Source organism: Strix aluco, chromosome 2 (assembly GCF_031877795.1).
Source record: "Strix aluco isolate bStrAlu1 chromosome 2, bStrAlu1.hap1, whole genome shotgun sequence".
In the NCBI taxonomy this organism is placed as follows: domain Eukaryota; kingdom Metazoa; phylum Chordata; class Aves; order Strigiformes; family Strigidae; genus Strix; species Strix aluco.
Genome location: NC_133932.1, coordinates 5,690,377 through 5,822,910, shown reverse-complemented (window position 1 = coordinate 5,822,910; position 132,534 = coordinate 5,690,377). Strand labels below are relative to the sequence as shown.

At 48.6% G+C, this 132,534-nt stretch overlaps 2 protein-coding genes across 2 annotated transcripts; both read left to right on the top strand.

Moving 5' to 3' along the window:
* Positions 1–48,416: 48,416 nt before the first annotated feature.
* On the top strand, positions 48,417–109,364 carry FSTL1 (follistatin like 1). Its single transcript, XM_074808908.1, has 11 exons — positions 48,417–48,708; positions 48,825–48,884; positions 91,943–92,047; positions 93,883–94,012; positions 96,077–96,109; positions 97,729–97,859; positions 101,791–101,909; positions 102,677–102,789; positions 103,957–104,067; positions 105,771–105,868; positions 106,120–109,364. Exons 1-11 carry the CDS (start codon positions 48,706–48,708, stop codon positions 106,162–106,164), a joined length of 948 nt encoding a protein of 315 aa, XP_074665009.1. The 5' UTR covers positions 48,417–48,705; the 3' UTR covers positions 106,165–109,364.
* A 5,729-nt stretch (positions 109,365–115,093) lies between these two features.
* LRRC58 (leucine rich repeat containing 58) lies at positions 115,094–132,145 on the top strand. The gene is made up of 4 exons (XM_074808894.1): positions 115,094–115,647; positions 124,594–124,722; positions 126,053–126,330; positions 127,791–132,145. The coding sequence occupies exons 1-4, from the start codon at positions 115,115–115,117 to the stop codon at positions 127,997–127,999; spliced, it is 1,149 nt and encodes a 382-aa protein (XP_074664995.1). The 5' UTR covers positions 115,094–115,114; the 3' UTR covers positions 128,000–132,145.
* The last annotated feature ends 389 nt before the right edge of the window (positions 132,146–132,534 follow it).

The window sequence follows — 132,534 nt, the reverse complement described above, 5'->3', positions numbered from 1 at the left end:
CTCATCCCAATTAGTCTGAAATCAGACACACTTCTATGACAGACTCTTTAGCTGAAGCTGCAAATAACTTCCAACTCCAGTTTAAAGATACTGACCTTCAGTTTAGACCTGTGTGATTTTGTTGGTGACTTTTCCATCATGCTCCAAAATATACACAGACTGGATTTGTTTGACTATACACAAAGTCACATCTTTTCAGAGTGGCCAGGCTAAGTGACTGTGTGCTTCAAGTGAATGAAAGAAAAATTAACCTAAAACGCAGACCTGTCTACCTATCTCCGAGGTGTTCATGCAGGACACTTTCAGAAGAGAGAGGTTAAATGTGATGTCATTTTGAAAAACACTTGTGTCTGTCAAACCTGTGGTGAGCGCTTGCGGTTGCCCTGTTTGCATCAGTTGTCAGGCTGGGTCAACATGTTGCTGGGCTCTGTTTTGAATTCTCACTGACCTTTTGCAAAGAAAGCAAGCTGGAAAACAGGGAAGAAGCTGACAAGATCACTCATATCACAAGAAGGTTCCTGAACAGAGGTCCCTTACTTCTAATTCCCACCTGTAATGGGCAAGAAGGGTCATTTGGCTCCTGTTGCTGTTCCATACAAATGAATGAATACTGATGTGTGTGCTCTGGCCTTTTTCTGAGGGGAACTGGTATCAGACATCCGTCTGCATGGATACAGCCATGGTAAAAAGCTTAGTAGGTGTGGAAGGGGAGCAGCATAAAAGGTATTAGGACACAGCATAGTTTATCTGAGCTCAGAACAAGTGTGTCAAATTGCAGCACATAGCCATGTTAATAAGTTGTCCAGATAAATGTAATTCATTCTGCATTAAGAACTGAAGTCCCCAGTATCTTTATCTCAGTTGTTTAAAGGAAGCCTGGCACAAAAAGGAAGGAGTTAACATGGTTACAGGAATTATGAATAGTTCAATCGCTATTACAGCCAACAGGCCACCCATAAATGTGTATCAAATGTTGAGCTCAGCAGGAGTTAGTTACAAAACTAGGACACTTAATGAGTCATAAAGTGCCAGGAATAATGAGAGACAGCATTAAACAAACCATTTCTGCCTCTCCTGGGCTTGTCCAGAGACAGTGACAAGAAGCCCTCTGCTGTTTCAGCTTTTCCTGCTGAAATAAAATTTTTGACTCACACTGAATTATAGCTGCAGTTGAGCTGCCTGAGCTGGGGAGCTGGTGCCGCCTGGAAGGCTCTGGTTGGAGACGGAGAAGCTGGCAGTAAACATCTCCACTCCTTTGCAGGTCATTGATTGTAGCATTTCATAATATAATTTTCTTAGCTCCCCTTCTGCTTCCAGCTCCTCGCAGGAGAGGCTATTAATAGTCATGTAATGTTGAAGAGTGGGAGAGGAAGAGGTCTTAGAATAAAGTATGGTGGCAATTAGAAAGCTGAATGCCTGAAGTTAGGTTCTGTTACTGGCTAAGTGTTAGAAGTGCTTAACTAGCCAAGAGGTAATGCTGTTCCTAGGCATCCCCTCATGATGGCTGTCAGGAACCAGAGTACACCAGCAAGCTGTCATTGCCCCGACCAGCATCCTCTAGACCCTGCATCACCCGCTGGCCCAGGAGCAGCGTTGAAGCTCAGTCCCTTGGCCTAAGCTCTTGCCTAAGCTGTGCCAAGTGTGTGTTTTGTCTAGCCTTGGACCGCAGTCGTTCGAGTTCCCGACTTGACTTCAGACTTCCTTGTCACTTTGGCCTTGCCTGGACATCACTGGGCTGTGGCCGATGGTGGTTATGGCCACTAGACCTGCCCTGAGCACCTTGTTTGGTTCGCAGCTTGCTTGCCCCATGGAGCAGCCCAGTCTTGCCATCCCTGGACTGCACTCACTCATGGAGCAGTGCTCAATCTCGTGACCGTCAGGAGTGTATGTGGCACCAAGGGTGGGCTCATACTGATGCCAGTGAAAATTCAAAAAGCAGTTGCTAATGAGAGTCAGGGAGAGGAAACTCAAGCGTTGCAGGAAATGTCTCACGCAGGGTAAGGGGAGGGATCTTTTCTGGCCTGCTGCTCCTGACACAAATCACCACCAGCAGCTGACGTTTCTTTTTTCCCCATTTCTCCCCAGGTGTTTTGCTCTCCCCACAAAAGAAAGGACACATCTGCCTTGTTCAGTTTGAGCGTCGAAAAAGTAGCGGTGCCTGCTGTCTGCCTCTGACACGATGGAGGGAGTTTCGGATGGTGAGTCCTCCTACCCTAAAAGGCCCTGAGAGGCTGTGAGCCATCCCCTGGAGATCCTGTCTTTCCCCACAGGCTGTGGAAAGAGTCTAGTTTAGCCCAGATACTTCCCACCCCCCAGTATCCAATGTGTGACAGAGTGCCATGACTCAGGGCCAAATGTTACACAGCCTTTATTGTACCTGGAGGATGCTCCTGTAAGTTCTGCCCAGACCCACAGGTGAAACCCTGGACTTGCTGACAGCCCTATGAAAAATGGCTCTGGCCCACAAAGCCATCAGATTCCCTGCAACACCTTACCTGAAGTTACCTCATGGGTTTAGCTGGATTTCCTTTCACAAACAAAATCAGTGTGAGGAAAAGGCTACTGTCCGAAGATCCAACCAAGAGGGGCCAGTGAGACTTTAATCCCCAACAGATATGGCTGCTCCTGCTCCTCAAGACAGAAGTTGGTTTGGTGTCAGGGACTTTGCATGTCCCAGGGGGGTCCACTCATTGTCCTCTTGGAGGCTTCCATGATCTTGGAGGAAGCCTCATTTTGTGGCATCATCCAGACCAAAACTTCTCCACAGCCCAAAATTAAGTTTTAATTGGAAAAGTAGCAGGACTTTACAGACAATAACTCTTTAAGAAGTCACAAATTTCTCCTTTGTATGGGAACACACTCAAGCCCTGTGTGGGGAAACAAACCCAGCCTTGAAGGAGAGGCAGCTCCACTGTACAGCTATGTAGAAAAAGTTACTCACTTTATTTTGCTTTATATATTTTGTTAGAAGTCTGTAGCTTAAATTTTAAAGCAAGTCTTTGGGAACACACTGTGAAGCAGGCCATCAGTATGAATAAAATATGTTAGCAGGGACATGTTGAATTTAGTGTGACTGTGGCAATCTCTGTATCGCAGTGGGGAAGTACTTAGTTGTGGCAATGCAGAGTGGTTTTTTTTGCTCAAGTAAAAGACAGAATACAAATGAGGCTGTTGCTGCAGAATGCCAGCTAGTGGGAAAGATATACAGTGTCCAGCCTGGGTATGTCAACATTTAGAAGAAAACCGATGGCAATACTAAAGCCTTAAACTTCTGACCTATAGAGATAGAATGGCAGAGCAGTGCTTTCCATGGGCTCTTGTTATCATTGTATAAATCAGGAACATTAACTAAGCAAGAAATATCCCTTAGTATTGCAGAACCCTGTATCCATCAGGTTTCATCTGCCTGGGGGAGACTGGGTAAGGCAGCTGCCAAGGTTAAAAATTGCCTCCTAAGTTAATGTCTCCGTACTTCTCTAGATAACCTCTTGGCAGAGAGGTTTGCTCTTTGGATAAACCACTTCTGTTTACAGTGGCATGTCCCCCTAATCCAGCCAGTGTAATTGTCATTTGCAACCCCTAAATGAAAGATTTCTACCTCTGGTGTGATCCTTGCAGGGCCCTTTAGACTGATTCCCCCGCTCTCCTACTGCCCCTCACACACATCTACTTCCCCTCTACTCATCTGCAGATTTTTTGCCCTACCCAACCCTCTTCTCCCACACTCTTACCACTGCTGAAGGTCTTTTTACTCCCTGACCTACTTTGACTTCCCCTGCCTCCTTCACCTGCTGCTCAGTCTTCTCCCTGCTCTCTCCTGACCATGTCTCACTTTCTTCCAGGTATCTTCACAAGAAGATCCAGTCATGGTGGCAGCCACTTGCACAATGCTTAGCAGATGGCAACTGCCAACCCTGTGGTACTCTGCTTCTTGTTTCCTCTCGTCTCCTCTGTGTCAAGCAGCATGTACACAGCACACTGGGAGCAGGAGTGTTCATGTTCTTCCTACTTTGCTTTCATTTACTTTTGAGTCTTCCTGTGGCCCGAAGCCAAGGGAAGTGCAAGCAGCCATCATATTGCTTGCTGATTCTCCTCAGCACATGAGGGCTGATCAAATTCAGTTTCTGCAACCAGCCTTTTAGTTTCACAGACCAATGTCATAGTGAAGGCCATGGAGAAGGACCCACCCACGTCTGTACAAATGCCTCGCATGGTTAATCCTTCCTTTCTTCGTGTGTCGTACTGTCAGGAGTGAGTTTGTCTTTGCTCAGGCACAGGTGTGGTATCCCCACCTTCAGTTGCTGTGTTGGTCTTGCTGCAAGCAGCTCCAGGGAAGCAGCTCCCTCTTGCTCATGACATGGTCCACCAGGCACTGTGTGATCACAAACTGAATGAGCCCAAGGCAAATGGCAAAGCCTAACGCTGTTTTGTCTGTATCGGTCTTTCAGTTTATTAGTCTATATTGGTCTTTTGTTGGACCCATTAATAGGGCGGTTGCATTTCTCCATTAATTTCCCTGGGGACTGAACACATCCCATCAGCTGAAGGAACAAGGGCAGTGACTCACCCCTCAACCTGCCTAATTCTTTCCAGGATAGTCTGTCCCACCAAGGATTGAGAATGTCTGGGATATACCCACAGGAGAAGCTAATATGCCAAAATCTCTTTGTCTCAAATCCAAATGAAAATTTGAAATATGATAAATCACTCACTCTGCACCATAGTCACCAAAGTCAAAGTGCTTTTTCTTTACGTTGTATAACTCCTCCCCAGCACAGAGCAAGACCCCATTTCCCATCCCTTTGCTTTGCCCTGTGGGACTCCATCAACTCCTTGACCATTCCTTGTTTTACTTCACTGTAGAAAGAGCTTGGACAAAGCGGGAAAACTGAGCCCCTAAACTTAAAAATCTCCTGCCTATTTTTTAAGACCAGTGAAATTAAGAAGCTGAAACCTTTGTTTCCTTGTTCTTAGATATAGTTTCTGCAGAGGGGTCACAGGGATGAGATCTGCTCCTGACAGCAATGCTGCCCTTTTGTCAGGCAATGATAGAAAAGGTCTTTCTGGGCTGCAGAGCAGTCTCAGAGCAGAATTACCTCTATCTGTACCCTCCCACCTCTGATAGTAGTCAAGCAAATCGCTTCAGTTGACAGCTTATAGATTTTTATCATATTTTCTCACAGCACAATCTCTTCCAAATAACAGCATCTCTATTTTGTCTGAGTGGACCTATATTGCATCTGGCACCAGCTTTCTCAAACATTGGGAAACCTGTCCAGCAGCTACATCTAGATTTGTGAAAAGATTTGGGACAAATTCTTCTGACTTGCTGATCACGTAGCATACTGCTTGTACAGACTTCTTAGACGCCCCGTGCATGATGCACAGGTACACAACTGCAGGATGTGATACTGTGGTAAGAGGTCTCTTCCCTGGGACCTCTTGGAGGGAGAAGCTGTCACTCTGTGCATTATCTTGACCTTGTTCTGAAGCAAAGGTGCAAAAGTATTTCTTGGTCCTAGGGTCTAGACAGCCACAGCTTTGATCAGCACTGAGTTTAAGCAGTTTCCTACAGAGGGTACTGGCCTTTGCCCATGACCCTAAGGAGACCTTGGGGCACAGCATGCAGCCCAGCTTCTTGCAGGGGGATGTCCCTAGCAGCTTAAGGCCGATGATGTTGTTAGCATTGGTTTGTCCTTGCCTGATACCTTATTCTTGGAGGAAGGGAAAAGTCAGAGATTGGGTGAGATCTCCCTTGGACAGAACATTAGTTCATTAGATATTTTGAGGTGACTTCTTCTGACAAAGGATTACTTTCTTGCTTGAGAGTTGCTTGTTTGCACTCTGTGGCTGTGAAGGACCAGGATGTGACAAGGAAAAGGTGGTCATTAGTCCAGGGACAGGAGAAGTGAATCACCAGCTCCACAGCTGGAATTGCCCTTGCGACACTGCTTGACACTCTCCTGCTTTTATGGCCTGGTGCTGTCTCAGGAATGGAGGTCTTTGGATCCACTCCAAGACTTCTGAAGAAATCATCAGTCTTTCCTAGCAGTGAGAGGTGGCACTGAAAGCATAGTGGGTTAATGATGATGATGATAAAAATACCAATAAAAATAGTCTGACAAAATTTCCCCCAACAACCGCTTTCACAGATTTTCTGTTTTGATGCAACATTTATGTTTTGTTTGGCAGAAACAGAAGCACCGTCTCTTCCTTCTATTAAAAAAATATTTTTGCTTGTTTAGTTTTCACCTCCTTTTCTCCTCCTTATATCAGTTGCTAAGGCAAACAGAGGAGTAAACAAGAGGCAAAAGTGAGAGGGATAAAGGGGAAGAAAACGATTCAGGTTTTGTTATTTTGAATAAATTTTTTCAATCAAAACCAGAAATATCATCATGATAAAAATATGAGAAAACTCCTTTCAGCAAAAGCTCTCAGTTCTCCATGCTTCCTCAAATCAATTCCTGCTGTATTATGTGGCCCTGAGTGTAACAAAGGCAGACTAGCATGAGGCATCCAGAAAATTTTGGCTCCTGACAACATCCCTGGTTCAGTTTTAGAACTGCAGAAAAGCAACGTTAAACAGCAAATCCTATTTATTTTCTTAACAATTATCCACAACTGGTCCTTCACTTTACAAAGCAACTTTAGGTTGCTCCTTTCCACACTAGTGATCAAAGCCTTCTGAGACTCTACAGATGCTGGTCTGGAAAGTGTGCTGCAGTCTGGCCAGATCTGCTGGAGCACGCTTGAGTCCTGCTCCGAGAGGACTATTATTGATGTCAAACTTCAGCTGCCTTTCCTGAGATGAAATCTGTGAAGCTCTGCAGAAAGCAGGAGGTGAATAGCAGTGACGCAGCAAAACTGTTTCCTAGAAAAAGATCTTTTCTACAAGGGTTCACACTGCCCTGCAGATACCAAGAGAGTCAAAACAAGCTCTGTATTCCTATAGGTGGTATCAAACATCTTGCAGCAAAACTATTGTTCTTTATTAAGCTTTATTGTACTTTATTAATTAAGAATACTTTTCCATTAGGTAGTCAACAATTATGCACAGCTGAATGGGGAAGGGGATTTGAGCAATGCAGTTCCAAACTAGTAAAACAGTGGAAGGGTTCAAAAAGGAAAGGATCTCTGATCTAATTCAAAACTTAATATATGTTTTCAAGACGTGTCCTAGCTGCAGCAGTAAAAGTAATAAAGATCAGTAGTAATTCTGACCAGTATCCTGGGTTTCAGCCCAAAGAAAAATTCCTAGAGGGAAAAAATAAAAGTTTGTAATAGAAGCACTGGCCAGGCTGGAGCTGTGGTCAGTAATGTTTCTTTACATCTTCATTCTTAACCCTGAGCTGCTTTCTGTGGGTGAATATAGCTGCTGCCAAAATACTAATTACTTTAAAGAAGCTGCAGTGCCATCTCTTTCAGAGGAACTTCCTATTGTTTCTGTGTACAGTGTTAAAATAAGCATCTTGTTCAGAAAATAATATTGGGGTTGCAATTAGAGCTCCTCCAGCTGCTGTTTAACTTTCCCAAAGTAAACAACATAGGGGAAAAATGAAAATACAAGAGCCTTACTTACACAGAGCCCTCTCTTCACTGTAGGCAACACTGAATACTGAAGATCTCAAGCTGAGCTAAGACAGAGCTCTGGAGATCCATCTTGAGGGGGTCCCTGGCAGAGGGCTCTGGTGGATGTTGGTGGCAAATGGGGGCTGGTGTCTCATTGGGAATGCAGTGAAGGACTCTTCACCAGAAAGGACAAGCTGGTGCAAAAAGGCACAAAGGAGGAAGGACAAAAGCAATCTCCCTCTGCTTGGAACTAATGCCTGTCATAAAGATGCAATGCATGGGAGGGCTGGAAATAGAAGAAAATACACTGCCAGGCCACAGTCTTGGTGGATAATTAAATGTCAAAACACCTTGCCATCTGATGATGGGGTCAGAACTCATTCTTAGGGCTGCTTTGAGAGGCCCATGCACAACAGGCCATGCTACGAAGGGGTGAGTAGGAGTTCTGTACCGTTCCTTCGAGGCAGAAGAGCTCTAGACAGGGCAGGGCTCTGCATCCTGGCTGCCTGCTGCGGAATGCTAAGAGGCTTTGTACGTGATGAGGGATTTACCATCAGCCTACACGATGGGCTTTGCCTGTGATGTGCAGTCCAGCCCATGACCCCCATCGCCATTATCAGTGGGACAGTCAGGTCCGGAGATGTCTGTTGCTATTACCCATTGTTTAATTGGTGACTGATGAGCATTTACAGTGATGGCTGTCCACCTTCTTTGTGGGGAGTGCTCATTTCTCCTTCACCACTGCCAGCTGCAGCCTAGTGGGTTGTGTCTAACAGCAAGCAATGGGAGGCCTGATTTTGCTCTTGGCTCTCTTGCTGACCTTGGGCAATCTCTCCCCCTGCCTACTTCAGTTTCCCTGCCTGGTAATAATATTTTTTATCAATTTTTGTTGATGGTTTGGGGAATTATAAGCAGACCACATCCTATATGCTGGAACTTCTTAATGGAGATTGCGTGTTCAGTCGTCCAAGGAACCCAGGAGTACATCTGGACTGTCATGGTTGCTACATAATCATCTTGAGGCTTGACCCTACTGTCACAAGGGAGACATAGCCCAACATCTAAGAGCTGAAGCAAAAATTTATCCGTGGGAAGCTCAGTAAAGTATCCCCTCTGGTCACTGCGAAAGGACCATTAGAGCAGATCCTCCCAGGCTAAAATTCTGGGTAGAAAGAGAATTTGACATCTGAGTTATCTAAGTGCTTAGTGCATGAGGTCAGGAGGCAGTCCAGCTTTTTCTGAGTTCCTAATTCAGAAGCTTTGCCTAGGGATGTTTCAGATCACTCATGTTGTCTAATGTTTGGAAATACATATAGAGGCATTTATAGCACCAGACATCTTCACCCAAGATTAATGCCGTGGGACTGCAGTGCTGCCAGAACAGAGTCCCTCAGTACCATCTATATTGTGCCATTGGCAGAGAAGACTAAGAGCCAGTTGGCAACTGGAGGATATAGGTTTAAAAGGGGACAGAACAAATGTTTTTAGTTGCCTCACGTTGAGCAGGAGATACTGAAGAAATCACGGGTCACATCACAGGGGTTTTTACCGTGATGGTGATGAGGGGTTCTCATTGCTACTGCTTCTGGTGGTGGGACTGCAGCTCCCAGGCTGGAGATCAAACATGGAGGAGTAGTCGTGGCTGTATCACATCTGCCCACCGTGTCCTTGGGGCCCTGCCTTGGGCTTTTGCAGTACTTCCCACAGTTTTAGTGCCCAAATTTTGTGCGTCCTTTGGGAGGAACTCCACCAGTCTCCTGGGAAGGCACCCTTCGGCCATGTTGTGCTCCTCTTTCCTGGTGATAATTGCCTTTACCTTTCTAAGTCTCCCGGGCTGGCTGCCCGGCAGCTTCACGGCCTCGGAGGCAGCTGGTGCATGTAGAGAGACAACTTGTCAGGGAGAGAGGACAAAAACAGATGTTTAAGAGATCCATAAAAGACCTGCTGGTGCCTGATGGTGAGCCTTCATGAAATGCTGATTTATATACATTTCTGCTTATATAAAGCAGATCCTTTCAATCACCTGGTATTTTTAGTAGTCTGGTAATTTACATGGGAATCCAATCTTGGTTGCTTGGGAAAACTGTATGTCCTGAGTCACAGCTTGCAGACTCCTAACCTTTTCCAGCACTGAATTGCTAAATGCCAATTTATATCCATTGTATCTGCAAAAAATGAAAATAATGTTTACTATTGTTCTTCCTTAATATTAAGTGGTTGCTTTGGTAAGATCACATTTGCCTATTTTGCATGGACTTTTGTTCATATGGATGGAAAATTGCAGTTATTTATAACTCCATACGTATTTGTATCTGAACAACTGTATTCATCATCATGATCAAAATTAGTAGTATCTAAGGATAAACGAAATCTCAGTTGATCAAACTAAACCAAAAAGTTTCACTAATTCAGTTTTTGTTTCTTCTGATTTCTAATGTTTAAAACCAAGGTTTCGTTATTCTAATCAGTCAGCCAAAAAACTGACGCTGCCACTGTTGGAGACAAAGCAGTATGTGTCTTATCAGGAACAGCAATTTGCCAGCACCTCACAACCTGAAATGCATTTGCATAAATTCTTGGATGAACACTCATCAGTGAGAAATGCATTTGGGAAATTAGTCCTGAGTCCTCATACAGCATCAAAAAGCCCATGCTGGTTTGGAAATGCTTTTGTTAGACAAAAGGTGGCCAGCTTTGCTGCAAGATAAAATTTTTTGCTTCCCAATGGCTGTTGGAAAGCCTCACTGTAAACTGAGTAGGACTGAGCCTCAGGCTAGTGCAAATTACCATGCACACAGCATTTCTTCTTTGTTTTACTGTCAGTGTTCCTGAACTCACCTTACTCTGACTTCCCAAAGGCATCGCTAACATCCTATATTTTAGCCTATATTTTATTTATGGTAAAAAAAAAAAAAAAAGGAATAAGATGAAAATGGCTCAAATCCATGGTTGCTCTGGTTGGATTTCCGTTGTCACCTCAAAGCAGAGGATATGCTGGTTGTCACACTGTGCTGGTAGTGGCTGCTGAAGAAGAAATAAAATAAAATGTGCTGTTTACTAAATGGTCTTTGCAGAAGAAGGTCACTGTCCCATTACTCTCTGCCCTGCATGCCCCAGTTCTCAAATGGCCATGAAGGAGGAGGGACCATCTGGTTCAGTACCCACAGGTCAAGAGCTGCCGCAAGCCTCAGCTACCCATGCACCGGTCTTTGCCTGATGGTGGGGTGTTTGTCTGGGGGTATAAGGCAGAGGGTTATGACTTCAAGCAGAAAATAAGCTGCAAGGTGCCTAGTGCTAAGTACAAGCCCATTTCCAAGAGTTCTGGGGGACAAAGTGGGGGATCCGCTGCCTGAGACTCTCTTTATTCTTCATCCTGCTATAACAAGGCTTTTCAGACATAGGGTGGCATCTCTCCTTTGCCTCAGAAAGGGACAGTCCGTGATGCTGAAAACAGGGCAGTCCAGGCTTACACCACTCGTCCTGTGGCACCAGGAAATGTCACTGACTCCGAAGCAGGGCTCTGGTTGCTTCACTGACCTGTGGCAGGGTGCAAACGGGACTGAGCTGAAGCAGAAGACATGGAATGTTGGCAGAGCTGCTCCTAAATGGGGTCCACGTAGGATTGAGCCATATCGGATGCTCTCCCAAGCCACACGAAGTGACAGCCGGCTGCCTTCCCTTTCATCTCGGCAGAAGTTCTCAAGTACTTTCTTCTTCTCAGACAGGGCTTTTGGTCCAGCCAAGAGGCTGAAAAGCAGGTATAGGGGGAGGTGGGAGAAAAAGGACTTCTCCAGCCTGGCTGATGCTTCCCCTGGCAGGGAAGGGAGCCGTGCCCTCTGGTGGCCGAACACGGGAGAAATAAGTTTAAAACCTTTCCAAATCTCCAGTCCAAGGGCACCAAGGCACGATCTGCACCCCCTGACCCCGGCCAAAGTATTTGGACTGTGGTTAGGCTTATACTGCCCTTGAAATTCAAGTGGCTCCCGTGCTCGGTGGGCTCCCCCGCTGTGGTCAGGGTTTCCTCACTGCAGCCAGAGGCTTGCCTGCCCTGGGCACACCATTGTCCAGCCAGGGCGGCAGATTTTGGAGAAGTCCTTCGGCGACTCGTTGAGAGTGTGTCCCGCTGCCCAGCTTGCAGCTCCGAAGTATGCAGCCAGGGTTATCAGCATCTGAGTGCTTTGATAGAGGCTCTGTCTCTCAGAGCTTTATAACAAGCCTGTCTCACGGCACAGTTAGGAAGCTTTTAATAGTTCATGCTGATAGATTAAGTGATTCAGATTCAGATGCAGGTGAAAAGCAAGCAGAAGAGTTTTGCTGCTTGCAGAAAAAGCCCAGCCCGAACAGATTTTGGTAACAACACCCGTGATTAGGTTGAGGGAGCTGTTTTTCAAACTACGAAGCTTTTGTTTCCTGTGCATGATGTCTTTATGCTTCCAGAGCAATCTTCTGCACAGTGGCCACATTGTTCTTGGCATTGGTGGTACCTGTCCTGCATGGGACTGTGGCTTCATGCCTTCCTGGGTGCTTTCCTTTCATCCTCACTTGCTTCTTTGGGTGTGAACTGCAAGTCCCTGAGGAATGAGTTTCTTACGGTTCCTTTTCACCTAAAGGAACGTGGCAAAAACATTCTGTGTGAGCTACCTCAGCACAGCATCTGAATGTTCCTTGAGCAGCTGACCATCCCCTTCCATCATGCTACAGATGTGGCACAGCACAGGCAGGAGCCACTGCTGTCGCATCCACTCTTGCTGACGTTATCTTGTGACCTAAGTTTTGGGGACCCTCTGTTTGCAGACTGGTTGAATCCTGAATGAAATGCTGTTGTTGCTCTGAGACACACAGGGCCTCCAAAAAGACCCTGAAAACTCCTCATTCCTATTATCTTTGCCAGTAGAGGAGGTCAGCAGCGCCCTTTCTGTTGCAAAATGTTGACTGCTGAATGCTCCCCTTCTGCACCTTTCTTTGCATAGAGTTGGGTGCAGACTACACAGGGTCATGCCAGGAATCAGTGTGTGGAGTTCGGAAGAGACAGAGAGAAGAAAGTAACTCCTGAGCATCAGGTCCCCATATCTGTTTCCTCATCAGTACAGTTGTACGGTATCACTATCTGTAGTTGAATACACTGGACCTGCTGACTTTAAAAGGACTTTCCAAGTGAAATCTCTACCCAGTCTCCCCTCTTCTGCCCCACCCTCAGCATTTCAACAGTATGGAGCAATAGAATCATAGAATCATAGAATCATCTAGGTTGGAAAAGACCTTGAAGATCCTCCAGTCCAACCATTAACCTCACACTGACCATTCTCAACTCCACCAGATCCCTCACCGCTGGGTCAACCCGACTCTTCAACCCCTCCAGGGATGGGGACTACCCCCCCGCTGCCCTGGGCAGCCCATTCCAACGCCCAACAACCCCTTCTGGAAAGAAATACTTCCTGATATCCACTCTAAAAGTCATCCCCTGCCCTCTCTTCCACCCTGTCCCATCCTGTCCTGCACATACTGGGCAGCAGAAGCTTGGCCGGACCCTGGCTACCCTGCCCTTGCAGGACATGATGTGCTTCAAATGCAGCTGGATGCCCTGCACACACATCTGCCAAGAGAGAGGGGTGAGGTGAGGCCAGGGGAGCTGCAAAAGGCAGCAGCAGAGGCTGCACAGGGCTTTGCAGACCACCGAGGACTGCTCTGGGTGTCTAGCACTGTGCCCATGAAAATACGCACCAGAATTCAGGGTCTCATTGGAATACTGAGCCACGTAAATTTGCTCCCCACGCTCAAGGAGACTGGTTAGCAATATGCTGTTTCTCTATTACGGATCAGCAACCAAATCACAGCAAGAGCAAACAATTTGCCAAGGACCACAAAGGGAATGTACAGCAGGGCAAGGGACTGAACTTGATGTTTCCAGGCTAATCTTTGTCTTTTCACAGCTAAAGCAGGTGACAATGGCCAGAAAGAAGTGTGAGGTTTCTTTCAAAAGTTGAGGGTGTTCTTCTAGAGTGAGAAGATGACACAACACTGCAACATTGGCTAAATAACATGGATTTAAACCTGCCTGAGATGAGGACTTTTGCATTTTGTTCTTGCCATCTGAGTGTAGTGTGGACGGAATGAAATATAGGAACGTATAGGAGCCTAGTCTATAGGACACTATAGGAAATACAGGAGTATTCCCTGGAGGAATACAGTTTATTAACCCACCTCCTCATGCCTCATATACAACAGATTGCACATGAGTGACTAGTCTGGCACTATAAGGGCTGGTTTTGTGTGGCTGAAGCAGGCATTGCAAGTAAACGAATTATAAGATATCAGAACCATCAGCCATGTTACCTCTCAGACAGAATAAACCTCCCAGCAGCAGGCTGCTGCCTGAGGTCCTCCACTGCATAAAAAAAGAGCATCTTCTACAAAATCATGTTTCCCCATCAGCTGCAAGGAGACATAGACTTTCCATACGTTTTGCCACTGCATTGTTGCTATGATTCTATGGGGACCAGTGAACCGAGACAGTATTTTAATACCTAGTTATAAAAAATCCCCTTGCAAGTTGAAACTACATAGGCCAGATGTGCATTTGGGTGGAAAAGGCTGGCTTTAAAACTATCGTGAAACATAAAAATAGTTGAAGGGATTAACATACTGAGTGCATGTGACAAAAATAAAGTCCCCAAACGAGAAGAATCTATGCAAAACTGAAGGATAGAATGGAAACTGAAAGTACTCCTTTCTAGTGATTCAGAATCTTTAAAAATTACTTCCAAATGGCAAGAATAGCTTTTGCACCTTGTGCAAAAAGAGAAGCTGAAAGTCCTCTTCCAAACAATAATTATTTTTTTTTTGTCCTGCTGGTTGCTTACACTATGAATTCTGAATTTCCTACTTTTTGTTTTCTTGAACTTTCAATGGGCAACAGAAAAATTAGGAGCCTTATCACAAAGATAATATATTAGTGAGTGCAAATCTAAACTGAGAAGTAATTTCTATTGCTATTAATCTGTTAAAATGATTTTTGTTTGCTTTATGCTAAAAAAGTTTAGCTCAAATGGCAAACAAACAATTAGGGGAATAGATATGTTTTCCAGCCTTTCAGTTCAGATCTGACAACATCCCTATTTCATCACTGAAGCTTCAGCAAAACATCAACAAAGTTAATGAAATTTCAGTCTTTGCATTCCCACGTGAAAGCAAAAATTAAGCAGAAGAAATGTTAAAACAACAAGTCAACAGTTTTAGGCTCTTAACACATTTTGTGAAGAAATAAAAAGCCCATGACTATGCACTCTGTTCCTGTTTGCGGGACACCTTCAACAATAAATCTCAATCTACTATTTTATCACTTGAAACCAATCTTCCCAGGTCCACTGGGTTTAGCAAAATGAGCAGCCCGCTATGCATGGAGCTAGAGAAATCATTTCTCAGCTAACAGACTATTGCACCAGCCTTCCTTGGCAATTAATTTTAGGTGTGACTGACCACATAGTCTTCTCACACAAGCTATTTTAATTATTTCAAAGATTGCTATACACATACCTAAGCTCTCTTGAGCTCTCCAGTACAGAACATCCTAATAACCACACCGAAATATAATATCCAAGCACAGACAGCTCTACTTGATGAGATACTTGCAACCATGGTGATGCATAAACTTTTTCAGATATCTACGTACATGTTCCACGTCCCTCCAGCATCAGTAACAAGAGTTATGCCAAGCACCAAGCCCCAGGCTTGCCTGAATAGAAAAGCAAAACCAAGATACAGAGGACCCATGTGAGAAAAGGTGTCCTTGCTCTATCCTCTTTCCCCTCACTCCAAAAAGGCCATTGAATGACTCGAGCGTGTCCAGAGAAGGGCAACGAAGCTGGTGCAGGGTCTGGAGCACAGGTCTGATGGGGAGCGGCTGAGGGAACTGGGGGGGTTTAGTCTGGAGAAGAGGAGGCTGAGGGGAGACCTCATGGCCCTCTACAACTCCCTGAAAGGAGGGTGCAGAGAGGTGGGATGAGTCTCTTGAACCAAGGAACAAGCGCCAGGACAAGAGGGAATGGCCTGAAGCTGTGCCAGGGCAGGGTCAGACTGGCTCTTAGGAAGTATTTCTTTGCAGAAGGGGTTGTTGGGCGTTGGAATGGGCTGCCCAGGGCAGGGGGGGAGTCCCCATCCCTGGAGGGGTTGAAGAGTCGGGTTGACCCAGCACTGAGGGATCTGGTGGAGTTGAGAACGGTCAGTGTGAGGTTAATGGTTGGACTGGAGGATCTTCAAGGGCTTTTGCAATCTAGATGATTCTGTGATTCCATGATTCTGTGACTTTGGTCTGTGGGAGAAGAGGAAGGGCTTTTTCAGTTTATTATGTTTTTAGCAAAAAGCTTAAAAGAGGGAGAACAGGAGGAGGTCTAAGGAGAAGGTAGCAAAGAAATGTACTAAAGGTTTATTTTTAAAGCAAAGCTAGTTTGCCCCACAGACCCGGGCACTGATTCCCATTGTACCCAGTGCTGCAGTGGGGATGCTCCGAGGCCTCTGCAAGAGGGGCTGGTGGCAGAAAGTCCCCACCAGGCTTGAATGTGAGTTTAGTATTACCACCCCGGCTAGGGGAACTGTCTTGGCTCCCCTGCCACTTGCATCCTGAACATTTCCCTTTTTCACCTCATGTCAGCTCTGGCACAGGGACCTCGGGGTAGCAGGCAGCTATTTGGCTGGACTGTCATGTCCACACAGGCAGACAGGCTTGTCTCTAAGGGTAAAGCAACTCTTCTTCCAAGGCTCCCTTTTGCAGTGTAACAGGATGATGAGGAGAAGTGTAAAATGGCTAGAGAGCCCCACCTGCAAGTGCCATTGTTTCCCAGACTGCTTGGCTGGGGGAAAGGTAGAAGATGCAGCTGCTCTGCTGGTGTGAGTCTCAGCAGTACCAGTGTGCTCCCACCTCGTGTCTGCCTCTGCACTGGAGGGGCCGACTTAGCCTTAGAGGTTGCTGAAGGAGCCTGCAAAAGGTCTGCCTCTCCTATGCCTCTCCATGAGCAGCTCTTCACCTCCCTGAGAGGACCGCTGTTCCCCAGGATGGCAGAAGCACTTCTTTTGTTTCAACAGCCTGCACTGACTGGGAGAGGAACGATAGAATTTGAAGGAAAAAGAAATGTTTTTGGAGCTGTTCCTTATTTCAAATGTGCCAGCCTGCTTCCAGTCTTAAACAATCCCTTTGTTCACAAGGCTTGGACATTTCCCTTGGCCAGGAGGGAGCTGAGACACTTCAATTTGCAGCTAGCACTTGGCATATGTTTTTGCTGTTGCACGCAGAAGAATGAATGAAATGAGCTTTGGGCTTCCAGGAGACCTCATGTCATTGCAGCCAGGGATATTTATTATGCCTTCCCTGTGCAAAGCAATCCTGGTTGGCATGCACACCCTGCATTTTAGGTTTTAAGACAAGTTAGTTTTCTTTTAAATATGTTGCAAGAAAAAAATCTGTTTATTGTTACAGCCTGGTGCCAGGGACATGGTATGCCCTTGGCTGATAGCACTGGGCTAGAGTTCAGTCAGAGCCCCCGCAGAAGTGCACCAGTTTGGCCAGCTGTGTTAGCAGAGGCTTCGTCTATACTAGTTAATCTAAACCTCTGTATGGCTTAATGGTTAGTGTGCTCCTTGGCCACATTTTGGCCTGTGCCAACCAGCTCCAGCCCAGAAAAGTCCCAGACACTGTTTAAGTGAGAGCTTGTGCAGAGACTCTTTCCATTTATTTCTTTACGAACCAATTAACCCTGAGTTTGGTCTCAGTTTCTGCTCACATCAGAGCCCCCTGGATGGGCCTGGGATGAAGCCCAGGATTCACTTTTAGTGCTCTGAAGAGCATATTGCATGAATATAGGCAGCACCTTCCCTGGTGTTTGACAGCACCTCTAGGTCTACGGACGTATCATCAGGCAAGAGGGGTTTGGACACAGCTGTCCTGTTTTGGTGGAGAATTTCGGTGGCTCGACATGACTCATGCCATGCCTCTCAGCCCTTGGACCTCTCATCCTGTTTTATTTAATAACATAGACGCAACTGGACATGGAGCGGGCCGTCGCTTGGCTAGAGCAACGGTGAGGGCAACAGCTCCCAGGTAGTCCTGCTGCCAGAGGTACAGCCCTCTGATGCACAGAGGGATGGTGATGGCCTTTGGTCATCAACACGCTGGGGCCAACACAGGGGACTCATTTGCCTGCCGCACAGCAGCTTTTAGCAAGTCTCATTTCATTCTGTAGTGCCAGGCTGGCAACTTCTGTGACAGTTTGTGGAAGATACTTCTTCATTTCCTGTTTGGCCTCCCCAGCGCAGGTGCAAGTCTCTGTGAACCAGACTTTGCACAGCCTGAACAGAGATAAATTTACACAGATGACATTTCAACACAAACAAAATCTGCAGATTATAGGATTAACATTCACCATGAAGAAAACAGGGGCTGCTGAGTCACTTAATGAGAAAAAGGAAAAAAGTGGGAAAATGGACAAGATCAAGTTAAGAAAACCAACTCTATTTCACCCAACTAGAAAAATTAAGCTGGGCAAGCCTGCAAGGATGGCAGAGGGTTCGAGTGTAGCAAAAACTCTACAGAGGGATCTGGACAGGCTGGAGCGATGGGCTGAGGCCAACTGGAGGAGTTTCAATAAGGCCAAATGCCGGGTGCTGCACTTGGGCCACAACAACCCCCAGCAGCGCTACAGGCTTGGGGAGGAGTGGCTGGAGAGCTGCCAGTCAGAGAGGGACCTGGGGGTGTTGATTGACAGCCGGCTGAACAGGAGCCAGCAGTGTGCCCAGGTGGCCAAGAAGGCCAATGGCATCCTGGCTTGTATCAGCAATAGCGTGGCCAGCAGGGACAGGGAAGGGATCTTACCCCTGGACTCGGCACTGGTGAGGCCGCACCTCAATGACTGGGTTCAGTTTTGGGCCCCTCACTACAAAAAGGCCATTGAATGACTCGAGCGTGTCCAGAGAAGGGCAACGGAGCTGGTGCAGGGTCTGGAGCACAGGTCTGATGGGGAGCGGCTGAGGGAACTGGGGGGGTTTAGTCTGGAGAAGAGGAGGCTGAGGGGAGACCTCATGGCCCTCTACAACTCCCTGAAAGGAGGGTGCAGAGAGGGGGGATGAGTCTCTTGAACCAAGGAACAAGCGCCAGGACAAGAGGGAATGGCCTCAAGCTGCACCAGGGCAGGGTCAGACTGGCTCTTAGGAAGTATTTCTTTGCAGAAGGGGTTGTTGGGCGTTGGAATGGGCTGCCCAGGGCAGAGGGGGAGTCCCCATCCCTGGAGGGGTTGAAGAGTCGGGTTGACCCAGCGCTGAGGGATCTGGTGGAGTTGGGGACGGTCGGTGTGAGGTTAATGGTTGGACTGCAGGATCTTCAAGGTCTTTTCCAACTGAGATGGTTCTGTGATTCTGTGATTCTTGCTATCAGTTGACCCCAGCTGACCTACACCCTTAATACATAGTGCAGCCTGGAGAAGAGGCTGGTGACAAGGAGCAGAGACAGGTGCCATAGTCAGTAGTGTGCCAGCCCCAGCACCAAAGTCAGATGTCTCTGGCTGTGGTAGGAAGGCAGTCAGGAAGGGAGCAGGGGGTGAGCTGCTGCTGTAAGACGGCTCTCTCTTTCTCCTGCTGCTGTCTATTTTGGACTCACTGTTGGTTGAGCAGACCTGACATTTGTTCTGGTCCCGTCTGCTCTTCACAGAGCTTTCAGTAGCAAATCCAGCTATGGCAGCCTGATATTGCTTCATAAAATTTGCTCTCAAAAGGCTCTGGGTGGGACAGCTACTGAAGGGAGAGTCCCACCTCAAAGTGGGGCAAGTACGGTGGTACAGTGGTACAAAGCTGCCAAGAAATGGGGTTGGATTGCTACACATCCACTACATATGGACACATTGACCCTAGACTTCCTTGACACAGAGTGGATGCAATCAGCTCTCTGTTCCCTGTAAAAACCCACAACAGGGGTTATGTCCTCTGGGCAACATCCAGCCCAACAGGATCCTGGTTCTCAATTGTGTATCTGAGATATTGGTGATATATAACCAGAGCTTTCTTTATCTCTGTCTTCTATGAAATTAGGTGTTTCAAAGACTCTTTGTCACCTACAACAGGCATTACTGGCTGCTTCTCTCACATCCTGCCCATGGCATCATCGTCCAGTGGTCTGATCTCCACCTGCGCAATAGAAACACAGATGCACATAGCTTTGTCGTGAGTTTCAAGGTTGTAGCTACAACCACAATGTTATCTCCCTTGCCTTCAGCTGTTCCGGACTGTCAGAATCAGATGTGGTGTCCTCCATAGGATCATGGCACCCTGCCCATTCTACCTCCAGATGCCTCCTCAATCAAGCTAAGCATTGTCTTAAAACCTGGGTGCCCCAAGACAGCTATTATCTGCCTGTTGTTTCAGCAAGCTCTTGAAGAGCTGCTTTGTGTTCATTTTACAAGGGTACCTATACCAATTTGTTCCTGATATGAGCCTTTGGGGATTTCAGTACACAACTTGAATTCCTCTCCTTCTGGATGAGATAAAAAATGTCTCCTTTCTTAGTCATATTTGGCCTTGTTTTTTATTTTGTAGTTGGATGTTGGTTCACCTTCCTTTTTCTTGAAATCTTCCTTATAATGAAAATGCTTTATTCTGCTTAATGCCCACACTTCTTCCAACACACCTCATAAAGTCTTACAGTTCCTGTGAGAGTGACATCCATTGCAGATGATGCCTTCAGATGAGAGGCAAACACGCCTCTGTTAATCACTCAACACAGAATAGATGCGTCAAATTCCCCACATGCTCCTGTTTCCTTTGTGAAGGAAAGACGCAAGCAAACGTCTCTTTAGGGATGAACAGATGCTTCCCAACAGATCAGGATGTTGTAGCTAGGCCGTGCAGTACCTGTATGGTACCCAGCCCATATTGCAGAAGCCATCTCCTGGAGCTTCTGCTCTGAAAGACGAGGAAGGGATCCCTGTCTCCCGGTGTAGACCTGCTGTCAACCCCTGTCCACACTCTTATTCAGCCTTAGGGAAGAGATGATACTTTCTGCAGCCCCAGACAGTCTCTGCAGTGCAGGATCTGTGCAGCAACAGTTCTCCTGTCCCCCCGTGGCTGCTACAGCCCTCTGGAATGGATGCAGTGTGCCGCTGGCCATCCTGCCTCCACTCTGGACAGTTTTCATCTACCAGGAGATTTCTGCCCTTCTGCTCTACCTGCATGGAGGATTGGGAAATGTATCTGTTGGTAAACCAGACTGTTTTCCTAGCTAGGAACGAGTAACTACCATTCACAGAGTTACTGGTGGGCAGACATTTTATTCTTTAACATAAACCTAGACAAAATAGTTCATCAAAGATTTTCTATGCCTCTGCCACAACCTACTGCAAGAACACCCCACCTCCACCTACTAGATCCTCTCTAAGAATCTTTTATAAGTATTCCTCCAGTTCCTCCAAGCTAGGAATGAGGGCTTAATTTAAGCAAGCAGACCATGTCATCTCACAAAAACGTCTTTGCTCTTGAACTAGTTTGGATGTACAGCAAGCCAGCCAACCTTCACAGCCCACATACTTTTCAGGTAGCTATTTGGCTTCCACAGGCTATCAAATGAATGTATTGAAGCAGATGAGATTGTCCCAGATTTACACAGGTAGGAATGAAAACGTCTTGCCTGGGATTTTCAGATGACTAAAGTGACTTTGTGTTTTCAGATCAATCTGCTGGGGAGTGACAGGTGCAGTGGAGAGAAGGCAAAATTTCATATTGGGATGTCACTACACAAATCAGCTGAACTTCAGATTATAAGAGCAAAACAATAGAAAGGAGTTTGGGAAGGGGAAGAAAGGGTAAGTCATCTCTTCAGTCTGTATACAGGTTTTTATTAAGGTGGTATTCAAGAGAAATGCTATTCAACCCCTTGCTTTGCACTGTCCTTTGCACAAAACCTTAAGGAAAAATTGCTTTGTCTCTGTCAGTGTGGCAATTGCTTCTACTTTTGCTCAGCATCAGCTCTGGTGGCACTGGGCGCTCCAGGTTTCTTGCCCCACATCTGCCCAGTCCCACTGCACATACTAGCTGTCTGGGTCCTCAATTCCCTGTCAAGAATTCACCTGCACAGGTACCCACAGTGATACAGAGTTGTAGGTGATAGTAGGTGAGCCTCCTGCTATCATGGCCCTGCTATGGAAAAAGCTACTCACTGGAAGAACAGGAGGCCACGAGCTGGTGGCAGAAGCATGGTAGCCCTTGTCTGCTGGACTGGGCCTCCGAGTGCTGGAAACTCACTGCAGCCTTTGACTGCCGCCTCCATCTAGCTGTACCATCCCTGCTCCCTCCTGGGGCACAATTCGGTCAGCAGAAGTGCTTTGGCCCATACAGGTCATGCTGTTTCCCCAAAGAGAGCACAACTCTCTGGCCAAAGGGATTTTCTAGCCAGAATAATCACATTTACATGAAGGCTTTTGCCAGCTTTGCTATATTGGTCAGGGGTAGAGAGCAGGCTGAGCATAAATGACACTCTTAGAGATAGAGCTTTGCCAGAAAAACTTTTAGCGTGGCTTAGTCTTAACAGCTGTCATTCTGGTGCTATATCTCCGGTTATTTTTACTTTGCCTTTGCAATAGACAGACCTGTACCTTTCTCATGAGTAATGTGAAATTTGCCAAGTTCAGAGAGCACATTTTAATTAACTCAGTGTCTGATTGAAAGAAAATGATATAGCTGCACTTTCATTTGATAATTCAAGTAATACTCGCTGAGTGTTCACTCCTGACCTGCAAGCCCTCATATTTAAAACAAGCTGGGGGGTGGTGGGGGAAGCAAGGCATTTTTTGGCAAGGAAACTGCTGCCCTCAGGCTATTAATGCATCTTAATCCTGAACAGAAAATGAAATCACTTTGGGTGGGTGCCAAGCAATACAATGACTTTCCTCTGATTTCAGGCAGCTCTTGAACAGCCTTTCCCACATGAAGTAAGAGCCATACTCCTAGGGCTTCGTTCTGCTCTCATTTTACACCCATTTTATACCCCTACCAAGGCAGTGTCCCAGCAGAGTTTCCCCAGATTAACAAAAGAAAAGCAGTCCTCATTGGTGCTGTGATTTATTATTTGTATTATGGCTCAGGGCCTGTATTTACTATTGCTGACACTGGACTTCATGCCTGCAGAGCCAGAGGGCACATTTTTTTCTTCTGATTGTGCTTTTGAGCATAATTACCTCTAAACTGCATCATTTGCTGGTCCCCTGATAGTATTACTCAGAAAGAAAGATGTCTGAAGCTTTCCCTGCAAGGCAGAAGACCTGTGATAGTTATCAGGCTGCTCAAAGAAGTCAAATAGCATCCCCTTGTCGCTGATTTGTCCTGGGATGTGGTGTGGGGTCCTGTTTACCTACCCTGATGCTGCAGTGCTGACAAAAGGGGCTGTCCCACTGCTCTTCTGCTCCACTGGGAGCTCACCCCCCACATGGACCTGGCATGAGAGGCTGGGGGGTGAATCAGATCAGCTCACTTATTCAGCTGGAAATTAACCCAGGAAAATGTCCACAGGGTGAGTGTGCTGGTCTGAGTGGCTGCCCAGTGTGCAATGGTGGGGAGATGTGCAGGAGCAAGGTGGCTTTGGTTGCTGGCAACCTGCACTTAAACATCCTCCAAGTAGTAGTTGGTAAGATGTTGGCTCCCTCCTTGACGTGGGCAGAAATGCGGGCATCGCGCGAGAGGGGAGCAGGAGGTGAGGAGAAGGAGCAGAGGGAAGCAGAGCAGAGACACGGGGGATTTCTGGAAAGACAGCAAAAGAGGTGGGCTGGAGCTGAACATTTTGTAGGAAGTGGGTACTGGTGAGGAACTCAGGGCAAATGGATGGGAGACAAAGTGAGCTCAGAGGGAAGGGACTGGAAGGGAGAAAAGCACAAATGGAAGGGTCTTGTGTGAAAAAAGTGCAAAAGAAGGCATCCAGAGAATAAAAAATTGTGAACAGAGGGATGTGGCAGGGAACGGACACTACTGCCCTCAGACCTGATCCTGACCCTGACTTGCTGACTCCCCTCCCCAACTGCCTCCACTGCTCCCTGCCACGGAGTGAACAAGGCTGGTGCAGAGGAGAGCTTGGAAGGGTGGTCCTGAAGAGGGGGGAGCACAAATGGGGGTGTCAGCAAGGGCAGAGGGTGAGAGCAGGGAGGAGCAGACTGTGACCAGGGGTCTGAAAGGGAACAGCACACGTACAGAAGCTCTCCAAAAGAAAATGTTTCTGCACAAACACAAATTATCCAGGGAGGAAAAAAAAACAGTGCAGGATGAGCCTGGTGGTGAGCAGATAGCTGAGGCTGTAAGGAAGACTTTGCCTTGATGGGCTGAAGGAGAAAGTCTTAACAGGGTCAAACCAGAAAGGGGCACAAAGAAAATTAGTGACGAAGAGCCATTTAGCACTTGAACAGAGGGGACTCAGAGAGCACAGGCATCTAGAAGAAGAACGTGGGGTCGTGGCACCTCATAAAACGGAAAGCCAAGGACAACAGAGTGTCACAGGCATTGCTGAGAGAGGAGGGAGGAAGCGAAGGGCCTGAGCTACATCCAGCAATTAAAGTGAGGCGTGCAGCAGAGGTACGTCAGCAGGACGTTGGCGCGATGCATTGCACTGCGCAAAGCAATAAGCAGACCTGGCTCTCGGGAGTCCATGTGAGAGCTTGTCATCTGGGCAGATGGAAGGATACATGGCCCTGCCCACACGTGTGACTGCAGAGCACCTCTGAGCACAGCAATTCAGCAGCAGTGACATTCCACTCTTCCTGACATGGCACAGGAGCAGGAGAGAAGCAGTGAGGCACCTCTAATTCTAGTAACAGGGCCTAGGAGACACACTGGTCACACTGAGTCTTCTCATGGGGACACAGGCCAGCTGCCACCCTGGAACAGAGTAAAGGAGAAGCATAGCCTGAGCCACCCCATGAACACCACCGTGAGACTGGCAGGATACAGAGACCTGCATTTGGCACAGCAGGGAAATCACAGACTCACAGAATCATCTAGGTTGGAAAATACCTTGAAGATCATCTAGTCCAACCATGAACCTCACACTGACCGTTCTCAACTCCACCACATCCCTCAGCGCTGGGTCAACCCGACTCTTCAACCCCTCCAGGGATGGAGACTCCCCCCCTGCCCTGGGCAGCCCATTCCAACGCCCAACAACCCCTTCTGGAAAGAAATACTTCCTAAGAGCCAGTCTGACCCTGCCCTGGCGCAGCTTGAGGCCATTCCCTCTTGTCCTATCACTTGTTCCTTGGTTCAAGAGACTCATCCCCCCTCTCTGCACCCTCCTTTCAGGGAGTTGTAGAAGGCGATGAGGTCTCCCCTCAGCCTCCTCTTCTCCAGACTAAACCCCCCCAGTTCCCTCAGCCGCTCCCCATCAGACCTGTGCTCCAGACCCTGCACCAGCTCCGTTGCCCTTCTCTGGACACGCTCGAGTCATTCAATGGCCTTTTTGTAGTGAGGGGCCCAAAACTGAACCCAGTCATCAAGGTGCGGCCTCACCAGTGCTGAGTCCAGGGGTAAGATCCCTTCCCTGTCCCTGCTGGCCACGCTATTGCTGATACAAGCCAGGATGCCATTGTGCTTCATGCAGGTATACATCAACGTTCAAATATCTCCAGTTCTGTGCTATAGAAATGCCAGCAAAACCAGTCCTGTGACCAAAAGCCTTCAGTCCCTGAAATATGATAAAAAATCTTAAAGCCTGCCTCACAGTAGAGAAAAACAAATGCTTTCCTGGATTTTGAAGGCATGGGATGGAGTGGCAAACACACGCCTCATGATCAGTTTCTCAGGGCCCTGAGTGCACTTTCTCCATTCTAGAATTTTGGCTGGCAGCTCCAGACCTGCTGGCTGGACAGAGCTGGTGAGGAAAAAAGAGCTGGAAGAAGCTTTTGTGGAGGATCCCCTGCCTAGCTCTGCTGAGATGCTTTCATGGGAGGTCCCACCTCCTCAGGCCAGGAATTGCTTTTAAGTCATGTCTCTCTCACGCTTGGCCCCTGCCTGAGCTGCACTGTGGCCGTGTTCACGCCAGGCTGGTACCCTGCTGATGGAAGCCCTGACCCTGCCTCGGGGTCTTGACTCCCCGGCTGAACCTTGGGCTTGCCTTGTGTTAGGTGTTGGATACGTGAGAAAAGCATAACAGTGAGAAATCTGTAAAGCACACATATTTCCTTGACACAGGGTGCCCAGAGCAAGCACTGGATGGGATGGAGGTCCAGTGATTTGTGTTTGTCACGGCGCCAAGGAGGAATGCGAAGCGAGGTGTAGGCTGTGTGGTCCCATTCTTTCACTCCTCTCAAGGACAGATTTATCTCCTGCTCTACCCTTTCCTCTCAAGGGATGACTTTTACAGTAGCCTGCCGGCCTTGTTCCTCATCCTCCCTTTTTTCTCACAAAATCCAGCTGCACCCCTCGCACCAAGCCAGCCTTGTTTCTCATCCTCCCTCTTTTTCCCACAAAATCCAGCTGTTCCCCTCGCACCAAGGAATGTACTGTGTCATTACTCAAAAGATAATGGCTTGACTACAGTCCCACCCACTCACACAAGATAAATACTACCCCAAATTTGTACCTAACTTGGAGGGACGATAATCCGACACCAAATCGGAGGGACAGATCGACGGGTTTGTGCTCTCACCGCCCCCCAGAAGGGACACCTTTTGGTAAGGTTTCCTCGGCTATGCCGAGTGTTTACCCGGGAACCAAGTGTGTGTGATTGCAATAATTTTTCTTTTGTGTAGTGCTATATAGCCAACCTGCAGTTTGTGCATTTGTGATAGGCAATCTTAAAGAATTTGTAGATGTTGCATAAAAATAACCATACTATTTGTGACCCTGACTAATTCTCTTGAATGCAACCAGACCTACAGCATATGGGCTGTTTGGGCATCTGGGTCAGACCTATAGTTACAGCCCTAATTGGCATAGCTATTAAGAGATAAGTCCAGCCGCCCCTAGCCCCTCTAATCTCTGAGGACTGGCTAGAACACAAGGGGATTCATCTCTTACCAAATTTATTCTCATCCTAAATGCAACACCTCGTCACTATGGGCGCTGCTGCTCCATGCTATGGTTTCATTGCAGCTGCCAGGCTGGGGCAGGGGCACTGGTTCAGCAATGGAGCTGTGCTGTAGTGGGGTATGATGGATGATTTCTCCTCTGCTGCAGGGGAATTGAACCAGCAGGAATCATTGAGGATGACAGCCAGGGTCCCTTGGGATCCCCTTGCCAGCACAACCTCTCCCTGCAAGAGAGCAGTGGCTACCTAAAATTATTAATCCAGTGGCATACAGCACCATGGCATCCACCACCAGCAAGACTCAGAAAGGACTGGGGAGCAGAGGATATGCCATTGCTAAAGACGATTGATTGAGTGGAGGAAGCACTGCTATGGTTTTGCACAATAATCGCAGGGAAAGAGAGAAAGATCATTATAATCTACAGCTGCATAGCCTACTGAGACACAAAGAAAGCAATAAGAGAAAACATTGCTCTTTACATACCCAAGATGAGATCACCTATCTGTTCTCTACAGCAAATATACTCCATGTACTAAACGCTCCATCTGGGCATGAGCAGTTCAGGCTGGGCTGAAGGAAGGATGTTAATGACTTTAAGAAGACAGCATTTCAAGTGGCTGCCTCTTAAAATACTGCCTATCCTGGCAATATGCCCCAAAAGATTAATGAAGTAACACAAAGATGGTGAAGAGCTGGAGTCACTCTTGATGACGTTCTTATGCATGACAGACCCAGAGAAAAACATGACAAAAAAACCTAATAACATTACCTACAAGAAGCAGAGAGTACAGCCTAAAATTGAGTCACAGCAAAATGCAAATCCGTACAGAGGAACTGAATTATTTTGTCCACGCTGCAGAAAGAGGAGGCATCGGATTTGATTCAAAATAAAGAAAGCAGCTAATGAACAGCAACTTCCCTCTAGAAGTCAGCAACTGCACAAGGAATATTGACATACCTATCAAGATTTATACCATGAGTGGCATAAATGCACAGCTTATGAACTGGAGAAGGGTATAAATGAGAAAGACTGAGAAGGGATAATGGCAAGGAAACCTTGAACAAGACCTCCAAAGCAGTTGCTTTGAAATCAGGCTAAATCAGCAAAAGCAAGGAAAATACCACATCAGACAGTTAAAGTAGAAGGAAGGAGTTCTGGTAGCGTATGGATGAACTGAAGCCAATGCTGCAAAACTATATTCCTAAAAAAGCACTTGTTTGCCATTTTCTGGATGTCGGAGTTTTCTCTGGCACATACTGGACCACAGGCTAATGTTGCAAGTGATTCACAGTCCCCTAGGAGATGTTCTTCACAAGCCTCCCGCTCCTGTACCACCAAGTCATTAGCACTAGAAAGATTCAAACTGAAGGGGAAAAAAATAATCAGGGGAAGACAAGTTCTTCTAGCATATCTTCTTTCTTGAAATTTCTTACAGAACAGGAGAAAAAGAAGAGGAAGAGTTTGAGGAAGGGATCCATAGTGATAGTCCAGCATTTAACAGTGTTTACAAATAAGTTTTCAGAAATATCAAGGAAGCGGAGTGTGGGATGTGCTGGATTTTAAAAAGAAGCAAAGAGAGCAGGGCGACCTGCACAAGAATAACAAGCTCCCTTGGCTATCACAGACTTTTGGAATGAGAAAAAATTGTCTGCAGAGAAAAGACTAAGGCTGAAAGATAAGGAGAAACAGTGATTTCTAGCAAAGTGGATACAGAGGACCTGAAAAAAGATGGGTAAAGGGCATCTTGCTGTAGTGCTTTATAAAAAGAAAGTAAAAGAAAACATAATTTTTTGAGATGATGTGAAAGCATGAGTAGAAGGAAATATCGGACGTGATTGCTCAAACAAACAGTACTGCAAGGGATGAATCATGGTTTGTGTTATTGGCAGCAACTGACAATTGATGCACTCAGTACAAGAGATACCACAGCCTGCTTATCGCAAAGTATTGTTAGAAGGTAGGTTTTGTTGAGCTACACCATTAGCTAACAAATTTTCTGGCACTGTGTCGAATCCCACAAAGGCAATGTTCACTCAGTATACAATAATGCCTGCAGTTCTGCAGATAAAGACAGTGGGGTGAGATGGTTCAGGAGAAGTCTCTGGGAAGTCAAGCGCTGTCTGTGTGATAATGTGCCATGTGGGGGGGCTGTGAGGAGCTGGGAGCCAGCTATGGATGGAGACATACACAGAGTTGTTGTACCGTTAATCCTTGTTATCATCTGCAGTTTCTGAGCTGGCCTTAGAAACGTTGTCACCAGCAGGGAGGCCATTTGCACCACAAGGAATGTGCTCACTGAATGACACAGTAGACGTCAAATGCAATGGCAAGCTCTTCCTCTTCTGTCCACTACCTCCTGCAGCTGCCCTGTATTTGAATCAAATGACAGCATATGTCATGCTCTGAGCTTTTTTCCATTCGTAGATGGGATGTAAAGATGGGGAGGCAAGCTTTAAGAGAGACTCAGCAAATGATTCTGGGATCCTCTTGTGCACGTGTGTGGGTGGAGATGAACTGAGCTGTGGGGTGGGAGGGAGGCTTGAAATGTTGACTTAATTCAATGCTTGCTGTTTGCTGAGGGCAACTGCAGCTAAGACAGTGCAAGACTTTGGGTGCTTGATATGGTATCAGAAGTGTCAGAGACTGACTCCTGCAATTTTGACATTCAAAGAAGAAACTTGTGGTTTCAGACCAAAAAATGGAAAATATAACCCAGCTAGAACCAAAGACTAAAAGACAAAAGAAAAACTTGGCCAACTCCTCTGTTTCTCTGAAAGCCCAGCACGAAGCCCCCAAATTTCCCAACGCTTCACAAGGGGACAAACAAGCGCTGAAGCAAGAATGGCTCTTCATCTGCAATGGGTGTCAGGAAAAAAAGGTAAGGGTTTTATCTTCCCTTTGAACTCCAAATGGTATTTTGCATTGGTCCCAGCTGAGATGTAATTTTTAACCCATCTCAACCAAAATGCAACAATTTTGCAAGGGATGGGAGATGGCCAGCAGGACTGTGCAATCACAGTCTCCAGCCTGAGCATACAGGGAGGAGAAAAGAGCTTATTTTAAAGGTGGGCTAACCAACATCACATCCAATATGCATTTGCAACAGACAAGTCAGTTCTGGCCCATCCCAAAGTGCCAGGCTCACCAAAAATATCAGCGACTCATGGGGCTTATGTTGTTTTCAAAGGTCTGTAATTTGAGCATTTTAGGACATTGAGGAATGTTTAATAACTGTTTAGTGAGATTAAGGAATTCTTTTGTGAAATTTAGGTTGCTTTCAGTTCTGCTTCATTGTCTTTGAAGGCTTTAGCCAACAGGTATCTACAGGCTGAGCTCCCAGAGAGTGGGGTTACTTAACTGGGAGGGCTCAGTCGTCTCAGGTACTAGTTTTAGGGGACCGAGCTGGTGGGTCCACATCCCCAGAACGGGTCACACGAGGGGGCTGAGTCTGGGAATATGCACTTACCATCCAGGTTATAAACCTTGAGGTTCCTGTTCAGCGCCTTCTGGCAAGAATACTTGTGAGAGCCAGTGACCAGATCTGCTCACAGCAGACAGGTGACCATGCGGTGCAGCACTGGTTCGGGATGTGGCACAAACTAGCAGCAGAAGGAACAAATGCTCTATATTTGCTCTCTGCAAATCAAGGTGCTATAATCAGGTACAAGTAAAATGCTTAGGGCAGCAGGAGATGAGTGAAGTTTTGTGGCTTTGATTTTTGGGTTACCCAACTGTAGCCATGTGCCAGTCTCCCACCGTGGCCAAACCTCAGCTATAAAACTCCAGCTTAAACTTTGTTTAAGCAAATCTCAGTCCTGTTGTTTGTGAGGTCCTACAGTTGCATGTATTCAAAGAACAACATGGGTGAGAGGAGACATCGGAGGTCTCTAATCCAACCCCCCACTCTTACCAGGGCTAATTCTAAAGTTAGATAAGGTTGGTCAGGGCCAGATGAGTCCTAAAATCTCCAAGGTGGGAGATTCCCCAGTCTATCTAGGCACCTATTCCAGTGCTGAACTGCTCTGCCCTGCTAAAAATATCCATTGGGATTTTTTTTGGTTAAATCTAGTTGGAATTTCTCTTGCTGAAACCTGCATCCATTGCCTCTCAGCCTTTCATCTTGGACCTCTGTGAAGAGTCTGACTCTCTCGTAATAGTGCCTTTAGTCAAAGACAGCAAGTAGGCCCCCCTCAACCTTCTCTTTTCCAGGACGAAGAAACCCAGGTCTCTCAGCTTTTTATACATTATGCGCCCCAGATCCCTGATCTTCTTGGTGGACCCCATTCAGTATAGTAATATCATTCAAGCCCTGGGAAGACCAGAACTGAAAACAGTGCTCCATTCGCAGCCTCATGAGTGTTGAATAAAGGCAAATAATCCCTTCCTTGGCTTGCTCTATGGTTTCTGCAGCACACATCTGGCCTACATGGCTGCTGAGGTGCATTTCTGAGTCTTGTTCAGCTAGTAGTCTTCTGGGAGTCTAAGGCCTTTTTCTGCAGAGGTGTTTTCTAGACAGTCAGCAGCCAGCCTGCACTGGAATGGGGGCTTTGCAAGCAGTGCAAAACTTAGCATTTGTCATTGTTGAACTTCATGAGGTTCCTGCCAGCCCACTTCTCCATCTTATTTAGGTCCTACCGAATGGCAGTGCTGCCCTCTAGCATGCCTGCCACTTCTCTGAGTTTGATAAGATCTGTGAACTCCTTAAGGTGTTCTCTGCCTCCTTTTTCCTCCTGTAGATGAGGATGTTAAATGGTATTGGTCCCAGTATTGACCCCCTGAGGAATGTTACTCATAACTAACTTCCTATTAGGCTTTGGAATGCTGACCTCTACACTTCAAGCTCACCTGTCCAGCCTGTTTTTCACTCACTTTGTAGTCCACTCATCCAGTCCATACCACCCCATGTTGGCTACAAGGGCCAATGTCTAGTAATCCAACACTTCATTTTGGTGGGGGAGAAAGAAGCATACACCTAGACATGAGCCATCAAAGAGTTTTCCTGTATCACATTTGGCCACATCTTCTCTGCTGGCAATAGATCAGCTGGACCACAGCTCTCTAGACTAAAGTGGTAGAGTGGGACACAGGGCCAGAACTTGCACATGGCAGTAAAACTGCCAGGGAGTTATGGCAAGTGGCCAGAACCACAAGCTGTGCTATGCCAGTCACAGATGGGAAATGGAAATTTGTGACATTTTGTACTTCAACCCAAAATCTGAACAGAATTTCCTGAGACCACATTAAAAAAAAAAAAAAAGAAAAAGTTATCTTTCTCTCCATGACTTATGTACCCTGCCAAATCTCAGTCTTGCTGCAACACTGCAACTATCGCAAGAAAAAGAAAGTCACAAAAGGGGGGGAGGAGCTTTTTAATTTTATCTTAAGGAGTGTGTCAGACTGCCAAGGTTTAGGAGTGTGAACTCCTCTGTAAAATCAGAGGAATCAGGATCCATAGTTTTCAGCCAGGGTCTACTGGTTATTTCCACTGGTTAGCCACAGCAACCAGTTAGTTGTAGCCCCAAAAGACTGGTATTTGTGCTGATAAATCCAAACACGGTTTCCTGAGGGGTCTGATACACTCAGACAAGGATACAAAAAAAAAAAAAAATGATGGCTCCTCTCTCTCATCTGAAGTTCTTGCTTCAGCTGCCTGAATTTCTACTCCTTTCTGAAATGGTTGGAAAAACAAGTCTGCACTGTTAAAACTATTCTTTTCCCAAGCCCCTTTTCAGAAAGAAAGGATGCTATTTCTGTAAGAACTTAAAAGGAAATACATGTCTGAGACGGAGAGCAAGAATGGAAAATTTCAGTACAAACAAACGGTGAATGTTTGGCAGCCGGGAGCTGACAGGGTTTTGTAATATGCTGTAAGAGAGGGGTTGTCTTGTTGGCTCTACCAACAGTCACATTTCTAAGGAGTAAAAAAAAATGTGCCTGTTGGAATGTATTTTCATTTGCAGAAAATGCTCCAAAAGGCTGTTACAGTGGAGAAGTAGCAGTTATTTTTTTCAGATGGAGTCCAGTATGTTCCCAAAAAATGTCTGTCCCCTCCTTCTCTTCCTTTCCCGTGTCCCAGCCTTGGCCGAACTCTTTAGCCACAACTTTTTTTTCTTCCTCCTGCTGTACTTAGCCTTCTCAGCTCCAACCCACTTCCTTCTGCCTTTATTTTACTGAGATCAACCTTGCCAGCAGTGTGGAAAGGGAAACAAATGGCTTTAACTTGTGTTTTCTGCACTCTGAAGGGCTATGAAATGATGGGAAGATTTGGTGCAACCTTATGTGTCCATCAGGAAGGTCAGTTGATGTTAAGCACCATCATTAGGAACGCAAGACTGCAGCCATCAGGTTTCACAGCCTTTCCCATCTCCCATCAGGAAATGACCTGAGGATGTACATTTCTCCACAGATAATCTAATGCTTTTCCCAAGGATACAAAGCTGGTTGTCTTAAGAGGGCTTTGCTTTATTATGTTTCCATACACAAACACTAAAATGAGGCATTTTCACTACAGAGCAATACTTTTGTTTGAAAGGTAATCAACCATGAGAAGGTAAAATGGAGCTGAGGAGGTGTCTGAGGAGGAACGCAATGTCCATATCTCCATATCTTTCAGGTTGACATAGCGCTGAGGTATCTGGTGGAGTTGAGAACAGTCAGTGTGAGGTTAATGGTTAAACTAGATGATCTTCAAGGTCTTTTCCAACCTAGGTGACTCTGTGATTCTGTCATCACATCAGCTGAAGGCTACCGAGATGGCCTGCACACTTCCCACACACTGGGTGGGTGCATGGGTCCCAGCTCTGATCTTCTTAGGTTTGGGTGAGGGCAGCAGCATGGGTTTCTTCACAGGGTGGACAAGTTTGATTCCCAGCTGGAGGCAGGGAGCCTGTTACTTGTGTGCTCTTCCAATGCCTTTGCCAGTTGCCCAAGCAGCTTCAAGAAGGAAAGGCATTTACCTGCAATGCAGAACAGAGTGGTGAGAACCAGATGGGAAAAAAAAGCGGTTGTGTTGGGACAAGCCTCCTGGGGCTGGAACAGGGAGAAAGCAGTGACTGTGGGTGCAAAGGAGGACCAGGGGTATGTAGGACAGGAATGGCATCATCTGGACTACTGGGGGAGATCAGACTGGGAGTGGGGAGACACAGCCAGAAGCAGCTGAGGTGGCTGTGGAGAGCCTGAGGAAAGAGGCTTCGAGGTGGGTGACTGGACAAGAAGATGGAGGGAGACTGGGAGTGGGAGGTGGATGTTTGGGGGAATGCCGGGGAGAAGAGGAAAGAGGCTGAGCCTCAAAGCTGAAGGTAGACTGGTGCTTTGGGGGCCCAATGGAAAAAAGCAAGTAGGGAGCAATTCTGAGGAGAGGAGGCAGTGACAGGAGAGAAAAGGCGACTGGGATGAGAAACCAGCCCTGGGTACAGGAAGTACCAGGGCAAGATAGGGAAGACTGCGAAGATAGGGCTGGGTCACGCTGTCACCAGAAGTGGCTGGGCTCTATTCCCCGTGGTACCACTCCTCCACATGGGCAGTGCCCTCTCCTCCTGCTGCTCCCTTTACAGGGGCTGTCACACACTCCTCGTTGGTAAAGGCTGCGGCCCCACTGTTTCTCTTGGTGGGTGTCCATCTGATACCACAGCATGGGGTTTTGTTGTTGTTGCTGTTGGCTTGGGGTTTTTTTTACTTCATTGTTCTGGAAGATGGGACAGATGAGAGTCTTGCCAAGTTGAAATGCTCTGAACCATCAGGACATGGAAGGATATTTCAGATTGTCACTTGCATTGCAATGAAACCCCAAGTGACCCCCTCACATCCGTCACTCTTCAGGAGCTCCATACGTGGCCCCTGCCAGCCCCTGTGTCATCACCTCAGCTAGGACACCCCCACTACCCACTTCCCTTTCTCTTCCCTCCTTTTTTTTTGTGGGCTGATGTCGGTCTCCTCGGGGTGACAGACTCTTCTTCTTCCCTGAACAGCAGGAGACATCTGTGTATGCTTACTGTGTGGTCTAACCATGGGCTGCTCCCGAGCCAACCCGTACCTGCAGTGATTGCAGTGTGCCCTCTGCTGTCTTGCTATCCGTGTAGTCCAGCATTTCTGAGATTTACAGAAGCTGAGCCTCTGCTCAGAAACAAAAGCATCTGTGACCCCCCTGCCCTCGTACCGCCTCAGCAATGTGTTGTCAGATGTGTCCTCCTGAAATAAGGGGGGCAGTTCCTAACTCAGAGCTGCTGTGGAAGGTGCCCTGCAAACAGCTTTGCAAGGGCTGCACCTCCTTATGGAGCTCAGTGAATATCAGCGTGGCTCTCCTGCACATGCACTGTGCAACCTGGAAGGACAGCAAGACCCCAGCCCTGAACTTTTGTACGCAGATCAGTGATTAAGACATCAAAATGTCAAGAAACATAGACTTTTTTAAGCAGAAAGGATCCCATGCAGGTGGGTCATGTGTGATCTAGTTCTGTTAACTACGCTCTTACTTCACTAGGTATCACCCACCCACTGACGGATACATAAAACTTTTTCTTTCTTTTCCGTCGCTTTTACAACCTGTCCTGCCTTCGCGCTCTCTGATGCATCCCTCCAGATCTGAATTCTCCCAGTTTATCTGCCTCAGTTCTGTCATGTTTTTTTTCAAACATTAGTATTTCCTTTTGTTTTTTCCCCTTTTTCCACCGTTCCCTGTTCTTGCTTCTTGGTTGCAATAGCTGATATCTCTCCTTGGGCGTCCCGTATCTCTCCTTAAACATGTGTGAACTGACAAATGATCTATCACCTCCTTACTGAAGTGTCTCATCTGTTCAGAACAGATTTCACTCAGGCAGTGCTTCTTGGCAGCCGAGAAAAAATCACCATTGCTTTGGGGAAAATGTCTGATCTTTGCTTTGACCAAACAATGTAACTAAGTTGGTTTTAATTTTGTTTACCTTACCACGGCAGTATAATGTTTGCAAGAAAAGAAAGAACAAGATATGACCCCCAAAGGGGAGAGAATCAGCTAGCTGAAGGAGTACACCATTAGTCTTAGCTAAATTTACCACATTTTCCTACTGTTGCTGTACCTGTGCTCAAAAATTAAAAAAAAATAAAAGAGGCCCTTAATCACCCTTATGCCTGATCAGAGCAGGAGAAGGGGAGCAGGAGGTGGCTCTGTGCAGTCGAATGCCTATTTACCCAGTATTAAGGAAAGAAATGCAAGTGGAGGAATTTGTAGAAAATAATTAATGTAGTTAGTTATGCATTTTCAGTCAGCATTTTAGGTTCTTTTCAGGTTTGTAGCAAGTTTACACTATTAATGCCCGAATACAGAATTATATAATGACCGTTAACTCCTAATGTGGAGCCATAGCCTAAATTCAAGCTAATTCCCGAGGTCGAGTAGACTGTAGTGCCAGAGTCTTTGGCAGTGACTCAGGTCATCTATGGCCGAGGTCTGTCCAGGTCCAGGAGGGTTCTCAGAGCAATCAACAGCTCCATTTCAGGTCACTGATCTCAGACAGAGACCCCTACAGATGTTGAGGAACACCATGTCTGTGGGGACACAGGAAGGGGTGAGGGTAAGTTTAGGGATGGCGGGTAAGCACTAAAGACTTCACTGGGACAGCGGTGTGGCACCAGGGAGGTGATGGAGTCCCCATCTGCAGAGATTTTCAAGACTTGTCTAGACAGAGGTATGGTCAACCAAAGGCGTGTTGGTGGTAGCCATGCTTCAGGTAGGAGGCTGAACTGCACGGCCACCAAGATCCCTTCCAAGCCAGCATTTCTGTGATTCTGCAGGACTGCCCAAATCTCCATGGAGGCCCAGCATGGCAGAGGTCCTCAGATCACATCCCCTTCACTTTGAGAGTTCAGCTGTGCAAACAGCCACCAAAGAAATAGTTCTTCTCCATCTTTATCCATCTAACCATGTACTTGGAGCATTTATCCCGAGTTGGTGAGACATGCTGCTAGGCTTAGGGTGGCGAAAAGGGAGAGATGAGGAATTTTCCAACACTTTTGTTGAAATCATGGGCTTGTGGGTGAGAATAAGTCAAACTCATCAAGCCAGTTGAAATGAGGTCTGGTCCAGAAGGTAGGGGTCATGAGCTCTGATCTTGGAAACCAGCCCTCATGCCTTTTGCTTCCCAGAATAGCCTCATAAAATGCAAAACACAGCACTGGGAATAGCATACCTCTGCCCAGACCTCCCTTGTCTTAGGGCAGCTCTTGCTCATGGAGCAACAGAACCCCACTCCTTCCTGGTTAGGGTACTGACAGAGGAGTCCTGGCAAATCTTCCTGCAGCAATCTAAGATGCGGTTGTATCTGTTTTACATCTCTGCTGTAGCTTTATTTCAGTTCCTAGAGCCGAGCTGTCTGGAAGAGGCCTTAAGATTCTGCTGTAGGGAACCTAATTTCATCTCTGAATGGTTCTCATCTAGTGGCTCCTTAACTTTCTTGCAAACATGAAATAAGGCATTACAGACTTTCCTTCTCAAGGCAGATGATACCATGATGTTTGGAGAAACTTCAGAAGACTCCGAGAACCAGAATGGCAAAGTTATGTGAGGATGCAGAGAGGGGCTTTGTGGATTCTTCAAATGGGCCTTCCCAGCTAAGTGACCTCCTCTGCAGCTTTGCTCGACGGGACGGGGAGTCTACGGAGTGGAGCCTGATGCCATTCCAGTAGCCGATTTCTGTTTGCGGGAAGGGAGTTGCTTGGGTCTGTGCAGTAAGTAGGTGGTCCAGCTCCATACATGTGGTTCCCCCCAGCAGAGGATGATGCTTTGAGGGGAGGAAAGAAGAATCTAAACAGCCTCACTTGAGTTTTTCTTCCCTTCCTCCAACCCCCTTCGGTAATTTTCTACAGCAGTGGCAATTTGACCCCCAGACAAAGGGGTCTCACAAAATATGAGTAGGTCTCAAGGGTGCAACACAGAGACTCTTTGTGTTGTACACTGCGGAGTTAATCATCAGCCACGGTTGTCTACCATCAGGCTCTATAACCAATTCCACACAGTGTGATTATACCTCATCAAAGTTAATTTACCAAGCTGTTTAAATGACTGTACAGTACAGTGAGCCTCCTCCCACCACTAGCATCTTTTTTAGCTGCTCCCCTGCTGAGGATGCTTCAGGCTGGGTGGTCCCAGCAACACCCCGAAGCATTTTTCAGTCTTGTCAGCAGCCTGGAACAGGGTCCTTTCTTCTGAGCTCTTGGCTCCATTTCCCAGCCTAAGTTACAGAAGTCCTGTGGAAAATGATTTGGAGGACAAGAGGCAGCTCTGATAATGGGAAACGTCTGTGAGGGATTGGAACGTTGGCTTGTAATCCCCGAACAAAACTGCCTCATTCAGAAAAAGGGGGGCAAAAAAAGCATGCAGAACAAAGATCTTATTTCACTTCATGAAACGAACACGTGATGTTTTCTCTGGAATGCCTCACTGACAAATGGGCCCAAATTTTCCAGTGACCATGGCTTTTATTTAGGCTCAGACAAAGCCATAAATGGCTGAAAAGTATGTAAATTCACAGTTTATGTTAATTTGTCAGTTCCAGGCTCGTTGCTGACTCAGAGTCAGTCCATTGCCAGGTTTGCATTTGCTGGGGAGTGGGATGGTGGGAAAGGCCTTTAACACCCCCACCCCAGAGCTTCTGGCCAGCTCTTGTGTACATCATGTACAGCTTTGCACGGGCACAGACTTAGAAAACATGGCTCTCTCCAGACCTGACTGTGTCACCTGTCTGTCGAGCTTCTCCCACCAAACTGGGATAGGTACCCCCAGGAGCCAGAACTGCCGAGCCAGATGTTTTGTATGGAGTTGATGACCTTATACCTTGCTAAACAGAGACGGATGCAAGCTTGTGACAGATACTGGGAGTCTGGGTTCAGTGGCAAGATTTTATTCAGCATTTTGGGCTCTAGCAGAGCTATTGATAAACAGCTGCATCTCTTGCTGTGGGAACTCATGGACATAGTCATTTAAACTAATCAAATGTTCAGACCTGGTGAACAGACTTCATTTCTAAAGGTGGGAGTGCTCCAGTGTTATTAAAGTCAATGAACTTGTGAGCATCAGTTGTTCAGCTGCAATTTGAGGAGATGCCACACTTCCACCGCGAATCTGTCCCCTCCCTCAGCATCCCAGTGCCGGGCAGGCCCCTCCGAATCTGTGCCGTTCAGCTGAAACCTGCCTGTCCCCCTTTCCAAGCCCTCTGATGGTGCTTTCATCCTTTTATTTTGCTCATGGCTTGCTTTGCTCATTTCTTCCAGTCTGTTGTTTTGTCAGAAAGGCGTCTCTCACCTCCTTTGCCTTGCCATCTAACGTAATTCAGTGCCTTTGCAGCACTGCACTGGCTCAGGGTGGTGAGTACAACATCCGAGCTCACCTGCTCCGCTCTTTCAGTTTCTGTTCTCCTGGGACAACTTGTCCAGTTTGCAATCACAGCTTCTTATCCACTTTACCTCCTGTCACTAGCATGTCCAATCCAAAAGCTTTCTCTCACGCAGGTTGAAAGCAGTGACCTTTACTTTTGGATTGGCTTTGTTTACAGCTATTTATCGTCTCCTCACACATAAAAGGTCTGGCATAAATCCTGACCCACTGGGGCAGCTTGGCTGCAGCAATTAAAGGCCAAGATGTTCAAATACGGATGTCTAAGGTCAGACACTTTCTCCATACTTACAACCTTATACAATGGCCTGATTTGCAGGTGCTCAGCAACTGCGCTTGCCAGCCTCTGTGGTGGAGCCGAAGGTGCTTAGAATCTCCTCGGGAACGATAGCTCTGGCTGAAGACAAGCATTGCACCTCTTCATGGAGGAAAACTAAATCCCATGGAATCACAGAATCATCAAGGTTGGAAAAGACATTGAAGATCCTCCAGTCCAACCATGAACCTCACACTGACCGTTCCCAACTCCACCAGATCCCTCAGCGCTGGGTCAACCCGACTTTTCAACCTCTCCAGGGATGGGGACTCCCCCCCTGCCCTGGGCAGCCCATTCCAACACCCAACAACCCCTTCTGCAAAGAAATACTTCCTAAGAGCCAGCCTAACCCTGCCCTGGCGCAGCTTCAGGCCATTCCCTCTTGTCCTGGCGCTTGTTCCTTGGTTCAAGAGACTCATCCCCCCTCTCTGCACCCTCCTTTCAGGGAGTTGTAGAGGGCCATGAGGTCTCCCCTCAGCCTCCTCTTCTCCAGACTAAACCCCCCCAGTTCCCTCAGCCGCTCCCCATCAGACCTGTGCTCCAGACCCTGCACCAGCTTCGTTGCCCTTCTCTGGACAGACTGAAGTAATTCAATTGGTTTCTACTGCCTAGCCCAGGACTGGGAGGGGGATATATGATATCATAGCATTGCTAAGCAATGACAAGAGCTAGTCTCTAGGGTGAGCTGTGTTTACTAACACATTGCACATTTTCTTGCTTAACAGTGCAATTTCTCATTTTATAAGAGTCCCTGAGCTAATGTTTGTGTCCTAGATCAGCTGTCCAAACTTACATTGCCAACTCCCAAGCTTCCTCATACAGACCACCAGAACAGCAATCCTGAATTTGCATACTGAACATCTCAACAGTCTGTAGTTAAATAAGGCTGTGTGGACCTCTCCTCCTGGTCTCACAGACTCCTGATGACTCACAGAGCTGCTGTTCCACACCCAGCCCCGACTGACCCAGGCACGACTCACACAACTCAAACACATTTTGGGCAGCAAAATTCCTGAATGCCTCTAACAAGCATCCCAGGCTCTAGCCAAGGGCTGGGACAAATAGCTAAGTCTGTTTGAGCATGTTCTATGCTAGCAGGTTGCCCATCCTTGGAGGATGAGAAATAGCTAGCAAAATTATTCAGAGTGTGTTTAGGAGAACTCAGGAACTTCTGTCCGCTGACCTCCACAGCCCATGAGAGGTTTTTGTATATGTATAATGTAAGGGTAAGGAGTCGGTAGCTATGGGACATGAGTTTGAGATGTGCTTTGACAGTGCTGTAACAGTGTTGAGAGCCAGGATCTGCTGTGGCAATTGTTTGAATGGATCGTTGGCATCTTGAGGTGCACTTGGTTTCCATCATCAGACGGCCGTGGACAGACTATGCGGGTTAGGAGACATCCCCAGACTGAGCTGCTCTGCAGAGGGTCCCCTCAGAGGTCTCCAAGCTCCCATCTGTCATAGATAGATTGCACAGTGCCCATGCACACAAAAGCCTCCACATAAAATCCCCCCGCATCTCTCGAGCCTCATTAGCTCTGTGTCCATGCACTCCCTTCCCAAAAAGGGGCTGGCTCCACGTACGCCAGCATCTCCTGTGATGCTCATATTAATCCAGGTGCAACCCAGCCACGTTGCCTCCGCTGTGGGAGATCTGATAGACTTTGCTCACCAGCGTCCTTAGTTTGAAGAAGCTGATTTCCCCAACCAATCTGCTCCCACCAGCAGCCACTTTTTGAACATGCTCTGAAGCATCCTCCTCCTGGGGCTCTTCCACAGCACCTCCTCTGCCCAGCGCTGGAACAAGTCTTCAGCCTTGGCTGCAAGCAGTGCTTAAGGGGGATTCAAATGCTGCAGGGAGGGAAGAAGGGCACGGCTGAGAGAGCGTGGGAAGGGATCTAATCAACATATCCCCTTGAAATGCCCCCTGGCTTTTCTGGCTGTTGGCTCTCTGACTTGGTAGTCAAGAGCTGTGGGTCCCACAGCCAAGCCACAAGTGATGACCTTTGGTTGGTGAAGGGAGAGTGCCTGCTTCTTTACAGCAGGATGGCAGGCGTTAGCACGCCTCCGGGAAATTTTGCTGGATATTTCTTTCAAATGTTAAGCTTGCCCCTGCATGACAGCAGCGATTGAGAGGTGAGACAAGTGAGTGGCATGTGGAACACTTGTGTTTTGTTGCGATATAATTGATAGATTATAATGGCCTGTGCCTGAGCTCAAGACATCCTGGGTCGATTTCCTGCCACATTCATGAGCACAAACCCCCTACTGTTTCAGCTAATGGAGAAAGTGCTCTTAATTGTGTGAATCGGGATTTGCCGGTGGCAGACAACCGCTCGCTCCACAGCAATAGCGTGTTGGGGATGGGGTGCCTGGGCTTCATTGCACGGACCATGGCAGAGCCAAGTACATCTTTGAAGCTCAATGATGCAGAAAGACAAAGTAGCTGAAATTTCATTCTGCCACAGAAGAGTCCTGGGTTTGACTCTATGCTCTGCCAGAAGCAACCTTAGCAACTTCTCAGTGAATGTCTCTGCAAAGTGAGGGAGATAATGGGGAAGGAAGTGGAAAGCAGTGATGATTGTTTTCTCACTTATGGAGAATAATGTCATATTTAACAGCGTGCGCTGTGAAGCGCGTGTGACATCAGCAGGTGCGGAGGCAAGTCAGGACTCTGCCTTGAAGTGTATCTCCATGGCAGTATGTACCTGCATGCTGGTCTGATGTAGTGTTACACACCGGGAAATCCATCTTATGAATCATACGGGCCCATTCAGTTGCCTGTACAGTGGATAACTCACCTTACCTTGATGCCAGTCCCAAGGCTTATTTTGCCAGACTCCTGCAGTTGCCTGTTGCATTATCAGACCTCTCTCTGAGGGCCTTTCCAGGGTCAGACTCAAATCCAACAAGTTGTGGCAGTAGCATGGAGGCTAGGACCCCCCAGAATAACTGTGGGTACAGATGTCTTGCTAGTGACTGCCTCACTGGGTGAAATAAGGTTCTTGCTTGTCTAAGCAGATAAGCCACATCTCTTCTGCACCAGGGAAGATGTGCCGGGCAGTCTCTGCGAACCAATCTCTGTGACCAACCAGCATCTACACAACGGTGGAGGCACACATGTGACAGCTGGGATAGCTCTTATTCCACATAAGGGGAGCGAATGGCCTTGTAGGTGCCAGCAGGGGCCATGGGACTGGCTGGGAACCCCCTTTCCTTCATGCCAGCTATTGCTGCAGGTGCGTGAGCCACCAATGAACATGATTGTGGGTGAGGAATAACAGTAATTTTGACAGGACCGTATCCAGAGCACAGCTAATGGATTTGTCAGCTCTGAGCTGTTTGGCCATGGGCTGGTAGCATCCTAGGGGGCTCTTTCAGGGGATGGTACAAATCTGTTTTGGTCTGGGTAGAACTTCTCTTGTGGGAGTGCTTTTAGTTTGAAGGCTGTAGCAAATGTATAGGACTGAACAAGTTCATTGCATACTTGAGGTTAGAAGGGACCTCAGGAAGTCTCTAGTCTGTCCTCGTGCTCCAAAGAGGGTCTCTTCTCCAGGCTGGACAAGTCCTATGCCCTCAGCCTCTCTACAAAGGGCACAATGCAATAGCAGAGTCAACAGCAGGAGTATTTCACTTACCTGTGCTGCGGCATGGCCTGGCAGCCGCTGGAAGTGACACGAGGAACATGCTGAGACAGAAGCATGTTACGCTGCTCAGGATAGAGGGACTGTTTCCACACTGAGGTTTTGAGACAGATTTTCCTTTCTTGCACCATGACTTGGATCTGGGTGTAGTTCGAGTCTACGAGGCACTGTGAACATCGAGTTACCCTTGGCCAGGCTGTGGCAAATGCAAAGTGGATATGGTTACACAGGCTGGACACGGGCGCAGTCCTGTGCCCACTCCTGGTGGGCATGGCTCACCCGGGTTATTGCACCTGGGTGCTGGGGCTGGATGAAGTCTGTGAGGAAATTGATGCCTTGGGAGCTTGTCTTAGGTTAGAAAGTCTCACCTTGAATAAGGGATACCAAGGGTAAAATTTAAGGGCCAGGCTGTCAAAGGTATTTAGGCATTTTACTGCTCTAGCTAATGGAATATCCAAAAGCCCATCAAATGCATTAACCATTAGAGAATGCATCTTATACAGACCTCATAGCCTGCTAGTGCCAGGCTTGTGTACCCTTTGGTTAGCAATGTCCCCAGTAAAACCTGCAAAATAAAGACATCTGCTAGGGGTGGGAAAGGGGGAAGGTACAGCACTTCACTACATCAGGTCTGAAATACAGCTTTCAGAAACCATGACTAGTAAAAATACTGCAGCTAGAGCAGGAGCAAGGAATGGGAAACCACAGTGAGAAAGACAATTACAAAAGCAAGGAAACAAAGCAAAAAGCAAAGCTGGAAGAATAGGAAAAAAAAAGCTGTATCTAACAAAGTGCAGGCTGGAAGGTGACCAAACTACAGGAAATTGATACAGACATGAGAAATAACTGCACTGTAAAAAAAGGAGATTTAAGTTATCTGTGTGTCATGTGTGTCTCCTCACATCATGATTAACCATGCTTATCTCTTACCTGAGTTTGAATTTTGGTTAGAAAAGTATCTCCCTGAGTTACTCTCCCTGAACCAGAGAAGCCTTAGACCTGAGTTAGTTCACCTGGCTGCATACGTATGCTAGAGGCCCACCCCATTTCAACGTAAGAATTTGGGTGGTGCACTGCAGCTCAGAAGCTGGGATAATGAGAGTCATCCAGGATCTTCCCAAAATTCAGGGTAGGAAGCTGCCTCCTTACTTACCTGCCATTCACTCACAGAATCACAGAATCATCAAGGTTTGAAAAGACCTTGAAGCTCATTCAGTCCAACCATTAACCTCACACTGACCATTCTCAACTCCACCAGATCCCTCAGTGCTGGGTCAACCTGACTCTTCAACCCCTCCAGGGATGGGGACTCCCCCCCTGCCCTGGGCAGCCCATTCCAACGCCCAACAATCCCTTCTGCAAAGAAATACTTCCTAAAAGCCAGTCTAACCCTGCCCTGGCGCAGCTTGAGGCCATTCCCTCTTGTCCTGGTGCTTGTTCCTTGGTTCAAGAGACTCATCCCCCCTCTCTGCAACCTCTACTACCACTCCTACCAACCTTCTACTCCCCACTCACAGGCTGGGAGCAATGTCCTGGTAAAACTCCTTGGGGGAGTCAGGACACAGCATGCACCGGGGTGATGTGAAGTTGGCGCTGCCACATCACGAGGACATCTGGAGAAGGTTGCTGCAGGCCTGAGTGGCTGACCCAAGGCAGTGAGGTGTCCGTCTGACCCACGTGTGACAGCCCTGGGGACCCTCACACCAACCTCGTGGTCATCCAAGCATTCATGTGGATCTAATGCCCACGCCTTTGTGGGTGTAACCCTGCTCTAGGCTTCCCCCTCACGTCCTGCAATTCTGGCTTGTTTCTGTCGGAAAGCCCAGGGGTCCCTTGGACCGGTGCAGACCTGTAGTCTGGTCAGGAGGAGTCACTGCTCACGTAGCTCAAGACAACATGGATGTCTCCGGTTCCACATGAGCTGAGCCTTCTCAGCTACAACCTTAACTATTCAAAAACAATACCCTGCTTCCTAATTCCACCAAATAATGTTGCTGCAAATTCCTTACTCTTCAGCAGGATCGATTATTGCCCCGTCACAAAGGCCAGTTCACAAACAACTTGGTTTCTTGAATTGTCACCTAAATGCAGTGTAGGTCACTGACTTGAGGACAACACTGCAAGCACAACCCCATCCCTTAGGGCTGATGTTTCATATGGCATGGGGAAAGGAGGAGACATGAAGGATGTGGGTGGTGGATGGGAGTGAGGTAATGTGGAGAGGGTGATATCATGGTATAGCCACAAGGGCCGGGTGAGGACTTAAAAGTAATTTATTGGCATGTGTTTAGCCTCGTTTCCCTAGGAAATGAGGCTTACACAATCCTACACCTCGGGTGCATATGTGTGCACATGCTGTAATAAGGGAGAGGCTGTGTCTTCAGAGTAACCCTCATGAGACACCACAGAGAGTCCAGGGGAGTGATGTTGACAGTGCCCCAAGAATGGAGAAAGCTTCAGCTGGAGCCTGCATGTTATTAAGCGCACAGAATGGATCCACCCATGAGATGTAGGTTTGCATGAGTGCAGGCTTCATTTGCTCTGCTTCTCAGGCAACGGCTCGTTACTGAATTTCGGTTGCGTGGCCACTTGGGCATACGTGTGTGTGTATCTCTAAATTTGCGATCCCATATGTGTAACAAAATGTTTGTCTCAAAAGTACAAGTGACTGGAAAGAAAGCGTCAGCAGAAATTAAATACTGATGTATGTAACAGAATAACATCTTCCCTGTAGAGCAATGATTCCCAATTTCCTTGGCCCACCAGAGCATTGCAACCTTCAGAATTTCAGGCAAGCATCATTCACCCTTACAACGAAGCTTTTAGCTGAAAGTGTTTTTATGATACTACTTTGGTTGTGTAGCCAGCGATGATGAATTACCATATCCATTATGGCCACAGCTTGAAACCACAACTGTAAATGCATTTGCTTTCCCCTGATTCTAGTGCTTCTGATTCAAGCTCCCTGTTATGGGTCCATCATGAAAGAGCAAAGATTCCTGGCAGATTTATTTCTTATGCACTCAGGTAGTAAGAACTGCTCCTTTGCAGTTTACAGTTTTAAATGGTTAAAGTTTGAAATGAATGTGAACAGTTTGTCAGATACCGTGTATTTGGTTATAAAATGCATGCCTTTGCACTCAGCGTAAAGGCTCTGCTGTCTGTGCCGAGATTGTTTTGTGCTGCCTGTGACAGAAGAGATAACACACCTTTTCCCTGCTTCAGTAAGTTTCCTGACACAGCAGACATCCATGCTCCCACAAACTACTCCAGCTCTATCACCGCCGTCATCTTTCCAGCAAAGGGCTGAGGACTGTTACCCCCCAGTCTGCCAGAGATACTCAGGCCTCATCTGCACACAAAAGTTTTATCTGATAGAGCTGGGGATGAGTCTCTTGAACCAAGTAACAAGCGCCAGTACAAGAGGGAATGGCCTCAAGCTGCGCCAGGGCAGGGTCAGACTGGCTCTTAGGAAGGATTTCTTTGCAGAAGGGGTTGTTGGGCGTTGGAATGGGCTGCCCAGGGCAGGGGTGGAGTCCCCATCCCTGGAGGGGTTGAAGAGTCGGGTTGACCCAGCGCTGAGGGATCTGGTGGAGTTGAGAACGGTCAGTGTGAGGTTAATGGTCGGACTGGACGATCTTCAAGGTCTTTTCCAACCTTGGTGATTCTGTTATTTAAGGGGGTAGCTGTACAAACGTTTGTCTCCCCTCGTGGTGCCTGTCCTCCTGCGGTAACGCTGATGCCTGCATGAGAGACACTTTTTGGTTTTCACCTCTACCCATTTCCACTTGATAAAAACTAACTTGAAGAAATACCCTTTCGTGTACCCGAATGCCAACGCAGAATAGAGGATTTAATCCTTTACCTCGTGTTTCGTATTCGGTCCTTTGATTACACAGAAAAAAAACTCCATGCTCATGGTGACCTACATAATCCAGCACAGTGGCTATCACACTTCCATGAGGTGACTGCCCATGGTATCAGGGAGGGAGTGCAGGAGCTGGGGGACCCCTGCTAGTCCTCTGTTCCCAAGAGTGGTATGAGTCACTTTTACCCTCTGGAAACAGAGACCCTCCTTGTCTAGCACTGCTTGCGCAGAGCCGGGCGTCAAGAGGTCAGAAATCGATGAATCTTTTAAAACGTATTTATCATTTGCCACTTGTTTTTTTTCTTACTGTGGCAGGGTGACTCAGGGCGCCCCTGGTCCTATGATGCTTCTGCAGACTAGAGACCAGCTGAGTTCAGCCATAACTCTGCCTGCACTGTGTCATGAGGCAAGGCAGTCAATGACGCCAAAACAAAAAGGTACATTATGAAAGGTGAGTTTAAAAAGGAAAAAAGACAATGAAAACCACACCGCTCAGCATCAGCAGTGAAATAATTAGACATCTCTTCAGGGTAGATTTATAGGCTAGTACCACTCACAGACAGAAGCAGAACTTGCTGGGGAGGATGCTTTATATATGCAAAATTAGTAACAATCGTCCTAAAAACAAAACAGGGTGAGGAAACAGAGCCTGAGGAAGCACGGAAAAACGATACAGCTGCCATGAACAGATCAGATGTGGCTGATCCAGGATAACTCTTTCCCAGAGTTTGTTCCTTCCCGCAGGATGCTGGAGTAATCGTGGGTCTTGGTGAATGATGAAGGGGGGGACACCAGCATCTCCCATGGCACCTGCTTACGTTGAGAGCATGGAATAAAGAAGGGCAAGAAGATAGACAGTTTATGAGCACGCCTGGTTATGGAGTGAGACGGGATTTCAAAGCCAGCGGTGTCAGTTTTGGATACAACCAACCTCAAAACTCGAGGAAAAGCCCTTGACCACTAGTGTCGTGGTGTTGCTTTGCTGTAACAGAGATTCCTGTATGTGCCCAGGACAATCAGTCTCTTTGTGTTGTCAGATCCTGCCTTTTAGCTACCGGAGGCTTCTGAAATCCAGAGATGAAGAGATTAAACAAGAGGATCACAGGTATTTAAACACAAATGAGCACCACCAGGCATTTCAGGTGGGATTTTGGCCCCCTGTGCCTGGCACGACAGCCTGTTCCCCTCACCGAATGCCATCTGGATCCTAACATATTCGGACTTAAACCCTTATTTTTAAACCTCCCTGCATCCTGACACCAACGTCCCCTGTAGCCGCGGCCGGGATTTCAGCATGGCCTCATGGCTGGAGCGTGGTGGCGGGGCGGGTTTCCACCATGCCCTGCCTGTGAAGAAGCCACCTCGTGCCTCAGTTTCCCCTTTTTGTGACAATGTGGGGAGCACCCCTCGGAGGGGGCTCTCGGCCGAGCTGCCCCCGCTCCCCCTGGCCCCTCACCAGTGCAGGGCTCGGGGCGGGGGGGAGCTCCCCGGAGCCAGCTCTTGCGGCCGAGGGTGTGAGGCCGGGCGGGGCGGGGCGGCAACCCCCTCCTCGGGCAATTCGCTGGGCCGGGGGACACGAGTCCCCAGGACACGGGTCCCCAGGACGCCCCTGCGCCTTCAGCGGCCGCCCAGGACCCCGCGGGGCGCCGAGGGGCCCGGCGGCGGGAGGGCCCGGGGGCACCGCTGAGGGGCGGCGGCCGCCCCCTCACGGCGGGCCCGGGATGGAGGCGGCCCCGGGGCGGGGGGGGAGGCGGCCGGGGGTCGGGCCGGGGGTGGAGCCGCGGGCTGGCGGGTCGGGGTGAGGGGAAGGAGGGGGGGGGGAGTCCTCCCCTTCCCTTCCCGAGCGAGCCGGAGCCGGGGAAGGCGCCTCCGCCACAACTCCTGCCCCGCCGGTGCCGCCAGCAGCATGGTGAGCGCGGCCGCCGGGCGGGAACTTTGGCGGCGGCGGCCCCGGCCCCGCTCGCCCCGGCCCGGCCCGCGCTCACCGCCCCCCCTTCCCCCCCCGCCCCGCTCCCTCTCTTGCAGATCTGGAAAACTCTCCCGCTGCTCTGCGCCCTGATGGCCGTCGCCCGCCTGCGAGCCGAGGTAGGCGCCGGGCCCCGGCGACGGGCCGGGGGTGAGGTGGGGGACGGGAGGCTGGGGCGGGGGACGGGGGTCCCTTCTTGGCGTTTTCCACCGCCGGCGGCACCCCGGAGCGGGGAGGGGGGGCAGCCGGGACGGAGGAAAGTAGCAGCCGGGGCGGGAGGGAAGTTGCGGGGCCGCCGGACCCCTCCGTGGGGGCGAGGGGGCCGCGTCCCCGCCCGGGCCGGCCCCCCCTCATGCCGCCGCCGGGCTGGGCTCCCCTGGGCAGCCCCCTTCCCGCCCGCCCTCCCTCCCGCTCTTTCTCTCTCTCTCTCGTTTTTCTTCCCTTCTTTTACTGCAATGACATTGAAAGCCCCCAACTCGCAACCCCCCCAGCTCTGTTGACAGAAAATAAACGGTGCCTGAATTCCCGGTTGCGGCGGCCTCCGTAAAAGTGAGGTCAGAAACCAAATATTTGATAATTACGGCAGGGGAAATGTGGAAGTGATTTGAGGAAAATGAACTCAAGCTGGGCTGGGGAGGGAGGCCGAGCCTGCTTTCGGAGGGAAGCGGTCCCGCTCGGGGGGCGGGGGGCGGCTCGTCCTCCCCGCCTGCATTTTTTCTCCCTACATATTTCTCCCAGATGGTGAGACCCACCCTAGAGCATCGCAGTTTGGCTCTGCACAAAAAAAGAAAAAAAAATATATTAAAAAAATGCATAAACACGTCTGATTTCCTACAAACGGTTCCCTCTTTTTCTGCCTCCCACCCGTGCACTGCACTGCCCGGGTTATGGCAGGGAGAGGTTTTTAGGGGGAAGCCCATCGCTGTTGCTCTGCCCTGGTAAGCAAAAGCTCTTTGGCGAACTCCCCGCAACTGCCAGCTGCTCGATGAGGGGACAAACAATTCAAAGGTTGGGGCATGTGAGGAGCGGAGGCGAGACAGGGCAGTTGCGAGCCGACACTGTCAACCTCTACGCTCTAGTCGTGGCAGCTGTGAAAACCAAGGGGAGCGGGACTGAGCTGTACGGGCTAGCGTTTCACATCTGCCTGTACATGATAATATTGTAATGCACTTTCTTCCCAAGGCGTGACATACTTCTGTAGTCAGCGTTTCCACGCATCCTCTCCAGCACTGTCCTGAAAAAGCCACATCAGTTTTATTCGTTTTCTTCGAAACCCTAAATAAACCTTAATCACTTTGGGTCAATATACAGCAAAACCTCTGTAGGAAGGAAGTGCACAGCAGCACATCCGTAAGACTAATTATAATAAGAGCTAAACAGTGATGGCACAGGTCTGAGTAAAGCCCCTTGGAGTCAGTAAGCCAGAGAAACATAGCCAAGATGTGTTTGGCCCTTGATTTCTGATTTCACCAGTGCCGCTAACATTACGTTAATGGTCAATGTGCTAAATCCTGCTTTTTGCCTAATGTACTCTAATTTGGAGTACCTGGATGGCTTCCCAAGTGTGTAGTACTGTCATGTCTCTGTGCCTCATCTGCAAACTGAAAGTAAGAAAAATGTACATCCGTCATGTTCAAAACTTGGTTTTAAAGGCCGCTTCATGCTTGAGTGGATAAATGAATGATTTGACTGTTTTCAGCGGTCCAGGTGTCAAACCAATGAACGTTTTGGTTCCATTCCAGTCTAAGTTCAGCAAAACTTGAGAGTGATGAGTGAGGTTTGGGTCTGGTTTCAGGGAAAATTGACACCTCAGGCAACTTTTGTTTGGGGGTTCAGTTTGATTCCTTGTTGCTGGTAGCTGCCAAGTGGTGCCCATCAGTTTGTTCACAGGTAGTATCCCACCCTCTGGAATATCTAGACCTTCTAGTTTTCTAGGGAGTGGGCTGTGCTTGCAGGTGAGCTTCTTGCATTTCAGAGACGGCTTTGATGGTTGCCCCCTTCTAAATGTTTCTTATTACCACTCTCCTGCATCACTGGCATTTAGTAAGATTAGTTTGGCATTTTCCTGTGTGGTTTTCCCTCTTCCAGATTTTGGAAGTGATAACCTCTCTGTTTCTTCTGTTTCAGCTGCAGTTTGCATTTTGTGCCTTTCAGTATGTTAGGAATATTAACACTGAGCCTTAAGCTTGTAATCCTTTTGTCGGCAAAACTATATCTGAACTGTACTGGGCTTTTTGTACGACACTCATTTCTACAACATTGTTAGGTGCGTAATTAGAGTCTTGAAAGAAAGAAAGGAATTGCTTCAGTAAATGTTCCTGGCATGACTTTGTGCAGACTGGAAAATCTGAGACGTGCCAAAACTTGGGAGCTTTTCTTGGCCCGGTTCAGTAATAGTCACAAGAGCAATAGACGGTGAACTGTACTCCTCGGATGGAAGCCAGCCACCAGCTTCAGACAGCCCTTTTTATCCCTTTCTTCCTGGGTCAGGCTCTCAGTAAGGCCGCCGTTCACTCATATTAACAGGGATGCTGTTCTCAGCTGGGGCTTTCCAAAGCAGATGGAGTGATTTTTGGGAAGCATCCATCGCGATAGAGGAAAGGGGAGAGGCTCAAAATGTCTGATGAATGTATTAAAAGTTGATCAGTTGTCCATATCATGCTGGAGCAAGTTCCCTAGTTAACACTGGAGAGAAGTCCTGTCCCTGTTTGACTGTGTCCGTGAGGTGTGAAGGGGGGCATGCGGGAACACTTCCACTGGTGGTACCGCTGCAGTTACACCAGCATCATTATATGTCCCACCAGGATACTTACTTCAAAATAAGACTGAGGGTTTTTCTTTTTTCATTTTGGCTTAAACCTGATTCAGATTCATCAAGAAAGATATTTTCACCATGAATTTTAGATGTTAGCAAAGAGGCTTATGCCAGCATGAGTATATTGGTGCAGGCTGTGGACGGAAGTCTTTTCCTGAATCCAGCGTTGCCAAGAGGAGGTCACTGCCCTGGCCTGCCCTTTACTCCTTGCCAGTTTTCTGGCTGTTCAGATTAATTTCTGGGACAGGCAGCTGTTCTCCTGAACTATCCTTAACCCATTTCTGGCCAAATGAGCCAGCCTTTGGAAAGAGTTATGTAAACAGTTTAATCTGATTTGTCTCATTGTGGCTAAAAAGGGCTAGAGGAGGGCTAGAGGCTCTCCTCTTGTGAGGAGATCTACTGACAGATCTGAGGGGGCTGTAATCTCAAGCAACACAGCGATGACAAGCATCTGGAGGCAGATTTATAACCTTTTCTAATAGTACAGGGTTTGCAGTGTCTACATCTGTTGTAACCCTGGGATTAATTTTTTTCGCCCCACCTCCTTTTCCCTCGCTCTAATTTTTCCATGTGAAAAGCTGAAAAGGGATGTGATGGGGGAGAGAAAAGACAAAGGTTTCAGCTAAATTCTGTTTGGTTAATTTACCTGAGCGCTTCCTCTCAATCTGACTTGACTGCTTTGGCATGTAGGGAGGGCAACACTCAACCCCTCCCAAGACCTGTGCCCCTTTTGCCAGCAGAGTGATCACGTGCCCCCAGGGAGATGGAGATGGAGCTGGGAGTTCAGCTGGTCTTTGTAAAACCTGGTGTACTTCCTCCCACTGGGCTGTTCACACGGCCTGGCCAGCATCGTCAGCTTGCTTTGGTTAAACTTTTCCCACATTTTTGTGATGGTGAAAACTAAAAACTGCTGTCTTAATAAATGAAACTGAATAAATTAATGTTGAGATCCTGATGTAATGGCATAGCTGTATTTGCATGTATTTGGCCCTGAAGCCATCATTTTAAGAAAGGTCCATTTGCCTTTGAAATTTAGTGGTAGAGACTTTGTGGACAGTTCAGACCTCCTCTCGCTGATATTTTATCCATGGCAGTGGAAAGAAAAGACACCATGGTGCCAATCATGTGGATAGCTCGGCTGTTTTTAATATGCTCTGGCTTTGTGCAATAAAACCCAGCAGTTTCACGTAACCCGCTAATGTAATAAAAGTAGCTTTCCAGGTCTAGTCTAGCAGGCACATCTTCAGTCTTCAGTGGAAGGAAAAATTGCATCCATTTTTCTCCTTCAGCTGGTTTTGGAGTGATAGGCATCTTCCTCCTTGAAATCCTGCCCTTGAGTGCCAGACCAGGCGTTGCTGGAGTTGCGCCTCAAGGCAACAAGCATATTTTAAATGGGGAGGCAGGGAAAAGAGCGATTCTACCCTGGGCGCTGAGCAAAGGCTCATCTGTTCAAAGCCTGGTTTTTAAGGCACGTGCTGTGCCGTCGGGCTGCTGCTGTGCTGCGGATGGTCCCAGGGATCAGAGTCTGGGAGACGAACCAAGCGGGTCTGTCTGAGGCACCTCATGCTGGGCTGAAGTCGCTGGCCAGATGCCCCGTGTATGAGTGTTGAAACAACCTCCCCGGCAGTTTTGAAGGGACCGTAACCTCCGAGCAGCAGCGTGCGTGCCACAAGCTCTGAAGCTGAAGCAATGTCGCGTAGCACGTACGTGTGCGTGGCAGCTTGATGCTGCTTCTCGGATGGAGCTGCCGTCAGATCCGAGCTGCTTTGTGCAAATGCACTGTAGCAGAGTGAATGACTTTATCTGCCAGAGTGCAAATTCCTTGCCGGTAATTAACAGGGGGCTGCTGCTGGGGGCTGCCTGGGAGGCATCTCTGGTCCCCGCACAGGAGGAAGGGACTGGCTGAGAGTCTCCTGTTGCATTTTCCAGCTGCTGTTATTGGTACAGCTGCTTACTCATCAGGAGGCACCCGGGCACCTTTGATCTTTCTTGTGTGGTGTTACATGAGCTGGGGAATGTTTCTCTTTGTACAGAAGAGAGTTTGTCACAAAGCTCAGCCAGATGTGCCTTTCTGGGCTCACGAGACTCCTATTAACCAGGCCGTGGTTTTGCCACATATTCTGTGAGCTAGAGGAGATTAGTCCCCAGAAATGCCTTACTTAGCTGGGCTGCTTCGATCTTTGCAGGGGGGGTTGGCATCTGCTGTACTACGATACTTAAACCAATCTGTGAATAACCAGCATTTCTTTGGAGAGGTTTATCCCTCTCTGACTTTAGCAAAAGGAAAGAGCAGACTGCTGTTACACTGTGAAGTGTACTTCCTTCCAGAGCTGCATCTGGGTGGCAGGCATGGGGTTAGATACATCACAACTTTCCCAGAGGTTGTAGATTTTGCCACAGCTAGTGTACCGAGTTAGATGTGAGCTGGTTAGAGCAGGGACTTAGTTGCTTTTAACTGTGGGCCTCTGACTGCAATTTCTAGGCGTTGCAGCAGTAAATAAATGACAGATAAGCAGGCCTGGAGGCTTCGGTGCTCTATTAAAGCAGTGACTGCATGGCATTTTCTCACTGCTTGCTCTCAAGTGTGCTCCAGTTCTGATCTGGGCTGAAGGCACCAGCCAGCAGTAATGAGTGACTATGTCCCTCCTCCGCTGTGCAAACCAGCTACCCAGAAGTGATGTTCATACAAGTTCCTGTGAAATCTTACTGCCTGCTCTATGCCTTAGCTCTCTCACTTACTACACCGTACCTCTCGGTTTTGACATTGGGTATGTGGTTGCTTGGGGCAGTGGGTTAGATGTAGGCTGCCTGTGAGAGATGATGAAGAAAAGCAAGCTCATGTTCCGGTCTGCATACATGGAATTTCTTGAGACACCCACACCTTGTTTGAAGCATGTCAAGGGGTCCATAACCTATAAACAATTTAAAGAGTCCTCTTGGAAAGAGCAAGGGGCTTGGGGTGGATGACTGGGGAGGGATTTGGTATCTTATTAGCTCAGCTGTAGGTGGATCCCACATTTCCACTGTTTGACAGCTAAGCAAATATTTTGGCAGAAGAAACTAAATGCTGCTTGAAGGCTGAAATCTGCTTTTTGTCTTGCTGGGGAGAAGGTGCCAATTCTTCTGTGCCTCTGAGGGAAATATCTAATGCACCAGAAAAACCGGGAGGTTGAGCAGAAGGACTTTTTAGAACCCATCTCCTTCATCTCTGTATGAGCATTGCAGGATGGCTCTCTGTACAGCGTTTCCCTTGGCTGTACCCTGTCCACTGCTGTCCCAGAGATGGACCTCTAACCACTTTCTCGAAATACCGTAACGCTATGTAATGGACACCATAGTAACCAGCTTCTCTTGTTGTTCCTTCTCTTTTATCCTTCCTTCATTTCATTCTGCAGCTCTTTTACACAGCAGTAAAGTTGTAAGCATATGAATTTGGTTTTATTTTCTCTCTTGATTGTATCTCTGTAGAGGGTCTTGCAGTGCAAAGAGCAACAAACCAGCTTGAAGGAATAATGGAGAGAAACAGATAAAAACACCAAGGCAAAGCCACTGGGTTTTATTGGTAGGAGGAGGGGATTTGCACACCTTCTGCTCCACGCGTGGAAGGACTAGACTGGATATTAGGAAGTATTTCTTTCCAGAAGGAGTTGTTGGGCGTTGGAATGGGCTGCCCAGGGCAGGGGGGGAGTCCCCATCCCTGGAGGGGTTGAAGAGTCGGGTTGACCCAGCGCTGAGGGATCTGGTGGAGTTGAGAACGGTCAGTGTGAGGTTAATGGTTGGACTGGAGGATCTTCAAGGTCTTTTCCAACTGTGATGATTCTGTGACTGGTTGGATGGCTATTTGTCACCCACTGCTGGTTGTGCCTAGCCAGTACATGTTCCTCCTCATCCCATCCCTGATCCTCACTCAGAGTCCTGAGACAGGATCAGGAAGCCTTGGGAATATGGATGCTGGTGGAGCTTTCCATGCTTAATCAGCTTTTTCCCCACAATGAAAGTTTTCAAGAAATAGTTATAGCTTCAAAGATTGTCTATAGCCAGAAACAACTTTGTTTCTTTATCTGTGAGGACACCTAGGGAGGTGGTGGAAGGACTTGCTGGAGAGCTACCTGTGGCAGGAGTAAGACTCAAACCTGAAGTGATCTCCTCAAGTCTTCCAATTCAGAGGAGGGGAGAAGAGGATGTTAAAATCTTGGATAAGAGGGAAGCGAGAGTGGGGTGACAGGGGTGGGCTGGCAAAGGTAGCTGCCTCTGATTGAGAGATGCATTGGTGAACTTTGTCCTAACGCCAGAGCCTGTGGGCTTGGTGTGTGTCCTGCCTTCATAAATGCTGCCCTTGGCCACTCTTTCCTCATCACCCCGCTGTCAGGGTCAGGCATTTTGGGGCTTGAGCATCAGGGGGGTAGAACAAGGAGTTTCTGTCCATCCACTGGGATGGACGGAAGAGGGAGCTTTTGGCAGGCGCTAGCCAGTTGCCAGGTTGGTCTCCAGCGCCGTACTGTCCAGGGCTGGTTTTGATGGCAGAGTCTGTTGCTGTTTTCCCGAACATGGTGAATCGATCTGGAGGATGATGCCTGGGAGTGGGGCCCCCTTGTGCTCCAGCAGCCCCTGCCATTTAACCGCTGGTAATTGTAGCCCGAAGCCAAGAGCTTTCCTCTGCATGACATAACTCTTTGCATATGTACTCCTTACTGCTCTGGGACTTTCTTTCCTCTCCTGCGATTTGGCCACTTTTTCGTGTTTATATTTGAGGAAGCTTAAGTATGAGGGATTGGAATTGTTGTCTCGTTTCCTATATGTAGGAGGAAGCGATTTCCACGGGGAATTTTTGCTATGTCTGGATTGTTTCATCGTCTGGGTGAGTAAAATTCCTCAGGGATAACTGAAAAGGTTGTGACCCAGCTCTGGTCTGCAGCTCACACATTCAAACTCAGGGCTCTGGAAGATTAAGGTGGCAGGGGACCAAGCATTCACGTTGAAGGCATTGCCTTCAGCTTGGCAGGAAAGCTGTGGTATTCCTGTCTGAGGATAGCGTGTTTGCTCTGCATGATGCAAGCTCTGGGGCATTCCAGCCCCAAGACCATGAATGCCACATGAGTAGCATCGGCCTAATCTCCAGGCGGCGCTCCCCTTCTCTGGTTGCCCTGAGGACAGACGATGGAGAAGTCAGGTTGTAACAGGCATTCCGTTTCTCATGGAGCTCTGTTGATCATTTCCCCAGGACTGGGGCCCAGACCCATTGGTAGAGGGTGATGTGCAAGGGTGAGGAGTAGGGTAAGGAGGGAGTGCTTTATTTTTTAACTGCTTGATTCATACCCAGTCTGCATTTAAAGAGCAAACCTCAGTGCCTGGGCTTGCTCATGTGCTAAGCTTTGCTCAGCAAGCGGCACGTTGCCCTTCCCATGACTGGGGCTGGGCAGGTGGCCTGTGCTGTCCCTGGCAAGGAGCATTCCCACATTTGAGCTGCTGCAGAGTTGTGGCCGCAGTGTGGCCGGTGGCACGAGTTGGTGACCGCTCGCAGTGCCTCCTTGGTCACACCGGCTGCTGAGCTAGCCTGGGGCGGTGTGATCAGCCCTGCCTAGCTGAAAGGAGCACTTTCAGGAGGGTGAGAGGCATGTCCTCGGGCCTTTTTTCACCTGACAAGTGTACCCAGGAAGACGTGCATGCTCTTGCAGGATGATTTCCTGCAGCCCGTGTGCTTCACCAAGCTTTTCAGAGGGGCTAGTGACAAATGTGATAATGCTTTTTGAGATCATTCAAAACATCCCCCTTTAGAAAAACAGACTGTTTCTTCTACAAGGTATCGCTGCATGCCCTGAAGTTAGTAGCTGCTTGTACAAACCATAGCCATTAGTGTCTTGTCAAATACAGTTTTACACATCCCTGATAAGTGATGCCCCTTTCCTGTTCTGTGAAAAATGATACTGTGCTCTGGAGTATCTCAAAGTCAGTAAGTTTATCTTCATGGTCCTCTTCTGTGAGCAAGAAGACCATCAATCTTTTTATTCTGTCCCAACAGTCCTAATTATGCTCCCCGTGTTCAGTGATAATCAGTGCCTCCCCCGTGCAGTTATTTCCACCTTGTACATGCAGCCAGTTTATAGAGCCTCTCAGCTCCATCCTTAGCCCACGTCTTTTAATCTCTGTGTAGCTCCCTTCCTCCTGTCAAAGCAGAACGTTTTTCCCTGACTGCCCAAAGAAACAGAGCTTTATGTGATCTTATTCTCTGTTGGTACCTTTAAACCTCCTCAAATAACTTTAAAACCCATCAGCCAGTTTCAGCCATGTTTAGTGAAGTGTATTAATTTCCTACAAGATACTATGTTCCTCTAAGTTTTGTAAAAATAGACAGTGTGGTACAGTAGTTACTGCCCTACCTGAGGGAAAAGCTCCAGCGTGAGATCAGCTTTTACTACAGACCAGGGAAGCGTTTTATGAGTATTCCCCTTTGATTGTAGTTTGTACCTTCGTAGTCACCAAATGCAATCAGCCTCGAGACAGGAATCTGTGGGAAGCAGCTTGCAGAACAGCTTGTTGTTGCTCAGCTTTACACTTTATGGTTTGTCCTCCCCTCTTTGGCACTCAGAGCTGCGTGCAGTCCCCCAGGAGGGTGTTGTGGAGGAAATGGAACCAAAGCGTGGTTAATCAAGGGGTCCAAAACATGGTTTGTTACACCTTGTGTGCACCTACACACACTCACACACAGAGCTGCATTATTCAGCCCTTTGATGAAGTAACTTGCTGGTAACTCCTGCAACCCAAACCTGGAATGGGAGAGCGGAGGAAAATGCAGCAAAATTTGCAACTGATGTGGATTATTTGGGAATTTTGGATCCTACTGGGTGAGTGTTGAATCTCACTGTGGTATGTGAATAGCCTGAAACCGCACGGTGTCAGTGCTGTGCCTGGGCCACTCCTAACTTTGTGCTGGTGAAAACCAAAAGAGATGGGAGAACAGCTGGGCGTTAATACCTCCTCACAAATCACTGCCAAGCTCTTCTGCAGTGCAGCAGCACACATCCAGACGCTGGGGTGAGTTAGGCCGTCCTGGCTGCAGATGCAAGGTCAACAGTAAACCAGCATTAAACAGACACAACTGTTGGGTTGGGGTTTTTTTCAGGTTTATATTTATTTGCTGTGGGATTTTGGCAGGGTGGAGGGACTAAAGGGGGCTCTGAGCAGATGTGGTTCAAACAACTTCGGAGCCTGTAGGCATCAAGAAAATGCAAACAGACTCTTCTCTCCAGAACTCTTTGTTCCCCCTTTTAGCATCACGCCATGATTTGGATGTAGATTTGTGGGCAAGGCACCTAATTCCTCTAAGCTGCAGTGTTCACATCTCTAAAATAAGGATAATGATGGTGCTGTGCCTCTTAAGAAGGGTTTATGAAGCTGATTGCATTCCTGTCAAGAAAAGTTTAAAAGCTCTCATGTGCAGCAAGCGCTGCAGAGGGTCATTATCCTTATCAACAACACTAACAATAGTGAGGAAAAAGGAGATAAAATGTGGGCCAGAATTGCTGAGTGATACAGCAATTTCTTGCCAGGCAGTAAAGATGGGCAAAAAGGACTTGTATGTGCCACATTTAAGATGTGAGCCAATGGCCCAGAGATGGGAAGCAAGAGATGGTTGAATGTTTTTATGGAGCCATAGAGGGAGAGGAAGAGCATAAGGTGGGAGAGCTGGAGTGTCTCACAGGGGGAATTGCATTTCTGGAGTGCGTTTGCTCTCGGAGGGGAGCAGCAAGCACCTCACCAGCCATTTGTAGCTCAGAGGAGACAAACTGGAGATACGCTGTTAAGAGGATCACTTGACATTGTAGCAATGTAGATTTCCCTGCGAGCTGTATGTTGTATTTAAGTAGAGAATCTTACACGGGGCATAGTTGCTTGCTTTCCCTGACAGGTCTGCCAAAGGTTGATAAAGGAGAGAAGATGGGTTAGCGATTTCCATTGGTTGTCATGGTGACTAATGGCAATTACTTTTTTGGGGGGATTGTCATATATGAAGATGTTTGTTAAAACAACTAGGAAACATTTTTTCTCTCTTAACATTTTAACTGCTGACTTCTGGTCTTAAAAAGTACATTGTTACCAGAATTTTTCTAGGCAGGTTATACAGAGTTTTTGAGTGCTGTAAAGTCTGTGCTGGGGATTAGGATCTCAGTAGCATCTGGAGTAGGCAGCTGCTGGGCAGTTCTGTGTGCTGAGCCACTTCCCACCCCGAGACCTTCTGCAGGGTGCCCATGTAAATGTTTTCTCATCAAGAGGCCTAAAGGTAGGTGCCCAAGATCACAGGTAGCCTGTTTCCCATGTGAATGGTAAGCAGATGATTAGCTACTCTGAAAAAGTTCAAGTTGGATGAAAGGGAGATGATAATGCCAATTTATTAGCCAGGGAGTTGTCAGGCTTACTGACATAGTGACGGTAAAGAGCTTGGAGAATTTCAGATTAGAGGTGTGGGTGAAAAACAATATATTATTAGTACTATTTCTTGTAAACATCAGCATGTCTTGTCGCTAAAAATATGGCTGCCTACCAACTCCACTGACACTAAAAGAAAGGGGCAATTTTCCCATGGATTAGTAGATGGTGAAGCCAGAAGGAGCTATTGTGCTTTACTACTTCTGCCCTCTTGACTAATACAGCCCATACATCCAGCTTTTTTTTATTAATTCCATTTGCTCTGGACTCTAAAGCGTGTCTTAAAAAACATCTAGTCTTGATTAAGTAATTACCACAAATGGAAAATACCACTGTGTTTGGTATGTTGCTGCAGTGGTTAATTACCCACATGCTGTTACACCTTATTTCTGGTTGCATTTGTCTAGGTTTGATCTCCAGATGCTGAATCTTGAGTTTAATCTGCTAAGCCTTTAGTACCGCGTGTCTATTCCCTACCATTGAAACTGCGGTCTGCAACAAGGACTGCTCCCAGTCCTGTCTCTGGCAAACTAAACAGTCTGAGCTCCTCAAGCCGTTCCCTGGTAAGATATGTCTCCTAATCCCTCGCTCAGTGCTGGCTCTCCACACATTGCATCCCCTTTCCCAGTCTGTTAGCACTTCCTCACCACGTGATGACAGGGCATCTCCATGTGCTCTTACTGGGAATCCGTACAGCCTTGGGCAATGTAAGTTGTAAAAAGAAGAAAAATAAAACCAGTATGAGCCCTAATTTAATGTTAGGGAGTTCATATACATTAGCACACACACCGTCAGGAAGCATAGCTGGCGAGGTTTTCATAACAGGATTCTTCCCACAGTACGCAAATGTGCTGCTGTCATTACCAACTAAAGCCTTGGTTTTGATTTTCCTATAATACACGCTTAAGTTAGAGCTCAATATTTAGAGGCTTCTCAACCTCTTGACCCCACAGGTGAGATTTGGCTGGGCTGGGGGCAAGGGAAGGTTTAAACTGGATATCAGAAAGTATTTCCTTCCAGAAGGGGTTGCTGGGCGTTGGAATGGGCTGCCCAGGGCAGGGGGGGAGTCCCCATCCCTGGAGGGGTTGAAGAGTCGGGTTGACCCAGCGCTGAGGGATCTGGTGGAGTTGGGAACGGTCAGTGTGAGGTTAATGGTTGGACTGGAGGATCTTCAAGGGCTTTTCCAACCTAGATCATTCTGTGATTCTGTGAGGGGGATGCATGCTCAGCGCAGCTCTTGCCCTGTAGCAGGCAAAGGGCTGTGTCGCAGTGCTGTGGCCAGCTGGAGCCTGTCCTCTGGCAGGCAGATTCAGCAGAGCCCTGCTAGAGCTCGTACGCTCCCCAACCAGCGCCCTGAGCGTGGTGTCTCTGCCATTGCAGGGCCCTTTTCACCAGACCGCTCGGCTGCCAGGCTCATGGGCCAGTTTGAGTGCAACAGGCTGCTGGGGTGGGGAGAGCAGCTACCATAGTCTGCTAACACATTAGGTGTGGTAGCGAGGAAATGCGTGGTCTCTTGCATGCCTATACTTAAATGTATCTAAACCAGGCAGTGATGGTTTCACAGAATCACAGAATCATCAAGGTTGGAAAAGACATTGAAGATCCTCCAGTCCAACCATTAACCTCACACTGACCGTTCCCAACTCCACCAGATCCCTCAGCGCTGGGTCAACCTGATTCTTCAACCCCTCCAGGGATGGGGACTCCACCCCTGCCCTGGGCAGCCCATTCCAACGCCCAACAACCCCTTCTGGAAAGAAATACTTCCTAAGAGCCAGTCTGAACCTTCCCTGGTGCAACTTGAGGCCATTCCCTCAACCTATCTCTTGTTACTTGGTTCAAGAGACTCATCCCCCCATCTCTGCAACCTGGGGCCTGAGAGCTGTTAAAGGCTGCACTACTGACATCGGTGAGTGTGTCTCCATGCACTGTCAGGTCCCATGTGAACATTAGCACATCCTGCTATTGCTCTGTTTTGTATTCCTTTTCTCACGGCAGAGATGAACTAGGCTTTGATGGGAGGAAGAGCTCTCTCTGATGTTGGAGGCTGGGTCTATCTCCAGGTGTGACTTGGTTTGTTTTACACGCAGGTGTCAGTCCTGGGACTGAGGGGGTTATGAAGAGCGTGCAGGCTGCCCCCTGCCCAGGCAACTCAAGCCATCACCCACAAGTCTGACCCATGTTTGATATAGCTAGAGAGGTGCAGGCAGAGCCAGATTTATTCTGTTCACTCCACCCTTCTCAAACGATCCATTTCTAACCAAAGTAACAATACAAGAATTTCTTCCAAGAGCAAATCTTGCTTGCTTGCTGTCCCAGGGGCATGGACTCTCTTCTGAGTTGTATTTGTATGGAGCTTGGCCCAGACTGGGCTAGATCTTGACTTGACCTTGGGAAGCTTCTGTACTAAAAATGCATAATAAAGATTCAGGGGGTATTAAAATACCACTTTTTTTGTTTCCCTTTCTATTTCCAACTTTGTCTTTAGGTATGGGTGTCTGGGGGTATTCGCTCCTCTCAGAGCAAGAAGAAAGCTCTCTGCATTTCTTGTTCTTGGGTCCCTTTCAGTTCATACCTCAGGAAGAATGAGTGGACTAGGCTGAAGGTCTATGCTTTCATAGCTTTAAGACACCTTCCTGCAAGGCAGCCTTAACTGGGTAGCAGAGGCATTCAAATAAAGAAAGTTCATGCACTTTTTCTGTGGGCAGGCTAGTTGGAAGTCCTTTATTTGGTCACTGATGGGAGGTGAGAGGAGGTGGTTCCCTCTCCTGAGGCGATGTTTTTGCCCTGTGTTCTGCCACGAGCTCAAAACCCATTTTTTAATAAAAGTCTGGCAAGAGACAACAAAGCCCTGTGTTCTTTGGGCTGTGATTTTTTTGAACTTGGAGCCAAACTTCCTTGCAACCTACATCTAAAGGAGCAGTGTTGCAGCGGGTGCGAGCCACTCTGCCTATGAGGTGCCCTGGAGAAAGGTGAACGCCTCCCCTGCCGCTTTCCCTGCCAGCTCCCTCTTCCTCCTCCTCTGCCCCTGCGTAGCTGAACACTGAACTCTGCCCCAAAAAACTCCGGTTGATTTGGAGGAGGGGGTACGTAGCTTTTTGGTTTTTGTCTTTGCACAGGCATGAGAGAAAACGTGGGAAAGCAGAGCACAGGGAGGGGAAAAGGAGGTGCCCTCCCTCTCTGCCCCGTCCCGTCCCCTGCTGCTGACCACAGCCCCCGCGAGAGAGGCCCCTTTGCTGGCTGCTCTGATTTTTGGACGCAGAAGAGCATTAGCGCTTTCTCAGAGAAGCTGCAGTCTGTCCCTGTCGTTTCTCTCACACAAAACCTGCTGGGGTCGCCGTGGCTCACCAGGATGGAGGAGCATGGCCAGGCAGGCGTCTCCTACAGCACCCACCCTGCTGCAGGGGAGCGCAGTGGGCTCAGGGGAGCGGGCTTGGGAGGTTTGGGCAGCTCTGAGAACAGGGCCCGGCCAGCGGGTGCTGGGATCCGCTGGGGGAGGCGGGGAGTGCGGCCAGCACGGCCTGGAGCTGTGCCCCAGCTTGTGCTGGACACGACCCAGGGATGTCTCGCCTGTCCCTGCCCTGCGGTCAGCAGAACGAGGGGCTGCCAGAGCCCTTGGTGGGAGCTCCTTTATGGCCTCCAGCAGCGTACAGCGGACGGGGGGTGTGATTTCCACCTCCCCAAGGGGCCGTCTGCCTACAGGGTGCTTCCCCTGCCAGGACGGGGGAGTTGTCCATTGCTCTTTTTTTCCAGAGACATGCTCCAGAGAGTGCTAGGTGATGTACTGAAGGACGCAGGGTACCATGAATGAAGGATGGATGCTTCAGCATCCATCAGCTTAATTCCACGTGAGGGAGGCTTTGTGTCCTTCCTTATACTCCTATAGTGCGTGGGCAGGGTAGTGTCATGGACCAGCTTCAGCTGTTGGTGGAGAGGTGGGGATGTGCTTACCTGTCAGGACTTGGAAGGCCCAGTTTTGCTTCCCACAGACTTCCTATGTGGTACTGGAAAAGCCACTGAAACCCAGGGCATTGAAGACAGATAATATATCCAAGATTTACGGAGAACAACAAGGTTCATCTCTTAAATGGTGATATAGGTCTGGGCCCAAGTACTTAAAGGTAGATGCTTTGGTAGGACCCCTGGTCCTACATCAGCGCACGAGATTCCTAAAGGAGAGCTTTTCACCTCATGTCTGCATTTAGGTGATAATTCAGTGCAGTTCAGGCCTGCCCTCAGGCAGCAGATATCTGATACAGCAGATACATAGCAGATATCTAATGTGCATACAGCTATCTCTACTTTCAGACCTAGGGCTGTTCGTTTAGCCAGCCAGGTGTTCACGCAGTAAGTACAAGGAGTCCTAAATTTGCTCCTTTCAGCCTCTGTCCCATCCAGCAGCATTATGTGTTCTTAAGAGGTTGTTGAAAGCATTAGGATGTCTCGCAGAGGAGTGCCCATATTTGCATCATTATTTTTGATAGGATTTAGCTGTTAAAAGCCAGGCACACTGTGTACTGCTGGCTGCTGTCCCAGTATTAGTGTAGTCTGATCTCTCTGCAGTTGCATGGTTTCTGATGGGGAAGGGGGGAAGGGGGGAAATTTCAGTGTCTTGGCTCAGATGAAGATACAAAGCTCAGGTAGGATGAAAAAAGACAGCGAAGTCCGTGCATGGAGCATGCAGAAGTAAAGCATGTGTCTCGTGGACTGTTTAGTGTGTCTGATGATATACGAGAAGGGGAAGAAACAAAAAGATTTAATGGGATATCGATGTGACTGAAGGAACAGGGTCTCTATGGCAGGGCTGTGCTGACATCCTGGTGTTTTGGAGGATATGAGGCTCATGAAAGTCAACTGGGTTTTGCTATACCGAAGGACTTGGAGGATTAAATTTGGGCAGCTGAAGTGCTTCATGACCATGGACATCTGCACCACACCACGCAGCAGGGATGACTGGACAGGTCACAAAGCACATCCTGAATTGTTTATGGCACAGCATGCATTGACAATGGACCTTGGGTCAGCTTTGCTATGGTGGATGAAGCAGTAAGCTGCAACACGTCAAGAACTGCTTCACAACCAGTTTGAATACCTTTGTGCTAGAGCAAGCATTCATTCCTAGAGGGGAGAAGCAAGCAGCCACAAGCAGTGTCCCTTGTAGACACTTGATTTTCATCTGCATCCCGGACTTGATGTTGCTGACTGCAACATTGAAGGCTTCTTGTATAAATGATCACTGCTGGGACTAGGCTGTGTTTATGTACAGGTTTCACAGAGACAAGGGTACCAAGCGCAGGAGCAAGTAACACTTGCATGGGTAAGGGTTTTGTGGTTCATGTGGTAGGTGAGAATCAGTGTCAAGGCCCCATGAGGGACAAGCTCTTACAGATCAGCACAGATGTTCGCTGTAAGATACTTAGTCTCTCTTTGATCAGGGCTGTTTTGGTCAGGGCTGTTTTCTTCCGAGTTCACACACTGGAATGACTCAGGTCTTACAAGTGCTAGAGCACTTACAGTGTAAGGAGGGACGTAGACCCGGCAGCTGGATTTGCATAGACTGTGATTAAGATGTTAGATGTTTTGATTCCAGTAAATCTTTCATTGCAGGCTAAGATTATTTACCTTATCTTGCTTTTGCTATCGGCTAAAGGAGCACATGCATACCATTCCTTCAGCTCAGTGAGATAACTTTCTAGAGCTGGTATCTTACGTGTGTGTCTGACCTGAAGTGTCTACACCCTCACAGGGTCTCGGCATTTGGCAGGGAAGGACTGGGGTAAGCTTTGCAAGTTTTATCCTAGGAGGGCTGTTAGACCTGCAACAAGGAGCTTTGAGGGTTTCTTTTGGGAGAGTTTTTTGGTTGTTGTTTGGTTTGGTTTGGTTTTTAATTTATTTCAAATTATTGAGGAGCTGAAAATTAAGGTTTCTTTTCTTTGAAAAACAAACCAAGAGGTTTTACTCAAAAACTGAAGTTCAGTGTTGTGTTACCAAACCTTTCATTGCACGATACTAGACTTTCAATAGCTGCAAAACCTCAAGGTGGCCTGCAGCACCCTACAGTTGTTCGTTGTGGCTCAAGACAGTGTTATAATATCACAGGCTACTTCTAAAATCATGTGGGGTGAAACAGATCATGTTATATTTATTTCCTACAGTCTGCACGTTTGTACAGGTAGCATCTACTGTGGCCTTGTTCAGCAAGGCAAGCGTGACATCTAGTACATGAGAATAATGTCTACACGTACACAATGATAGGTACTTAACAATTTGTTCTCAGTATTCAAAAGGCTACCACCGATTTCCTGGTGTGCTTAAGTCAAAGCCAGCTCTAGGAACACATTTTAATAAATGCGTTGGGTGTGTGAATTTCCTGGGTTTTCTTAAATCTTTGTTGAAAAAGAAAACCTATTGTCCCTTCTGAGTTTCCTATCTTAGTTTCTTTTGACACATGCCATTTTACCACTGCAGTCTCTCCTCTGCATAAAAGAGGATCTGGTTACATTAGAAATTGTAAAAATAGTCTGCTTATACATTCAGGCAATGTCATTCCTGGAGCCGAGCCTTGAAGAGGGGAGAGCAGTGTCAGAAGTGCAGGCCTTAGGGTGAGGAGAGCTCTCAGCTTTGTTATACCTGGTTCTAGCTGGAGGCGATGGAGGACGCTCCTACCCTTACAGCAGGCTCTGGGCTAGCAGGGGCATGAGCAGTGGTTATAACTCCTGCAGACCTGGCTTTATCCTTTGCTCTACAGCTCCCTTCCCCCAGGGCAAGCAGTAGATAGCCAAAGCAGCCTTTCCAACAGCAAAGGATGCAGAAGAGAGGCACAGCAGCAATTTTTGTAGAATAAACATCTTTCATAAGTTCTTTAGTCCCTTTATTTGCGCATTTTCTTCCAAGTCTCTTCTAAGCCTTTCACAGCGAGGGAGACATTTTGTTCTGTTCTTGTCTGCTCTTCCCCTCCTTGGATATGCAGCCATGAGTCTGCAATGTTACTGAAAACCAATGATCATCAGCAGTTCAGTCTAATACACTGGGCTGCGAACTGTAGTGGCGGAGGCACAAGCATGTATTTCTTTCTGCTGACTTTATTAGAGGAGCAATAAATTCTGGCTGGCCGACAAGGTGGACAGCCAAGGCTGGCAGACAGCTGTGCAAGCTAATGTCTTAAACTGCTGCGGTTGGATTTACCAGAGGCTGCCTTCTGAAACCCTTAGTCTGCCTCAGTTTTATGTCTATTGGAGTTCATTTTTTCCTTTCTGAAAGTAATCGCAAAAATCCGCTTGTCTTCACTGGGTGCTGCAGGAGGACCTACCATCCCACAGGAGTATCTCCTCTCCCCTCCCCAGTGCAGCTCCAGCTGCAAAAGAGCTGCTTAACTTCACACATAGACTTTGCTAATAGTGCAGCAGAAGGGCCTGTCCTGTGCTTAATTAAAACTGCAAAAATAGTGCGACCTTCTTTTCAGTTACTTGCCACGTTCATTAAATGGGAAATTTTCTCTGTCAAATACCAAAATTGTTTATACTGCATTAAGCGAGGGAAACTTGCCAAATATTTTATGCTTGTTTAACTTAAAATATGTCCAAACTCAGTGGGCTCCCCCTGTTTTTGATTTGATTTTGACATAAAGCATGTAAAACACCAAGTTTCAGCCTGCCACAGATGCCTCTGTGATGTCTATACAGTTCCACAAACAAGGGGATTTGTAGAGAAACAATAACTCGGCCATTTCTGTGTCATTGCTAGCAAAGGGAGAGTATGGCCGCTGCCCTCGCTTTGCAGAGCTGAGCGCCCCAGATCAGAGAGGATATTTTCAGGCAGTGTTAGGCTGGTGCTGTGGGCTGGGTTTCCAGCGAGGCTGAAGGCTTTTGTTTCCCTTCTCTATCACTAAGCGTTTCCAGCATCTTGTGAACGTCAGGCTGCTTGCGGGAACACTCTGCCCTGGCAGAAGAACCAAAGCAGATCGGATGAGGGAGGGGGTTAGAGGGAGGCATGCAGGGGTGGATACAAAAGGTAGATAAGAGCACGTCAGTCTTCTATAGCATGGTTCCCAGGAGGCTGAGAAGCCTACCCCAGGGGATCAGTGGGGTCACCTCTGATTCAAGGAGGAGTGGCAGATGGGAACCCTGGTGGTTGAAAGCATTGGTAGGGTTGTGTTTGCAAGTTGCATCACAGATACTTCCTCTGATTAGGGAGTCCTAGCAAAAACTCCTGATGTCTGGCTTCTTGCTGTTGTATGGGAAAACAGATACACGCAAAAAAATGTAATCATTAAATGAGCAAGCAAAAAAACCCCATGGAAATAACCTGTCCCTAAGCCAGCTGAGCTGGCTTTGGTAATTGGAGATCTGTTGTCTGTGCAGAGATCTTGGCTTCCACTGCCGCTATAAACTTTCAGGTTTCTGGGACGTTTCCCAAGGTCTGGCACAATCACCTTCACTGCTCGGGGAGGAATGGCTGCTGTGCAGGTACTGTTTACTTCTGCATGAGCCACTGCTTGTCATTTATCTTGTTCCACCACCTTTGGTTTGCCTTAGATGCCCCCCCATCCCATGTTCCCGAGCTCCAGGGCATAAATCCGCTGAGCTGCACATCCAGCTGCCATGAAAAATTCATTTCTGTTGAGAGAGATATGCTGCTTGGGTGGCTGCTGCTTGTGTGATCAGGGCAAACGGCACTTGGAGGCAGAACCTTAAGTTGATGAGACCTGGCTGCCCAGAAGCACCCTGGCCCTTCCAGGAGCGAGTGCTGTAGGGGGGTGCTGTCCTGCCATGGGGGAGGAAGAGACCTGGGGCCCATGGTGCTGAGCTCTGGCTGCAGTTGGTTTGGCATTCTTCCATGTTGTTTGCCTCTGTGGTACAGAGCATTTGTAATTTTATTTTGCTGTCTGCTGCATCATCTATCTCAGCACATTAGAGCCTTTGCTGGTTAATTACTTAAGCTGCCATCAAAACTCTGTAAGGTAGGCTGTTACTACATCTCTCTTGCTGCAGACAAAAACAAGCTAATGAAGCCATCACCTTAGGTGGTCTTCATGCTCTGTCTAGAGGTGTGGCAGCAACCATTGACTCCATACTGCTAAGAGCACAGGGCTATGCTTCTCGTTTGAGAAAACACAAAGGAAGAAAACAGTTGAAGGTCAGAGATGAGGTGTGAGCCGCCCGCGGGCTCGGTTTTGGATCCACAGCGCTTGCTTACTGAGTGACTGAGAGGAATACCGGTTTCATCAGTGGAGCAGCAATAGCTCAGCCACCTTCACAGGCAGAGGGTTTGTATGTAGTACCTGCGCGTTCTGACTGGTGCTGGTACTCATTCAGGCTCTGAGCTGGATCCCACCATGCAGGCAGCTTGATGAGGGAACGCAAAACACACACTGGGACCTGCTCCTGCAAGATCCAGGTCCCACATTGGGCTCTAGCTCCAGGGGATGGTCATGTCCTACGTGCCCTGCCCTCTTCTCTCTAGTCTCAGTCATGTCCTGAACCTGCCTCTTCTATGCAAAACATCTGCTGATTCAGTTCTCCACCCTTGTACTGTTTGTCCTAAATTAGTTTTCTTCTGGCATCAGCCCTGCAGGCTGTTATGACTGATGACCTGCAAGGGAGATGTAGTCCCCTGCCTTTCATTTCATTGCTCCATGCTATACCCCAAGCAGCAGTTGCCTGTGAAATACTGCAGTCCCAGAAGAGAGCTTGTTTGGTCATCGTGTTCAGCTAGCATTTGGGCAACGTAATCAGGATCTGTGAGCCATAAGGGTGAGGTTTGTTCTTAGCAGGGACTGAAGTTTCAGAAGTAATCAGATGCTGGAAAGGTCACTGTCTGCATGTAAAGCGGTGATTTCCACAAGCACACACTCACACACACTTGCTACAGTCTTTGAGACATGTGGATAGCTCCCCACAAGCAAGAGGCCACAGGGTGACTCTCCCACCAAATTCAGGCTTTTGCAGAGGTGCTGAGGACTGTTCTGCATTCTGAGCACAACTTTAACAGTTCCTCGAACACAGACAAAACAACTTAATCTTGTTCTCAGAAACCACTGACCTTTTTCTGTTGACACTTCAAAAAGGAAAAGTCAGCCTGAGGCAAACACCTGGCGTGGAAAATTTCAACCTGAGCAGTTCAGTGCTGGCATTTCCTCAGCAACGGAAAAGATGGTTTTATAAGAGGAAGTGTCAGGCTGCTTTTAAGTGCTGGTGGGGTGCTGCCTGTTCTACCCATAACGTGGGATGGCGCCTTGACTTCTGTGAATCAGCCGGCTCGACTGCTCTCCATTTCTCTGAAGGCCTTCAGAGGAGGTCAGGCTGTGAAGTACAAACCCAAGCAAAGCTGGAGGTGGATTAGAGCTGCTGTTTCAGATACACAGCTCGGCATGCCTTGGTCTTTTCCAGCCACAAGGATGTCTTGCTGTCCCGATCCGATATCAGGGAGGATTCTTAAACGATCCCAAGAGCGAGATTAAGACACAAACGAGGTCAGATGCCGTACAACCTTGTAAACTTTATTGTACACACAATTGGTAATAGCGATAGGACAGAGAGAAAAGAAAGGAAAAAAGTCAGAATCCGTAAGCAAGCAAACGGTAGAGATGCAGCGAGACTGATTACCACCACCACGAATCCAGCGATGTCCTGTTGGCTCGGTCTCGGTGCAGGTGATGGTGCTCCAAGCTCCGCCAAAGTCTCATCTCTGAGGAAGGATGAGATGACAAGAGTGAATAACGCTCACTAAAGAGGAGTACACAGTCCTTTTATTGTCCCAGTTCCCACGATCTCTCCAAAGAGTCCACCCATTTCCACGGAGCTCGTTGTAATACGTGCCGCCCTGTGGTCCCGTGCCGGCCTGCGCGTCTTAACTTCGGGCAGATGTCGTGGTCCCATCGGGAACAATTTGTCTCCTTCAGAGCGTACTCCTCCATGGCAACAGGATGCCGAGGCCAGGAAATGGTGGTGGTGCGACAGCAATGTTTGAGACAGATAACACAGTCCCTTACACTTGCAAATACCAGATGCATGGAAGATGGTGCCTTTGTCTTGGCCATTACTAGGTTTCCCATCGTGCTTGACTCCTCGCAGTTTGTGGCTGAGATTCTGCCATGGCTTTGGCAATGTCTGTGTTAATAAATCAAACATATACGGGGTTGTTTTCTGACTGTGAGGCCAAGTGCGACAGAATGGCCCACATCTACGCTGTTAAACTGTCCTGTCTCCTAATTAGGGTGGCTGTGTGTGAATTACTTCTTGGTTACCAGTGGTCTGTGCTAACCCCTAAACCATGTCTGAGAACTTGCAGACCACACCAGTGGCCCTGCTCCCTCTTCGACAGCACAGACATTTGAGCTCGGGTGCCTGCGAATTTCCTGCTAGTGCCTGGACCCTTTGAATTTCCCAGGGTAAGTGCAGGCTCTGAGCCCCGGCGCTCTGTGCCCATCCTGGGACCACTCAGTTCCCTCCCTTTTCCCTTTCTGCGTGGAGGGGTTTGCTGTCAGTCAGCTGTTCGTGGCTTCTCCTGCTGCCTGGGGTATTCCTGTCAATGGCTGAACTTCAGGCAGCTTTGCTGGGATTAGCCTGGACGTGGAGGATTACTGAAATCTGTGATGTCTGTTACAAATTCACACCATTTAGTACTCTAAACTCTCTCCCTACTCCTGGATGGTAGTCTTAGCTATTGCTAATGAGTTTGTCAGAAACACCGGTATGGAAGTGAACTGATGCTGATGAATCGACATAGTTTGGTGCATGCCACGGAAGAGTCTTCAGGCTGTTAGGATTTCTAGTTCTGGGTGAGACAACTCCCAAGTAGCATAGAGGCAAAAGCTAGCGTAGCTCAGTTATCTGGTGTAGAGGTTGTGTCCCCACTACAAAATCTCTTCTGTATTTCTGAGCAATGGAGATCTATGCAGTAAAATACATCTCCCATGAAAGCTGCTCTTGTCCTCCTATCCTTCCATGTAAAATTCCTTCCCCAATGACTTCAAGGACAATGCTGCATTGCTCAGACATTTAATACTGTAGAATTTGTCTTGGGAAATAATATAATTGTATTCTTTTCATAACAAAGCCATTATATTGTCAAAAGCTTAACTTTCTGTTGCATTAGCCAACAGCCAGCAGTGATTGCTGGGAAAAGAAAGTGCTTAGCTTAACCTAAATTTTTTACTAGCAAGAAAAATGGAATGAAAACAAAATGAATTTATAATGAAATGGATTTATTTCTGGGCTTTCCTATTGTGCTGTTGTTTGCTTTCTTTGACGGCATTTAGAGCTGATTAGCAGCCCTGGAGACAAAAGTCCGTTATTTATCCAAAGAGCAGCCAAGAGTGGAGAGACAACAATGCAGCCTCCCTCCCTCCCTTTCTCTCTACTCCATCCTCTCTATCCCTCCTGCATTGCCAAAACGAGCCTCAAGTTTGTCCTGAGGGGATCATTCTTCAGCGGGGGGTGAGGACAGTTAAGTCTGTGTGGTCTGCTGCCTTCTGTGGGAGCTGCTGGAGGAGGATTTGCTGGAGGTCTCCAGCTCCTCAGGGTCAGGTCCCCTTGCTGGGGAGGAGCATGGGGCACCTTCCCAGACTGTGGGAGGGGAAGGGCTGGCATGAGTGTTTGAACCTGTCTGCGCTTAACCAGGCTTCTGGGAAGCGGAGTCACAAGGGCTGTTTGAGGAACGAGGAGGAGGATGAACATGTGGTCCCACTGAAGAGATTTTGTAAAAGGCTGCGCGAAAATAATTTCTTCTTTCCATGGGAGTTAAAGCTAGGGGAACAAAGTGGGAGAGCCAGATGTGAGCTGGCCTGTGGCAGCATCTCTACCTTCCTCCTCTTCCCTCTCTCCCAGGAATTGTTCCTGAGCCCTCCACACACTTCCTCTGTGGGGGCACAGGCACTTCAGAGAATCACAGAATCATCTCAGTTGGAAAAGACCTTGAAGATCCTCCAGTCCAACCATGAACCTCACACTGACCGTTCTCAACTCCACCAGATCACTCAGCACTGGGTCAACCCGACTCTTCAACCCCTCCAGGGATGGGGACTCCCCCCCTGCCCTGGGCAGCCCATTCCAACGCCCAACAACCCCTTCTGCAAAGAAATACTTCCTAAGAGCCAGTCTGACCCTGCCCTGGCGCAGCTTGAGGCCATTCCCTCTTGTCCTATCGCTTATTACTTGGTTCAAGAAACTCATCCCCATCTCTCTGCACCCTCCTTTCAGGGAGTTGTAGAGGGCCATGAGGTCTCCCCTCAGCCTCCTCTTCTCCAGACTAAACCCCCCAGTTCCCTCAGCCGCTCCTCATAAGACTTCAATAGGTGAAGAGATTTCAAGCCTCCATGGCAATTATTGACTGTAGCACAGTGGTTTTAATTGCAAGATATGTAGCCCTGGTTTCTTGAAGAGGGTTTACATTGTGGGAAGAATGCTGCCTTTTGGGCTGCCCATTGAAATAACAGCATGGCTAATGATGGATATCAGCTCCAAAACAGTAGGGGACCTAGTTCTGGAGGGGGCTGCTCCGTCTCTGAAACACAACTAAAGCTGCCTCATGTTAGGAGCTGTTCTGTTCCTTCCTAGGCTAATGCAATCAAGACCAAATCCCTTCTACTTTCTGTCTCCATCCCTAATCTTGCATGTCACGTCTTGTTGTACAGAGGATTCTTTTTCCCTGGAAGGAACAGGAATTTGGCGGCCATGACTTATTGTCCTGATTATAATCTTGGCTAAGCTTGCACTGTAGCGAAAATATTAAATTCAATTTTGAAACTTTTCTTTGCCCTCTTCTGGCTGTAAAATGGTGTTAAACTGCATATTTTCACCTCTGATTTGGCCTGTCCCCCAGATTTCCACTGCAGTGGAAGACTTTTGGATCGCATGCTTCTTTAAAAGTGTGGTTGATAACAGTCAAAATAGAGATTACTTTTACATAAAAGCATTATTTATTAAGACAGACATCTGTTATTGCTATTTTCCTCCCTTATGCTGGGCAAGACAAGGGAATGAAATGCCAGGGAGGGAAATGTGCTGTTTAAGTTAAAGTATAGAATTCATATGCCTTAAGTTAGGTTAAAGCATAGAATTCATTCATATGCCAGTATGAATAAATAGGTATGAATTGGCCATAAATACAGTCGTTCTTGACATTAGGGGAAGGCTCATAATTGTAAGAGGGTTTTGAGACCAGGCTTTCAAGGGGTGTGAGACAGGCAAAAAAATAACACCTGTAATCAGTATTATGTAAGTGGAGTTGTACGCAGCGGGGGCACTGGTAGCATGGAGATGGACTTGGTGACTCAGGAGGTGCCTCCCAGCCCTGTGCGCTTCCTACGTGTGTGTGATCCCATTGGGAACTTTGCAGTGTCACTCAAAGGCAAGTGTTGGTGATGGAGGGTGTTGCTGGAGGACAGTAAGACAGGTGTGTTGGGAAAGCAGACAAGGAAAGTCATCCGGACAGGCAGGGAGTGGGGAGCCGGCACTCAGCGGCAGGCAGGACACGATGAGACCTGTCTCTGTGGCTTGTGTTTCACCAGCGAGTCCTGCCACTTGGGTCTTGTGAAGATCTTTTCTCAGACTTTGGGGAGACTCCAGAACAACAAAGAAGATTAAAGCTTTTATTCCTGATGCCTTTGAGGGAATGCAGGCATGATGTGTAAGTGGTCATTGCTAAAAAGCAAGAGAGATCCAGTTTAAGTTTCCTTTTGACCAAAAGAGCCAAAACCCAAATTCTTACTCCAAAGCATCAGAAAGGATTCAGAGACCATGACTGACCAAATGCTCTTGAGAAAACTGAAGGCTCCACTAGTACAAAGTTACAGGAGTAAAATTCAATGAAGGTGGGGAGAAAGCAGTCTTCAGTTTGACAACACAGAGCAACGAGAGCTGCCGGCAGCTGGAGGAAGTTCAGCACTAACGAACAGAAGGTCAGGCACTCAAGAGAGAAGTTAAACAAGTGGACAGCAGGAAAGGTTGTGTAGCAGAGAGACACCCCAGAGGACTGAGTTCACTACCAGGAGCATCTTTGCTGCAAACACCACGCTGCAGCAGTGGTGTGAAGGGAATGCAACAGGTTTCCCTTCTGGGCTGTTGCCTTTGCTCCTGCTCAGGGCTCCCTTGTCCAGGGGGAAGGACGGTGACAGGGGACCTGAGGCTCAGCAGCGCTGGGATGCAGGGACAGAGCTGTGCTAGCCACAGCTCCTACAGCAGCCATGAGTTGCGCTGGTGATCAGGCGAGTGGCACAAAGCCACCTTTTCTTGCACTGCGCTTTCTGTGAGGTGGTGTGGAAGGCAGCCGTTTGCCCGCGTGGTGTGAAACAAGAATAATTGTCTTGCGTGGGGGAGGTATGGGGAAAAAGAACCCGTCTAAAGAGGGCACCCAAAAAGAGCCAGTTCTTTACTCTGTCTTCCTTTACCGGCTATAATCTGTCTTGTGTGCATATGGCAGTGGTGCAGTTCATACGCTCACAGAGAAAGCGCGTGCAATTAACTCAGCCCACCTCTGAGTCATGACAGTGAAGGGAAATAGGGGAGCACTTGCCTCAAACCAGATGATACACACAAACTGCAAGGACATTGCTTTTCAGAGCGGGAACAAGCCTGCCCCAGCAACAGGGGATCCCTTGCATGAAGAAATGAGCATAGTGGCCAGCTAAGGGAGTCCCACAGTTTTCTAAGCCCCATCCCCAGTCTGTTGGTGTGCCTCTGGGTTGCTGGCACAAAGGAATGAGGGCATCAAGATCCCCCCAAAACAGGGGGAATTTCATCTCTTATTTCAATGAGGCCAAGATTTTTCCCTTTGAATCTAGCTGGTTTGGTGCTTTCTCTTCCATACTCTCTGGTAGTTGTGTTCGTTTTTTTTTTAACAGGGAAGTGTTTATAATTCCTTGTCTTGGCGTGTTGAGGGAGTGAGGGAGGGAGCCGCCAGCCAGGCTCTGAGCTTATCTCTGCCAGCAGCCTGTGCCACAGGCCGGTGTGATCCTTGAGAGCTGCCTTTGGCTCTCCTGAGCTGTGCCAGCTTCGCCCTGCCAGAGGGAAGCACTGGGTTTGGAGGGGCACAGGGGGAGGCTGTCATGCAGGGAGGCCCCTTTTCCAGCTGGTTGTGAGGGTTAAGGCTAAGCTCCTGCACCGGTGCCAGAATTTAAGTGGGAACCACTGGTGGGTACAGTATGTTGGGCTGAAATCCTGCCAGACCACTGGCAGACTCTGTCTTTAACACCACGATGGGGCTGAGCTGTACGCTGAGACCACGAGCGAGCTTCCCTCCAGCATTTGGGGTTGGGAGTTTGGTTTGGTTTGTGCCAGAGCTGGACAGGGGAGATGGGGTGTGTGCAGATGTCTGCACTGCAGCCCTCCAAGCTCCTGCTGGCCACTCCAGAGTTGCACAAATCCTGAAGTTTCTGCCCAAGACCACGAATGCTCTTGGGGTTTCCTCCCTATAGCAGACGTTTCTCAGCAGTGGGCAGCTCCGCTTCATGTGCTCGGTCTATGATGTGCTGTGGGAGCTGTGGGGACAAAGGAGATGAGAAACACATGTTGTTATTAAGCAGGTTTGCATGCCGATAGCATCATGCCCTCTACATTTTGTACCGTGTCTCCTTAAGGCCGTTGTAGCCCTTAGGAGAAGCAGGGGAGCTGCCTTGTTTTCTGCTGGGCTGGTTGGTGGCCCCGGGGGTCGCTGCTGGCCTCAAAGTGGAGAGGTTTGTGCTGGGACCTTGCAGCAGCACACCTGGCAGAGCGGCAGCCCTCTCTCCAGGCTGGGAGGCAGCTCCTCCTCCGCGGCAGCACGCCCGCAGCTGCTTCGAGAAAAGCCTTCGAGCCAGGAATGCGTAAGGATGCCGGTGTCTGTGCGCAATCGTGGCCTTTCATCTCTGAAACACAGCCCAGCCAGGCCACAGGGCAGAAAGCAAAACATCCTGGGAAGAGCTCAAGAAGTATTAGAGAATAGTTTGTGCTTTTGGAGGCGATTCAAGCAGTGATCCCTCTTCTAGGAACGCAGGCTGCAGGAGGTGTGGAGAGCCTCAGGGTCACTAGCAGGGCTCGGAGCCCTCTCCTTCTAGCCCAGGGCAGTACTGAAGTTTATAGCAAGTCCCTAACGCCTCATCACTGTCTCCAGAGCAGTGAGAAAAGAGAGACAGGCAAGCGCTTGGGTCGACGTCATTGCATCTGGCTGGCACTGGTTGCCTGCCCTTACTGGTTTGGGGCCAGACGGGCTGCTGAAGTTCCAAAGCCCTGTTTTTAAGTGACTGCAGTGATGCGCTCAGGTCCTTTACATCTCTGCAAGTTGAGTCATCTCTGGGTGGGTGTATAGGCAACGACAGCACATCTCTTGAAATCACCCATCGGGGAACGAGAGCTGGGAAGAGGACCCAGGCACCCGCTCCCCAGCCGCAGGCAGTGCCGCGTGGTCTCTGCATGAGCCCTGGGCACTCTCTGCTCCTCAAGGCGAGCCCAAGTGTCTCTGTACCGCTCCATAGCGCGGGTATCAGCCTCCCATTTGAGCTTCTGCATGCAAACCTCCTGACGTCCGTTAGCTTGCCAGCTGGGCTTGGCACCAGCACGGGGGATGATACCCTCCTCCGCTGAGAACTGCCGCGCTCCCTGCATGTCTCAGCCAGGAGGCAGGCACAGGCTCCTTCGGGGTCTGAGGGACGGGATGCGATGGGGCGGGATGGAGCGTTTGAGAGGGGACCAGAGCAGAGCAGGGATGGAGAAGGGTGTTTGCAGCCCCGATACAATTCGGACTGGGAGCTGCCTTGTTAAATCAGTGCTGTTTGCTTTGCCAGAGTGGCTCAGAGGAAAGGATGCTTTCCCTGAAGCAACATCTATCTGGGTTATCATAACCACCAAATGGAGCTGCAGCTTTATTTTTCTGTTTGTTTGGTTTTTAAAGCCAAGCCATGGGAGTCAGCATCAACAGTCTTCCCAACTAGACAAGAAAAAATTCCATGATTGCAGAGAGAGGGGGAGAGAGATGTCTGCAACAGTTCTTCGTTATTTCCAGACACGGTCATGAAGAGCCAGATGGAAGGAGATGAAAGAATGAGAAGAATAGTTGCTTTAGACACCAAATAACGATGTTTTAGGAATAAAGCCATGGGAATAATTTTTTTGTTTATTTTTTTTTAAATTCCATAACTGAATCAGAGAGTCAAACCAAAAATTTCATTTCAGGTCCACTGAAATTCATTTTTTATTCTCAACAGAAAAAAAGGACTGACAAAACAAAAAGTTGCTAAGCTTATCAAAACATGTTTTCATTTTGCTCTCTTTGACTTTTAAGTTTACATACAACACTTCATGAAATATATTTCAAAATAAAGGGAAAATGGTTCACTTCATCTTAGAAATAATTTTGGAATCAAAGCTGTTCCCCGAACTAGGCACAAATTTCTAAATATTTTTGGTCAACCTCAAATTGCATTTTCTAGTGAATTAGCTCTCTGTCTGAAAAATGTTACCCAGCCTTATTTAGGAATTGTAGGAAATCAATAATCACTTCTATTGTTTCTTAAGCACAGAATTGCCTTTGGGCTGCAAATGCTGACAAGTCTGTGCTGTCACAGAGGCCATGGGGTGGTAAGGGGAGCTTTGCTCTGGGAGAAGTGGGGGTGACTGAGTCTGCTTCCCTAAAACTACACCTGTGGGTATGGGGCATGCCACTTGTGATGAGCACAGCAGAGGTTATTTACTGCTCAGTTAAGTTTACCCTTCATTTTATACACTGGTCCGCCGCTGTGAGAGGGAACATAGTTGTAACAGGTATATCATGAGATCTACAGATTGTAAACTAACAGGTCATGGGGGTGTGGGGGAAATACCATCCATCTTCCTCACCGATAGCCCACACAGCATAGTTTATCTCCTGTTCCCCTTCTGTTTATGCTGGGTTAAATCAGGAATGAGACAGGGGACCCACGAAGCACAAACAGCTTGCCTAAATAAAAGCCTCGGTGTTTAGGCAAGCATCTTGAGCGAGAGCAGGTTCAGCACGAGCTGCAGGGAGCAGTGCAGGGGCAAAGGGCTGCAGGTGGCTGTGACGCCAATACCCAGGGTGATACCCATCCTTGGGAAGGCTGGAAACCCTCAGACTTCGGAAGTTTTCTTCTTTCCTGCCAGCTGTGGCAGTTACCATAGTGACTGGATTTTATAGTGTATTTCATAGCGATGCTACCAATTTTCTTGTGGCCTTCTTGCCTTATCAGAGCTCCCTCTTGGCTGTCTCAGTAGAGAGGTCTGCCATTAAGTGCACATCAGAGAGACAGCGCATTGTCTGTCGCAGAGGGAAGCCTCTTTGGAATAGGTGTGAAATGGTGTTAGGTCTGCACAGGGATGCTTTCAGGTGCTGCTGCCAGGGCTGGAAGCTTTGTGAGGGATAATAAGGGCAGCAGGAGTTGAAAATTCGTTGGAATGGGCTGCCCAGGGCAGGGGGGGAGTCCCCATCCCTGGAGGGGTTGAAGAGTCGGGTTGACCCAGCGCTGAGGGATCTGGTGGAGTTGAGAACGGTCAGTGTGAGGTTAATGGTTGGACTGGAGGATCTTCAAGGTCTTTTCCAACCTAGATGATTCTGTGAAAAGAAGTAGCTGGTCAGAGCTCAGGGGTCACAGTTCCCCTTGTGCTGGGTCCCAGATGCCCAACGCCGCTAGTCCCTGGTCCCGGTGCAGGGCTGCGGGGCGACTGCCCTTGCAGTTTAATGGGATTTGCTTTGTTGCTGGTGTTTCTGAGAGCAGAGAAAAACACATACACATCTCTCCCTATAGTCTGTACGCTTGTGCAGCCCTTCCCATGTTCCTCCAGCAGCAAGGATTTTCACTTAGTTTTTACAGCAGTGTTTTTCCTCTCCTCTTTCCAACATAAGTGAGTAGGCACACACACTCTTCTGCCAGTTGTCAGGTCTTCAGTAGTAAAAACTGAGGTTACAAGAACCTAGAGAGCTTTCTTTGCATCTGCCCACCTCATGAAATCCTGGTTTGCATTTTGAAGGTTGTAATGTGACAAAGCTTTGGCAGACTTGCCTTCAGCTCCCTCTGGCTACAGGGACACAGTTGAACCTTTGATGGAGCTGTGCCTTTTTGGCAAATGTACCACTGATATGCAGACTCCAGGTTAGTTCCCCAGCCTTCCCAAACTTCTCCCCTCCTGCAGGTTTGTTTTACCTCTCTTCATTTTTCAGATTTTCCCAGTAGTCTGATAACCATTCCTGACTATATGATTTCAGGAAGGGAATGTTCCGTCAATACCATGGGCCAAGAAAATTCTCTAGACCAAATAATGCCTAGTACTGGGGTTTATTCTGACCCTTCCTCACTGCTCCCACTGTATAAAGGGAATCTCATGACTTTTCATATATTAAAGAAGCTTCAAAGGAGAGGAATGACTGTGATAGACACTGTCCCCTGGGGATTTGCTGTTGCAGAGCCGTCTCCAGCAGAGCCATTGGGTGGAGCAGCCCTGGAGCTGCTCTGTGTTAACAAGGAGCTGAGCAAGTCCTTGACCAAGGCTAGAAGATGGGAAGTGCAAAACTGGCCTACATCCAATTCTGTTCTCACTCTCCCTCCCACACTGAGGCTGACTCAGTGCTTCCCTCCAATTGCATAGGCATTTCCATTGCTTTTTTGTGATGTGCTGTGGTAGAGGGAGGGTAAAGAAGGACCAAGGCGCACAGCTGGGAAGAAGGATCGTCAAATTCATTGCATTAGTGATGGGAACAAAACTACTGAGGTTTCTTGCGCAAGAAGCTGGAGGCTGCTGGTAAACCTCAGCATTTCCTGCACTCTACGTTCCTCTTGTGTATCCAGTTACTGGAAGAGGTGAGGAGATGCCATAGGGTTGTAAATCCTAACTTGCCTCCAACTGCTCAGCTCGCTCTTCCCTTCCCTCTGTTGGAGCCAGGTGATGGCTGAGAAATGTGCCAGATTTGGATTCCATTCAGAAATAAATCATCCCAGCTGGCCAGAAAAAAAGAGACAACAAAACTTACTGGCAGGACCAGTAAAATCTGCAGGACTTCTGAGTGTGGGAAATTAGGGGGACAAAGGATGGAAAAAGAGGGACTGCCATGACACAGGAAGAGCTGTGGGTCACCACAGATTTAGGGGTTGAAAGGGAACATTTGAGGGTCTATATGGCACAAACCACCTCAGATTGGGTAATGGGAGGGAGGGGTGCTGAGTGAGTGCACCCCAAAATGGGGCAGATGATCTCAGGGCTCCTTGGACTTCTTGCATCCTGCAGGGGAAAGGAGCAGGCCTTTGGGAAAATGCCGGCTGGCAGAGAAACCTCCCTTTTACCGCTGACTCTGGGTGTGCTTGGAGAAGGAGAGAGGTGATGGCATCTGTGTTTAATTGCTAGCAGGAGTCTGTGCTCCACAGCTCTGCTTCAGTCTGGAGGCCAGAGACAGTGCTCCACCTCTGTCTGCCTGCCCTGAGGAGGTGCTCCTCATCCTCCTCATCCTTCTCTTTCACACCCACCTGTTGGCAAGGGCTTTCTCTGACCATTCCTAAGGTGCTGTAACTTGTCTCATGTGTTACCTGCATACAGAACGACCCCCTCCTGTTGAAATTCAGGAGTCAGTGCTGGTCTTGTTTTTATGTTTTAAACAAAACAGGATGGAGAATTGTGGTTCCCAGAAGCCCAGCCATGGCAAAACAGAGCCTGGCCCAGGGCATTTGGGGTCTAGGAAGGAGGCTTGTGCCCCAGGAAGGAGTGTGACTTGTGTATCAGACTGCAAAGTGGTCCTGGCTCCAGACCAGGGTGCAAAGGGAGGTGAGCTGCCGCCTTACGGTAGTTCTTGAGCACATCCTCTCCCTTGGGCCTTTCTTTTTCAATCTGTCACATGAGGAGGATGATACCAATCTCATCCCACAGGTCCTGTGAGACTAACTTCATTTAGGACCTTTCATGTGCACAGAGATCCCTCCCTGTGCGTGAGGGTTATTTTCTTATCCAAATATGAAGTGATTAACTGGATTCCTCCCCCTGAGAACCGTGGTGCAGCAGCACCTCCTCTCTTCCCGTGGGACTAACTCTGCCCTGCTCACAGCTGAAGCCTCTCCAGCTGGCTTGGCATGCACGAATCAGTCTCTGATCTCCTGCCTCCGTGCCTTGCCAGGAGCCAGCACTAGCAAGAAAGTTCCTGGTGGCTGCAGAGGAGCTGGCAGTTTCACTGCATGATGCAGCAGGAGGGAATCCAGCCCCTTCTTCCAGAAGCGCTGCAGGGATGGGTGGAGGGCGGAGAGCTAAGAGACAGTGCAGTTTTGGGCCATTACATTTTTGAGGCTGTGAGCGTGAGGGGCGTTTTAGGGTGAGCGGCAGAGCGAGGCTGCAGCGGGGAGAGCACTGCCAGACGCAAGCTGCCTTCCTTCTAGCAGCCATTTTCCAGACTTGTTTGCAGTAGAGATTTCCTCTTCCTCAGACTCTCATGTCATTGTTCCCCTTATGGGGCCTCACCGGTCATTGCCTTGTGGTGGAAAATATGAGGTTGTGGGGGCCAGAGCACAGACATTCCTTCCAGCTTAAAAGGGAAAACAGAGTCCTCGCGCAGTGGAGTCCCCGAGAGAGGTATGCCTGGCTCCGTAACTGTTAGCAGCATCACGCTGTAAGAGAAATCAGCTGTCTGGCAGATGCCTTTCTCCTCTTGATGAGGTTGTGGGGAGAAAAGCCTCCTTCCTCCCAATTCCTGCTTCCCTTTCCTTGCAAACACTACCTCCTGCCTGCTCACTGTGGGACACGAGAAAGCCATGGCTGGTGTGTTGGGGCTGCGGTCCCTGTCAGGGGGCCAGGCCATATACCCACCGGGGTCGGCGGGGAGGTAGAGCTCTCTGTATCCACCCTGCTAATCTCTGCAAGGCAATACTGTCCAGGCTGTCTTTTTTTGTAGCAGTAGTAGCATCAGATGTCTTCATCTCCCTGACAGAGCCATGGACAAATAGCCACAAGCAGGCTGCCATGGGCAATGTTGTTTTTCCACAGCCTCATGCAGAGGGCACCGACTTGATGGGCCCCCTTTATCACAGAGGTCACTTAGAGCTTCAGCTGCTCTCCTGCTCAGTGCTCTGCTATGATGGATGTGGCTGGTTCAAGGATCATGGACTGAGCAGCCAGCAAGGCAGGAAGGGTCACACGTAGGTGGGTGAGGTATAGGTTTCTCAGAGAGGGAACATCCTCTGAGCTCCAGGAGTTGCATGTCCCTTCCTCTCCTGCCTGCTTGTCTCTGCATCCAGGTTTTCTGGGAACACGCCCTGATTCCCAGCATGGGTAGAGATGTATACTCTGGCTTGTTTCCCATTAGCAAAAGTCAGTTGCTATTAAATATTCATCTATTAAGCATTGAGAAGCCTTTAAGGGCTTGCATTTTGTTGTGTGGTGTATTTAATGAGCCAGTCCTGGATGTCAGCTGAGAATAGGAAGAGATACACAGAGAGATTTGGGAAGGGGGTGGTGACTGGGGACCAAACTGGGGCATGTGCTCCTCGGTGGCAGGCATCCCGCAGGGAGCGCAGCAGCTCCCAGCACTGCGTCCTGATGGCTGCTCACAGCCCTGGATTGCAGCTGGCTGAAATACCTCAGCAGTGGAAGCTCCAAGGGACGGATGAAAGCGGAAGAGAGGTGGAGTCTCTCCTCCAATGCACGGAAAACGTTGCAGAGGGAGCACAAGCATGGGGGAGACTGAAGAGGGGCTGGGGCGAGGATCTGCCCTCAGGGCTGCAAGCAGCAGAGGGCCTGAGTCTGCTGAGACAAGAGGCTGAGCCAGAAGAGTGTTTCATGGGGCTCTGCAAAGGAGTTACAGCCTGGTTCCCTAAGGAAACAAAGCTATGTCAGCAGGCTGTCTCTGCCTGTCTCCCGCCTCCAGTGAGTCTTGAATCTATTGGCCTGTTTCCGCCACAGCTGATAAAGCGGTGGAGGCCTCTGAGATAATGGGATCCAGCTGGTTTTGTGACTCTAGGTGACTGACACCCCCCCCCCCCCCCCCCCCAGGAAGGAGTCCATACGCTGCCCTGTAACTAACTGATAGACAGGCCGTGCAGAGTGAGCGGTTGGAAACTGGGCTTCATGAGCTCTGCTCGCAGGACAGCTTTAGGATTTGGGGGAGGAGGAGTCCTGAAGTTTTAGTGGTGCTGGACCCCTTTGCATTCAGTGTAGACCTCATGCTGACACCCTTCAAATAGCATATTGTTAGCACTGGGGACATTGTCAAATGTGTCTGGTCACAGTGCCCTGGGGAATCCAGCACTGGTCCAAACTTTGCCTCACAAACATATTTTCTTTTTCTTTTTAACTAACTAGCTTGGGCACAGCATGTTTTTGGGCCTTCTGAGCTGCCTATCAACACCTTGGCTGGTCTGAGCCGCAGGCCATGTACCATGGGTCTCCCAGAGGCAAGGGGAGGGGGAACTTCTCAGGGAGGTGCGGGGGGATGGCTCCAGAGGGTGCCACTTTGGGACTGGATAACACCAGACCTGAGGAAGGGTGTAGCTCGGCTCTGATGTGACCCTGCACCAGTGGGTTCAGCAACCTCTGATGGCAGGTTTCCTTCCAGGATAGAGGATATGGATCACTCCACAGCTCACTGTGCCATCCTAATAGTGATGATGTCCTGGGAGGTAGGTTTTATTGGAGAGCTGACCTGGGAATCAGATGTGGTTCAATCCCCACACACTGGGCTTATCTCCATTTTATCTTTGACAGCTGACAGCCAAACCTTCCAAGTCGGATTTAAAGGTAATTTGTGTGGGGTTTCTTCTGGACTCTGCAGATGTCCTGAGGCAGTAGCCCTAGGGAAAAGAAGTTGCAACGTTCCCCTTACCTATCTATTTATGGCAATCCCAGCGTCAGGGGTGCCTGCTTGTTTCACGCTAATCTGCTCAGTTTACACTGCTGCCAAATTTCCGCCCCATCACACCAGAGTGTTAGAGAATCCAGAAAGCTGCTGCAGGAATTAGGTCAGCTTTGCGGGGAGGGACCAGTGCTTTGCTTGTTAGTCACAAACCAGAACAACGAGACAAATGGCCTGAGGTGACAGGCTGCCTGCCCGTGTGTGCCCTCCAGCAAACGTGGGATCAGCGCTCCCTGGAACTCTGCAGGAGGGCACATTGCCGAAAGAGCTGTTTTGCCTGGAGGCACGCTGAAAGCACAAGCCAAATGTTTTCTCTGTGCCATCATTGTAGAGGAGTTGCTAAATTTTCCCAATCCCCTGAGCTCCTCTGCTGCCCAACCCCATCTTTGAATATCACAGCACAATGCAATGCTTTTCCCTCCCAGCCCCCCAATGGGAGAAGGGAGGTTTGGGAGTCAGGAGATGGGGCTTCTCGCCTTAGCTTTCTGCATCATTGACCTAGCACCTTGTGTCTCCAGATCTTCTTGTGTTGAGGAGAAGACATTGCCAAGACAACAGCTGAACAAAGCACTAGGTATTGTGGCTGGATGTTGCATTGGTTTAGAAATTGTGCAGGCAGCACTGTTTACAGGTGCTGCTGAACAGGAGCCAGCAGTGTGCCCAGGTGGCCAAGAAGGCCAATGGCATCCTGGCTTGTATCAGCAATAGCGTGGCCAGCAGGGACAGGGAAGGGATCTTACCCCTGGACTCGGCACTCGTGAGACCACACCTCGATGACTGGGTTCAGTTTTGGGCCCCTCACTCCAAAAAGGCCATTGAATGACTCGAGCGTGTCCAGAGAAGGGCAACAAAGCTGGTGCAGGGTCTGGAGCACAGGTCTGATGGGGAGCGGCTGAGGGAACTGGGGGGATTTAGTCTGGAGAAGAGGAAGCTGAGGGGAGACCTCATCGCCCTCTACAGCTACCTGAAAGGAGGGTGCAGAGAGGGGGAATGAGTCTCTTGACCAAGGAACAAGTGCCAGGACAAGAGGGAATGGCCTCAAGCTGCGCCAGGGCAGGGTCAGACTGGCTCTTAGGAAGTATTTCTTTGCAGAAGGGGTTGTTGGGTGTTGGAATGGGCTGCCCAGGGCAGGGGTGGAGTCCCCATCCCTGGAGGGGTTGAAGAGTCGGGTTGACCCAGCGCTGAGGGATCTGGTGGAGTTGAGAACGGTCAGTGTGAGGTTAATGGTTGGACTGGAGGAGCTTCAAGGTCTTTTCCAACCGAGATGATTCTGTGATTCCTTCTATCCCTACTCCTGTATCAGTGGCAGGGAACAGGAAAAAAGGATGTGGATGGGAAGACATAGGGAGGACTGGCTGAAATAAATATCTGCAAAGCTCGTTTCTCCCTGTCTGCATGGAGGGAGTCTATTGTGAATTGTACTGGTTATATCTGAAAACTTCCAACTTTTGCTGCTGCCTTCCCCGAGGCACAAGAATCTGTGCAAGTCTTGCAACCCCAGACATCACTTTGGTGCCCTTTAGTTTTCCTTATCTGTGTAGTGCTCAAGTTTGTATAATACATGGGATTGCCTCCTGGAGGAGCTTTCATTGCTACAGGTCTAGAGCACTTTGATTTCCTTGCATATCATAGAATCATAGAATACCAGGTTGGAAGGGACCTCAAGGATCAAATCAGGGAGGGCAAAAATGGAAAGCCTTGATTTTACAGCAAACAGAGCATTATATGAGGGGTCAAGTCATTTTATGGATTTCCACAAACTGATAACAAGAGAGGAAAAAGACCTGCAGTCGCTGCTGATAGCAGAAAAGCTTTTTATTTGTGTCAGTTGGAGAGGACAGTGGGTAGTATTTCTCCAGTGCGGCATGGTCTGCGGAGAAAAAGACTTTTTTGATCTACAAAAGGAGGTTTTGTATGGAAGGATGCGCCGAAAGCAAAAATTAATCTGAGGGGTTGTTTTCAAGCATGTTAACTCCCCGCCTCATAGCACAGTGGTCTCTGCTGGTTTCCCAGCGCGTGCGTAATGGCAGGAATCCTTGCTGCTCCCTTCGGGCAGTGGGGCACCATGGACATGCCGCTGCTTGCACTGCTCTTCTCTGCAGGGGAAAACTTGTTCTTCCTTACGGAGGTGTTTTGTTGCTGAACTGTTAATGGTTTCACCTTTCACAGGTTGGTTGGGATAGGCCCCATTTCCACCAAATGACACCAGGCAGTTGTGGCTCAGCAGGGGCCAGGGGAGGGAGCGGCCAAGGGAGAGCTGCAGTGAGCAGCTCCCTTGTGAAGCCATGGAGCCGCGATGCCTCTTCTCCTCGTGCGTGCGGTCACTCATCTGTCTTGCTGCAGACACTGTTTTCATGCCGTCCCCCCAGCGCGGAGCAGGCGCGGCAGCTCGCAGGACCTTGGGACCCCGTGCAGACCCGCACGTCGCCCTGTGTCGGCACATCGAGCCACGCTCGGTCCCAGACATCTGGGCGCAGGCAGGGGCTCGGAACGGCTCCTGACATCTGCGCTTACGCTGTGTTGGGGGTCCAACTCCTCTGCGCCGGTTGCTGCTAGAGATGAGAAACAGCCCTTCCCGCTGCCTAATTTTAGCTCTCCACCTTGAGGCCCTGCATTGCCGGTTACCATGGTGATCCGTCACCACCGGTGCTGCCGCTGGCTTTCTCGCCCTTGGAAATGTCTCTTTTTCCTCCTTGCTCCCCAGGAAGCAACAGCTGAGGCAGAAGCAGCGCATGTGGCTCACTGCACTCTCACTTCAGGTCGTCTGCTTGACGCTTGCCCATCCGCATGCAAGAACCCTTCATCCGTGGGCCCCCCAAAAGCGCGGCGTGTGTTCCCGACCCCATTCTGCAGACAACCTGGGCTATACATACATGACACTGATGCTGCCCTGAATTTTTGGCCCATGAGCCGTGGCAAACAGCTTTCTCCATGGTCTTTGCCCAAGATGTCTAGGAAGGTTGTGCCCCTGTGCCGTGGCAGAGGCTCCAGAGCCCAAACGCTCCTGCCCTGGCTTTGTGCTTGCTGCTTTTACCTTCCTGCTTGCTCTCTGGGCAGCAGAGGAGTAATTAAAAGCATTGTCCAAACAGAGAGAGCTTGGGCATCTCGCCCGAGGCAGAAGAGAGAAACTGCCTTGTCACGGCTTGCAGTGTAAATGCCACTGCACAGCAATTAATGACAACTCTCTGCCCTTTCCCTTCTGCCTGCCCGAGCACACTCTGCACAGGGACAAGTGACACTTCCCAAGCCCACGGTGACAAAAAAGGCAATGGCAGTTCACAGGAAGGAAGCAGTGTAAAAATGTGATTCCAGCCCCCAAATTCTGACATTAATTTAAGGGCTGACATGATGTAAACAGGTCCTACAGGAAAGCTGGGGAGGGACTCTTTATCAGGGAGTGTAGTGATAGGACAAGGGATAACTGTTTAAACTGAAAGAGGGTAGATTTAAATTAGATACAAGGAAGAAATTCTTTACAGTGAGGGTAGTGAGACACTGGCACAGGTTGCCCAGAGAGATTGTGGCTGCCCCCTCCCTGGCAGTGTTCAAGGCCAGGTTGGACGGGGCTTTGGGCAACCTGGTCTAGTGGAAGGTGTCCCTGCCCATGGCAGGGGGGTTGGGACTACGTGATCTTAAAAGTCCCTTCCAACCCAAACCATCCTGTGACACTGAAACACTGTGGAGTCTTTTTTGTGCATGACCTTGCATTTAAACCTTTGCAGTTTATATTTTCAAGCTTTTACGTTGTAGGTGCGAGGACAAGCTATTTAATATTGAAGTGGCAGCTGCCATCCCTGCTTACTCACGTGACTCTAGCAGATGGAGCTTTATAAAGAGCAAACATGGCAAGGACCAAGGTGAGATCGGAATATGTGTCACAAGAAGCTAGTTCGTCTGGTAGCATCTAGGAGGTCACCAGAGAATCGAATCAGGAGTGAAGATTATAAAGCCTCATTCACAGACCCCTGCCATACTCATCCATTCATCCACCACCCTCTCCGTTACACTCCCAGTTATGCACAGGAGACTCGGGCATTTGCCAGGAAGGCAAACCTGTGTGCAGGCTGGTGGAGGAAAATGTTTCTGGCTCTTGCAGGAGGTGAAGTGAAGGCAGGAGCTGCAGCAGCAGCTGCTAACGCCTGGCAGAGGAGCGTACCTCGACCTGCAAAGCAGCCGCAGCAGGTCAGGCTGCAGGGTGGGGTAGGTGTAGGGTAGCAGGGGTGATGTCTGGGGAAGGAAGGAGGTGAGGGTCTTGGGGATTTTGGGAAGGGGGCATATGAGTAGAAAGGGCTGGGGTTTGTAGGTTGTAGTTGGAGAAAGGACAGTTTGTGGGGTGAGCATTGCAAGGATGGGGGGCACAGGGGTCTGAGTCACTGCTCTGGGAACCAGGGTGGAAGCTGAGAGCTGCTTTCACTAAAGGTGGAGCCAGCATCCAGCCTGGTAACTCCTGCCACGGCTGCTGCTGCTGCTGGACGGGAGGATGAGCAAGCTGAGTCTGAGAAACTGTGCCAGAGTGAGAGGGCAGGCAGGCAGAGCAGCTTGATTCCTTTTATTCTCTGGCAAGCCCCTGGGGTGGAGACAGCCGTGCCGGGACATGGCAACCATCTCCGACCTGCTGCCAGCCTAGGACAGCTTAAAGCAACAAAAAGAAGCAACTGGCAAACCATATTGCTTTGATGAATAAGAAAAATCAGAGAACATGGCCCTCCATCCTGGCAGGAGGCTGTTGTGGCGGTGTCACCCTGCCAGCATCCCCACCCCGGGTCCCAGCGGGAGAGCTGCAGGATGGCTCCTGGGCTCCGGCAGTACAGGGAGAGAGCGGTGGCCAGGAAGCCGTGTCACAGGCCTGGCTTCCAGCAAGCTGTCGAGGGGAGAGGAATCTTGCAAGCCGAGCTTGGTCCCTGCGGACGCCTGCCGAGGCCGGCTGCGGTTGTAGCAGTGCTGTAAGTCTCAGGCCAGGAGGCCAGAGCCGGGTTTGGCATCGGTGGGAGCTTACTGCTGGCAGTCCTGCCTGGCCATGGGTAAGGAGAGGCAGAGTACTGCCATCTATTGCCAGGCACCTGGATTACAGACCTTGGTGGGTGGCAGTTTAGTTTTTCTGAAAAAAACTGGCAGGCCAGTTTTTCTGGCCTTTGGCTCGGTGAAGGGATGGGCACGTTGTTCGAAACCCTTTAAATGGATCAGCACGTAGGTGCCTACAGTGCGTTTTAGGTGTGTGAGTGCCCTAGTCAGACTCCAGCCTTGGAGAATTTGTTTTTTTCTTTGTGTTTTTTTTCAAAATGAGCTAGTCTCTCTTTTCTGCCCTAAGTTGTGTGAGATTGCTTTGTGCAATGAAGCACTCATGTATCTCCCTCCCGCCCCAGAAGCGCCTAGATCATTTACCCCAGCTCTCCACCAGAAGGCAACTAAAGAGAGGTGGATGCAGCAGAAGGGGCAGAGTGGCTTTCATAGCTCAGAAACAATATGTGAAAGGAGGACAAAGGGGCAGGGGGAAGATAACAGACTGTCTTCATGGGGTGAGCAGGCCTGGGACATGGTGTACATTTCTGAGCTAAGACTGGTGTGTCCAAATACTATATTTTTATTTTACAGGATAAGCAGCAAGATAGGAACATTTGCAGAGAGTAGGAAAGGTGTTTGTCGCTATGCAAACCTGGAGGGAATCCTGCAGTGCTTTGATAAGACCTTCTTGGGCTTGATGACTATGCAGTAGGCCAACAGATAAAATATTCTGAAAACCAGGGCAAGGTCATTCAGAAAATGATCTGGCTGTCACTGTGGGCTGTTCAGTAAAGGCAGCAACTGTGAAATTCTGGTTTAAAAGCAAAAAAAAAGAAAATTAGGATAAAGGAGCGACAGGAGAAAAGAAAAAGTGCTTGGCATTTGTCATTATGTGTATCGACAATGCTTGCTCCTCAGGCAAATTCTGTTCCTTTTTGATCACCTATTTTCAAAAGTATATGATGGAGGTACAAAGATACCACACATGAACAGAGGTTAAAAACAATACTCATATGAGAAGGTAAAAAAACCTTTGTGCATAAGAGAGAAGAGTCACAGCAGATACGATTGACCTATCCCACTGATTATTTTACATTCCTCAATCTCCTGTGTCTGATACAAAAATGTTGAGGAAGCCAGTTGGCTAGCCTGAACCAGATATTTAATGTACAGGTGGAAAATGTTAGATGAAATGAGAGTCACAAAGGAAATTAATGACAAAGCAGGGAATTAAACCAGGGTCTCCAAAGTCTGAACCCCTGGAACCGTCTTCTCTTTTAAAAGTCTAAGAAAAAAAAGGCATTAAAACTGATAAAAGTAAATGATGGTTTTATTGAAAACATGATTAACCTGTGGAAATCTTCCCTGCTAGGTGTCACCGGTTTGGGAACGCAGTGGGACTCAAAAAAAGGGGTTTGACAGTTACGTGAACAACAAGAATACTTGTGATGACTTTGGCTAGGAGAAAACTGTAAAGCGTATAAATTGTGCTGCAGGGCATAAGTCAACTGCTGGCTGTCAAGGACCAGGAAGAAATTTTCACTGTGAGAAGGTTACTGTATAATTATCTATGACAGTGTTTCCTCCTCTGAAGTGTTTAATCTTGACCAGTGGAGGCAAGATAATGGTTCATGTAGTTTTGTGAAGTTTTATTGTGACAGGGTCATTATCTGGTGCCTGATGGTGATTTCTTCTGTCTGTTTGACATCACACCTTTCTCCAGGGTTATGTTCACCTTCTTCTTAAATGTCTCAAGCAAAGACATTTCTGCTCCCTACCCTCCATGAAAAAAATTTTGAAGACAGCAGTCCTTGACATGAGCGAGTTATTCTTGCCATTCATGCTAGACTTTCTCTTGCTGATGTTTGCTCCAGTTCTCCTAGGTGAATGTCTGGGAATGACCTCAGGGAATCCCTCTCTTGCTGGGGCTGTAGCCCTAGCCCTTGTGTCTGCTCCTGATTATTGTCTGAGCTGTCCATCTCTTGTAGTCGTGTCTCTCTTGTTCTGTAATCTGTACCTTACCACCTTGGTGCTCTTTGGTCCAATCTACAAGTTAAATGTGTTATTTCTTAAAGCTGTGTTGCTGTTCTTCCGGGTAACTTGATGTATTTTGTCTCTCTTACTTTGCAGGAAGAGCCAAGGAGCAAATCCAAGATCTGTGCCAATGTCTTCTGTGGAGCTGGGCGGGAGTGTGCAGTGACTGAGAAGGGAGAGCCAACCTGCCTCTGCATTGAGGTACGGGGGCAGCCCAGCTTCTGTGTCTGGGACAGGTGTCACCACCATCACCCCCCGGCTGGCGTTTGGTCACTGGAAGGATCCCAGGATGGGATTGAGGCTTCGGCTGTTTTGGAGCAGCTGCAAATTCACAGTGGCTCTTCAAACAGCAGAGTCTTTCCCAGAGTGGTGTGGGGAAGGAGCCCTGTAGGGTAGATATTATCTGGGGCTTGCAGCTGTGCTGCTTGCACAACTGCCTAGGGTCTTGACACGCACGGGAGACTTGGCTGGAGGTCTTTTGTTGGGAGAGCCCAGTAGGGTGTTGATATGCAGCTGGCTTTGGAGGGCACTCCAGGGAATGATCTGTGAGCTCCAAAAAAGCCTGCCTTAACTGGCATCTTGCTTGAGGAGGTTACAAGCACCCTACTGAAAATCAGGTTTTGTAAAATGGAAATAATGGTGCTGTGAGGATGAATAGCTTCATCCAGCAGGGAGCCAGAGATGATGAGGAGGGTATTTTCCAGCTGTAGAGAGACAGTGTCTCCCTACTCTGCTCTGCCCTGTGCTATCAAACCATTCCTGCCCAGCTCTGGGGAATGGGCATGTGGCTCTTTGTTCCCTCTTCCCTCAGAGCCTGCAGCTCTGATGCAGCCAGCCTGGGCACTGAGGAGAGAAATTCACCGTTACCAGGAAGAGAGTCTGTCACTCTGGGTAGGCTTGGCCGGACTGGAAAGGACAGGAAAAAGAAGCCCACAGCCTGAACAGTGACACTGATGAACTCTCCCTCTGCTGTAGGCCGTGCTGTTTGCTTGGAGCTGGTGCCTTATTCTGCATTCGGTTGCAGAAAGGTGGAGCAGAGTCTACAGAGAGATGCAGCAGAGCTGAGCAAGCAGAGGTGCACAGAACAGATTCACAGAAACACCTCGGGGCAGGCATGGCCATGGCACACAGAGCAGCAGTTGCAGGGTTACACTCAGCTTTTACGCTGAGCACCGATTTCTCTGCTGGGCTCTGCTTTCAGGAAGGCTCCTGTTGTGGTATCAGCAATAACGTGGCCAGCAGGGACAGGGAAGGGATTTACCCCTGGACTCGGCACTGGTGAGGCTGCACCTCGATGACTGGGTTCAGTTTTGGGCCCCTCACTCCAAAAAGGGCATTGAATGACTCGAGCGTGTCCAGAGAAGGGCAACGAAGCTGGTGCAGGGTCTGGAGCACAGGTCTGATGGGGAGCGGCTGAGGGAACTGGGGGGGTTTAGTCTGGAGAAGAGGAGGCTGAGGGGAGACCTCATCGCCCTCTACACTCCCTGAAAGGAGGGTGCAGAGAGGGGGGATGAGTCTCTTGACCCAAGGAACAAGCGCCAGGACAAGAGGGAATGGCCTCAAGCTGCACCAGGGCAGGGTTAGACTGGCTCTTAGGAAGTATTTCTTTGCAGAAGGGGTTGTTGGGCGTTGGAATGGGCTGCCCAGGGCAGGGGGGGAGTCCCCATCCCTGGAGGGGTTGAAGAGTCGGGTTGACCCAGCGCTGAGGGATGTGGTGGAGTTGAGAACGGTCAGTGTGAGGTTCATGGTTGGACTGGAGGATCTTCAAGGTCTTTTCCAACCTTGATGATTCTGTGGTGGTGGTGGTGACGGAGGCTGGGATAAAGTGAAGCCTTTGAACCCACCCCCACAGACTTCCCTGTGCAGGTTTTTCTGGAGTGATGGTGGGTGAGTTCAGCCTGTTCCAAACCCCTTTTGGGCCAAGGGGGCTGTGCCAAGGGCTTCTGTTGAGTTGGGCTGATGCTGAGACTCACCCTCCTCTCTCTAGCTGTCCCAAAGAGGCAGGTAAAATGCTGTCTTCTCTGGCTCTCTTGCAGCAATGCAAACCTCACAAGAGGCCTGTGTGCGGTAGCAATGGCAAGACGTACCTGAACCACTGTGAGCTGCACCGTGATGCCTGCCTCACTGGCTCCAAGATCCAGGTCGATTACGATGGCCACTGTAAAGGTAATCTCAGCAATGAGGGCCAGCTACACTCTTAAGGGAGAGCGAGTCGGAAGCCAAACACAATGGCGAGGCAATGCAGAGGCCTCACCAGCCAGACCCGCGTCCCACAGTTGCTGAGTGGGTGTTGCATTTAAGGTAATGAATTAATTTGGTAAGAGATGAATCCCCTTGCGTTCTAGCCTGTCCTCAGAGATTAGAGGGGCTAGGGGCAGCTGGACTTATCTCTTAATAGCTATGCCAATTAGGGCTGTAACTATAGGCCTGACACCAGACGCACGAACAGCCCGTGTGCTGTAGGTCTGGTTGCATTCAAGAGAAGCAGTCAGGGTCACAAATAGTACAATTTTTTCTTATGCAACATCTACAGATTCTTTAAGATTGCCTGTGATAAATGCCCAAACTACAGGTTGGCTCTAGAGCACTAAACACAAAAAAAAGATTGCAACCACACTCACTTAATTCCCAGGTAATCACTCGGCATAGCCGAGGGCCCAAATCTTACCAAAAGACGTCCCTTCTGGGGGGGGGGGTGAGGAGCACAAACCTGTCAATCTGTCCCTCCGATTTGGTGTCAGATTATTGTCCCTCCGAGTTAGATACAAACTCAGGGTAGTATTTATCTAAGTATGTATGTGTGAGTGGGTGGGACTGTGGTCAAGCCATTGTTTCTTGAGTAGCGACACAGCACATTCCTTGGTGCAAGGTGTGCGCTGTTTTTGTGGGAAAAGAGGAAGAATGAGAGATAAGGTCTGCAGAGTACTGCAGAACAGTCCTTGAGAGAAGGGGAAGAGCAGGAGATAAATCTGCATAGTTGTGTCAAATGTTCCTCAAGAAAAGTAGCAGGACGGGACCGTGCAGCCTCCACCTCGCTTTGCATTCCTCCTTTTGCCACGGCAACACAAATCACTGGATCTCCATCCTGTCCTGTGTTTGTTCTGAGCACCCCTATGTTAAGGAAATGTGTGTTTTGCAGATTTTTCACTGTTTTGCTTTTCCCACGCTTCCAACAGTGGGGTAAACAGGGCAAGCCTGAAAATGATAGCCAGGTTCAACCAAGAGTCCAGATCACCAGGCAAGTTTGTGGTGATGAAGTAGGCCTGAAGTCAAGCCATGAAATCAGGTCTGGTGACAGCAACCAGAATCAAGCACAGGCCAGTCTGTAGTGATGCAGGCTAATAGTAGACCTGAGATCAAGGTGAGAAGACAGTCACCAGGTCAGGGCCTAGATCAACAGGGTCTGTGGCAGGTAAAGGAGTGGTTGCAACAGAGCTGGAGATAGGCATACCTACAACCTAACCCCAGGCGAGGAGTAGGGGCTGAGACAGCAGTGGAAATAGAGCCCCTGGGCTCATGGGTAGAGAGTGTGGATGGAGGCCCTAGGTGAGGCTGGCAGGGCCATTAAGGCCTTCATTAGTGAACTCAGAAGACACCTTGGCTGTGGTGAGATCTTGGAGCTGGGAGTTGCTGGGAGAGGGACACACAAGAGAGCAGGGTAACTTCTTGCTCCTGCCTGCCCCTCTCTGAGCTTGTGGATTTAGCCAGGCAGGTGTCTCAGTCTACCTGCTGAGGAAAGGTCAGACTCTCAGGATAAAGCCCCAAAGCCCATACTACCATCCATGTTCATGAGAGACCTTAAGAACTTTAGGAGCAAGGATTTTGCCTCAACGTTGGGGGTGTTTAACTCGCCCCCACACCAGCCGCACAGTAAAAAAGTGTTTCCTTATATTCAGCCAGAATTTCTTGTGTTTAAACATGTGCCTGCTGCCTCTTGTGCTGTCACTGGACACTGTGGAAAAGAGTCCGGTTCAATCTTCTTCATCCCCTCCCATCAGATTTATAAACATTGATGAGATTGTCCCCAAGCCTTCTCTTCTTCAGGCTAAACAGTCCTCAGCCTTCCCATGGGGTGACAGATGTTCCAGTTCCTTAATCATATATGTGGCCCTCATGTTTGCAGAGACTCTCAGGTTCCTCTGCTCTTGCCCAAGCAGCACCCAGGGCGGGAAGAGGTTTGTATTGCCTCCTGTTGCATTAGAAATGTCCTCTTCTGTCTTTCATTAACAGAGAAGAAGTCTGAGAATCCAGCTGCAAGTCCAGGTGAGAAGCCATCTCCTTGCATGTCTGGGGCCTCTGCATGCATTTGGGAAGAGGGATGGGGAGGAAGGTCTGCTGGAGGAGTTGCAGGGCTCTGTGTACAAGTCATACCTCTGCGCTGGCTGTAGCAATCTGAGTCGATAAAGCAGCTGAAAAATGATTGCCCAGCTCTCTACTCCTGGGTAAACTTTCAGAGCTTATACATCTCCTGGGCTCTTCACTCTGCTGGGATGTCTCAGGGACTCTGAGCAAGTTCAGGGTGCAGTGAAACCCAGTTTGTCCCTAGGGCTGCAAGCTGCGTTCGTCACACAGGCTGAGGGAAGAGACGTTCTTTTGCATAGTTCATTGGGGATCTAAGACACAAAAACTGTGGAGCTGTCCCCAACTCCAAGAGCACTCCTTTGAAAGGAAACTTTGCTTCAAGAGTGATTAACCGATGGGTGCAGGGGCAGAAAGATGGCACCGTGTAATGATTGGGCATTGTCTGGGGAGTCAGGTGGGTAGCTGAACCACCTCTCCCATCAACCAACGTGTCTCTTTGATTCCCTGTGCCTGGTTTCTCCCCTTAAGTATTGCCTTGTGTACTTAGCCTATGGATTTTGGGGCCATGGCCCATGCTTCATCGGGGGACCCTTTTCCCATCCATGGTCTCTAACTGCTGGAGCTGTATAATCATCAGCTTCAGCTTCCTAGGACAGATGAGAGCAAACCCTTGTACAGGCTTAAGGGAATGGACCATGTCAGGGCATGGCCACCACCTCAAAGCAGTTTCAAGGAAGTTCAACATTAAACATGCAGAATCCCCATGGGTTTTTCTTTCATCTGTCCGTCCGGTTGTGATTGTAGTCACTGGATTCAGAAGGAGATTCTTACTGTGTGTAAGCGACACAAGTGATTCCCTTTCTGGCTCCATTGACCTCTGGATGGGTGTGACAACTCACAGAAGCCAGAAGATCTAGGCTTTCAGTTTTGCTTCTGGATACATAGTTTGATATTAGCACACAAGGTGATATCCACCTAGAGAAACCTGTGACTGGGGAGAGCACTGTGAACAAGCCCAACTTGACCCCCTCTCATTTCCATTCAGAGTGGGCAAGTCAGGGCTTTGAAGAAACAAAATCTCCTGAGGTAGTAGGCTCTAAAATTCAAGTCTTGGGGTCAGCGGCTTCCTCAGTCTAGTCTTCGTCCTTGCAGAGGATGGAGGTTTTGGTACTTGAGGGTTAATGACCGAGAGCCTGTTCTGCACAGCATGAGGAACCCTGGGGACACTGTCCGGGGCCAGTCAGTCACCTTCCTACCTCAGTCTGGAGGCTCTTCACACCAAGATGAGCCAGACCCAGGTTACTATTTCACAAGCTTTGAGGATGAGAAGGCAGAAGGGATTTGGCAGGAGTGTCGTTTTCTGGCCTTGCCACATGGTGTCACCCAGAGCCCATCCGCCGTTCAGCACATGGCATCTCCGCTTTGGTCTGGCACGTATCCAAGGACAGAGGGGCCTGCAACCTGCGGTCAGGGCTGGCTCGCTAGTTTTTAGTTCCTTTTGTCTCTTTGTAGTCTCCCTGCCAACTTAATTTCTCTCATCCTTGCTTTTTTTTTTCCTGCTGCACCTTCTCCCATGACAGTCGTCTGCTACCAGTCAGACAGGGACGAGCTTCGTCGCCGTGTCATCCAGTGGCTGGAAGCTGAGATTATCCCAGATGGCTGGTTTTCCAAGGGCAGCAACTACAGCGAAGTCCTGGACAAGTATTTCAAGGCAAGTAGAGCAGCGGCTGCCTTAGAGACCAGAGAACATTTCTCACCCTGTCGCTGCAAAGTGCATTGGAATGGGCTGCCCAGGGCAGGGGTGGAGTCCCCATCCCTGGAGGGGTTGAAGAGTCGGGTTGACCCAGCGCTGAGGGATCTGGTGGAGTTGAGAACGGTCAGTGTGAGGTTCATGGTTGGACTGGAGGATCTTCAAGGTCTTTTCCAACCTTGATGATTCTGTGATTCTGTGAAAGCATGTCCCCACCCAAGAGGTTCCGGCACGTGATGGGCTGGTCAAGCTGGGGGCCAGAGAGCTCTGGTATGTCCTACAGTGTGATGTGTTACGGAGCCACTGATATGGCTATAGGACAACCCAGACCTGAAGCATCCCCGGGGATCTGACCTGCCCTGGGGAAAAGGAGGAGGGCAAGACCAGGCATGCCTGTGGCAGGGGAGAGAAGGACTGATCTCAGGAGACAAAAGATAGCCAGAGGAGAAAAGATTGGTGAAAGTGCTGGAAATGCAGGAAGCCGGAGCAGGGACTGCTGATCCTTTGTTCCAGACAGTCCCAAAGCCATGTTGAGCTGGGGGTAGGGGACACCTGGGGGCTTCAAGTGGAATATTTTCTTGCAAGGAGTATGGCCCAGTTGTGGCCAAGAGCTGACAGTTCCCTAGTGCTCTGCAGAGAGAGAGGAGCCGCCTGTGAGTCTCAGGCCCTGTAATAATCCCGTTCCTCTTCCCTCCTCCCTGTCAGTCTGTCCCTCAGGCCATCCCCACCCCCTTTTGCAACCAGCAGATCACATGCTTCTCCCATGTTCCTGCCACATGCACTTGCTGCATCCCTCCCCCTCACACCCAGCTCCTGATAAAGACTTCAAAGCATTCAGGATGGAGCTGGAGGAGCAGGTGGGGAAAGGGGGAGAGTGTTTAAATCATAAGCTGTTGACAGCAAGAGATTAATGGTGCCTGACAGGAGTGAGTGCTGCAAGCAAATTTGCCATGGCAATGGCACCCCCTGATGAGACAGAGGAGCTGGTCCCCTCGCTCCAGAGAGCATCTTCGCCTTTGTAGCCATTAATGCTGCTCCGTCTGTGGAAACCCACTTGTGGCCCACTGCCTCGGGCAGCCCCGCCGGCACCTCAACGCTGCGGCGTCCTGGGGAGTGGAGCTGCTCAGTCCCTCCCCCTGCAAATGCGCTGTCCCCAGCTGCCTTCACAGAGAGCCTGCCCAGGCCAGGGGCTGTGCTGAAACACGTGAGCCAGCTGTGGGCTTTCTCCACCGCCATGGCACGGCCCGGTCACCCCTGCCAGCCCCGTCCTGCTGGGGTGCTGGTGAAATCCCGTGGGCGCAGCTCATGTTCTCTCTACTGTCCCCCTTTTTATGGATCTCTGATCCCAGGCACAAGTGGGTGAAAATTTCCATGATAAAGCCTTTTCTCAGACCAAAGGAGGACTTACTTTCTCTGTCAGGTGGTAATCCACCATATCAACAACCCTGAAAACTTTGAAATACTTATTAAAGCAGAGTTCAGAGCTTGGAGCAGCTTGGGACAAATTTGGTGAACAGAGTTAAATCCAGTTGGCAGCCGGTCACGAGTGGTGTCCCCCAGGGCTCGGTTTTGGGGCCACTCCTATTTAACATCGTTACTGATGATCTAGATGAGGGGATCGAGTGCCCCCTCAGTAAGTTTACAGATGACACCAAGTTGGGTGGGAGTGTTGATCTGCTCGAGGGTAGGGAGGCTCTGCAGAGAGACCTGGACAGGCTGGAGCGATGGGCTGAGGCCAGCTGGAGGAGTTTCAATAAGGCCAAATGCCGGGTGCTGCACTTGGGCCACAACAACCCCCAGCAGCGCTACAGGCTTGGGGAGGAGTGGCTGGAGAGCTGCCAGTCAGAGAGGGACCTGGGGGTGTTGATTGACAGCCGGCTGAACAGGAGCCAGCAGTGTGCCCAGGTGGCCAAGAAGGCCAATGGCATCCTGGCTTGTGTCAGAAATAGCGTGGCCAGCAGGGACAGGGAAGGGATCTTACCCCTGGACTCGGCACTGGTGAGGCCGCACCTCGATGAGTGGGTTCAGTTTTGGGCCCCTCACTCCAAAAAGGCCATTGAATGACTCGAGCGTGTCCAGAGAAGGGCAACGGAGCTGGTGCAGGGTCTGGAGCACAGGTCTGATGGGGAGCGGCTGAGGGAACTGGGGGGGTTTAGTCTGGAGAAGAGGAGGCTGAGGGGAGACCTCATGGCCCTCTACAACTCCCTGAAAGGAGGGTGCAGAGAGGGGGGATGAGTCTCTTGAACCAAGGAACAAGCGCCAGGACAAGAGGGAATGGCCTCAAGCTGCGCCAGGGCAGGGTCAGACTGGCTCTTAGGAAGTATTTCTTTGCAGAAGGGGTTGTTGGGCGTTGGAATGGGCTGCCCAGGGCAGGGGTGGAGTCCCCATCCCTGGAGGGGTTGAAGAGTCGGGTTGACCCAGCGCTGAGGGATCTGGTGGAGTTGAGAACGGTCAGTGTGAGGTCAATGGTTGGACTGGATGATATTCAAGGTCTTTTCAACTGAGATGATTCTGTGATTCTGTGAAATCCAAGACAAGCAACATAAATGAGTTCAAACACACATAAATTTGTTTCACCAATGAGGGTCCACTGTCGCTGGAGGAATTCTGCCATGCCCAGCTCAGGGGCTCCCCATGGCCACCCTGCAAATAGCAGATTCCTGCCCTGCAGCTTATAGACACTGGAGACAAAGATGGCATGAAGTTTTTCACTTTTCTCCTTGATGGGGAGGTTTGTAGATGTGTCATTAAGCTGTTTCCCTCCTGGAGGCCTGATTTGTGTGGATCACTGGGATGTGGGTTGTCCGTCAGACAGGCCATGACCTTGAAGGATGTTATTTCAAGAGAGGCCAGTAGTGGGAAGCTGCTCTGTTTTGGAGGGTCTCTGGGGGAACACATAAATGCAGACCATATAGCATTGAAAGGCAAGGAAACGAGCTTAACTGAGTCTGGGTCATTAAGGGAACTGTGGCTACCTTCACAAGAAATAGCGGGATGAGAGGCTTCAAAGTCTAGTAGAAGTTGAAACACATTAGTGGAGCAGTTATACACAGGCTACAGCACGCAGAGTGATTTTCCTAGCCCTGCAGGTTTCTCCTGAACCACATAGAGGTAACAACAGGCAGTGTCTCTTCCAGCATTCCTGGAAGCACTGCACAAGGATACAGTCACCTGCCCCAAGTCACACCTCAAAAATTAGCCAGCAGCAGTCTGCGTGCAGAATTCATTTTCCCCTCACTGCAATGCAGCTGTCTCTGAGGGGGCCCAGCAGTTCCTGCTGAGTGCCCGGTGCTGACATGACATCTCCAAACAGGAAGGCAAAATGCAATTACTTCTTTGGGAGTACAGCCAGGATTTCGGGGCTAAAAATCCTGCTTTTCAGTGCCAGGAGTCCTGTCAAGACCTTAAGAAGTTGGTGGCGAGGCGTTGTGCTGTTGCATTAAATTGTTCCTTCTTTGGGATCAGCAGAAAATTGCTTCCTGTGATTTTCCCTTTTGTCACTGTCACAGTCTAGGCACAGCTTTGGATTTACACATATTGGAAAGCTGACACCTCCTTGAATGCAACTGGTTTGCTTTAAGGCAGGAGGTATATAAGAAGGCTAAGAGCTGGCTGGAACAAAGAGAAGAATGGGGTTAGAGCCATAAATCAAGCAGCAGGAGGTGAAAGAGAGGCAGTGTAACTCACCAGTGAGAACAAGGCTAGGATCATGTCTCCCAGTTTTGACGCTAATATAGATACATTGCTGCTTTTCCCCGAGCCTCTCTTCTTTGTACAAAACAGGGCTGATGCAACCTTTTTCACTAAAGCTTCAAAAATGCGAAGTCCATGTGGAAGAGGGAGAAGGAAGGGGTACCCCGAACTGATGAATCTTCCCCATCTTTGCCTACAGAGCTTTGACGATGGCGATTCTCGCTTGGACTCCACTGAATTCCTGAAGTTTGTGGAGCAGAATGAAACTGCTGTCAACATCACCACCTACATGGACCAGGAGACCAACAAGCTGCTCAGGTGGGCAGTGGATGGGATGCCAGGAGAGCTGGGGGCAAGATGTGGCAGAAAGGGGCATGAAAATCCACTCATGGAAAATATCAGCTAGGGCTTGCACTAACAAAGATAACGGTGTATGAAGTGGCTTCTCACTTAATTAGGTGTGAATACCACCAAAAGGAGCGGTCTCACCCCTACCTTTCACATGTATTCTAACCCTCTTTTGCCTTAAATCCAGCAGGTGTGCAGCCAGAAGGTGAGTTGGGTGACAGAAAATTTGCCGCCTTTTTTATTTCCTAATAAATTAGCTTTCCCATGAACCTTACTCCCCTTTTGCCTGATAGCTAGATCCAGTGCAAGGAAGATGGTGGGAAGACACAGTTCACGGGCAGCCTGCAGTTAGAGCTGGTGCAAGCATCACATGAAAATGCAGTTTGAGAGGTTTCCCTTTTTCTCTGTGTGTGAGACGATGAGGAGAACGGGCTGCTTGTGGTTAGGCTGTGCTTGCATCTCTACTTGTGTGACAGCGTGTAGATGTCAACAAGGTCCTGTTCCTGCTGTTCTGAATATTCCTCCACTTCCCAGCCCTTTGCCAGACAGAGAGTATTTTGTGACTATTTTTCTTTTTTTGTCTGTATCCAATGAGGTTCCTTACAGAAGCCACTTCTGCCAGGCATCTCAGAGCCTACGTAGTTACTACTGGTTTTACTCATCTGTGCTCTAAAGCCAGTAGAGCACGGACCAGTCTAGTACAGCCCTGTGCAGAACATGCCTGTGTTTCCTTTCAGGGGACTCTGCGTAGATGCCCTCATCGAGCTGTCAGATGAAAACGCTGACTGGAAGCTCAGCTTCAATGAATTTCTCAAGTGCCTCAGCCCATCCTTCAACCCACCAGAGAAAAGTAGGAACTCCTCACTTGTACTGGGGAACCAGAGGGGTCCTGGGAAGGGAGGAAAGAAAAGAGTCGAGCTTTGGGCCAGACATCAAATGCTGTAACTCCCCTCCCAGAGATAATGTTGATATACACCTGCCTCCCATCCGACAGCACCCCTTGTCCCTGCGTTGTCACAAGTACTGCTTTTTCTGTCCCAGAGCTCCCACAGCTCTTGTGATGAGGAACGTTTGAATTTTAGAAGCAAGGGTGTAGGTCAAACGGATACGTTGTGCTTGGAAGGTCAAGGCATGTATTTAACAGTGTGGAGATAAATCATGTGAGGAGTTCACGTCTGGGCAACTTAGGAAAGTCAGACCAGACCAAAGTCCTGCTCTGCTCTGCCTTTCACACAGAGAGCCTCCCTGATGATCATCTCAAAGTTCACTGTCCTTCCAAATCCTGCTTAGTGCTACAGTTCCTGTGGAAGCAGCTTTGTGTTCTGCTGACCAGGCATGCCTAGCCATTCACCTCACTGTCTCCTTGGGGGGTGCAGGTCCAAAGATCCGGATTTACATCCCACTGCGGTGGCACTGAGGAGCAGGCTATGCTTCTTAGCGAATATTAAGTTGAACTCTCTGTTGTCTGTTTCAGTGGGAAGCTGAGGATGCTGCACCTCGCCCGGAAAACACGATCAGTTGGTTTTCACTTAACACTGTACGGGCCCTTGAGTGCTTTGGGGGCCTTGTCTTAAACATATAATAGAGCTGTGAGAAGAAACTTTTTTTTTTCCTTTCTTTCTCAGGGCAACAGCAAATACACAAATTATTTCCCTGACTTCTCCCCAACTGGAACAAGAATTGTTTCAGAGTAACCAAAACTTTGAGGGGTTCTCTTCTACGTATAACAGAATAGGAAATGCAAACAAATCCAATATGGAGATTTCATTTGGAATTGAGAAATTGAAATGTGCTCTTTTGAGGAAGCAAAATGAAGTGCCTGACTTGCCCGCATTATTTTTTGGCTGATTTCACACACCAAATTCAGCATGAATGTTTTAGTCATTAGGAAACTTTTGGTGTTAGGGGAACAAGACTTCACCCTGTGTACCTCCTCTCTCTCAAGGCACCTCCAAAGTATGTTGTCTTTAGCCTGCTCGCTATCTCACAACACTGCCCTTGTTTTGTGCCTCTCTAGAGTGTGCCCTGGAAGATGAAACCTATGAGGACGGAGCAGAGACCCAGGTGGAGTGCAACCGCTGCGTCTGTGCCTGTGGGAACTGGGTGTGCACTGCAATGACGTGCGAGGGTCCGTATGCGCTCCAGACAATTCCTGTATTTGGTTTTGTACAAAAGGGATTTTTGCTTTCTATCTTTCTGAGGGCACCAGCTATCCACATTTCTTCTCTCTCCAGCTCTTCCTCAGCTTCTCTATGGGTGGCTTCTGCATCACCTGCCCCGTGCTCCATGTTGGCCAAACCCAAGCTGGTTCTGTTCTAGGTCAGAAAGTGTGCAATTGGGTTGGGGGCAATGCTGCTGGGGTTTGTAGTTTGGATCTGGTGTCATGAAAATTCAGTACCAAATCCTCCAGACCAGAGCTACACTTCATCCAGCTGGCTTGGGGCATGCACAGACCAAATAGGTCACTGTCCACAACCATACGTGTAGGTGTGAGCAAGTCAGCCTTCCTGTATGTGTCAGTATCCTCGCTGGATCTGTGTTTGCAGTACCTGTAAAGCAGGAGCTAGGGTCTTGTTTTGCCTCTGAGGGGAGATAGGAGACTTCATCCAGTAATGCCAAGAAAGCACTTTAGCTTCTTGCCATAAAAACTGTAGAAGAAAATAAGAGTGACGGAGATGGCGGGAGGTGGTGTTCATAGTAAGGCAGGGTTGTTTGTCTGTTCTTCCTCTGGAAGGCCCTTCTTCAACTTCCACAGCCATGTTACAATTGTGAGAAGTCGTGGTGGGGTTGTGAACAACGGCTCTCTCACAGATGGTCCAGGGCCAGTGGAAGGCCAGCTTTCCCCTGCCTTGGGAGGTGTACGGGTCCTTTTCAAGGAGCCACATCCACCCTCCCAGCGCTGCATTGTGTTTTTCTGGTCTTCTTCCCTAGAAACCAGGCCTCTGCATGAGCTTTGTTTTCAGTGCTGTGCAGGATCTGTCAGCAGTACGTTAGCTCAGATCTATAGCCTGTAGCTTGGGCAGAGTAGGAGAGAGGGGAACAACAACAAGGACATGCAGAGTTTCTTTCACGTTTAGCTGTCCTTCTACAGCAGAGGCTTCAAGATCACCTCAGCCCAGACTTGGCTGTGGCAGCAGGAACTCACCTCAGAAAAGATAACTGTAATACTAATAGAGCTGCCAGAGGAGCTGTGGGTAGGTCTCAGAAGTTAAGCAACTGAACAAGAGACTCTTTTTGTTGCCTCCCCAGAAACAACTTTCAAAGTTGCTATGCAACAGCCGGTCTTGCTGCCTACTTTGTTCCCTGCATCCATGGCAGAAGTATGCAATGGGACAACAATTCCTTGACTTTCTGCCCATGTCAGAGGAGCAGAGGGTTTAGAGGCTATTGTTAGAAGGATAATGAAACCAAGGAATCAGGTCAGATACAGCAGCAAGTTGCATTTCCACTGAGCAAAATTACCTCTTCATTAGGCATCAGTTGATGTCCTTGGGTAGCATTGAGCTTCCATTTATTCCCTACAAGAGGCCAAGATGTTTGAACTAATTATAGGTGCTTCTTCTAAATAATATGCAGTCCCTTCCTTGTGGTTTTATTTTAATCACATGGGAGGGAAAGACTGGGACAGACTGGATACCCAGATTCTGAAGTCCCAGGCAACCACAAGGCCCAGGCTCTTTCTAAGATGCCAACCCATACCTTCCTCCAGCAAAGCCTTCCTAAGCTTGAGATACCCTCTGGCTGACCTGCCTCTTTTTGTTCTACATGGTTCAGCCTCTGAAATTTGCGTCCCCTATTTGTGATAACGCTGAACTCCATTTCTGTTTGCAGGGAAGAATGAGAAGATGCCTGCTCAGAGACAGCGACCTGATCAAGACTTGACTGAGGAGGAGCTGGCTAGATACGTTCAGGAACTGCAGAAGCATCAGGTTAGTACGAGGCTGGGAAGCTCTGCTGGCGCTAAGTCTCTCCTTGCTAGAGGGGTCCCCTCTGCTTCTGTTCACTTGGAGACTTTGGTAGAAGAGGGAGCGTAGCAAAGGGATATGTCTGTTGCCCGTGGGAACAAATACAGGGGTGAGGCTTTGAGGTATCTGGCACTGCTTGTGGATGGACCAAAGGCTTCAGGGCACTGCCACCTCCTGTGTCAGTGCAGAGTTTCACTTTTGTGCTCTCTTTCTAGGAGACGGCTGAGAAGACCAAGAGAATGAGCACCAAGGAGATGTAAGGGGCCTCCACACTGGAGGAGCCCAGGAGGATGGGCCCAACCCACCGCCCTGTCCTCCAGTGCTGATCTCAGTATGCACAAGTGTCTGCTACAGTTGCCCAGTCACAGATATTTACATTGTATAGCGATGGGTTATTTGTTTTGTAATACACAGAGAATGGGGCCAGGAAGGGGGAGCAGAGCCCACCTGTTCAGGGAGCTTCATTGCTGGGGCCTTGGAAGGCTGGGAGGGACTTACAGCAGCCTCTGGGACCCTGTCCCAGAGCAGACAGCTGCTCCCTCCAAGAACTAACAGGGATTTCTTGTTCTCCTGGATCTGGGGAAAGGAGGGAAGTCAGTGCTGGATAGAAAAGGGGGTCTTCATTCGATAACAGTTGTCAACACCGGCCTTGGCTGCAGAAATACAGGCCTGGCAGTTCTGTGGCTGAGCACGTGTGCTGCAGGGCATCATTAGCCAAGGACCTTGCCCTGCTTACCCTCCCCTTTGGTTCGAGCTCCTCAAAGCTGGTCAGCCTGGTGTGACACCTGGAAGCCGTGGTGCCATGCTGCTGGCATGAGTCCAGCACGTTCCTCCTTGCTTTCCACCGGACTGTCCCCAGCAGCTCCTCCAGTACATTGTGGGCTCCAACATAACATGATTCCTTTTGACCTCATCTCACTCTTACTCTCCCTGCCCCTTCCTTAGAGGTGCTATCATATTTTTTTTCTTATCACATTCACATGCTGACTCCCCCTTTTGTTTGTTTGGTTTTTTTAATTACTTTATTTCCTATGGTAGTAATTCAACTTTTGTATGTTTCGTAGCTCTAGATCTTTCAAGAAGACCCAGCCTGTGGGTTTTTGTTATTGACAGTGCTGTAACGCCCATGCACAGTTTGTATCGCACTGCGCTCAGCCACCACAAACACCACAAGCAACTTGTGAGCCCTGCACTGCAGGGTATTTCTCAACTGGGGATAGCAGTGTCCCTCGTGGGAAGAAGCCACAGGGCTGGATGTAATTAGTTTCTCCAGACACAGATTGACACCGCAGCTCTCTAGCTCTTGCTCCTTTAGCTAGCGTTGACCATGTGCTCAGAGTCTGTGCTCGTGCCTCTCCCAGTTGCCCAGAGGGAAGTGCCAAGTAGTCTAGAGGCAGAGGGAACAGGCAATCCCATTAGTAGGGTGTCTTCAAAGGCTTAACTACATAGAAAACTGTTTAGTTGGAGTCTGGGCTGAAAGCCCTCATCCTGGGCTTTCCATCTCCCTCTGGAGTGAGGCAGCAGCCCTATTTGATTCCAGGTCTGAGTTTGGAGTCAGGGCTGGAAGCCTCATTACTGACACATTTCACAGTGTTTTTGATCAGCTTTGACCACCCTCACGTCCCTTGATGGGTCATTTTCACCTGACCTGTGTCTCAGAGCATTGGTCCTAGATATAAATGAAATGTTTTGTTGACAATCACCTCTGTAGCCTCAAGCCCAGCTGATTTTCTCCTGCAGTCATCAAATGTACTTCATACACTCACACACCTGAACATGCAGTTTCCACATTCCCTCATGCCCCTTCTGTGCATCCCAAGCAGTTGCACGTACCCTGAGATGACTGCTTGTGACTTCCATCTTCCTGTCGGTGAGTGCCGTCAGCAGTTGTTGCCAGGTATCTTGCAGTCCCTAGTGCTTACTCAAGCAAAACTCCACATGCATCTGCAAAAGAATGTTCTGCTTGAGTGAAGATCAGCAGGACTTTTGTCCCAACCTTACCCCTTTTGCACAGTGCTTTCCTTGGAGAGGAAGAATGAGCTGGTGCCTGGCAAGTATAGGGAAGAAGAAGGCTTGGCCCCTCCTGTGGTCTCACCCATGGGCCACTTTTGTTAAAGGCTGTCTGGTCTTTGAGCTGTTTTCCTGGTGTGAACCCAGAGGACTTCCACTGATGTAGGCACAGAGCCACATTTCCAGTGAGAATTGTACCCTACCCTGCCCTGCTTGGAGGTTCTGGCATAAGACATACAGAAGGGGGCTGTTTTTTCTCCTCTAAGGGTCTGGATTTGAGAAACTGTCACCTGTGAAGGTGAGGGGAATGAGTCTGTAGGAGCTGAGAGTAATGTGGACAATGCTACGCTGGGACGGAGTCATTGTTTGTGTTCTGGTGGTGCTGGATGAAGTGGTTGGTGGAGTTGGGAGCACCCATTGGATACACCCTCACTCACCTCCAACAGTGTGAGCAAAACAGCTTCATGTGCTGGATCTGGAGTCACAGGAACATTTTTAATAAATGTTTTGGTTTATTCCGACCCTGCTCTGAAAGGTAGAAGGTAGTTCGTGCCTCCCAGCTCACTTCCTTCCAGCTTGGATCATTGAAGTGCCTTAGAGAAAACACAACAGCTTGCCTTAAAGGCTTTCCCTGGATGGAGATAACATCTTATTTGTCCAGTCAGGAAAATCTCCAACTGGGAGAAGCAGAATGTGTGCAGGAAGTGGGGTGGGGGGGCCAAATCCATAGGCTGCGTTATGTGATGTGTTCTTTAGTCCCCTTCCTGTCTCCCATGGATGTGCAGCCTACGAGGATGGCTGCTGGGGACAGCTGGAGCAGTGTGCTGGCACTGAGGTTTACGGCGCTTGTGTGGAGGCAGAGGGATGGGCTGCTCTGGGGCAAGGCGAGCGGAGCTCTCTGACAAGCCATACAACGTACCCTAGGCTAGCCGGGGGCAGCGGGGCGGGAGGGCTGTGCCTCCACGGAAAGGTCTGCTGCCCGGGGAGCCTTTTCCTTCTCAAAGGGAAACACAACTGTGGAGGGTGATGCCGCTTCTAAGGGCTACGGTACCAAAAGGGGACCGAAACATCTCGCCTCCCCACACCGAGGGGAAGAGCAACTGTCCGGTGAGCCATGCCCAGGCTGTACCCCCCAGCAGGCTGCTCCGCCGCTATCTTGGCTGCTGGGGAAGGAAGTGCTGAATTCCAACCATTGCCCTCTGGGACAACTGCTGTACAGACTGCAAGGGGCAGGGAAGGCTTTTTTTTTTTTTTTTTCAAAAAGCCAAATTTAAGCAACGAACAAAAAAGTCCCACTCCTCCCTCTATATTCCCTCCTGTACGTGTGTGAAATTTATCAGTATTCTGTAGGTTTCCTTAGTGCACTTATTTTACTTGATTTTGTAATTTTTTTTGAAGCAGGGGGGGTTGGATATTACTGCCAAATAAATGAAACAAAATTTAAAAAACATGTGTTTTGGTTTATTTCTTACAAGCCACATTCTTCATTTTCCTCTTCCAAAAAAAAAATAAAAATCAGGTGTCTTTCTGCACATCCCGTGATGGCATTTTCAATGCGCTTGAGAAATGTGAGACACAACTGACTCTGTTTTATAGCTGGGGAAACTGAGGTATGACAGAGAGAAGTGGGAAGTTTGCAGCAGAGATGGAGCTGGCAGCCACAACTCTTGCCGCCCAGCCGTGCGCTCGTAACGATGAGATTGCTCCACAATCCTTCCAGTATCCCTCACTCACTCCCCCAGCGTGTGCTCCACCTGTGCCTTGGGAGAGAAAAACTGAGCTGGTGTCCCTCCACGTGTGATGTGGCCGCGGGGTGGACATGTGTAGGGTCGTGCTGTCAATAGAAGGGCAAAATGTAGAGTGGGAATACGGAGGGACACAGGCAGTGAAGTATGAGGCTCTGTCCCGTGTGGCATCGGGGGAGCCTCAGCTGGAGCACCTTCTGGTTTGGGCGGTGCCTTTCATGAAACGGGTGGATCAGGTGGGAAGAACCCAGAGGCAAGTAAAATGATAACTAAAGGCCTTGAAGATGTGGCAGAAGGACAGATCAGAAGCCTTAGGCACAGTTCAGAAGGAAAGCTCTGAATGTCTGTCTTCAGGTGGAGACTGCTGTCATGATGAACACACCCATGTTCAACGCTAGCTCCAGTTGTGGCAGTCAAGGCAGATCTAGATGAGACATCAGGGATTCGGGGAATGCTTTTGAATGTCAAGGTGTGGTGGCAAAACTCTCCCCTCCCCATCTTGAGCAGGCTTGGTGCGATTCCACCTCCCTGGGCCACATCCCAACCCTAAGATGGATTGCGAAAGGCAGCGGACCAGAGCGTTAAGGCACCCCCTTAACATCCCTGGCTCCTGCCTTCCCTATCTCTTGTGAACGGGAATGGCAATCACAGAATCATCTAGGTTGGAAAAGACCTTGAAGATCATCTAGTCATCACCTCCTGACAGCCTAGTACATCTGTACCCGGGTCGTGGCCCACAGCGGGTGATACCAGAACCTCAAAACCTAGCAGGTTCCGGGCCCGCACAACTGGTATACCAGAGTATTTTGTCATCCGAGTTGGGCTGAAATACCAAGTACCTGACAAAAGTCAATTATCTCGGACCCTATAAATAGCGACCCCAAGTGAGACCCTCTGAGCTCCCCTGGATCACAGCGGACTGTGACCAGCATCTCCCCTGAGCTTGGACACATCTCGGGTATCAACTCCTCGAGGTTTAAGGACCATCTGCCGATAAAGCTGACAAAAAGCTGGGGTGAAGTCGGACTTCTCAAGGCTCAATTATTGCCCGTTGAGGAATGCAGATGTGTTCTGAGCATTTGCTCTAAACTTGAGAAGGGGGAAATTTTAACTATAGACCAGCCTCTTCCATCCACCTCTCTACCTATCTAGGTGTTTGAACATGCACATTTGCCTTCATGAGTGTGGGTGTGGTGACATATTTCACTGGATCCAAATATTTCTGTCTGTGTCTATGTTTTCTGTTTATATATATATATGTATTATGAATTAGGATACCTTGTAGTTAGTTAGCGTGAATATTGTAATTCTTGAAACTGTAATTAAGTTGCTGTTTTAATTATAACATAATTTACCAAATCACCTTGTTAATCTTTAAATTGATCAATCATTAAGTGCTGCTAAAATTCATCCTTTTGATCTACTCATACCATTAATAAATCTTGAATTGCTTCTAAATCATAACCGTGTCAAATATTTTCATCCGCGACACAGGACTAGCAAAGAACTGGAAGACACTTCCTTGATATTTCACAGACTTCCTCCCTGTATGGATTTTAAGAAAAGACTAGAGTAACAGCTTTCGGGAATAGATCAAGTGATATATAGCTGTAATAGCTGATCCTACCCTAAGATGGGAGAACAGGTTGGTGACCCTTCTGAGGTCCCTTCTGTTTCTGATTCATTTAGGGAGGCTCTGCAGAGAGACCTGGACAGGCTGGAGCGATGGGCTGAGGCCAACTGGAGGAGTTTCACTAAGGCCAAATGCTGGGTGCTGCACTTGGGCCACAACAACCCCCAGCAGCGCTACAGGCTTGGGGAGGAGTGGCTGGAGAGCTGCCAGTCAGAGAGGGACCTGGGGGTGTTGACTGACAGCCGGCTGAACAGGAGCCAGCAGTGTGCCCAGGTGGCCAAGAAGGCCAATGGCATCCTGGCTTGTGTCAGAAATAGCGTGGCCAGCAGGGACAGGGAAGGGATCTTACCCCTGGACTCGGCACTGGTGAGGCCGCACCTCGATGACTGAGTTCAGTTTTGGGCCCCTCACTACAAAAAGGCCATTGAATGACTCGAGCGTGTCCAGAGAAGGGCAACAAAGCTGGTGCAGGGTCTGGAGCACAGGTCTGATGGGGAGGGGCTGAGGGAACTGGGGGGGTTTAGTCTGGAGAAGAGGAGGCTGAGGGGAGACCTCATGGCCCTCTACAACTCCCTGAAAGGAGGGTGCAGAGAGGGGGGATGAGTCTCTTGAACCAAGGAACAAGCGCCAGGACAAGAGGGAATGGCCTCAAGCTGCGCCAGGGCAGGGTCAGACTGGCTCTTAGGAAGTATTTCTTTCCAGAAGGGGTTGTTGGGCGTTGGAATGGGCTGCCCAGGGCAGGGGTGGAGTCCCCATCCCTGGAGGGGTTGAAGAGTCGGGTTGACCCAGCGCTGAGGGATCTGGTGGAGTTGAGAACAGTCAGTGTGAGGTTAATGGTTGGACTGGAGGATCTTCAAGGTCCTTTCCAACCTTGACAATTCTATATTCTGATATGACCTGATGAAGACAGGGCTGAATGGCTTGTCACCTTTGCTGAAGTGAAATGGCCTTTAATGGTGTCATGTAACAGGAGGATAATGTCTTACCATTCATCTCCCCCGTAACTGTAACGGACTTAGCAACTTCTACTACTGTGTGCAAATGACCCTCCAACAGAAGAGAAGGCTGCGTTACTTTGTTTCACTTGGTATGCTCCTTCCAAAGCTTTTTTAAAAAAAAAAAAAACAAAAAAAAACCAAACAAAAACCCCACAAAAACCAAAACCAAACATTGCCTCTTAAAATGTTACTTTTTACACCAAATGGCCTCTTTGGCATGTACCAGCTGCTGCGAACGCAGTCTTAACTGCGGCATTCCCTGCCCATTCACTGCTCAATGGCAAAGCGGGTCTGCTCTATTACTTGAATTTCTACTGCTGGGATTTCCCAGGATTTTAAGAAGGAATAAAAGGAAGCATCAGCCACAAATTTAACTAGATTGCACTATAAACACTTTGCTTTGTCCATCATGCACACTTACTGAAGTGAAATGATTTTGGGGTGGGAGAGAGGAAGAGCAGGAAGGCTGTTGCCCACCTCTAGCAGAGGCCTGGCAAAAACTCTGACTTGTCTGTTAATGGAGTTAAGCACATCTGAGTATCAACAAGTTGCTGCACTGTGTAGCTGCATGCACTTAATCACTTCATGATTCTCCAGCAGTGTTAAGCTTCAGACTTAGAAATAAGCTATTTAAGTGGTTGATCAAGACTCTGAACTGTAAGGTATTTATTAACTTTAATGCTGAAGATGGGAACAAAGTAATCTGTCATAAGACTCAGTTCCTGAAAAAAAATGAACCAGTTCACAGCACACAACTTTGTGAGAGCAGAGGCCTAAAGAACTGCAGGAGACGAGAGCAAAATCCAGGTGACCTTACTCTTGTGCTTACATAAAACCTCCTGCAAACTATCCTGATTCAGTTGAAACAGCACACCTTTATGGAGTGGGCAAAATCATATTGAAAAGAAACAACTCTACTGGTACAGTGTCTGCTGTTATGCAGCTATCTCTGGGTTCACATCAGGGGTTGCGTCTGTGAATCCATAGAGACTTATAAAACAAATGAAACAAGTCCAGCGGATGGTGGTGACCTGTTCATTCCCACCCACTATGGCTCACCCTTTCTTGAAGGCTGGGCACAGCCCTGACAGCTCCCTGCTCTTGGGGATGGGAGCTGTCACTTCAAAATATTTGTAGTGGTAAAATCCAGAGTGCGTAGGAGTGCCAAAGGGAGGACAAGTGGACTATGGGTTTCATCCACAGTATTCTGGACACCTTTGAACTCAGCACCATTACTGCTTTACACATTGTTTTTAAACTCTTGGCTGGTACAAGCTAACCATGATTTGATTGCATTTCTTCCACTCTAAGATGATGGAGACTTTCACAGACTCACAGAGTCATGTAGATTGGAAAAGCCCTTGAAGATCCTCCAGTCCAACCATGAACCTCACACTGACCGTTCCCAACTCCACCAGATCCCTCAGCGCTGGGTCAACCCGACTCTTCAACCCCTCCAGGGATGGGGACTCCCCCCCTGCCCTGGGCAGCCCATTCCAACGCCCAACAACCCCTTCTGCAAAGAAATACTTCCTAAGAGCCAGTCTGACCCTGCCCTGGCGCAGCTTGAGGCCATTCCCTCTTGTCCTGGCACTTGTTCCTTGGTTCAAGAGACTTCTGTGCAGATGAAGTGTTTTAAGTGGGGGGGAGATTGCTGCTTGCTTCTTTTTGGTTCTGCCATGCATCACAAGGAAGGAAGTCTGTTTCTTAAGCCCGGACTTTGTCATGGCAAACGTTCCCTTGGGCTGTGAATCTTCTCATTGTCACCACACAGGGCTGCTGCTTCTTCCAATGGGCGATTACTGATTACACCGCTGTTAACCTGTGTCCAAAGGGCGAAGAATTAAAATCACGGATCTCGAGTTGGTTCTTCGTATATGGTATAACCCAGGTCAGCTCCATATCAGTCTGTACCCTGCGTCAGGCCTCTTCGCCTGACAGATTTTCGTATTGCGGATTAACTCAATGCTCAAGAGTAAAGCTGTCTTTTCACACCCTGACAAGGAAATACACCGAGGTATTTCTGGGGAGGCGCCTCTATTTTGGTGCTCCCCCAGCAGCGGGGCTGCAAGGACCAAAGCAGACAATCCCTGGACTAAAGAAGGGTCGGGGAGGTCGCAGGCCAGGCCCCGCCAACAGCAGCCGCAACAGAGGGAGGCCTTGTCACCCAGGCCGGAGAGAGCATGCCTCTCCTCCGGGGTCTGAGGATGAGCGAAGAGGGCGGCAGGGAGGTTATTCTTTAATTTTTCAGTTAGAGGGACTCTGGGCTTTTGTGTCGCCCGACGCCAGCCAGCCGGGTGTGTGGCCCTTCAAAGGCACCAGGTGCCACTTCCAGGCCCCCGCGGGCAGCGGCTGGCCGGGGCCGTCGGGAGCGGGTTGTAACTGTGCCCCGGGGCTGTAACGGTGCCCTGGTGGGGAAGGAGGGGGTGAGGAACGGTCCCGGGGGGGGGCAGTAACGGGAACGTCCTCGCCGGGAGCGGGGGGTGCCCGCCGCCCCTCCACAGGCGTTTCCCCGCCCCCGCACGGCTCTCGCATGCTCGTTCCGGGGCGGCGGCGGGGCTCGCTCTCTCTCCGCCGCCCTCCCGCGGGCGCCCCGCAACCTGCATAAAGCCTCTCGCCCCTCTACCGGCGGCGGGGGAGCGGTTCTCGCCTGGGCGGGCGGCGAGCCCGGGATCGAGCATGGGGAGGGGGGAGAAGGGGACCCTTTGGGACACCGGCGGGGATTATTCAGATTCCGGGGCGGGGCGGGGCGGGGCGAGGTGTGGGAGCCCCCGGGGTGACGTAAGGGCGGCGGCGCGCGGGGACGTCGCTCGGCGCGAGCGGGATGGCGGCGGCGGGCGGTGAGGACCCGGAGATGGAGCCGGAGCCACCGCGGCGCGGCCCGGCGGAGGAGGAGGAGGGCGAGGAGGAGGAGGAGGAGGAGGAGGAGGAGGAGGCGGCGGAGCTGGCGGAGCTGGCGGCGGAGCTGGCGGCTCGGCGCAGCGCGGAGGCGCGGCGGCTGGTGCTGTCGCCGCGGCGGCTGCCGGGCCCGCTGCCCGCCGGGCTGTCGCAGTGGTTCCCGGCGCTAGAGGTGCTGGACGTGAGCGGGACGGGGCTGGCGGAGCTGGGCGCGGAGCTGCTGGCCCTGCCGCGCCTCCACACGCTCCTGGCCAAGAACAACCGGCTGGGCGGGCCCGGCTCGCTGCCCAAGGGGCTAGGGCAGGCCCCGCTCGGCCGCTCCCTCCGCGTCCTCAACTTCAGCGGGAACCGCTTCGCCGAGGTGCCGCCCGCCCTGCTGGGGCTCCGCGGGCTACAGAGCCTCAGCCTCGGCGGCAACCGCCTCCACGGCATCCCGCCCGACATCCAGGAGCTCCGCAGGTGAGGGCAGGGCGCCGGGCCTTTGCCCGGGGTGTGGGGGGGACACACAGGGAAAGCCCCGGCAGCTGCTGGGCAGACCCAACCGGCTTTTCTCGCACGCCTCGTGTCTCGCTCCCGCTCGGTCGGGGAGTGAGTTTTGCCCAGCCTCGGGTGTCTCTAAGCACTGCTGCTAACGTGTCTCTTCCCCTTCAGCAGGTTACCAAAACTCAGAGCCGCTCTTCAGGCGGGCGACGGGCCTTCTGCGCTTGCAAAATGGGCGACTCTTCCAGGATTTCCTAGTCCTTGGGCTGCCTTGGCGCGGGGGAGCCTCTCCTAGTGTCGGTGTGGTTGGTATGAGTGTTGATGTGCAGAAGGTGCGCCGTGGCTTTGCTTTAATACAGGTCTCTAGGCAAGAGCAAAATAAACCCCCTGGTCTCATGCAGCTCATGGCTGCATGATGGACTGCGCAGGAGAATAAAGATCTTGTGGTTTCTGCAGACAATAGGGCCTTTCTGCTGATACGGCTCCAGTCTCATCAGGGCGCTTGCTGGCGTGGTTGGGGTTTTGTTGTATTTCCCTCCACCCACCCAGCTCGTGTAGATCTGACAGATCTTCTGAAGCGTAGAGCCCTAGGCTGCGCTCGGGTACATCTGGCTCTGGGGCTGGATCACACCACAGCAGGCCGATGAGGTAGAAACCTGTGGCTGAATCATGGCTTTTGGGAATGTTGGTGGGGTGGGAACAAATCTGAGGTAGGACTGGGCATTGACTGCCTGCACCGACCTGGGGTAGGTACTTTTGAAGGCTACCATCCTCCTGGGCAAGCCGGAGGCCATGTTCTGCCTTGCGTGTTACGCCCGGGCACCCCGGTGTGTTCTGCTGGTTTCTCAAGCCTCAGACTAGCCCCTGTGTGGCTTTGCGCTAAGACTTTGGGTCTGAACTTTCTTCGCTCCGGCTCTTTGCCAAGGGACGTGTCAGAGGCAGCCCCTCTTACGCAAATTCCAGCAACCTTGACCCTAATTAGCTGGATTCGCCCTGATGGCTCAGCAAAGCTGCGTCCAGTAGCAGTACAGGTTGTTGTCTCCCACAGCCCAAGGTTGGAGATACCAGAACCGCTTGAGAGCTAGTGGGAAATGGTTTTGTCTGTCACAGTATAATACAGTTGGGTATGTGACTTTTGCCCACATGGCACAGCATGCACCTGTTGAGGATCTGGAGCAACTCTGGGTTAAGCTAAGTCTGAGAGATGCTATGAGGCATTTTGAGTGCTAGAGAATGCCCCTGCCCCTCTTTGCAGAGTTGGGATGTGTCCTGGGTTGGGGCTGTAGTGAGGAGGAGGAGGAGGAACCTCAGTTTTCTGTTCAGGAGCAGTTCCTTCAGGGATAACAAAGGAAGACAGTGGCACCAACTTCATGGGAAAGGAGGCCAACAGAGGAGGGCAGTTGTGCGTGGGAGATCCACGTTGCCTCCATAGCATTCCTGGTAGCATCCAGGATGTGGTTGGGATCTGATTGTTGCACCCACCTCTGAGGCAGAGGCTTCCTGCTGCTGCTTGCACGCTCTCATCTGTGGTTGTGGTTTCTCTCTCTCTCTCTGTCTCATTTCTTTTTTTTTTTTTTCCCCCAAGAAAACAAACCTCAGCCCTGGTTTTTGTTATGCTGCTGACCCTGGGAGGGTACCAGGCTGTGTAGCGCTGCACAGTGGGCTGACATGCTGCACCGCTGTCAGACTGCTGCTGTGTGGTTACTCTGCTTTGTTCCTCAGGCCTACCCTGAAGCAGGGCTCCTGTTTGTCCTGTCCTGCTGTTTTTCTTGGGCTGGTTATGCTCGAACCTCAGAATGACAATTCCGAGAGGGCAAATGCGGACAAGGCTAATTGAACTGTCGGTTTATCGTTACGAAGTGATGTGTCAGGTAATAAAATTAGACTAGACCCAGCTTGTGTCTGCTGCCCGTGTAATCACTGCAAACTCATTGAACTTCTGCTAACGTGTCACCATAATATAATTGAACTTTAGCTTAAGATAGCGAATCCGTGCTCCGCCAGGATTGTCGGCTTCTTTACCACTGTGCCATCCCTGACTCTTCTGTATCTGGGACTGCTTAAGTAACAAAAGGGAGCAGCGCGCTTGCTTGCCAAAGCTGGGAGAAAACAATACTTTATAATTTAATATTCCTCAGAGGGAATCCTGAATCTACTCATTGGGAGCCAGATAACCCCTGACCTGACACCCTTGCCAAAAAGATAGTGGATATGTACTGGAGAGAAACTGCTGCTAGACCCTCCTCCTGCCTGCCAACAAGAGGGGTGTCTGCAGCATGAGCGTGCATAGTGTTGAAGTGGGTAAAATGAGCCTGAGTAAGGACAGAGCAGAACCAGCTGTTGTGGCAGGGCAACACGGAGACATCGATTCGTTTCTGAACTCTGGGCCGGGAGGTGGGACCTGGTGTAGGTGCTGGGGTTTCTCTTAACCTCACAGCTCAGGCTGCAAGTGTCTGTCTTGCTGTTGCTGGCAAGCCAAGACTTTGAGCCTTTTTCCATATACAACTTCCCATAAAAGAAATGTTTCTCATGTCTTGTGGTCTCTGAGACGTAGAGGAACGCAGGCAGCACTTTGACCAGACACGTTCCTTCTGCTGGTACTGGAGTTCCTGAGGCCAGCAGTTCTCCTCTTCCCGTGACCCTGGCAGCTTCCCATTTGCTCAAGTCACTGATTATAGAGCAGAGTTGCAGAGATCTAGAAATAATTTTTATGTTTTCAGGGCATGTCTGAGCTTTGATGAGATTTTTTAAAAAAAAATTCTTGATAACAAAGACTTACATCTTTCCTATGCACCCCGTAGTTTCCTGTTGTAGTTTTTGGAGGGGTAGCATGTCAGTTTTGGTGAAGGCCAGGAATACAGCAGGTAAGGAGTCTATGTGGTGAAGCTGAAAGAATAGAAAGTTGATGAGTCTGATCTGCCAAGGGAGAAGGAACATGCTGGCAACTACAGATGCAAAGGCCCTGGAATGAGACATGTGCCATGTGTTGTTACTCACATGAAGATAATAAATCCACGACTTTGGAGCAAGCTGGGGTCAGGCGTTTTGCGCAAAAACTTTTCCTCAGCGTGTTCCTAGTGATTTGGGAAGTTAATGAACAGCGATAAGAACCCCAGCCAGCCGTGCTGCTGTCTTGTCTTACTCCTTCCAGCTTCAGCCATCTGCCCCATCCTTGCCCACACAAATCTGTGCGCAGTGCTAGATCCTGCTCAGAAAGCGAATGCCTTTCACCTGATTATCAGTTACCTCCTAGGCCATTGTAGAAGGACCACCTATAGATGTCCTGATGCTTGAAGCTTCTATCACATGGCTTCATAAGTGGGTGGTCATGATTGCTCTGGTGATGGCAGCAGGATGATGCTGATCATAGCATGCCAGCACCAAGGATGAATAGCCTTTGCTTCATGTTTTCCATTTGGAAAATGCAATGCTCTTCCCTCCTAATTCCACCGTAATTGTCTGTGGTGAGCTGCAATGGCCTCTTACATAAGGTAAGCATGGGCCCTACTGAGGGTTTCTTTAAATAGTGTGGCTGTGGCAGCCCTTTCTGAATGCCCACCACCCCCAGGTACTGTCAGCTAGCCATGTCAGTACAGTGCAAGACCTGAATTGCAGCATTGGCTGTTGCTGTGAATTTGGAGTAGAAAATGCACCAGATGGGCGAGAGCAGCCCTCTTTGCATTGCTTCCCTGTTTGTTGCCAGTTAAAAAATGAGCTTAGCATAGGCAGACATAAGTGTCATCTTTTTTGTAGTTCTCCCACCAACATTGACCTTGCTGTGTTTTCAGTGTGAGGTGTTATGGTCAGTCACTCTCTCTCGATTCACTGCCCCCGGCAGCTCCAACTGTGAGCTGCATCGACATCCCCCTGCTGCATTGGTTGTGTGTATCCTTCCTCTGCTGATCCAGCGGGGGATGCGCTAAGGGGCAAGGTCTGTTACAGCTGCTGAGCTAGAAATGTGGTCATCTACTTGTGCCCGTTCTGGACAAAATTTGTTTGGTAAGTCTGGTAGAACACAGCTCTGGTCTTCACTGTCCAACTCCAGCATTTGGCTTAAGGGTGCATGGATTGCCCTCGTGAGTGTGCACACCTGGGGAAATGTCTTGCAAGTGTCTCCCGTAAAGGGAAAAATTCTCAGGAGCTTAGTGAGATGCAGTCGATACCTTGAATCTCCTGATGTGAATTTTGAGTTTAGTCATCTTCTAGTGAATACTCTCACGCTCAGTAGAGCACCAGGAGCAGGCGGAAAGAGCTTGGAAAAGAGCCAGGCTCTTTCCAGGCGTCTGCTGTGCATGCTCCTTTTCTTCTTGCTTGGATTCCTCTAGTAAAGCCCAGTTGTGCAAGGGCTGGCATCAAAGGCCTCAAACGCCCAACTGGATTCATCCAAGTTTTGTGCAAAGGCTTAAATGCAATGAAAACCAGAGTATTTGCTTTTATTCGTGGGTAGTATTAAGCGTGTTAGACAAGCATACACTTAAGAACGGCTGTTACAGTGTGGGAAAAACGGCAAGTGAAGCTTTGATAAAGATACAGCATTAGGAAATCTTCTTGCTGCCTCCCTTTTTCTTCCCCTCTTCAAACGTTTTGCAAATAGTTTTCAGACGACTGTTTGATCTTAAATTTGCGTGTCAGCAAAGGCTATGCAGTTCTCTCAGGAATTAGCAAATTGTAGAACAGGGTTAACAGGAGTGTGTTGTGGGCTGCTTTTAAATTCCTCCCTTGTATGAGCCTAAAAAGTGCCCTGGAAATTTATTGCTAAAAAGTTTTATCTTAAAAAGACCTGGAGCTATTTCAGGCTCCATTGTTTCTTTTTAGATTACCTATTTAGATGCATCTGTTTGATGTCAGCTGTTAAATTTTATCCAAAGAAGCATCTGTGGGGAAACAGGGTGGATTGAAAATTCGAGTGTCTTCTATGCCAGAAGACGTTCTCCCCTTGAAACATGACTATGAAAATGTCATGGTAATTCATAGGGTATCAAAAATGCCTCCAGTGCTTGGAGTGGGCTCTTCTTACTGAGTGACTGGGGGCTTTTTTATTTGTTTTGTGCTATATGATGACCTGGAAACCTCAAGGACATACTCAAGCAAGAACGTGCGGTCTCTTGGCATGTTAAGCTGCCACCACCTGCATCGATTCATAGTTCTTTGAACATTGCCCCACTCCCTTCCTGTATGTAAAAGGATTTCCACAGCCACCCTACACCCCCTGCTAGAGAGGAGTGACACACCACAGGCCCAGCATGCTGCCTGCTGCTTGGCAGCAATTAGTACTGGCTCTGCTGAGTGAGGGGCCTGCTGCATATGAGGCTGAAAGGGACTCTGGCCTTTTATTAGTGTATTTGTAAATGTTGCTAAAAGGCAGGAGAGAAGGTGTCAGCCCCCATTAGTTAGTCTGTCAAATGTGGGGGATTTTCAGGTTTTGTTGGGATGGATTTTGTTAGTGTTTGTCTCCTCTTGAAACTTGTTCAGCCTGTGCCTGTGTGGCAGGTTGGAAGTACACCCTTTATTCTAGCTTCAAAAATAGGAACTGAGCTTACATTTGTTTGAGGCTGATTGCTCTCTGGCTCTTCTAAGTTCCTGGACTGACTTTTGAAAGTACAGAAAAATTCCATCTCTCCCTCTGTGTACACAGTGATGCATGAGACCTTAGCTGGCTTGTCCAAATGACTATGCAGATTAATGATTGTCAGAAAAACTGGGTCTTGGTGTGAAAGGTTAGTCAGAAGTATTCGCTAAGCTCAGTCCCGTCTCTGCTATGGTCCTCCTATGAAAAACTATAGTAAATGTTGTGGATTGCCTCATTGCAGGCTATTTTGTGAGGAGGGCAGAGCTCAGCAATGCTCTTGTTCATCTTACCGAGGAGCAGCTTGCCCCCCGAGTAGGACAGCTGGAGAGTCGCATTGCCTTGGTCTCTAGGTATGGGCTTAGTACGACATGAAAATCAGGCCAGGAGTAGGTGAGCTGGGAGCGAACTGTGGCCCCAGTGGTGTGGTCAGCAAAAGGGTTGTGTCTCTTGAAAATCCTTGCCTCTGTCATAGTTAGCCTTGCTCAAACAATTCTTGACACTTTAATTTGACACAGAAATGACTATTGTTGATTTATCCCTCTTGCTCAGCCAAGACTAGGCTAGATCCTTCTTTCTAGCTAATTGTATTTTGGGAGGATGGGAATTACAGATTTCTTTTGCCTACTAAGCAGTGTTTCCGTGGAAGCTGTAAGAATATCTTTGCTGTATGTAAGATAAGTTTTTTTTTTTATAGTTTCAAAACCTCCTCCCTGTGCTTTTTAAATAAATTTACCATCTAATTCATATCTTAAGTTGATGTTGGAAATTCTGATTTGCTGTACTAGACTGGGCCCAGCGAGTGGTTAGTCTACTGACCTCAAAAAGGTGACTCAGAAGACAATTTTTAAGAAGCCCTTTGTTGCCAGTGAAGGAGTTACCTTATTTAGCGGATTTTTAGTTAACAGACAGTTTGTAGCCTGCTGTTGGGGTTTTATATCCTAGCTAGTGTAACTGAGTGTTCTCATTACACAGACTTTACAGAGAATGGAATTGAAAGCTGTAAGTAGTTTGTAGGCAGTGTTTTTGCACGCTTAGCTTGTGCAGTAAGCTGCTCTTGAAACTTAGGTATTTCATGCCTTGAAATGAATTTCAAAACCTATATACACTATATATTTTGCACCCCTCTTCCCCTTCCCTGGTAGCATGTGTTTTTGTGCAGTGTGGCTGTATGGGCATTGTTGTCTTCAAACACAGAAGATGAAGTTTCCTAGGAAGTGGAAACTTGTATGTGTTTAAACACTGAAATCCACATCACTACAATTCCCTTGCCCAACAGTTTTTGCTGTGGGCTCCAGCAATGGCACGGAGTTCAAATATGCCTCGGAATTGTATGGTCAGCAGTTAAGTCCCTAACGAGAGCCAAGCAGCCTAAATCCACCTTGGGAAACAATGGAGGTTGAAGGAGGAATTTTGGTTAAAACTCAGGGCTTTGTTAGGGGATCAAGATTTAATTAAAAATAATCTCCCCTTGATGTGGTATCTGCACAGCAGCCTTCCTCCTACCCCACTCCTCACCTACAGGCTGTCTGTGTAGAAGAGGGGCTACTTCTGAGCAGTGGGGCTTTGGTGATGGTTTTCTCCCTGTGTACTTTCTTGTGTGTTCAGAATAACTCCCAAATGTGCTGTCCCACTCTATCTCTCAGCTGAAGCAAGTATAGTTACTTCCTTTCACATAGTCAAATTCAGTTTAAGGCTTAATTGTGTGCCCACTTTGCAAATTTCAGTTATTTAGCTTGCCTTTGACATAGTCCTGAAAGGTGAGCGAATCCGGGGGGAGCGAAGCTCTGTGAGCATCTCCTGGTGTGTTGCAGAGGTCTGTTCTTCGCTGTTGGGCAGATGGACCTTTGTGCTGTGTTAGTGGCCCCTGTAGCCCAAGCAGATGCTGTCATTGGATCTTTGAGGTTCATGTTTCTTGCAAGAACTGAACGTAATAGTCTCTTTCTACCGTTCTTCTGCTCCATCCCAGCGGAAGGCCTAGGGAGGAGCTCCTCTGGCACTCCACACGTGCTGTGGCACAGTTGCAGGGCTCAGACCTTCTCTGTATCGACCGCCATGTCCCTTGGATTGTTTGGTCGTGTGTTTCCTTGCCAGTTGTATCCACAGCCTTTCTCAGTTGCTGGGGTGAGATTAAGGTATCTCCTATTCCAAGGAGGTTATAAGCTGTTTTTAAAGAAAGGCTGATGGAGCCTGGATGATTTCTTTCCCTGACCTGCAGGGAACGCTTGGTGGATCAGAGGGGGCCAGTGTACACTGTAGTTAGGCATCTAACCCAAGTGTGTACTGGAGATCTTGAACCAGCACCTGCAGACAGGACTGTAGGATCCACTTTTTTTAGGCATGGGGAAAATGTTGTCTGGACCATGATTAGCAATGGTGTCTCTTCCCAATCAGAGGTACCCATACAGAACCTGCCTTTGCTCCTCTTCCAGACAGCGTCTGAGAACAGGGCAGGAAAACTATCTGACTCTGTGAAATGGGGACTTGCAGCTATTACATTGAAAAGTGCTGCTTGCCAATCTTTCTCCCTAGAAGGGCAGAGATGCACAGCAAATACTGGCTACTCCACCTGGCAGAAGGGGTCTAGTGCCTCTCTTTGTTCCTGCTTCCCATCCGCTGAATTTTCACAGGACATCCAGTGATTTATTTTTTTTCCTTTTAGTTAGGCCTTCAATGCAGTTAAGCCTAGCTAATGTTTTTGGTAGCTTTGGGCTCCATGGCTTCAGTATACTGAAATCAATCTATCTGAGAAATGGCGTGCACGTACTTGTGTGATGTGGGTGTGCTCTGTGCTGTTGCAGCTGTGGTGTTGTTGTTATGTGAATTGTATCAAAGTGCGACTGGCTGCCTCTGATTTCTGCTGAAGGGTTGCAGTTAGTCACTGAGGAGTCAAATGATACCATAAAGAGCAATTAGTGGTTGTGTAGGGCCGGGATTTTCAGGGAGAGGCCACTGCGCTCTTGCTTTGCTTCTACTGAGAACTCCCACTGGCTGCAGCAGGGTCTGTGTTGGTGCTGCAGACCTTGCGTGTGCAGGCTGCTTTTTCCTGGAAATAGGAGTGGGAGCTTTGCATGTGGGCTTCTTGTAGGAATACATGGTTGTCTGGTGCCTACCTACAGATGTAATGGTGACTGCAGGAGGCTGGAGGTAAATCGCAACATTATCGGTTGTGAAACAGCAGCTCTGTTGTAATTTTGATGTGTAACTGAGCTTTTTTTTTTTCCCCTCAGCAAATTAACTCATATGTAGTCATCTGTAAGTTTTCTTTAAGAAATGCAGGAGATGAGGAGACCAAGTGTTAAATGAAACTGGAAATGACCTTAATGAAATAACGCAGTATTTTATCTTCTCTTTTTCAGTTTAGAGTTTCTATACCTTGGAGGAAATTTCATTACTTCAATTCCACCTGAATTAGCGAACCTGCCTTCTCTAAGCTATCTAGTTCTGTGTGACAACAAGATCCAGAGCATTCCACCTCAGCTGGCACAGTGAGTATTTACTGTCATCAGCCACCAGCTGTAATTAACTCCTTGAACATTTTCTTCTGTATGTGTGCATAAAAGCACCTGGGAGGACCTATTTGTCCTTCAGTTTGTAATGTGACTAGACTTGAACAAGAAGATCCTTAACATGGTGTACTGCAGGCAGACCATGTATATGTAATATGGAAATCTGAGGGTTATGGAGAAAGAAAATGTCACCAGTATACACTTTAAGGTGAATTAATATTAATAGATTTGTACGGGGAGCCTGAGAAGTGCCTAGGCAACTCAGAAAAGATCAACTGCCATGCTACCATGTTCTTAGTAAAGAATGCTTGGTCTGTTTTGTCTTTCACCCAAAGCCTTTGTGTGTGCTTTTGTGTTGTACCATCCCCTGTGTTCTCTTGGCATTTCTTACTCTAGGATCTCAGAATGTTTTAATGCTTGTTAAATCCTACAGCGTGGCTCTAGAGGATAAGTTACTTCTTTATCTGTTTCACAAGGGGGAAGAGGACACTGCAAACTCTGTATGGGTAGCCTAAGATGAGAGGTGAAGAATTCAGTGTGTAGCTGTAACCCCAAAAGCAGTTGAATGGCAGCTTGGGAGTTTTCTGAGTTGGAATTTGATGGTGTAGTGGGATTATTCTTAACGTACAGTGTCCAGTTGTCTTGTAACTTGGACTGGTTTGAGAGCACCCCTGGACTCTGTGCTGAAGCATTGCTTTGTGCTTCCTGAGAGAGATGAACACCTCCTCCAAAGCCAAAAAACTGCTTGTCACCCATGCCGATGCTGGCCTGGCCTGACCTTGCTCAGCTTCTGAGATCTGGTAGTATCACAGAGCAAGGTGATGCAGCTGCAAGCAATGAAAAAAACCATGGGGTTTTCCAGGGTTGGCTGCCTACCAGCAATCATCTTTAATGCATGAGTGAAAGCAGGTGACATATTCAAAGTACTGCATGGAACCGCTCTTGCTACAGGGAGATAATGCTACCTTGGGTACAAGGAAGCATTATCTCCCCTGAAATCACTCACTCAGTTTGTATACTTTTGTTCTGTGCTACCTTTTTTGGGGTGTGGAGGGGCAATATTGAGAGAGACAGCAGCACATAAGACTGCGTTTCTTTAACAGGTGTTGCAGAGCTGAGCCAGGTTTTCTAGGGCATTGTGTGTGCTGGAGTAACAGCAGCTCTTTTAGCATGAGTTTATGCTTTAGAAGGAAGAAAAGGCAAAAAAAAAGAGATTGGTGGGAGAGGGGAGAGTAATCAGGACTGTGTAATGCAGTTGTGGAATGATTTTGCTTGCCTGTCTTGACTGGGTTTCCACCTCCATCCCCAGGCTGCATTCCTTGCGTTCCCTCAGCCTGCACAATAACCTGCTGACTTACCTTCCTCGAGAGATCCTTAACCTGGTTCACCTGGAAGAGCTGAGCTTGCGTGGGAACCCACTGGTGGTTCGGTTTGTCCGTGACCTGACCTACAATCCCCCAAGCCTTCAGGAACTGGCTGGACGCACAATTAAAACTCGCAACGTTCCCTACGCTCCCAGTGATCTCCCGGAGAATCTTGTCCGGTATCTGAGCTTGGCCAGCAACTGTCCCAATCCTAAATGTGGGGGTAAGTTCACCTTCACTGCTCTGCTTCCTGCTTTTATCTGATGGGTTTTCTTTCCCTCTCACTTGCTGTGACTTCAGTAGCTCAGTCAGGTTTGATGTGATGTTGCATCCAAATTCTAGCTGTATTTCATCGGCTCCAGATCTTTAAGGAACCTTGTTCACTTAGGAATGATGTTCAAAGCTGTAGTGCTGGTTTACTGTATTTGCATGGGAATGTAAGACCGTTTTTGTCAGAGTCTTTGCAGCTTATCCCAGCACACCACTATGCTTTTATGGTCTGAAGTTTCCAATCTGTCTGCCCTGAAATAGCTCAGACTCAGTAATGGACAGGAGAACATTTGCAAGCACTCTTGCTGAACAGCAAGCTTCATTTCTGGATGGAAAAGAGGAGAGAGGCTGCAGTGCTTGGCAGCTACCAAAAGCGACTTGTTTAGCTCTTGCTTGGGACTACTAGCGTGTGGTTCCTGGAAGGAGAGGACTTCATAGAAAAGCCTGGAATGCTTGCGCTTAATTTGGCTTAATGCTTAATCTTTATCCAGAGTAAATGATCTGCGCGTTTAGCCTTTAGAAGATTAAGGAAGAAAATAATTAATTAGTATCTACCCTGCAGTCATAACGCAGGCTGTTATCTTATCTCCTTGTAGGACAATATCAAAGCTTGCTCTGTAAGCAAAGACGGAAGGGCTGGAACTTGTGTTGGAGGGGAAAGAAATGTCTCCTTTTTTAGAGTTTTTCACAGCCTGGATAACAGTGGATTGGTTTTGCTCTTTCTCATTTTCCCTTATGAACTATCACAGTACTGCAGTGTTGCTCTAGCACTGCAGGAGAAAAGCTTACTCCAGACCAGCTAGGACTTAAAACACCGCTGGAAACTTCTGAAAATGGCACTGTCTAAAATCACTTGCTGTGACAGGAAAAGAACGTAATTGCATGTTACAGCAACATTGTTGCCATGGAAAGTAGCATCCAAACTCAGCATGGTGACTTCATTCAAGCAGAAGAAAAGTAAAGCTATGAAGGTCTATTTGTGAACACATTTTTGCTAGCTGGTAGAAGAGGTTTTACGAGTTTGAAAATAGAGTAGATGAATTAATTTGACATTTAAGAAGTTTGCAAATTCCCAGCTGGAGATTTCTCCCTCATGGTTAGAAGAAATTGCCAGATTCTTTGGAAGTAGCTGCCCTGTGTCTTTTCATGTAGAGTGTGCCGTTCTGAATCACCTATCAAATACAGTTTTACAAGATTTTATTTTTTCTTTTTAACTAAGAAAAGAAATTTCACACTTCCATAGGTGTCTTGGTCCCTTCTCTTCCTCCAGTATCCCTTGTTCTTCTACGTCCGGTGCTGTGTCAATTCAATGCTAATTTGAGGCATTTGCACCAGCCTCAACAACCTCGCAGAGCTTACAGGTTTCTCCGCGCGGGGTCTCACATGTTGTTACTGTTCCTTCTGCCCTTACAGGTGTCTACTTTGACAGCTGTGTCAGACAAATCAAGTTCGTTGACTTCTGTGGGAAGTATCGCCTCCCGCTGATGCACTACCTGTGCTCCCCAGAGTGCTCCTCTCCCTGCAGCTCTGCCTCCCAGAGCTCCACTTCCCAGAGCGAGTCTGACTCTGAGGACGAAGCCAGCGTCGCTGCGCGCAGGATGCAGAAAGTCCTTCTGGGATAACAGGGAGCGAGAGGGGCACCCGGGAAGGAAAACGTCTTTGAAAAGCATTAATGGAACAGCGAAGCATGAGCCTCTGGCCCAAAGGGCTCACGAGAAACTGTCCTCAAGTCCATGCAAGGGGCAGAACATCTTAGCAAGCCTGGACTTGCTTGGCGCAGCGCTACTTAGGAGAACTCACTCAGTGGCATGCTGCCTGTAGGGTGCCTGGGATGGTTAGAAACATCTCCTGCCTGGGAGACACCCCCCCTCCCTCGTACGGCCTGGGGAGGGGGATTCGTTCTCACTGGCGGATTGAGAAGGGTTTTAATATATGACACTTCACTGGACTTCAGTCACGCCTCAGAGCAGAGGAGACTGTCCAGATCTTTTAACACTGTGGTAAATCAGAAACAGGCTAATGATGCCATGTGAGTATGTACGGACCCCAATGTTTTATGTAGCGTTTTGATTCTTTGCTGTCTCCTTTGATTTCAGTTATAGATTTTACACCCATCCCCTAAAAATGGGAGTCGGATTCTTTTTTTGTTCAGGAGTAGATTTTTTCCAAACCCTGGTTGTTCTTCCTTTGCCTAGAGGCGTAGGGTCTCTGTGTGTAACAGAGGGTACAGCCATCATAGAACTGAGCCACCTTTTTTTTCCCTCCCTTGTTATACTAAGCTGCTCTTAGTGTTTCCTCCTAACTGTATTTTTTATTTTTCCTCCCTCTGCCTCTTCCCATTACACCTGGAGCGTTGCTGTCCTTATGGTGCCTTCAGAAAATAGACGAGTTGTTCTACTGAGACTTGGTATTACTTCAGACTCGCGTCCGTACGTGCCTGTGCAAGGGACCAGATGCGATGCTCCGTACCACGTTTTTGAGTCTCAGCTTACTGGAGCAAATCTGCTTTTATATCTGTGAATTGCAGGAAAGGTCTTGATTGACATTTCTGGTTTCTAAACAACCGTGTCCCCCTGCTGCAGCCAGCTCTGCTGTGCTTGGTACAGAGTTACTTTCCATCTTTAAGGTCATCTGCTTAAAGTAGGCAGCAGCTTAATGAATTGGAAGTATTGAGAGAAGTGCCGTGGAGAATGGCTTTTCTTTTTTCTTATTCATAACATGAGAGGAAAAGCCAGTAGGGAGGCTGAGGCGCGAGCATCTTGCACGAGGTGGTTTCGAAACCTCTTCCTTATTTATTTGTTTGCATTTGCTCTTGTTATAATAGCTTTGGCAGTCTGTTAGATTGTTCAAATAACACATTCAGTTATCTTAAACTGTGTTTAAAGGAAAGAAAATAGCTTGGAATTTTTTAGTATCAAGAAATAGCTTATAAAAATTAATATTATGAATTGACAGGGATCTATAAATCTACTTTATGGGGCTCTTATGTGTTTTTGTCAGTGAGAGCTGCCCCTTTATTAATATTTCATGACAGTCCTTTTGATGCAGTTTCAGACAGAGCAAATCCAGCTGTGCCTTCGAATGCACGAGCAGAGCAAATACATTGTGTGAAAAAGCTAAATGAACAAGAAAAACTTTTCTTAACCAACTCTGGTCCAAAGGGGGAAATAAAAATCCTGTGCTCCTCTCCTGCATTCAGAAAATGCATGTACCTATTTGAATATCTTACGGTAGCTCTGTGTTAATGGTCCTGTTTAATTATATTTGACACTTTATATATTAAAGCACTTTGATAATTCTACTCTCTGTGACTAGCTTTAGTGATTTTTTTTTTTTTTTTTTTTTTTTAATTAGACTACAATTTTTCCTTTAATGTGACCTGAAGAACAAGGTCTGGGAAACGTTTTACGTTCCAGTCTGTCTCGGTGTGCAGGTTGAACTTCTTGCCTTGCATTTCCTTGACAGCACTGCTTGTTTCCCCAGTTTCCTTTGGAGAGAACTGGAATTTGAAAGAAATGATCTGGTTGTAAAATAGCACCCTGTCCGTTATTAATCATTGCAGCTTAGTCTGAAGATTCCCCACATGCATAGATCCACAGGGAACTAAATTGCACGTGCTCTGTGCCTTTTTCAATATTTTTTTTTAAAGTATATTTTTTAAGACAGGATAAGGTATATGTGCAAAGCAACTGGATGTCACTTTAGCAAATTCTGTGAGGTTTTCTTGGGCAGAAGAACCTACAGATTTTGAGGAAAAACTGACTGCATGCTGTTAGTTAAATTGGGATCAGTGAGTGGCCTGTGTTTCGTTCTTCATCTCCTCTTTCAGATGCTTCTTCCTGTCCCAAGTGAATATTGTCATACCAGTGCTGAAGGACAGTAAACTGATTGCAGAGCCACGGTTTTAAATCAGCTGCTAGTACAACAGCAGTGAGCAACTGAGTGATCTGGAGCTTGGCTCTTCTGCCAGTGAAAGTGAGCCACACAAGTGGAGATCTCAAGATCTTTTGAGCTCAGGGCCGTGAGGTACCACCTTCCTTTCTCCTCTTTAGCAGCAGCTGTCTTGAAGTCATGCGTTTTTTCACTTCACAAGGTTAGATTTCACCACAGTTCCTGTTTGCACAGTAGCACCTCTGTGTGTGATGGGTTAAGACCAGTGGTGGCTGGTTCTAATTTAGCTCGATCCTTAACTGCATTTGCTTTCCTAACTGAACAGGCATCCCATTTCTGCCCCAATTCTAATAAGGTGAATAGGCTGATCTCTTTTCACAGCTTCTTCACTGTAGCCAGGTTAAAACTTGACAGCTTATGCAGTTGATATCTCTATGCATCTTTAGACTTTATAAAATATCTTGTCTCTTAAAAATTTATATGTATTCCCAAATACAGCTACCGAGTTTTCTTTTTGCTGCTGAGCTTTAAAGTGCAATTCAACTAAGTCAGAGTTTAAAACAATCATGGACTTGTAAGAAAAAAAAATGGTTGTTGATTGGTGGTTGTTGGTTTTTTTTCCCCTCAGAGGTGGATTTGAGAGGACTAGGAATGCAGGTTTGTACTGTAGTGCCTAATGTATCGAGCGTCTGGGAGTCAAGTTTTTCCACAATTGTTAGCCCCCAAAGACTGGAAAATGTACTGGGCAGTAAAATAGGTAAGACATAACTTGAAAATACACTGATGGATGGTAGGTGCTAGTTCCTACCATCCCCTTCTCAGGGGCCCTGAGAAGTAGACGGTGCTTTTGCCAGCATGATAGCTCTTTTTGTCAGTTTTAAATAGTGGATTTCAGCTCCTATGGATGCGTCTCAGAGTGAAGTCTTCAGTCAATGTTTTGGTATCAGTCCCCTTGTTGCTACAGCAGCCCAGCACGTCCGGCTTTTGAAACTGTTCTTAAGCCGAGACACAAGCATGTGAAGCAAAGTTGCTCATTCCCTCTTCCCTGCGGGGCCCGGGGCCCTGCCTGCATTCATCCTCTGCCCTGCCATCTCTCTGCCAAGGGGAGCTGCTGGTGCGTTTCTGAATGCAGGTGCTTAATGTGAACAGTGGGGTCGGGTTAAAAAGAAGCAAAATATCAATTTGACTGGAAGCAACTTACACTGTTGCCAATTCTTTTATGTTTCTCTTTCTTTAATAAGAGGTGAGACTTGAGGAAGTCAGTAATGAATATTTAAACATACTCTGAAGTGGCCAGATGCAGTTTTTCATGGGCTTCTGTCCTGGTCATTTTAAGTCTTTGAAATCTTGTGTTGAATTATAATGGGAGTGGGGGGGAGGGAGGGGAGAACCAGCTCCTTTTTGTTCCTTATTCTTGTTGGCAATAATGAATGGAAGGAATTTAATCCAATGAAAGTAATGAAACTTAATCCTTGCAATGTGTCTTTGTTACCCAGTTCAAAGAACTATTTTAATGCATCTTATTCACACTATGCCCTCCCTCCCCAACTGAAGACACTTCAAATAGACTACTTCAGAATGCACACTAATACAGCAGTAACTCTATCTTGGAAACCTTTCTATTGATTATTTCATTTGCCTGCCTGACTAGACAATTGATCTTTTACTGACCTGAACATTAAGGATAGAAAGGGTTCTCATCCAGCCCTCTTGTTGAATTTTTATCGTGAGCATTTGTTTTAGGAAGTCTTAAAGTGCCTTATGTTTTTAAAAGTGTATTTTGCTAGAAATGTATGAATGTAGAATATCTCTAACAGTATTTCATTATGAGCTGTAAAACAAATTGCAAACACTAAACCAAAAATGTTATTTCTACAGTTGTTTGTCCATTATTTGCTGGCATCTCGATTCTGGTATTGCTGCAGGCAGAACCCTTGCAGAATTGTAAATATTAAAAATGGGGCTATACAAGATCAGGTAACAGATGAGCTTTGACCTGTGCTGTGTAAAACCAAGAGTAGGTAAGACTTCAGAGGGACTGCTGAAACTCTTGGTTTTTGAGGCCCACTTGGGACAGACCAGTGTGTGTTAGACCAGACCCTGTTTTACTTCTGGTACAGTGTTGCAGAAATTTGCTTCACAGTTCAAAGGTAGAAGTAACTCATGGGCAAGATAAATATACAAACAAGAGAACACGGTGTCATGGTGAAGTTTTCCAGCAATAGGAAGCAGCAGTTCTAAACTTCTTGAATTGTTTCCCTCTTAA

Bases quoted from the DNA above. Each gene is read 5' to 3' on its own strand.
- FSTL1 (XM_074808908.1), top strand. The intron at 96,110-97,728 runs GTGAGAAGCCAT...CTCCCATGACAG, and splicing joins GAATCCAGCTGCAAGTCCAG to TCGTCTGCTACCAGTCAGAC. The intron at 101,910-102,676 runs GTGGGCAGTGGA...GTTTCCTTTCAG, and splicing joins GAGACCAACAAGCTGCTCAG to GGGACTCTGCGTAGATGCCC.
- LRRC58 (XM_074808894.1), top strand. From the start codon at position 115,115: ATGGCGGCGGCGGGCGGTGAGGACCCGGAGATGGAGCCGGAGCCACCG. The intron at 115,648-124,593 runs GTGAGGGCAGGG...TCTCTTTTTCAG, and splicing joins GACATCCAGGAGCTCCGCAG to TTTAGAGTTTCTATACCTTG. The intron at 124,723-126,052 runs GTGAGTATTTAC...CTCCATCCCCAG, and splicing joins ATTCCACCTCAGCTGGCACA to GCTGCATTCCTTGCGTTCCC.